Source organism: Gigantopelta aegis, chromosome 4, assembly GCF_016097555.1.
Source record: "Gigantopelta aegis isolate Gae_Host chromosome 4, Gae_host_genome, whole genome shotgun sequence".
Lineage (NCBI taxonomy): Eukaryota > Metazoa > Mollusca > Gastropoda > Neomphalida > Peltospiridae > Gigantopelta > Gigantopelta aegis.
Genome location: NC_054702.1, coordinates 27,851,510 through 27,995,688, shown reverse-complemented (window position 1 = coordinate 27,995,688; position 144,179 = coordinate 27,851,510). Strand labels below are relative to the sequence as shown.

Below are 144,179 nucleotides of genomic sequence, written 5' to 3'. Positions count from 1 at the left end.
GAAGCAAATTGCTAGTGCGTCACCATCAACACTCGAAGTGGTGACCAATCGCTATCCGTATATGCTAGTAAAGGTATAGTATATATATACAGGAGGGGGCACAAGCCATATTTTTACGTTCGAAATTTGATAACTGCAAATTAGATGTACATTAATGAGGTCAATTTTATTGACACGACATTGTAATCAGTGTACTAGTAAACAAATAGACACGGCTTCATTTTCTAGTAACACAGGACACTATGTTGTGTTGTAAGCAAAAATGATTGTGCCACAATGTTTTTTGTCTGTGCAGGAACATACCCATCTCCTTGTACAAGCAATTTTTTTTTTTGTGATCCATTTTTCGGGGAACGTGTCTCGACTCCTCACCATAAACGTCGCTCGCCTCCATGTAGACACCCTCTCCATACTGTGTACAGAGCTCCGTAAAAACCAAACAACAAACCAATTAAACAACAAAATAACACACACACACACACACACACACCCCTCATCCCCCAAAATAAAAATAAATAATAATCGCTTGCTCGATTTCCTGCTTAAGCTGTTTTCTGGGGGGGGTTTTTTCCCCAATAATTGTCTGGCAGAGCGTGTCACCCCCTATAAACGTTGCACACCTCAGTCTACACCCCCCCCCCCACCCCCCATGCTAAAATTCCTGCACACACGCCTGCAATGGTCCTGTGTACGATAGCTCCGTAAAAAAAAGAGAAAAAAAGACTATATAATAAAAAAAAAAAAAAAAAAAAAACCAAATAAATAAAACAAATAATAATAATAAACAGAAATCGTGAGTTTATGTTCCAACTATTATTTTATTTCAGCATATTCGCCGTTTGGGGGGGGGGGGGGTCAAGAAATAATATATTTTAAATTATTTTAAAGTCTCTAAGGTGGCCGTGCACTATATATAATTCAAAGGTACTTTACACGGCTGTTGTATATATAGCCTCATCAATACTCTGTTTTGTCGTACGTTTCAGACTCCTCATAAAAGAGTTCCAATTTTTAAAAATGAAGCTGCTCACTGGTTGTCATGGGATTCTCTCAATCATGGTTCAATTAAAATGTTTTGGGTGATAACAGTAGTGAGGTTTGGTATTCCAAATTAATGTAATTGTCATTTATAATCCATATTTAGAGAAATAAGTCCCACTAAGTTTTACTAAATAATAGTAATAATCAGATATGTCACCTAAACAGGGATAGAGCTTAAAAACACTAACATTGGGGGCTTAGTTGGCAGAATATTCATATTTACAAAATAGATTTAACTGCAACATTTTACCCAAAACATTTCACTAGCCATCGGGCATGGCAATAGTATCAATACTAGCCCAACATTAAATATCACTAGCCATGGGAGTGGGGCTACCATAATCTAGAAGATGTGTGTGCATGTTTTTATGTGTTACAGTTTTTCAGGTCATAAAATTAAAATTTGGAAATAAAATACAAAACATATTTATTGTTCAAATGTTCAAACTCTGTTCATATATATATAAAGAATGTCTTGTTATTGCAGGTCTTGAAGATAAACTAAGATGGCTGGTACTCTTAAAGGCAGTTTAGGTCTCAAAAGCAGTCGTAAGTTAAATGTTTTAAAGATTCGTTATGACCCTTTGTCAGAGGAGCTTTTCTGATGCTGATTTGTAATGTAGTCTATTTGTGTGCTCATCTCCAGGGATTTTTTTTAAGTGTCTGTATCCTAGAGCTTTAATTGGATAATTCTTAATCATTGCACAGAGATTTTCCGGAGTAGTCATTACAAAATTATTAAAGATAGAATTTTAAATTATTATTCAAATTAAAATTGATGGGTTACAGGTACTTTATTAACATATAGATATCCAAAAGTGGTTGAGGCATATATATCAACTTACATTGTAGAAAATGTTAAGTTAGTTCTGAAACCTGGTAGTGGAACTGTCCAGGCCGACATATGCCTTTTGTTCATTTACTTTACACTGTACTGTTTAACACCTCATTTTAATATAATTATGAAACATAAATGACATTTGTGTATTGAGAGTTTGAGCTGTTATTGGTCAAATAAAAGTTGGATTTGACAAATATATTTCATTATCAAATAAAAAAATCAGTACTTTACAGAGTGTTCCATTTGGAACTAGACGACAGATGTTTTGACCAAATTTGCTAAATTGTTAATATTTGTTTAAGTCTAGCTTAAACCCAGTGAAATAAATTTTGTTTGCATATTCTGTTTATTTGTAGCACTGGCACCAACATCTGCAAAGCTGACTTCTCAGTACCTTGTTCTGGATCACATGAACAATCACTACAACAAAATTGCAAAAGCCAGACGTAAGATGTTAACAATTATAAACTGTAGTTTACTACGCTATATATTATACCTGTTTGGTTTGATACAGCGCCAGTCTTCTGAAAACGTGTTTACTGTACATGTATACATGTGTAACCCAACTAAAGTCATAAAAATATACCCAACTTACTTTCTTTTTCTGGCACAACTTTCATTTTATGGTGTGTTTGGGTTTTTTCTTTTAAAAAACCCAACAAAAATAATATAAATAAAAGGTTCCTGAAAGCTGAAACATTTTGTTTTATTTTTCGGATCGTGTGGTATTTTTTTATAACACTAACACTGTTAACACTAAATTTGTATAACACTAACACTGTTAAGGAATTTTATGTTAAGTACTTATTAGTGGTAAGCTATTGTTTGAACAAATGGTATGATTCAGTGTGCGATTTTGAGGTAAGTCTAGGAGCCTGAGGCTTGCTTAAATCATATAGGACTCTCTAGCTTGGCTAGCATATGAGCCTGATTGGCTTGTAAAAAATTCTTTGTAAAAATTACATTCATTTTTAGAAATGACATAGTCAACATATATCAAAATCCTGGAAAACCACAGTCTTGAACAGCAATCTTTTTCATGGTTTCATGCAAAACATTTAGTGTGTCTACTGTTCTACTGGAGACAAGTGGTAGGGCTTGCTGGGTTGGTGGTGGTCTCAAGATTTGCAAACAGGGAGTCCTTATGACACTTAAATGTTTTAAACCAAAATCGCACACTGTGATTGTTACTTTAATTATAATCTTTTATTAAACAAGCTGTTTAAAAAACCAGTGTAATTAGAGTTACTCTTTTATAACAATTGGGGCTATTATAATATATTTTTATTGTCTTATTTGATTTACATTTACAGCTGCCATTGATAACCAGCCACCTAAGTCTATGCTATGCAGCCAGAAAGGTAAAATATTAATTACTCAATTGTATGTAGAAATATAGTGTCCATGTGTACAAATATCACTTTATAATCACCCAAAACGTGTTGGTTTCTGTTCATTTTAGTCTGAAATGATCACTGCATTAAGGTCTAATTTGCAATTAAGAACCTTTATGCTAACGTGATGTGTGAAATCACTTTCTGGGTCAGTAGGTCAAAGGACAATGTCTTTTCCATTAGAACTGCCACCGGGAAACTTATACATTGAGGAAATTTTATCAACAATAATAGTTCAACCTCAACCCTTGTTGAAATGTATTAATCAATAGATATGTGGGTGGGTGTTAATAAGCAGAGCTCGAGGTGAACATATTTGAAGGGAGTCATTCCCCTAACTTATATTATAGGGAGCTATTTAAGATATTACATTGATACCATTTAAATTCTGTTTCTGTTCGTGCATAAAATGTCTTTAATGCTACTACAAACACCAGGATAACCAGAAACATATTTGATTTGTCAAAATTAATAATTTATGAAAGAAACTTAAAGTAATTTGAAATGTAAGGGTGAAACAAATATAGGATCAACAGTTTGCATCAAAATATTGTATTATTAGATTGTGTTGATAATTACAGAAAGTTCCATGACAAGTTTTTATTTATTTTAAGGTCATGGTTGATAAAGTGGTATAACCTCTTTAATGTTGTGAATTTCTGTGCACTCGTATAATTGTAATCGTAAATCTTTCAGTTCGTGAACGGAAGCAAAGAGAACAAGTTATTAAGTATGGTCGACCATTGTCAAGTATGTCCATGCGTTCCCTCTCTACCCCTGCTAATGCTAATTACTATACAATGGAGGATGAAACGTGGGTAAGTTAATTGTCGGAGTGAGTAGAAAACCAAATTATCTATTAAACTTTAAAAATTGCAGAAACCCACAGTTAATTTCCAACAAAATATTGATCATTACATGAATTTATTTTGTCACATTAAAATAAAATTCACAGTTGTGGTAGAGCTAGTCCTGTGTATATGTCAGTTAGTAGTTATTTTAGATATAATATATCACTATTAAGGACCACTATTTCTATAATCACATGGATTAAATTGTTGATTCAAATCACTAAAAATAAAATGTGGCTAGGCTTTTTGAAACTATTTTTATATATATACTGTAAGTGTTGGTGTTTATATATATATATATATATACAGTAAGACCTCATTACAACGACCATGTTCGTCCCTAGGTCATTTTGTCGTTACATCGAAATTGCCGGTGTATCGAATTGTCATGAGTTATCTCCATTGCCAAACTAATGTAACAAAAAATACTAATTAATATTAACTGATGACTGAATAGCATTTAACAAATTAATGCATTGCAATTATTAGTAAAAACAACAAATACACGTACATATATTAAATATGTTTTTAAAAAAACATTAAATATATTAAACAAGGAGCATTCACTGTCAGTCTAATCATGACATCTATGATTGGTACCTGTTTCGTTTACAAAATATCATGAAAATAGAATCTTTTACTGTTCGAAGTTAATCCTTTAATTGGTTAACTAAAGGCTTATTTGCAAAATCAATACATGTCTAAAGATTTTGAAGACATTGGTAGCTCAGACAGCATGTAACACAGTCGGCTCACTATGAGGTCAAGGATTCTAAGTGGCTGTGTGTCTACTGCCAATGTGCTACAGTTTCTGTGATTATGTAATGTTATTGCAAAGAGGTGTTTTCAGACGTCTGATGCACGTTTCTTCCTAATTTGTTCTGTTGGTGTCGGAAGGTGTGAATTCCGGTGTAATGAACAGAATAACACTGATGTACGTTTGTTCCCGACAATTTGTGGTCGGATGGTGTAAATGTAGTATCGAGGTCTGACTATATATATATATATATGTATATATATATATATATATATATATATATATATATATATATATATATATATATATATACACACACATATACATATATATATATATACATATATATAGTCAGACCTCGATACTACTACATTATATATATAGTTAAGTTTATACATATATATAGTCAGACCTCGATACTACTACATTATATTATATAGTTAAGTTTATTTTAATAGCAATGTTTATTTTTCTGCATTCTGACCATATATTCTGTTGGTGTGATAGAACTACAATTAAAATTAGATGTTTATTTCAACAGCAGTGTCAATTTTTTATGTTGATATCTATTCAATTTTAGTTTTTTTACCCTCATCAGGGGGAACCAGAAGACGATGAAGACCGATTGGTGTACAACATAATGAAGAGGACCCTGCAGCAAGAGCCCGAGGAGAGTGCTCAGGCAACGTATGGGTCGGACTCACACGACCACGAACACAGAGCAATGGAGGAACACTTCGGCAAAACAGTCAGACACGGGCAGACATCGCTGCTTCGCGAGAACCTCAACAAACTTCAGCGGCCCTGTTCCGCGAGGTCGTCCCGAAGTGTCATGAGCAACGCCTCGAGGACAATCCTAAATCAGGCGAAGAAACCCGGGACGTACGACGGCGATTTGTTGGAGAAGAGAGCTCACGTTTTCACACAGTCAGGGAGGGCTTTCACGCCACGGACTTTGAAGTCCAACAGACAGTCGCGGTTAAAAGAATACAAGTATTACACTCCACCGCCGAAGAAAAACCATGATGGGGACATGGAGAAAGAAGGGATGGGTGATACAGGGGAATCGCCATCCATGCCTCGGCCAAAGCCGAGAAAACTAGGCGACACTCAGAAGGGCGAAATGATGGAGACCACTCTGATGTTTGAGAGTTTACAAAGCCGTGACTACAGCTACCTGAACAAGAAGCGACAGGAAGGCGTACCCACGTTGAATATATCAGTGGACAAAGATCACAAAGAATGGTTGAAAGAACAGGCTAACAAAGCTCATGTGCGGATGAAAAGCGATAAGATGTCCAGCTGTAGAGAAGCTGCTTCTGAGGGCGACACTAACGAGAATGGAAAGACATTTCTTGGCGATGAAAATGTTTTAACATTTGGAAAGTCCTCAAAGTAATTTTTGTTTCAAATGTTTATATAGCTTTTAAATTTTGTAAATTTTTATTACTTACTGTTGATTTTTTAAATTACCTTTGCACAAAAAGTAGTATTGGGAGAATTTGCCGTCATCATTTGAGTCTTGTATTATCTGTTTTATCAGCTACAAACATGTCTGATTGATTATCAGGGGACAATGGAGGAGGGAAAGGGATATTTTTTACTGCCAATTATTTTAGGCTAGGTACAGCCCTGGTTATGAAAATAGTGTTTTTTTTCACTTGTTCCCATACATGTACATTGATTATGATTGGATATTTTTAAATGTTTATTAATTCATCCATTTACATGTAATTTATCAACGAGCAAACAAGTGTGTCAGTCATACAATGTAGTTTCTAATACAAGTACCAATTGCTAAATTACTTTTATCAACTAATTATTATTATTTTGGAATTCAGATCTGCTTTGGATATTCAGATGTGCATATTTAATTATTAAATTTTGTTTTTATTATTATTCTATTTTTAAGATTTGGAAATTAAATGTAGTCTAAAAGTGAAAAAAAAGGAACCCATTAAGTACTCGGTTTTAAGTTTATAAAGATAGAGCCTTGGGTTTAAAAAAAAATGTAAATGGGCCTCTTTCTGGGGGTTTTAGTTTTAGTTTTCAATTCTTATATACATTTAACATCTTTGATGGACATGGTTTTACACAAATTAGTTTGGCTGTAAATATCTTAGTTATTTTAGCATGAATTTGCCATTCCTGTCAGAGCATGTTGTTATTTTTATTTTTATTTTGTTGTTGGTTAGTATTTAATATAATGTTTCAACTATGATCTCATTGTATATTTTGTTGATGAATTTAATTTCTTTATCACATGTTAATTATTTTACCATTGATATGTAAGCATATGAATGTGCACAGAAACACTAAGACATGTTTATATATATATATACAGTGTGTGATTTTGAGGAGGGTCCAGGAGCCTGAGGCTCGCAAAAATTATATAGGACTCTAGCTTTGCTAGCATACGAGCCAACATGGCTCTTAAAAAGTATCTGTAGAAATTACATTGATTCTTCGAAATGACAGTCAACATATATCTCAAAATCCTTGGAAAGCAGTCTTGAATAGCGATCTTTTCCATGGTTTCATGCAAAACATTTAGTGTATCTTCTGTTCTACTGTAGGCGTATGACAGGGCTCGCTGGATTGGTGGTGAGCTCTCAAGATTTGTAAACAAAGATACCTTATGACACTTAAATTGTTTAAACCAAAATCGCACACTGATATATATAAAATGTGAACATGTACTCTTTCAAAAATAACCGGGAATGTTTTGATCAGTATCACAGTGCAATTTGTTATGCAAGTTATAGAGAACACAATTGTAAAGTGTTAAATAGTAAATGCTAATCAATTGTCAGTTGATCAACAACTGTTGCTAAAAACAAAAATTGAAAAGTATTCCCTGCATAATATACAAATAACATAATAAGACTACAGATTCAATTTTGTTTTAAAGACATCTGATTAAATATATACATGGAACATTTTGGTTTCAAAATCTTGATTAGTGATATTTCTGGTGAATTGAACATTGATTAGCAACTACTCTTTTTAATGTTTTAAAATTGTGTAGCGATCTCTGAAACATGTAGCAAATTGTGACGTAATGCTGAACATGATATAGTACCATTTATACAAATTGGTGACCTTAAGCTAAAAACAAAAAAGTAGAATGCATTCACTTTTTTTGACAGATTATTTGACAAAAAGCCATGGAAAAGTCAAAGATTATCCGAGGTGTAAGTAATGCATTTTTTATTTTAAATTTTGACAGTAGGCTTACACTTTATACAAAAACTGCACGTCTTTTTCAACATCCTGCACTTTCTCCTCTTTTGGTTGGTTCATAGGTTCTTTGGAAATACTGTTACTGGACATGTATTTGAATTTGGAATTATTTATCAAGCGTAGATCTTTAATTTATAATATAAAATAAATTGTAATACTAACGTCGTTAGTGTCAGTTGTCTAATATATTGTTAATTATTAACTAATACATTGATGTTGGTAGCTTCAGCATAGTTTTCAAGGACTAGTACCGGTAGTGATTTCAATGTGTGCTTCTGATAATTCCAAATTCAAGTATGACTTGTCATAACTGCATTGCATGACTTTCTAATGTTGAAATTCAAGGTGCTTTTTGGTTTTCTGTTATAAAAGGTGCTTGAATGTATTACGTTTGTTTGAACATGTTTGGTTTCACAGTAATTAGATTTACAAATGTGTCTTTAATTTTCGAAATGGCATGGAATTAATTATAATTACTCATTTGTTTATTTCAGTTTATTAAATAATGATACAATGTACGGTATGTGCCTGTAAGTTCCTACAGGCACAAGACAACATGTGTTGTTATATTTACTTTCTGATTCTTCATAAAATGTTGTTCTTGGCAACTGCTTGTTCTGTATATGTGCTTGCTTCTGATTTTATTTGTTTCAAATGAAATATTGTCTTATAATGCAGTCATGTTTCAAGTCAACATTATTAAAAAAGGATGCTGAATTTCTTGCTGTATCCTAATATATAGAGTTGTCTCCCCTATTTGATTTTAAAAATATAATTGATTAGTACTTAATATATTTTGTTTATATAATTATTTTTGAATGTCCCAGTTAATCTATTACTTGTTTTAGAGGAAATATTTGATGGACATATTAAATTATAAATATATAACTATTTAAATATTAAACCATCTCAAAGAAAAGGTTTTTAAAATCCAGATTATTGATGTGGCTTTTATTTATTATCCAAATTACACTTTGATGTGTTTTATGATCTAATGCCAACATTTTTGTGACACATTGACAGTTGTTAAAGTTTACTTTAAGGATTATATCATTGTTGTAATTAAATTGTTTTATGCATCTTAGACTTCTGTAAATGTTAATAGAAAAAATGAAGTTATTATATGTATATATTTTGTGACTTTTATTTATTTTTATCGAAATTGAATTAAGATTACATATATATCTCTTTTTTGTTTTTGTGAATAAAAACTACTTGTAACAGAGTTTGGGTTGTTTTGCTGTAGAAAGTACAATGTATATATCGGTTTGTGACTAAGTGCATATTCAGCGAGAATTCAGGTAGGTTATAGTATTACTCAAAAATACTTGTAGTTGTACATCTAGTAGTCCTGTTTGGAACTGAAGATAACAGGCTCTTCATTGTCTTTGAAAGGAGACGGCTGTTTCAGAAAAATAGATACTGGTAGCTATATCAATTGAGCTCACTGTGGTGTGATCATCATTGTTTCGGCTTATACACTAGGCCTGTGATTTTGTATTGGCAATATATGGACGTTGTTTCCCAGGTGGTTGTTACTTTATATAGGGTGTTTCAAAATGTTGTTGCATAATTGACATGTGTATCCCAGATAGCATGCTGTTAGTGTTTTTATCATTGGCTATGACTTTAGATTGCACAAAGTCGAGGTGATAAATAATTATGCACAGTGCCTAAATTAAGAATGCTCAATTTAAATACAAAATTGTTTCACCGTGAAACATTTTACCTTGAAATCACTGATCAGAAATGTTAAGCTTTTATTAGATAAAATAACTTTAATTGTATTTCTGAATATATACAACTGAGCTATAAAAAGACCTCACTGTGTTTAGACAAAGCTTTCAACCTATGTCATAGAGGATGGTGTAATGCGCAATGTTCACTTCGATGTAGACAATGTATATTGACTTATTTCATTGATTAATGGAGAACATTATTGTCTCGTCAAATATTACTTTTTGGTGTGTTTTAAAATCATTTCCAAGGAATGCCCCAGTATTTGTAAACCCTTCGATCCAATGTTTTGACAAAGTTGTCATGGCACACTCACATGAAACTACTGAAAACAAATCTGTTTAAAAATATTGAGAAATTTCAGATCCGTGTTTTTATACACGCATAAATCTAAATACAATGTATACAGTGTTTTTGATGCACTTATCGGTATTATTTTGTTAAATAACCAAAAAATAAATATTCATCACAAATGTTAGGTGTAAACCTTTATTCCATATATTATACCAACCTCTGTTATGTAGGTTGAAGGGCTTGTTAGAAAAAAAAAAAAAATCTATTTTTCCCACATTAGTGAGATCTAAAGCACAATTGGCCTACTGTCGTTTTGGTCACATATTGGCTGTCAACAGCAGCAGTTAATTACTAGTTAACCAACATTGGGTGGTCTGTGAATTTCAGGTTGCATAGTACCAAAGAAGAGAGTACCGTGTCAAAGTTTGACATGCACCGTCAAATATTTACGGAGTAAAAGCAGCTGTGGGTGTGATTGGTAGTAATATGTGACATTGATTATTTGTGCAAATACTATTATCCATTGACAATAAATAAATACACTTTTATTTGTTATACAGTTGTTATGCAGTATATACCAGAGGTTGAAACTAATGTGGGGTACCTCCAAAAATGGAACTGCAATTTTCAGCAAAAATGACGGTTGCTATTAAAAACATAAATTAAATCTCTTAAATGATACGTGACCCCCCATTTTCTTGCAGCTAGATTAGATGTGAGGTGCCACACTTGCTATTGCTGTACTTCCTGGGTGTGTTGAAACGCTGCTTATATCAGTTTTATTAGTAAACGTTAACATTATCGGCAATAGGAATTAATTTGGTCTAATGGAACCTTCAGCTGACAGCAATTTAATACCATACTCTGGGCCCATATTTTCAGAGCTATCTTGGTGCCACAAAGTTGTAAAACAATGACGTCACTATGTCATGTGCCATATCATGTGCCATAGTCATGTCATAGCCTACAATGGTTTTATGATTTCGTAGCACTAAGATATCTTCGAAGATATGGGCTCTGGTAAATATTAAAACTGCTGTCTCAGATCAATTTTTCAGCTGTTTTTGGTTGGCTCTGTTGATTGCTGCTTTAACCCAATTAACAATGAGTCATTGTGTTGATGCCATCTGGGATGTAGACATCCAGTACTGATAACAGTTTGTTTTTGTTGAACCACTTGAGCACATTGAATAATTAATCGGCTATTGGATGTCAAATATTTCTAAGTTTTGACCTGAAATCTTAAGATAAAACCAGCTACATTTTCTTTTATATTCACTTTACTACTACTAAATACTACAGACAGGACAACACATACCACAGTATTCCATATACCAGTCGTGCGACTAGTTGGGACCGGGAAAAAACTCATTGGGTCCACTGAGGTGGTTTGATCCCATTACCTGAGCACCTAAGGCGAGCACTCTACCAACTGAATTAAATCCCATCCCATGGTACTGGTATCGTAGAAAGAATTGCTTTGTTTGTTTGTTTGTATAGTTATACACAATCTCTTGGCCTTTATTTCATGACTAAATGTTATTCTTTCTTTTTTTTAGTGAAGAAGAACAGCTGTATGTTAAATTTGCTCAGGATATTACAAAAGATGTCCTAAACAGTGGAATCTGCTCGGACAAGTGAGAAAATAATAAATAAATTAAACAAAAGTGTGTATAGTCAGCCCAACTAAAACATGTAAGAGACCAAAGCTTGAATTGAAATGTTAGCTTCCGGGTGTTGAACAGGTATTACAGTGTGTGTTGTTCCCACTTGAGTACCACTTTCATGATTTCTGCCAGAAATAAATTTTTGGCTATGGCGCTATGGAATTGAGTATTTACAGTGTTTGTGCTGAATGCAACCACAGTTGACAGGGAGTATGGGGAGCCTCCCCCAGAAAGAAAATGGGTTAGGTTTAGGGTTAAGAAATTCATATAGTAATGATAAGAGTCATTGATTTTGTCAAAAGGTTAACTTTTTAAAAATAATATCTACAAACATATTTGGGAATGGCGCCATACCTGTTTTACCCTCTGGCAGAAACCCTGACTTTGCAGATTATTTTTTTGTGTAGAGAAATGTTTTCTGTGAACACAAAGCCTTCAGAAGTCTGTAATTCAGTAACATGCATTGTCCTTTTCTTCAAATTTTTCATTGTCTACGAGAGAATAAAGGCATGATGTCACAGCTGGGTGTAATATCTGTTTAACAGATGATTGGGAATGTTTGTAGCCTTATTTAATTTAAATCATGTGAATAAGAATATAAGCATTACTCATTATTAATAAACATAATTACTCATTAACTTAATAACCTGTCATTTCAGCACTAAGAAAGGGGTTATCAAACGTGCAAAATGACATCCAGTTTGTGTTATTACAAGCACTTGGACAATGAGAAACATACTAAATATACAGACATTGATGTGTTCAAAATTTAAAAAATGTATTTCAAACACATGTACAGTGAAACTCGTCTAAACCGTACATGCTCGGGACCAAGTAAAATGTCCGATTTTAAGAGGTATCCGGCTAACATGTTACAAAGGCAGCAAACTCCGGACTATCCCTGTACTTGAATATAGGCATGTTAGCAGAGTATAGCAGTTCCAGTATATGCAATATATTTTGTCCGAATGTCATTGGAACATGAATTTCATTATTATTTTGTAGATATTGTTCTATTATTGGCTTCTTTCACTGAACGAAATCTACTATTAAAAACATTATTGTAAAATTGATGAAATGTTTTACCGTTTCTTTACAGGGTATTGCAACAGATGTTTGACAGACATCTACAAAAGAATCAGCATGTCCTGAAAATGGTAATATTATTTACAACATCCTCGTTTCACATTTTCAAACCATTGCCAAAATTCTTGTGCCCTAATATAGAACTTTGCATATGATCTCAAGTATCATCATTGTTTTAACAACTGTTTACTTATTTTTCTCCCCCTACAGCAATGTAACTTCATCAAGTAAAGTGAAAAATGTTTATTATGGCTGGAGGCTGCTGAATGAATCTCTAAATGATTTAGGAGTTAAGATGGCCTCCTATAATGAGTGATTACTTATTAATGGTGGGTGTTTGGGCATGTTTAACATTTCGTATTGATGTTATTAAGTAATTCATTTATATACATGACACCCACTAGCCCATGTATTTTCGTGCTACTGTGTTATTAAGCATCAATTCAATCATTCATTCATCCATTAAAACGTTATTGTTTTTTTTGTTTCTTGCAGACCAGGATGCGTACAATCCTGTCGAAGCTGAGGATAGACTTGGGCATCAGAAGAGACAGTGTTGGTGTTGGTAATGATCTGGGGAGCGAGATGACAACGGTGTCCTCACTGGAACATCACGACATGCTCCATGTTGACAGTGGAACGAATGCGATAAAGGGGAACGACCGTGAGCACAGCGAGACCTCATCTACATCGTACAAGTTTGACGAGACCACCGAGATCGTTAGCACAGTGAGGTCACAGAGAAACGATGACGAGCTGGACGGACTGAGCACAGGTCAGGCTCTGGAGCAGTATCAGATGGATATCACTAGAGCCGACAACGAGAGCAGAAGTGAGGCAGACATAGGTGAAAACGCTATGGGTGACAGAATGGTGAATGGCCATGTGGCAGATTTGAAATCTCGTGGAGACCTGCATCTGGCAGATTCTGATGAGGAGATCTTAACACCCACAAACTCGCAAAACGGAACACCATGGCACTCGGTGCATGTAACCCCCTCAACCTCCTCGCATTCGATGCACGGAACACCCATGCATTCGGTGTCGACAACACCCACTCGTGGACCGAGACCACGTCCTCGAGATAGAAGGCATGCTGCTAGAGGGAAGAAAGATGCTGCTGCTGATGACGAATGCTCCAGCGTGAAGGGTTCTGAAGCCTCGATCTGCACAAGTGATCAGAAGATCAATATAGAACCTCACACGAATGATACATTGGCCAAACTGGTGGATTCACCCAAACAGGTGGATTCGGCCACCAATGTGACAAGACCACGTGCTCGCGCCAGGAGGCATCACTCACGAGAAGACAGCCTTTCAGCTGCAGAGGAAGAACTGTCTCATCACGTCAGAGGTTCTGAACCACCAAACTCTAGAAATGTGAAGCTGAACGCAAAAAACAACGATGGACATGAGTTGATTCAACAAGAATATTCTTCACCGAAGCTTGCAGACAAACTACACACAAGTTTGTCCATTCATGACTCTCAGTCCAAGCAAAACCAGGACATTGTATGTAAGTCCATGAAACATGATGCAGAAGGGGATCACGAGTCGGTTACAACCAAGGAGGAGCATGAGCAAGATGATTACGATGATGATTACGAAGATGATTATGATGCTGATGAAGATGATGCACATGGTGACACAACTCACAGAACATCAGATGATGACTTTTAGAAATCAGTATTGGTTCCTGTCATGTGATATTTTTTGCCTGTTTGCATTTGTTTATATCAGGTGATATTTTTAGATGTCTGCATTTGTTAAAGGATCACACCCTAGTTTTAACCCGTAAAAAAAATGGACATAAAGTTTACTTAATTTACAAACCTGTAACTCATTTGGATAAAGTTACAATAGAGTGAAAGATGAGTCTGTGATGTTAAAACGGAAAATATCCTTAAAAATAGACCAGAACTCAAATCAATAAGCCGCTACTTCTCGGACGCACGTTTTAAAATATGAAAAATGCATTTTTGGGTATTAGAAACACCAGGATGACCAAAAACACTTCGGTTCCATGGAAATGGATAATCTAAAGAATAAAATATAAGTAATGTTTGATTTCAGTTATTATAAATGGCTCTAATAGTGACAAATATGCTACAGTGTTTAAAAACTAGGGTCTGTCCCTTTAATGTGATATGATACTTTTACAAGTCTGTGTTTGTTAGTGTCATATGATACTTTTACAAGTCTGTGTTTGTTAGTGTCATATGATACTTTTACATGTCTGTGTTTGTTAGTGTCATATGATACTTTTACATGTCTGTGTTTGTTAGTGTCATATGATACTTTTACAAGTCTGTGTTTGTTAGTGTCATATGATACTTTTACACGTCTGTGTTTGTTAGTGTCATATGATACTTTTACACGTCTGTGTTTGTTAGTGTCATATGATACTTTTACAAGTCTGTGTTTGTTAGTGTCATATGATACTTTTACATGTCTGTGTTTGTTAGTGTCATATGATACTTTTACAAGTCTGTATTTGTTAGTGTCATATGATACTTTTACAAGTCTGTGTTTGTTAGTGTCATATGATACTTTTATAGGCCCTAAATTAGACGGCAAAATGATGGGGATATTTTCACCAAAAGTCATCTCTGGTGACTAAATGACTAAATTATGAGATGTCTTTTTTAAAGTTGAAGTAATATTTTGGACCTAATCCAATTTCAAAAAAAAAATAACACAACGAATGTCAAGATACTGACTTGTTTGGTGTCTATTTACTTTGGCATGAGACTGTACATTGCAGTTGACTGGTTCTTGGCTATATTCATTTCAGTAATGCCAGAAAATACTAATTATTACTTTCATTTTAACATAATGACACATTAATTAATTATCAATTACTTAAAACTGTTGCATTTTGAATTAAAATATTCAACTGCTTTGCTTGACGAAACACCGATAAATGTTCACTTAGGCTATTTTTATCAAACATCTCCCATTTCTGCTGGTAAGACAAAAGTCACTTCTACTTTAACAGTTCTAGATTAGGGCCTGCTTTTAGCTGTTTGAATTTAATGTCATGTGATATTTTTGCTGTCTGTATTTGTTTATATTTATGTCATAAGATATATTTACCTGTCTGCATTTGTTAATGTTATGTGATATTTTTAGCTGTCTGGATTGTTAAATTAAATGTAATATTTTTAGCTGTCTGCATTTGTTAATGTCATGTTTTGATATTTTTATGCCTCAAACTGCTCATTTTAATCCGTCCATGCTGATCTCAACAAAATACTTTTAACTTTTTTTTAAGCATTCAAGGTTGATAACTGAAAATGTCATAAATGCTTTAAATATGTAGATTATTTTGATATCAAATATTTGTTAAAGTAAACTAACCTGTGGGTAGAATTTATTGATCTTATTGAAATATAGGATGAGTAATTGAGATCTGAATAGGTTGAAGAGGAATTAAAATTTGTATGAAGAATATTCAGTACAACTTTAAAACATATACATGTATATTTATCATCCATTAAAGGCTTTTGTAGGAGATATCGCGTGCACTATAATTTGCAATATTTTCACAGGAGATATCGCGTGCACTATAATTTGCAATATTTTCCTAGGAGATATCGCTTCTTATAAACTTGATTGGTCAAATTTTAATCACAAGACATTATTTTGTTACATCACTGTGTATGTTTCAGCGTTAACATATTATTAGTGACGTCACACCACTGTCGTTCTGTTAGTTAACAAATCTACCGCTGCCAAATATAGTGACATTCAACCCACATTACTGACATTGTTTACAATTGTTGCAATGAAAAGAATGATAATGGATGATAATAATATACATGTATGTATGTACATAGATATATATGAAAGGTCCAGAGGAATAACCTATGATGTCACACTTTTGGTATATTGAGATAATTTCATTTTAAAGTTTACAACTTTGTAGTAAAGCAATCATGAAATATTTATACATAAGCATGCATGTTTTACCAACAACCCTTAATGGCCTACCATAATTGTACATTTTTATTTTATTGTGTTACTGTGACCTTGACAAACATGACCTTGATAACATTGACTCTCTGTCTGAATATCACGTTATTCCATTGTATTATATATTTTTGATAATTATAAATATGACGTCTGATTCACAATGACTCCACATTTTTATGTTTGTTTAACTATTTACCATATGTAATAACTAACTCGACGAAAAATAAGGTGAATAACTATTACCTGTTAAAAGTATGCCTGTGTGACCTATTTTGACATAACTTAAGTGATTTCTTCATAGCTAGTATGGCTTTTCCTAAATGCATTTTAAATACACTTAAATACACTTATACCGTGTGAATTAGTATGTTATATTACTGCAGTAGTTTGCAGTTAAAAAGTTCATATTCTAAATATGGGTAAGAGCACATCATCGACAAATATGTCAAAAGTGGAAATTGTAGATTATTCCCTTGGACCATAATTATATAAGTGTGTCACTCAGTCTGGTCAGAAATAAATCTAACTTTTGAGTATTATTCTGTTGTGATAGAAAGTGCGTATTAATTATTCTGTCTCAGTGTGTGTGTTTTTACTTTCATAATTATTTTAATAAATGTAATGTAATAAATAAATGATTAAATAAACCATCTGGCAACTGAACATGTGTATAGATGCTCTTTGCGGGCCCGGATGCAGGATTTCTGAAGGGAGTGGGGGGTTCAAATGTTATGACTGATCTCTCCTTTTACACAGAACAGTTAATATAATCACGTTTCCCCTTAAAGGTTTCCCCATAAAGGTTATTGTCGGTTTTCAAATGGAGGGGGGGTGGGGGTATTTGTACATTCTTATTGATAGCAGTTCAATTCAGCCAGACCAAGCAGAAAAGCGTCCGGCAAACTGGTTTATGCAATTCATGTTATAATGAATGATTTGTTAAATCAAAATCTAGGTCATTAACCTCGATTGTGGGTGGGGCCCATGCTGACACTTGAATACCAGCTGCTATGAATGTTTACTTTTGTTTGATGAATTCTAAAAATGTTCATAAAAATGGTATTAAACTGAAAGTTGTGTAGTATTCTCTATATATAATATTAAGTCATCAGTATTACTACATTAAGTACCATTTCACCATTTCAATATAGATAAATTACACCAAATTTATGCATAAAACATTTGTTGTACATATTCTAGTTGTTAGAGAATACTTGTTAATTAGAGAAATCTTTCAGTACCAGTATATATTTTATTTATATGCAGAATGATAAAATGTGTACATTAATGGACTGTGATCAATATGTTTATAGTGTGTTATTCCTCTGTTCTGTCTATCAATATTTATTTTAAATATAAACTATTATTTTAATTCTGTTTTCAAGCAGATTGTGAAATTTCTGTCCTTGTTAAAACCATTAAATAACAATGTTACACCATTAAAATGTAGTGCCTTTTGTTATACTGACTTAAAACTTCTGTTACGACTGTGCCTTTTCAGTGATAGACATACTGCTTGTTTTTGTTATTTAACACACAATTTTTGCTGCAAACCACAACTGATAATTATTATACATACATTTGATGATTTAATGACTGCCAGATTTTTATGTTATATGTATATTGCTGTGATATTTTAAGATAAACCTTTTTTAACCATTGTAGCTGAAATAGTTACAAAATAAAACTAATACACAAAAAACCTCACATTTATGCATTGTGTGAATTTAACATGGGGAAGCAGATCCCTAACAGTTATGTTTATAGGCTGTTTAGCAAAAACTAGTTAGACCCATAAGCGTACGAGACAGAGGGGTGGGCAGGAAGGGCAATTGCCCCCTGGTGATAGAGCAAAACCTCAAATTCTGCAAAAATTATAGACATATTCAGCAAAAGTGTGTTACTCTGAGACCTTTTCACCATGTATTTCCATCATTGTACACTCAAAATTAGTTGTAATCCATGTAAAAAATGCGTAGTGATTCGTTTGCAACCCTATTTTGGCAGTAATGTTAATACGAAAAGCTGTTATCCAGATTCAGGCATTTTCTTTAAATTCGGGCAAAGGGCAGCCTGCCCTCCTACAAAAATGGGAGCCTATGGTTAGACCTACAAAGATAAAAATAATAATATGTGAATGGAAAAATATATATTCATTGTCTGGCATGATATCAAATTTCTATGCTCATAGGCCTACCGATTTCAACATGTTTCTCAAAGAACGCTTGATTTGTGGACTGCTATAAAAAGTAGCACATTAAAAACATTGAAACATTGAAAAATAAGAGAAAAGCCCAACATTTCCCATAAATTGTACATGATATGGTGCAACAGAAACATATATACTGCTGTTCTTAGCTTTACCTATTGACATGTTTGGAGCATTTCCTTTTAAATTAATTGTGAATGAATCTTCACTTAATAATCTGTGCAATGATTTTGATTCTGTTATACCTAGTTTGTACTACTGATCTTAATAAATTGTTTCCGTCCATTATTATTATTGTTGTTGTTGATTTGAGAGAGAGAGAGAGAGAGAGAGAGAGAGAGAGAGAGAGAGAGAGAGAGAGAGAGAGAGAGAGAGAAAGAGAGAGAGAGAGAGAGAGAGAGAGAGAGAGAGAGAGAGAGAGAGAGAGAGAGAGAGAGAGAGAGAGAGAGAGATTGACTGGGTGGGGGAATGAACCTCGTGCCCCTCCCCGCTACACCACTGTATTCCTCTACTAAACACTTGATTTTTCGGAGAATTTCGGAGTGAGATTGGTGCACCTCCAAACCCTATTGGATCCCCGCTGGCATTCCTTCGGGAGCACTAGTTCGTATGGTTAAATTCATGAAATAAAACTGAATTGACACAAATAATGGACTAAACTGAATTAACCTTGCATACATTTCTTGTAGTCATAGGAGTCATGTCCCCCCCCCCCCCCCCCCCCCCCCCAATCACGCCTCTTTTTGTCTCCCAATCACGCCCCCCCCCCCCCCCAACATATTTATGTGTGCCTGTCGCCCCATGACATGACCATGTGGGTGCCTCCTCCAATATATAACCCTGCCTACACACTTCACCTACTTCATCGGTCCTGATAAACAAACGACAGTGGCGAATCTAGGGGGTCCCCCGGTGACTGCTCCCCCCCCCCCCCCCTAAATTTTGCGATAATTATATTTTTATTTATGTACGTTAGAGAATCAGAAATCCTTTCTGAAACGTTTATGTCCTTCGGCCACGTCATTGTCCCTCTCATGCAAATAGTTTTCTGGAGCCGCCACTGAACGAACGAACAATCAAACACTCACCTCTATTGATATAGCAACTCGACATTTGAAGAAAACCATGCAACAACAGCACAGTAGTTAGCTGTAATCATATTAGGTATATTATTAGAGCCATGCACAAATATGTTACACATTAAATACAGATTAAAAATATATATGCTTATAAATGTCAAACAGCGATTCTGTTCGCACATTTCAGAAGTTAATTCAACTATATTCAGAGAAATGTACGCTAGCTGTATCGCTTTGACATCAACAAGGATATTAAAACGTCAAAGCATTGTTGACGTAACGACAAAGGATTTTTGACGTTTTCATGGAAATGTTCTCGGCAATTTTCGTAACTTAAGGAAAAATGTCGAAATACCATTGGAATGCGCACCTCCAGACCCTTACTTTGGATCCGCTCCTGACAGGGAATACAAGTAGCGCAGAACTATGAACAGTAATCATCCATTGTCCGTCACCTCCAGACCCTTACCTTGGATCCGCTCCTGACAGGGAATACAAGTAGCACTGAACTATGAACAGTAATCATCCATTGTCCGTCACTGGCAAGATTGATGATGTAAAAAAATACAAATGATGTTCGTGCACTAAAATATGAGCCAGTTCTTTGTCAAATTCAAAATGTAATGTCACGTCTTAACGTGTCGGTAATCCTTATTGGATGTTTTAATAAAATTAAATATAATTATTAGGATATATTTTTATTTTTGGGTGGGATAGGGATAGTATTTAAAGGGACATTCCTGAGTTTGTGGCATTGTAAGATGTTTCCGACTAATAAAATATTTCTACGATTAAACTTCCATATTAAATATATTTTCTTGTTTAGAATATCAGTGTCCGTATATTCAGTGTGTTTCTGGTCGTCTTAATATTTTAAGAAGCCCAAACTGGATTTTGTATTCAGATCATTTCGTACGTACGACAAAAACACTATTTTAGGAAATAAGATGAAATTTAACCTAGTACTAGCAACTCAACATTTGAAGAAAATTATGCAGAAAAATATATTTGATATGTAATTACAATCGTTAAAAAAATCTCTGTTAGTCGATAACATCTTAAAAAGTGCAGAAAACTCAGGAATGTTCCTTTAATTTAAGGTAAAATCATTACATTTAGAACAGAACAAACATTTCGTCTACATCGGCGAGAGACTATGATTTATTATGAAATATACAAGAAAAACCGAGAGTATAGATTTAGCATAATTTTAAGAAGATTTCTAATTCAGATGTTTGCTCAATTCGTTGAACTTTGAATAACGAACAGCATTTGTTTTAGTATATTATTGTTTTAATATAATATTATCTAGTTACTGCGTAACATGAATGAAATGTATATGTATGGGTGAATGCAGGCTTGTGACCCTTAATGAACTTTCTCCAAAGGACGGGTCTCAGAACCCATGTGACCCCACCCCACCCACTTGACACGCACCTGGAGCCCTTACCATGCCAAGTGTAAACATTCAGTTTTAATATTCTTGATTTAATTTATCTCAAATATGTTTAAAATATAAACATATTGTATAGCAAAATATTACTTTTACCTCTTAATAAGCAGTTAAATCACACAAAAAAACAGGACAATAGAATTAGCTAATAGCCAATGTTTGTAAACAAAAAATAAATAAATGCTCCATAATATTTATATCTGTTGTTTGAAATAAATCATGAACTAATTTATTAATACACACACACACACACACACACACACACACACACACACACACACACACACACACACATAAATGCTTTAATATTGTTATATTAAAAGTATAGATATTTTTAAGGTAGCATCGCCAGGTGTAATACGGGATTTATATTTCGCGCCAAATACGAGTATAGCTAAAGAATTATGGGTAATTTTGTATAGACTGATATTTTCACATAATACGCCACATATTATATAAAAATAAATATTGCCTCAGAACCGGTCGAACACACATGCTCTCTTTTCCGTTTTGGTCGCCATTATGGGTTTTCAGAATATTTGGCACTCTCATCCAAGACGATTTGGACCTGGTTCCCGTTATTGGTATGCACCCATTGATGGTCACAGTTGAGCCTAAGGAATCAATCTACATTATTATGAATAAAAGAATAACGTTCTAGCTATTATTCATTTATAATATTTAACAACACTTCGGTTGATCGTAAGATTTCATATAAAAAGAATTCGCAATATTGCTTTGCTAGAGCAATCATATTCATGGGTTATTGGTTTAATATTTTGCATAATTAGTTTTAGTCATTCATGTTTGAACATGATTGTGGCGAGAGATATATATCTTGCCTTCTAAAATTAGCCCAGGCAAGTCATTTGCGTTCCATACGAGCATAAAACAAATTTTAGTAAATTTCTTTGATCAATTCAAAAAAAAATAAAAAGGTTTAATCTTTAAAAAAAAAAAAAAAAATATATTATGTACTGACAACAAATGTAAGTGCCCCAAATATATTTTTAAACGATAAAAATAATGGGTACAAGTCTGACCATATGAATGAGATATAAAAATTTTCATGAGAAGGGGAGCAAGTCAAGTCGCCCCAAAACCAACTCGCCCTAGCAGTTGGTCAAGTTTGCCCCACACTGTTTAGTCAACTCTCCCTAAAAATGTTACCAACTTGCCCCAGTGATTGGCTTACTCATCCCAGTGGTTAGCCCGAGTACTCTGACTGTAAGAGAGCTAGACGGACATTTGGACATAAACACGCTCTCATTACAGTCAGAGACCAACCTATGTCTTTTTTTGGCAATTCCTGACTACCAAACGGTAGGCAACGAGTCCCGCTCTAATACCACAACAATCCTATGTTTGACGTCAAATACCTTTACATCAATCATTTTCGAGTTAAGTGATACAAAAAAAATCCACATATTAATCACTATACACATACTACAGAAAGAAACCCGACAGCACCCACATTCAGCTACGCTTCGTGACACTCCGTCGCAACAATTGCAAAGCTCGGCGATCTTTCGAGACGTAGACCACGTGATCGCGCACTGGGCGATTCCGCCTTGTGCAGCAGTTACAGGGGCCGTCTCATATCAAGCGAAGTTACAACATGGAAGAGTTGGCTAATGCCGTTTTGGATGAATTTGGATTTCATTACGTCATTAAACCAAACAATTACACATTATTGATTCCATTTTGAATTTGAAGGATACATTTGGGGTGTTATCGACAGGATACGGCAAAAGTATGTGCTATGTACTGCCTCCTCTTATGAGATGACCCCCTGTAACTGCTGCACAAGGCGGAATCGCCCAGTCTCGAAATAGATCGCCGAGCTTTGCAATTGTTGCGACGGAGTGTCACGAAGCGTAGCTGAATGTGGGTGCTGTCGGGTTTCTTTCTGTAGTATGTGTATTAGTGATTAATATGTGGATTTTTTTGTATCACTTAACTCGAAAATGATTGATGTAAAGGTATTTGACGTCAAACATAGGATTGTTGTGGTATTAGAGCGGGACTCGTTGCCTACCGTTTGGTAGTCAGGAATTGCCAAAAAAAGACATAGGTTGGTCTCTGACTGTAATGAGAGCGTGTTTATGTCCAAATGTCCGTCTAGCTCTCTTACAGTCAGAGAGCTCGGGCTACCCAGTGGTTTGTCAAAATTCAAATCGCCCAAATTACACTTTATTATGGCCAAAGTAAACCTAAATTAATGTAAAAAAGACTACTTGTACACAACTGTCAAACAGAAATCGAACATTCTTACTATGTTAGTGGCAATAAATATCCATGTTCCTCGGGTCAGTGTCGACTGTCGAGACTGCTTTCTGTCTATTGTGCACCTATTAAGTAAAAAAAATTGAGAATAATTATATTATACCATCAGACTACATTGCAGGGGTCAAATTTTACGCTATTCCGCAAATGGTAAATTTCGAAACGGAATAGTAAAACAATTCTTCCAATATTCCATCATGAAAGTGAAAATAAAGCACGGAATACCAAAAATCGCCTGCGACTATTCCACTTACGCTTTTTCTTTAGCTACATTTTCTGCAGAACAAATCCTCGTGCTACTAAGACCTTTCTCATGCACTTACCGGTACAAAATAAATGTCTTTTTGATCGAGACTAATGTTTGGAGTGAGTTCGTTTGTAATTCCAGCTAGTACGCAGTAATGCATAGACTGGTATATAAACAATTGTTCGTTGTGCATTGTTGTGCAGGGTGATGTAGCAGAGTCAGGAAAACTAGTGGTACATTAATAATTGAAGGGATAATACATTTTAGACGGAATAGTGTTTTTTGAAATTCACTATTCCTTTGGGATAGTGGTAAAAAATTTTTAATTCAACCCCTGCATTGTCATCATTAAATAATAGATTATTGTTTATCCAATGTTAGGACTTCCCCAATATAAGATCAGTTTTAACAAGAACACAAATGGTTGTAATACCTGAGTTTTACTGTAATATTAATAAATAAAATGAGAGACCAATGTTGTAGATGTTCTTTTTTTTTAATGATATCGTCAAAATTATATTTGTAAACAAAAGTTGAAATTGGGATGAGTTGACCAAACGCACTGTTGAGTTGGTCACTTTTTTTGGGAGTTAACTAAACCGTTTGGGCCAAGTTGACCAACTGGTTTTGGGGCGAGTTGACCAGCATTCTTGAAAAGCTCTCGTAATAAATTACTGGTTATCACAAAAATTTAACAAAATGTAGACCAAAGATCCTTGATTCAGATTTGGTTCATTCCATTAAAATGTTTTGTCATAATTAAATTCTTTCAGTCAAAATGCACAAAAGTCTATCCACAAAACTGCTGAACAACCGGTTAATTGTTTTAGTTTTGGTGTGCATGCCTAGATTGTTGGTTTGAATCTTAGTGTAAGAGAAAAAAAAACCTTTAACTTAGATGATTGTGCCAAAGGAAAGGCCTTGCGTAATTCCGTGAAAATTATGTAATACAGATATTTTGAGATTCCATCTAGTAATCTTGCACTGCCAAAACAAATTCTGAGATTTATGGAAACATGGTATCCTGCATTATGAATCCAGTCTTACAATAATGATTTCCAGTACTGTAAATCAGGAAATGTTGCCAAATACAAAATATTTCATCATGCTATATTTAATAATAAAGAGACTTAACAATATATTATTTTAAAAAAAATGTTTTGTTGGTAATTAACTGAACACAACAATGGTTACATACTGTTGATTAAAGCAAAAGGATGGCACAACATTAGTTACATGTGTAGCAGGCACAGTACTGCAATTGTGTACTAAACGTAAGTTGTCTAAGCTGCATAACATAGAATTATCAATTTAAATATCTTGGCTGATCCTACAACTGAGTTTATTATATATATTTTTTCCTTTTCTTTTTTATTGACTGACGTGACAACCTTGCTAAAGTTTTTATGGCACCAATTAATATATCACTTATTTTGATTTACCCAAATTTTAAGAACGCTAATTAATATTTTATTATTTACAGTAATTACATGTAGCTTTGGGATTTTTGGGCTAGACTACTAGTCAATCTTTAAATTCAAATTGTGTATTATACAAATTGATGACAAAAACGGACGGAACTATTTTTTAAACTGATACTTTAAATTTTTGTGAAAATTAACAATTTAATTATTTTATTTTTTTGCAGCCGTGTGTGTAACAATACTCATGGTTTGATAAGAAAATATGGACTGAACATTTGCAGACGATGCTTTAGACAATATGCAGATGATATTGGCTTTAAAAAGGTGAGTACTGTTGAATGAAATACAAACTTTAACATGATAGATTAAAACTAATACTTTTACTAATTTACTGTGATTTAATATTTCTAATTTTCTAGTAACATCGGTCATGGAATGTATAAAGTTGGTTCAAAAATGCTTGTTAAAACAAATTTATATTATAGCATGTTCACAATTTTTAAAATTTCTTTTCAACTTATTATTGTGCTTCTATCCAGTTAAGGTTCGAGCACGCCGTCCTGGGCACACCTCAGCTGTCTGTCCAGGACAGTGAGTGAGTGAGTGAGTGAGAGATAAGAGGGTGTAGTGGTCTTACACCTACCCAATGATTCATTAAAATTTGCTTTTGTGTGGGAGCCGATACCAGGCTGTGAACCCTGTACTTGCTTAACCACGACACCACCAAGGTTGATAATTAAAAACAAAACAAATTAATGGATTACATAATTTTTTTAATAAATCCTACTTGTGTTAGGTCCACATTCATATTATAAGATGTGAAATTATTCTTAAATTCATAGTGAACCTCTACAGACTTAAAATATGGAAAGTGTTAGCACTTTGATTAAACCAATCAATAATCAAATTTTTCCATTGCAATAAATCTGAAACTAAACCTATCCTCGCACCAATATGCAAGTTCATGACTTGTAATACAATCAAAAGATTGCTCCTTTATAAGTAAATATTTAACACTGAAATACCTGGAAATGGTCTTCACCAGGACATTGACAATTTGATCACCTTGCAATAAAATATTTTAATATATAATTATCTTTGAAACTTCATGAAATCGCCTAGCACCATTTCAGGATAGTGAAGATTGTGGATAGCAACCACTGCAATTAAGAAAATGTCCACGGCAAAAAACACATGCCATTGAAAATACCCCGAATACAGTTCAAGGCTAAAAAGTGCCACGGAGAATTAAAAACTCCACGGCATTGCTGATTGCTGTGGGCAAATTGTTAATGCCAAATTAGCCAGTTGCAAATTTTAAAAGCAGTTGGGGATTTATTTTAGTTTGGCGAAATAATCTCATGTAATAATTGACATTTTTTAGAAAATAACTAACAATTTCTGCAATTTTTGAAGTTTAATAGACACTTTAGCATGTTGTTTTGCTTGCCCTGAATGGAATAAAAGGTAGTTTTTCCTCGTACCTCTAACAACAGCCTTTTGCCTTGTCCTCTGAAATATGTTTACAGTTGAAAACAATTGCCATTCTCATTCCATATGTAGTTTTAATTGGAAACAAATCTCCATAAATAGGTACATGTACATAACAATTGCTTATTAGCCAGCATTAAACAATTTCAATTCTTAAATAATATAATTTGTTGACCATTTTTTTGCAAGTTTTAAAAGTGTTTAACATTTTTATTTTTAGCTGGATTAAAATCTGGACTGAATGGATGTGTTCGCATTGGAGCCTGTTGGAGCCAGAAGCATTGAGAAACCGTGACCAACTTGGGTAGACATGCAGTTGTTGTATCTGGACTCTCTTAGTGGATGTGAATTGTCCATACCATGTGAAGTAAAAATAAAACATCCATGATAATATTTCGACTCTGTTTGTGATGTGTGCAGTTTCTAATTTAAAGGAATGGTTGTTCAGCAGTTAATCTACTAAATGACCCAATAATATATGGCCCAAGAGATATAATTTTTTTCCGTGAAAGTAAATTGATCAACAAGCTAGTAGTTGAGAACGAGAAAGAGATTTACATGCACATTCAGAGCAAGCTGTTGTAGCACACGCCTATCCTGGTCACAGGGACCGGCCTTGTCCGTTTCCCTCTGTCCAGGACAGGAAAGAGTTGGGGGGAGGGTTAGAGATGGGACGCCTGCACCGACAAGTGCAAGGGAGCACCAGCAGTCCAGTGTTGGTGACAGGCGGGGGGGTATTTGGTGCTATGGAATTTTGAAAGTCCCATAGGATTATGTCAAAGAGGAAGAGGTGCACGTTTACATGAAGGAAATTTGGCGCAATTTTGATGGTCGTTCTAATTGAAATGGTGAGGAGAGCCAATAGGTTTTGCTTTTAGTATTCCGAAAGTGGCTAGTATTTGTATTCCAGTGGTTTTTATACACCTGTCTATGATGGGTGTTAACTTTTTTTTTTTGTCAGGACCATATCTTTCATTCGGTACCATCGAACCTCGCATGTGGGAACAACTTTGGATGACAAGTTTGTGGTGTACTATTACTAGGTCACTGTGACCAAACTTTTCATGATTTACTGCATTAGGGTAAATCCAGAGATGCATACAGGACCATCAATCCTCAAACAACTTTGGATGACAGTTTGTGGCCTATTATTATTAGGTCATTGTGACCTGCACATAACAGTAAATCTGTGGATCATATCTTGCATACAGGACCATCAAATCTCGCATGCAGGAATAACTTAGGATGGTGATGTGTTGCATACAGCTACTAAATCACTGATACAAATAAATAATTTCTGTATTCGCTTGATTAGAATCGAATAATACCTGTAACATATTAATATCGATGGTTTTCATCAAAACTGACTGGTGTATCATGTACGGTATCTCGCTGATACTCTGTTGTTACTGTTGTTGAAATACACGTATGTAAGCATAGCACATGGTAACCACAAGATATTATCTCCACACACACACACACCAGAACCAAGTTCAGCCAAATGTTTGCGAACTATTAGATTGGTTCCCAATGTGGCCATTTGATTTACAGTGAAAGACAAACCAGTCTAGCAGATGTTATTCTACTCGGACTGTCGAGATATTCATACTAGGGTTGTTGTGAAAATGTTCCAACAGTAAGTTTATAATTCCTGGGCCATTGTCATTACTATAAAATCTGGGATTGATCTATTGGGCTATTTTTCACTTAAGCCAGTGCACTGGTATATCAAATGCCATGATATGTGTTGTCCAGTCTGTGGGATGGAGCATATAAAAGTCCCTTGCTGCTAATCAAAGAGTAGCACATGAAGTGGCGACAGCAGGTTTCATCTCAATATCTGTAGTCTTTAACCATACAGCCGTGTCTGGTGTATCTGCGCACTTGGTATTATCAATGTTTAATCAAGTATCAACATATTTATTACGTTATAATTAAAAGTTTTTTAAGAATTATCAATAATTATATCATAATTTCAAAATAAATCATTCACCTGCTTTCGTGTATATAAACGCGAAGTGGGTCAGCCGAAATGTTAAAACCAGTCTAAAAACACCTTTTCTACATTTTTAAAATTATAGTAAACTCTATAATTATTTTTTTCGGTTATTTTTATTTAAACTGAAAAGGAAAACCGACAAATACAAACAAAAAAAGTTTTACCACTTAATTGGACAGTCGTTCAGATAGCTGTAATCTGGCACAGATCTAGTGGTTTATGAAAGGGGGCATGTCTGACATATGTATCCTGTCCTGTATGAACAGTTTATTTTTTATGGAGGTACATCAGAAATATGGCATGCACCCCGCAGTGCCTCTTCCTGGTAGTTACATGTGCAAGGGTGTCAAATATTCAAATCAATCTAATTAAAATTAGCTCCACTATTACATGTGGATCTAAAGACAGCCAGTTGGAGCTCATGTCCACCAATCAAAACCTTACTTGCAAAATCCTGCCATTGATTTAAAACTAACAACACTGCGTAATCCCCAATGTCCAGGTAACATTTTGTCTGTAAATAATAATTTAAATATTGACCAATCACACTTCGCCTTTTATAACGTTATTTGGGAGCATACAAATTCTAAAAATATCGGGCGAGTCTATTTTAGTGGCCGCAGTACAGCGAACCATACCAATACGTACGGGGTGGGTTATCAGTCTTCAATTTTACATTAAAAATTATTTACTTATTTATAAAATTTAAAAAAACTAAATCAGTCTTCAGTTTTACATTACAAATTATTTATTTTATAAAATAAAACATGTTTTAAGGCATTCATAATTCACACGAAACATGTATACCCTCAGGATAATTCAGAATGTTTTCAAATTATTTTTAAATCACTGGCAGGATTCTGCAAGTAAGGTTTTGATTGGTGGACATGAGCTCCAACTGGCTGTCTTTAGATCCACATGTAATAGTGGAGCTAATTTTAATTAGATTGATATTCAAATGAGAGTGGGATGCAGCTTGGTGAAAGAGTGATCACCCAGACCTTACCATTTACGAGGAGCAATAGCGCTTGCTCCCAGTCACTCCCATTTTTATCTCCCCTTAGCATGTGAATTTAGATGGTATCGGTAAGGATAATATAAGTGACTTCCCATAATTAAAGTTTGTGGCCCATTGGGCTATTTTTCATTTGAGCTAGTGCACCACAACTGGTCTGTGGGATGGTGCATATAAAAGCTCTCTTGCTGTTATAATTGAAAAAGTAAGCCATTGCATGGAAGGAAGGAAGGAAATGTTTTATTAAACGACGCACTCGACACATTTTATTTACTGTTATATGGCATCGTACATATGGTTAAGGACCACACAGATATTGAGAGAGGAAACCTGCTGTCGCCACTTCATGGGCTACTCTTTTTTTTTCGATCTTTTATATGTACCATCCAACACAGGATAGCACTTACCACAGCCTTTGATATACCAGTCGTGGTGCACTGGCTGGAATGAGAAATAGCCCAGACCAACCACACATGAAGCGAGCGCTATACCAGTGGGCCACGTCCTGCCCCCCCCCCCCCACTGCATGGAGGCAGCATGGTTTCTCCTCTGATTATCTCTCTGGGTATTACCCATATGTCGGACATTATATAACCTAATTAAAATATGTTGCGGGTGTTGTTAAATATTTCTTCCTTACTTCCAAGTTTGGGATGCAGTTAATCACTCCCTTCAATGTTTTTTGTTTTTTGTCAAAGTCTATCGCCAGAAGACTTATTGGAAAGGAAAGGAAACGTTTTATTCAACGACGCACTCAACACATTTAATTACGGTTATATGGCGTCAGACATATGGTTAAGAACCACAGATATTGAGAGAGGAAACCCGATGTCGCCACTTCATGGGCTACTCTTTTCGATTACCAGCAAGGGATCTTTTATATGCACCATTCCACAGACAAGATAATACATACCACGGATTTTGTTACACTAGTTGTGGAGCACTGGCTGGAACAAGAAATAGCCCAATGGGTCCACTGACGGGGATCAAGCAAATGCTTTACCACTGGGCTACGTCTCGTCCCAGAAGACTTATTGTGTCCCTGCCCCAGCTACTGCTATGACTAGTGTATTAAAAGTCATGATACAGATTGTTGTCCTGTCTTTAGGGAACTGCATATGAAATCCCTTGCTGCTTTATCAGTAGGAGCAGGCTATGTGGTGACAGCAGGTTTCTTTTTCCATCTACCATGTGTTGAAATAACCATGTTCGACACCTAATGGCCATTGTTTAAAATGTGCTCAAAGTGTTGAAATTAACTGCTTTTTTTTTCTGACAGGTTAAACCATGATAGACACCGAACAGCTATAGTTTAATATGTCTTCAGATGTGGTTAAGAAAAGCAATCCCTTTCATGCACAGAGATTAATTTTTTGATGGAATTCTGGATATTTTTATCTCTATTGACTACAGTATTTCCCGGTTTTCGGACATTCGTCCACATTCTCCATCCACAACGTACAATATGGTTTTGGCCAATACTTTGCATACATTTATTCTAAATGTGGGTTGACTAGTACAACTTTAACCTCAGTACCTGACCACTACTTAAAATTTCTGGATCGTTTTGGTAACTCACTTTATCTCTTCATGTATATGCTCAGCATATGCTTTTGAATCTTTATAACGCTAAACTCATTTCACTGTTGCAGTGTATTGAATATTGGATAAAACATTTCTCAGCTTTGTTCCAAAATTATTGTTTACCAGGAATAAAATTTCTTCAACACCCATTGGTGAGAACACCATGCATTATTTTTGATAACACATGGATTAACATACGTGCGTGTTGTGTGTTAACAATTTCAAGGCTGCTCCTAGGTGATGACCAGGTCACCCGTGCCATGAAGCCAATGAAAACCCCCACAGTGGAAATGGATTACACTGTGACATATAGTTAATCTGACAATCATGTGTCTGTGACGCATAAGTTCGCTACAAGTGCAACGGCTGTAAATAACTTTTAGTCGATAAAGATATTAAAATTTGCTTAAAACCTGGTTTTTGGGGATATGTAAGAAATAGAATCAATGAGACATGCAAAGATGCAATCAGAGCGAAACAGGACCCTCGAGAGGTTCAAACGCGAACCTACCGGGGATAACGTGAATAGTTATCGCATTGCTCGGGCAAAGGCTCGTAAAACTATCAGACAGAGTAAGAAATCATCTTGGAGAAATTATGTCTCCAAGTTGACTTCTCAAACATCTGTGAAATCTGTCTGGAATAGGATATGTAAAATCAAGGGAAAAGAATCCAATAATACAGTTCGCCATTTGTCTGTTAATGACACAGATGTTACGTCTCATCGTGATATTGCCAATGCATTGGCAGACAGTTTCTCCCATAACTCTTCTTCTTCTTTCAGTACAGATGCTTTTACGTCTGTCAGAAATAAAGCTGAAAAGCAACCTATTAACTTTTCATCTGAAAATGTTGAAGTATACAACAGGCACTTCTCTTTGGAGGAGTTGCAGGACGCTCTACGTAGAGCCCATGATACTTCGGTAGGAGCAGATGAAATACATTATCAACTCTTAAAACACTTGCCTGAATCATCCTTGATGGTTCTATTAAATATCTTTAACAAAATCTGGATTTCGGGTGACTTTCCTTCTGATTGGAGAAAAGCCATTGTCATTCCTATTCCTAAGCCTGGTAAGGATCCAACAAATCCTACCAGTTGTCGCCCTATTGCTTTGACAAGTTGCATTTGTAAAACCATGGAAAGAATGATCAACCGTAGACTTGTCAGGTATCTTGAGTCCCACAAATTGCTTACTAACGTGCAATGTGGGTTCAGGCCTAGACGTAGCACGGTCGATCATCTTGTTAGATTTGAAACGTTTTGTAGGGATGCTTTTATCCATAACCAGCATTTGGTATCGGTCTTTTTTGACCTCGAGAAAGCTTATGATACCACGTGGAAGTATGGGATTTTGAAAGACCTCCATGGCATGGGCCTAAGAGGCCGTATGCCTGGCTTTATCTCAAATTTCTTACAGAATAGGTCTTTCAAGGTACAAGTGGGATCTACGTTATCCGATTCTCACTCCCAAGAGATGGGTGTGCCTCAAGGTAGCATCCTGTCAGTAACTTTATTTTCCGTGAAAATTAACAGCATCACACAGTGTTTAAAACCTGGCGTTGATAGCTCGTTATATGTCGACGATTTTCAGATTTGCTACAGGTCGTCCAGTATGAGTATCACTGAACGTCAGTTGCAGCTTTGTTTTAATAAACTTCAACAATGGGCAACTGACAATGGATTTCGATTCTCAAAGTCAAAAACCGTCTGTATGCATATCTGACAGAAAAGAGGTCACCATTTAGATCCTCAGCTGTTTCTGGACAAAACTCTGGTTCCAGTTGTGGAGGAGACCAAATTTCTGGGGGTTATCTTTGACAGGAGGCTATCTTTTGCTCCTCATTTACAGTATGTGAAAAAGAAGGGCTTGAAGGCCCTCAATATCTTAAAGGTTATTGGCAAGACTGAATGGGGGGGCAGACCGAAAGGTTATGCTCCGACTTTACAGATCTTTAGTTCGGTCTAAACTTGATTATGGGTGCATTGTGTATGGGTCAGCACGTAAGTCTTACTTGCAAATGCTAGATCCTATACACAACCAGGGACTTAGGCTTTGTCTTGGTGCTTTCAAAACATCTCCTGTGGAGAGCTTGTACGTCGATGCACACGAACCTAGTTTGGGTGCTAGATGTGCAAAGCTTTCTCTGCAGTATGCTACACAGATTAAATCAATGCCAAAACATCCTGCACACAATGCGGTGTTTGATAATAAATATATGAAGTTATTTGATGCGAAACCGAATGCGATTCGAACATTTGGTCTTCGCATTAAGCAGTTTTTATCAGTTTCCAACATTGATTTAACAGACATTTTGGAAACGCCTTCATATTTTATTTGGCCACCTTGGTGTATCAAACCACCAAAAATTGTATTCGATCTTGTGCATCTAAAAATAGATCGCACAGATACAGTTATTTATAAACAACATTTCATGGAAATCCAAGAGCGGTACTGTGATTACATTCCTGTTTACACAGACGGATCACGGGATGGGAATTCTGTGGCTTGTGCTACAGTGTTTCCATCAGACACAATAATTTCCATGAGATTGCCCGATTCAGCATTAATCTTTACTGCTGAAATTTGGGCAATCATTAAAGCCCTGGAACAGATTAAGGATTCATATGCATCCAAATACATTATTTTTACAGACTCACTTTTGTGTCTTCAAGCTCTACAGTACATGAAATTGGAGCACCCCTTAGTTGGGATGGTGATACGAAAGTGTGTCTTTTTATCAATTGCCAATAAAGATGTTATACTGTGTTGGGTACCCAGCCATGTTGGCATTAGGAGTAACGAAAAGGCAGATGTTGCTGCCAAGTCTGCTCTGAACTTGCCCCGTGTCCATGTTGGTGTCCCCTACAGTGATTTTAAATTTCATATTAACCAATATATCTTTTCGACTTGGCAAGATGATTGGGACGGTGCGGTTGCGAATAAGCTTCATTCTGTCAAGGCAGTCCTGGGAGAGTCTCAGTCATCCTACAGGCGATGCAGGAAGGATGAAGTAGTCTTATGCCGTGTCCGCATCGGCCATACATATTTGACGCATTCATTTATTTTAAAGAAGGACCCTCCTCCTCAGTGTGAACACTGTCAGTGTACACTGACTGTGCGGCACATTTTGGTGGAGTGTGATCATCTCAAGCCGACAAGAAATGATATATTTGGCAACAGAAATGTTTTGGAATCGTTTAAATTCCATCCAATGTTAATTGTAAAGTTTTTAAAACACTTTGACTTCTATACAAAATTTTAAGATATACTTAACTTAATTTTAAATATTGTATTATACTTCCCCCCCCCCACAGCTCCTTACACTGTGGTTTTACATGAGTCTATATAAATATGTTCATATACTTACCATTTGTGACACCCAATAGCCGATATGTATTTTTGTGCTGGGGTGTCGTTAAACAAACATTCAATCAATCACATCCATGTCTATTAGATACCATTTCTCACAACTCATTGTTTAAAAACGTATCAAACTCTCTTTCGCTCGTTAAATACATTTTAAAACAACTCTTAAAATAAATGGTATCGAACAGCCACTCGTGTATTATTCTCTACATAATCAGTAGGATTTCTGTTAAGGACTGCAATGTATTTGTCGTATATTCTTCCTTTGTCCGCAGTAGCAAGGGAGCTTTTATATGCACCATCCCAGACAGGACAGCACATATCACGGCCTTTGATATACCAGCTGTGGTGCACGAAATGACAAGAAATAGTCATGAAAATAAAAAACGATCCACATTTTCTTCCATACTGACCATTAGTTGTTTCACCTACTAGGACTTACTGTTTGAGAGAAACTGATCTAAACACAAAACTTCAAGGCAAAAGTTCACATGCTGTAGCCACCGCCATTGAAAAGGTAATAACTACATCTCAACTTTTTACTGCATAAATGTGAGACATAAAACTGCTTTTGTGCAAACTATCAGTCTTCTGCTTTATCAACTTAAAAAGTGGGACGTTTTTTGTTCTTTTTAATCGCCCAATATATTGAAGCTAAAAAGAATAATTTTCTGATATTATTTTTAACATTTATTTAATTAAGATAATGACAATTAGTCATTAATTAAGATCACTGTGTTAGTTTCATTTTGTCAATCAACAGATGATAAAGTTTGGTTTCGTTTAACGTCCAGCTCATACCAGAAAAAAATTCATTATTTGGTATAACCATTTGCAGCTATCACAGTGCAAATTCTGTGCATTCAAATTATCAGAAATCCATTTTGAATCTAATCCATAACTTTTCTTACCAAATTGTCAATAATTTAAAAAACACCAATTTTTACCCTACCAATGGGAATTCATACTTTACTGAAATAGGTGGAGAAAGGCGATAGTTATTAACTTTTTCATACCTTCTTTTGCATTCCAACGTAAATCAATATAGCATTGTATGTATATAATAGGTGAAGGACCCAATAGAGAAATAGCAAAGACCAATAGCATCTGCTATGCAGAATCCTATCCATATACAAAAGATACTTGCTGGTATCAGAAAGAGAAACCAAGTGGAAAACACCAAAAAAGATTTTCTAAACGTTTCCATCATTCTAAGCATGTGAATACAAGGACTGAAATGTTCTCAATAATGAGCTAAATCAACTATTTCCTTGATTTAAAAATGGATGAATTATTCAACTAATTAGGCTAAATAATAGCCCTTTAAATTTTGTTACTTGATGGATGATTAATCATAAAGACAATATCTGCCAGTTTGTTAATAACAAACAACATATTCATTTAGTTAATATTAATGTATTTGTTTCCTAACAACACCCACAATATGAGCAGAATTTTATCATACCCTCTATTTCAGTAGTTTCGATCTTTGAATTGCAAAATTCTCATCAGTCACTTGCAAATTTGAACACACAACTGCTACTCTGGCACTTAAATAAATGTTTTAGGGTCTTAGACTCGAGACTCTTGAGACTCTAATAGAGTCTGAGACACTAATGTCATGACAACGCCATTCAAACTGTATGTGTATGACGTCATTAGAGATGGAGTCTGGACTCTAATAAAAGTTTTATAAGCACGGGCCCTGCTCTTATTAACTCCTGCCATTGGATGAACAATTCAGTGTGTGTATGGTTTGATTATGGTTGTTAGTAACTCCTGCCAAACAGAGTGAAGAACTTGGCGGTGTTCTTGCAGTCTGGGTGAATACACTTGGTGCCTGCTTTCAGCTCCTCCGGCTGCTGGAAGGGAATACATAGACCCTTGGCCCCCATCGCTGGAGCTCCCTCCTCCACCACCACATCCCTGAAAGAGGAACATTCATTTTATTATTAGCCATATGGTTAAAAATATTTTGGTACATATGAAAGTGATATGTCCCACTCAAATGCCAAATGGGACGTAACACTTTTGACGTCACATGATGACGTCATCAATTGGTGCACTACAACCTTACAGGAACGTCAACAGAATGAGATGAGTGATATAAATTAAGATTGATTAAATAGGATATTAAACTCGCTACCATTTTGTATCATGTTTATGTCCCTCATGAAATAATGTTCATTGTCACTCACTAAAGCTTGTCACAACTGAAAATTATTTCACTCAGGACATAAACATAATACGAAATGGAAGCTCGCTTAATATCCTATGATTATTACCCATATGGGCTAAAATATCTGGGGTAATATATTTTTGATAATTGCAGTTTGTAGACTGTTTAGAAATGTCAACCAATGACTGGTTGTTTCTACAGATGGAACTTTACGTTCATTAATAATATGTTCCCATTCTGAGTTATTAAACATACATTATTCGATCTAGAGTTTTACAGGGAAATTTGGACAGACTAGTTTCATAAATATGAAACAGAATATTTTTACAAGCAGTGTTTTGTTTTTCAACCATATAGAAAAATAATTACTCGAGCTTTCTGCCAGAAAATAATTTGTGGGTATGAAATAAAAACAAAAACCGATCATAAATGTCCCTACCAGGTAGATATGGATTTGAAATTTTCCAAAATTTTAAACAAGTTCTCTTACTTTAATCTTTTAAAAAATTATAAAAATGTATCCATTAATTTCCAAGATTTTAGGGTATGTAAATTTACTCTGGCAGAAACACTGTTACTTTTTAATGCAATTATTACAGTCATATTATTATTGTTGATTACCTTGCACTGTCTTTCTTGATGTTGTCCTCACAGGGAATCTCCCCACAGAATGGAGCCTGTATGAGTTTCTTCTGATCCAGCATGTTGCAGAACGTCGTCCAGTCATGGCACACTGTGAGGTGGGAATCCAGATCAGATTTTGCTCTGATAAATAAATAATCTTTTGTGAAACATTCACATACAACGGGGAGTCCAGATCAGACTTCGCTCTCATAAATAATTAATATTTTGTCAAACATTTACATACAAGGGGGAGTCCAGATCAAACTTTGCTCTCATAAATATATAACAGTTTGTCAAACATTTACATACAAGGGGGAGTCCAGATCAGACTTCGCTCTCGCTCTCATAAATAAATAATATTTTGTCATTTACATACAAGGGGGAGTCCAGATCAGACTTCGCTCTCATAAATAATTAATATTTTGTCATTTACATACAAAGGGGAGTCCAGATCAGACTTCGCTCTCATAAATAAATAATATTTTGTCATTTACATACAAAGGGGAGTCCAGATCAGACTTTGCTCTAAATAAATAATATTTTGTCAAACATTCACATACAAAGGGGAGTCTAGACAAGTCTTTGTTCTGATAAATAAAGAATATTTTGTTAATCATTTACATTTAAGAAACAGACAGGAATATTTGTCTAACAATTGCCTCGTATCAGTCATCACTCTGATAAATAAATAACAGGAACAGACAGGAATATTTGTCTGACAATTGCCTCATATCAGTCTTCACTCTGATGAATAAATAACAGGAACAGACAGGAATATTTGTCTAACAATTGCCTCGTATCAGTCATCACTGTGATAAATAAATAACAGGAACACAGGAACATTTGTTTAACAATTGCCTCGTATCAGTCTTCACTCTGATAAATAAATAACAGGAACACAGGAACATTTGTCTTACAATTGCCTCGTATCAGTCTTCACTCTGATAAATAAATAACAGAAACAGACAGGAATATTTGTCTTACAATTGCCTTGTATCAGTCTTCACTCTGATAAATAAATAACAGAAACAGACAGGAATATTTGTCTAACAATTGCCTTGTATCAGTCTTCACTCTGATAAATAAATAACAGAAACAGACAGGAATATTTGTCTAACAATTGCCTCGTATCAGTCTTCACTCTGATAAATAAATAACAGGAACACAGGAACATTTGTCTTACAATTGCCTCGTATCAGTCTTCACTCTGATAAATAAATAACAGAAACAGACAGGAATATTTGTCTAACAATTGCCTCGTATCAGTCATCACTCTGATAAATAAATAACAGGAACAGACAGGAATATTTGTCTGACAATTGCCTCATATCAGTCTTCACTCTGATGAATAAATAACAGGAACAGACAGGAATATTTGTCTAACAATTGCCTCGTATCAGTCATCACTGTGATAAATAAATAACAGGAACACAGGAACATTTGTTTAACAATTGCCTCGTATCAGTCTTCACTCTGATAAATAAATAACAGGAACACAGGAACATTTGTCTTACAATTGCCTCGTATCAGTCTTCACTCTGATAAATAAATAACAGAAACAGACAGGAATATTTGTCTTACAATTGCCTTGTATCAGTCTTCACTCTGATAAATAAATAACAGAAACAGACAGGAATATTTGTCTAACAATTGCCTTGTATCAGTCTTCACTCTGATAAATAAATAACAGAAACAGACAGGAATATTTGTCTAACAATTGCCTCGTATCAGTCTTCACTCTGATAAATAAATAACAGGAACACAGGAACATTTGTCTTACAATTGCCTCGTATCAGTCTTCACTCTGATAAATAAATAACAGAAACAGACAGGAATATTTGTCTTACAATTGCCTTGTATCAGTCTTCACTCTGATAAATAAATAACAGAAACAGACAGGAATATTTGTCTAACAATTGCCTTGTATCAGTCTTCACTCTGATAAATAAATAACAGAAACAGACAGGAATATTTGTCTAACAATTGCCTCGTATCAGTCTTCACTCTGATAAATAAATAACAGGAACACAGGAACATTTGTCTAACAATTGCCTCACACAAGAAAACTACAGTTATTTGGTGTCAAAAGGGTTAACCAAAATTAGCCTCAACATTTGTATAATTTTCGTTTCATTTACAGTTATTTTCATGCTTATATCCAACTAAGGACGCACACCTCAGCTATTTGACTGTCTGTCCAGGACACCGGGTTCGTATTTGGCTGTTAATGGTTAGAGAGAGATAGATAGAAGTTGGTGTTGTGGTCTTACACCTACACAATAAGTCATTAAACTCGCTCTGGGTGGGAGTTGTTACTGGAAGGTGAACCCAGTACCTCCCAGCCTTAAGTCTGATGGCTTAACCACTGTACCACAGAGGCCGGTCTGTTTGAACAAAGGATAGAACTACATACAGTGCATTCAACAAAGACCACTACACTGACTTCTCTCACTAACCACTAACCCAATATCCTGGACAGAGAGTCCAGATAGCTGATGTGTATGCCCAGGACATCGTGCTTGAAACTTAGTTGGCTATAAGCACGAAAATAACTATAAATAAAATTAATACATTCAACTGGTTGTAAGAATGATATTCTTCAATGACTTTGTATGTGGTATGTATGGTGTGTGTCTCTGTGTTCATAATGTGTGTGTGTGTGTGTCCATGTGTATATATGTGCATGTATTTGTATTAGGAATTGAGTTACTCGGGTACATCAACATCTTGTTTTTCTCAGGAGAAAGTCTGTCAACTCACTTGTTGAAGAGATCTGTTTGTATTTTCTCTAGCAGGTCGTTCAGCTGTTGTGCCACATTCTCGTTCTTCAGCGTCAGTTTCTCTCCCGTATCGCGTCTCACAGCAACCAGCTGGTTCTGTTTGATATCCCGCGGACCAAGTTCTACACGGATTGGAACTCCCTGCAAATGAATACTCTTAACATACTGACAAGTTTCTGTTTATTTTTCTTTTACAGGCATTCAGTATGGATAACAATATGATAAAAATTAAAATGTTACAAGCTTAAAAAGAACTAATAGCACATACCACAGCCTTTGGTATGCCAGTCTTGGATCACTAGTTAAGATGGAAAAAGAATGGGTGGATCCACTGAGGTGGTTCGATCCAATGACACAATCAATCACTTAAGGCGAGTGCTCTACCGACTGAGCTAGATCCCACTCGATTTCATCAGCAAAAATTAAATGAAAAATTACATTTTACGATTTTGGATATCCGCCTCCCCCTCCCAACTCTCAAATTGTTACTTTAGGTTGTCAGAGTAAACCAACTGATGTGCATCTCTTACACACTAACCTTGAGCTCCCAGTGGTTGAACTTCCAGCCTGGCGAGTAGTTGTCCCTCAGATCGGCCTTCGTCCTGATGTTGCCTGCTTTAAGTGAGGATGCCAGCTCTTCACATTTTGACATAAGATTATTTTCATCTGCCTTCGGTAAGTTTGCCGTGATGCCACATGGCACAATTACAATCTGAAATTATTATCCTACTGTAATATACTTGATAAAACTAATGTTTGGAATCACATTTTGCACCATCGATGATGATCGTTTAAAAATGAGTTAAATCTATAAATCTGTAATCATTTTTTTTTTTTTTAACATATATTAAAATTATTAATTAACAAGTAATATGGATATAACTGAAGAATAGACAAAATAATGAAAATGTGATGTATTTTTAACAGTGTTTCTTTGTGCCATGCAAATATTAATAAAAATAGCATTTGTCATCTGTGTATTGAATAATATTTCATGTCCAGCTGGTGAATCAAGAGTAAATGCAAACTATATACAACAGTAAATTTATCAATTCGGAAAGCAAAAGAATATCTGGCTAATTACACCTGAAAACATTTTTACCATGTTTACTGTTGTTTTAAAGTGACAGACCCTAATTTTTAAACACTACAACATATTTTTCACTATTAAAGCCACTTCTGTTAACTGAAATTAGACATCAGTTGTATTCTATTGTTTAAATTATCCAGTTCCATACATCCAAAGACTTTCTGGTTATACTAGTGTTTGTAAAAACAAAAAATAATTTTTTTATAATTCTAAAAACAAACCTCTTGGAAGTAATGGTTATGGACACAAACTTTGGTGTATTTTAGAGGATATTTCCCCCGTTTCAACATGACAGACTCTCGTTTCACTCTATTGTAATTTTATCCAGATGTGTTACAGGTTTGTAGATTAACCAAACTTGGTGTCCATTTTTACGGGTTAAAACTAGGTTCTGTGACTTTTAACACATGGTTATTTTGACACTAGGTCTAAAGTGAGAGAGGAAACCTGCTGCTGCAACATCTTTTATGTGTATTTTTATCATTGACAGGACAATACATACCACAACTTTTGATGTACTAGTTGTGAGACACTGGTTTTGGTGAGAAAACCCCAAATCCACCAATTCTACAACCCATCACAACCAGTCTTAAAATCTAACCTGTATGCAAAGAAGCAGGCTCATAAAACCTACCTGTATGCAATCACACAAGATTTACAAAACCCACCTGTATGTAAGCATCAAGACTTATAAAACCCACCAGTATGCCAGCACCCAGGTTTACAAAACCTACCTGTATGCATGCACCCAGGCTTACAAAACCCATCTGTATGTAAGCAACAAGGGTTATAAAACCCACTAGTATGCCAGCACCCAGGCTTACAAAACCCACCTGTATGTAAGCAACAAGGGTTATAAAACCCACTAGTATGCCAGCACCCAGGCTTACAAAACCCACCTGTATGTAAGCAACAAGGGTTATAAAACCCACTAGTATGCCAGCACCCAGGCTTACAAAACCCACCTGTATGTAAGCAACAAGGGTTATAAAACCCACTAGTATGCCAGCAACAAGGGTTATAAAACCCACTAGTATGCCAGCACCCAGGCTTACAAAACCCACCTGTATGTAAGCAAGGGTTATAAAACCCACTAGTATGCCAGCACCCAGGCTTACAAAACCCACCTGTATGTAAGCAACAAGGGTTATAAAACCCACTAGTATGCCAGCACCCAGGCTTAGAAAACCCACCTGTATGTAAGCAACAAGGGTTATAAAACCCACTAGTATGCCAGCACCCAGGCTTACAAAACCCACCTGTATGTAAGCAACAAGGGTTATAAAACCCACTAGTATGCCAGCACCCAGGCTTAGAAACCCCACCTGTATGTAAGCAACAAGGGTTATAAAACCCACTAGTATGCCAGCACCCAGGCTTAGAAACCCCACCTGTATGTAAGCAACAAGGGTTATAAAACCCACTAGTATGCCAGCACCCAGGCTTAGAAACCCCACCTGTATGTAAGCAACAAGGGTTATAAAACCCACTAGTATGCCAGCACCCAGGCTTACAAACCCCACCTGTATGTAAGCAACAAGAGTTATAAAACCCACTAGTATGCCAGCACCCAGGCTTACAAAACCCACCTGTATGTAAGCAACAAGGGTTATAAAACCCACTAGTATGCCAGCACCCAGGCTTAGAAACCCCACCTGTATGTAAGCAACAAGGGTTATAAAACCCACTAGTATGCCAGCACCCAGGCTTAGAAACCCCACCTGTATGTAAGCAACAAGGGTTATAAAACCCACTAGTATGCCAGCACCCAGGCTTAGAAACCCCACCTGTATGTAAGCAACAAGGGTTATAAAACCCACTAGTATGCCAGCACCCAGGCTTACAAACCCCACCTGTATGTAAGCAACAAGAGTTATAAAACCCACTAGTATGCCAGCACCCAGGCTTAGAAACCCCACCTGTATGTAAGCAACAAGGGTTATAAAACCCACTAGTATGCCAGCACCCAGGCTTAGAAACCCCACCTGTATGTAAGCAACAAGGGTTATTATAAAACCCACTAGTAACCCCCAGCACCCAGGCTTAGAAACCCCACCTGTATGTAAGCAACAAGGGTTATAAAACCCACTAGTATGCCAGCACCCAGGCTTAGAAACCCCACCTGTATGTAAGCAACAAGGGTTATAAAACCCACTAGTATGCCAGCACCCAGGCTTACAAAACCCACCTGTATGTAAGCAACAAGAGTTATAAAACCCACTAGTATGCCAGCACCCAGGCTTACAAAACCCACCTGTATGTAAGCAACAAGGGTTATAAAACCCACTAGTATGCCAGCACCCAGGCTTAGAAACCCCACCTGTATGTAAGCAACAAGGGTTATAAAACCCACTAGTATGCCAGCACCCAGGCTTACAAAACCCACCTGTATGTAAGCAACAAGAGTTATAAAACCCACTAGTATGCCAGCACCCAGGCTTAGAAACCCCACCTGTATGTAAGCAACAAGGGTTATAAAACCCACTAGTATGCCAGCACCCAGGCTTAGAAACCCCACCTGTATGTAAGCAACAAGGGTTATAAAACCCACTAGTATGCCAGCACCCAGGCTTAGAAACCCCACCTGTATGTAAGCAACAAGGGTTATAAAACCCACTAGTATGCCAGCACCCAGGCTTACAAAACCCACCTGTATGTAAGCAACAAGAGTTATAAAACCCACTAGTATGCCAGCACCCAGGCTTAGAAACCCCACCTGTATGTAAGCAACAAGGGTTATAAAACCCACTAGTATGCCAGCACCCAGGCTTACAAAACCCACCTGTATGTAAGCAACAAGGGTTATAAAACCCACTAGTATGCCAGCACCCAGGCTTAGAAATCCCACCTGTATGTAAGCAACAAGGGTTATAAAACCCACTAGTATGCCAGCACCCAGGCTTAGAAACCCCACCTGTATGTAAGCAACAAGGGTTATAAAACCCACTAGTATGCCAGCACCCAGGCTTACAAACCCCACCTGTATGTAAGCAACAAGAGTTATAAAACCCACTAGTATGCCAGCACCCAGGCTTAGAAACCCCACCTGTATGTAAGCAACAAGGGTTATAAAACCCACTAGTATGCCAGCACCCAGGCTTAGAAACCCCACCTGTATGTAAGCAACAAGGGTTATAAAACCCACTAGTATGCCAGCACCCAGGCTTACAAAACCCACCTGTATGTAAGCAACAAGGGTTATAAAACCCACTAGTATGCCAGCACCCAGGCTTACAAAACCCACCTGTATGTAAGCAACAAGGGTTATAAAACCCACTAGTATGGCAGCACCCAGGCTTACAAAACCCACCTGTATGTAAGCAACAAGGGTTATAAAACCCACTAGTATGCCAGCACCCAGGCTTAGAAACCCCACCTGTATGTAAGCAACAAGGGTTATAAAACCCACTAGTATGCCAGCACCCAGGCTTAGAAACCCCACCTGTATGTAAGCAACAAGAGTTATAAAACCCACTAGTATGCCAGCACCCAGGCTTACAAAACCCACCTGTATGTAAGCAACAAGGGTTATAAAACCCACTAGTATGCCAGCACCCAGGCTTATAAAACCCACCTGTATACAAACATCCACGCTTACAAAACCCATCTGTATGTAAGCACCAAGGGTTATAAAACAAACATGTATGCAAGCACCGAGGCTTACAAAACTCATCTGTATACAATACCCAGGCTTACACAACCCACCTGTATGCTATCACCGAGTCTTACAAACCCACCTGAATAGATGCGACTCGTGGTGGCAGCACCAGCCCGGTGTCGTCTCCGTGCACCATCGTCATTACTCCAATAGTCCGTGTGGTTATTCCCCACGAGTTCTGATAGACAAACTGCTTTTCACGTGTTTCAGGATCTTCGTACATAATGTCAAACATTTTCGAGAAGTTCTGGCCCAAGTGGTGAGACGTGGCTCCCTTCAAAGATAAAACGTATTGCTATTAAACACAGGACATTTTTATGGTTTTATCAATTAACAACAATAAACATGATAAATTATTTTGATATGAAATCATATTTTGTATTCCACACAACTTTTTTATTTGTGAGGTACATTAAATCAGAATAAAAGTCAACCCCCCACCCCACAAAAGCAACCCAGCAAATCCATAAATGATTAACAAAGCCATTTGTTTTTTGTTTGGTTTTTTTAAGACACCACTAAAGAACACTGACTTATTAATCATCGGCTATTGTATATCAAACATTTGGCAATTTTGACATAATTAGTCTTAGAGAGGAAAAACGTGACATTTTTTCATTAGTAGCAAGGGATCTTTTCTATGGACTATCCAACAGACAGGATAGCACATACCACAGCATTTGATATACCAGTCGTTGTGCACTGGCTAGAATGAAATAGAGCGATGACTACCTGAATAGCCCTGCCACTTGCTGAGATGTATGCCTCCACTGTCGTTGTAAAGTCGCCGCCAGCAAACTTTTCTTTTTCCGTTTTCCTACCTCGCACCACTGGGATAGCTAGCAGTTCTTCATAGACTCTTGCATAGAGAGTCAAAATGGAGTACACCTTCAAAAACAATCAACACTTTTGAGTAATTTTAAAAAATGTTTCAAAAAGAATGACTACTATATGCAGGGCTTCTAGATTATGGTAGCCCCACTCCTGTGGCTAGTGATATTCAACATTGGGCTAGTAAATAACTACTATTACCATGCCAGATGGCTAGTAAAAAAAAAGTTGTCAAATGCTGCATTTAAGTCTATTTTGTAAATATGAATATCCTGCCACACTCCTACCTCTCCCCAATCTTAGTGTTTTAAGCTCTATCTCCTTAGGTGCCATATCAGATTATTACTATTAGTAAAATTGTGGCTAGTAAAATACATTAACTACTGATCCCATGGCTAGTGGATTTTATAAACATTCTAGAAGACCTGACCATATGTATATATCTTGTTTGTTACGATGTACAGAAAGAAATCGATGTCAGACACAATTAAAGTTTTATGTCAAACCACTTTCTGGTGTGCGCCTTTCAACAAGAGTGAAATTATTTCTAAACATTAACCAAATATAGCCACACTTAAATCTAAATAAAACTGCAAATTATTCCCAAAATATAACCAAAATGAACCAGAATGATGACTAAAAATGGGGGAGGGTGGGGGGGGAGGAGAGAGAAACACTAAGCTGATATGTGATCATATATGAACTTTTAACGAAATGTAGATGGAAATAATAATTTTATTGTTTCGCATTATCCATCAAATGAAAGCCAAATAACAATTTTAATTTCTTTTGCATGTTTTGAGATGAGAATTCTCAGTAACAATTATGACCAGGTTTCATTAGTCTAGAACTTTTACTTTGTGAAATACAGCACTAAATACGAACATTTAATAAACAGCTATGGACATGGGCCCTGTTTTATGAAGTGATCTTTGCGCCAAAATCACCTTAATGGCCTAACTACCTTATGCACTTAGTGATTTTGCCATTTAAAAAAATTACAATAACCGTATGCACCTAAGGAATGAATGAATACCCATCAGCTATTGGGTATCATAAATGGTTACATGCACCTAAGGTTACCGTAAATTTTTTTAACAGGGCCCTGAAAAAACCCCTGTCAGATTTAAGGGGGTTCATCAAGGCGATACCTAAAAGAAAGAACTAATGACTCACCCGAATTACAGCAAAAATATATTTGTTTAACAATTGGTTTTACTGGTTATCTTCTGTTGTTAAATATTTTGTACCTCTTCTTTTGCCTCTTCTGGGTTGGAGAATGCGGTGTGCCCCTCTTGCCAGAGAAATTCTCGGGTTCGCAGAAATGGCTGTGGATGCTTGAACTCCCACCTCTGATAAAAAAAAAACATCAGCTGATTTTATTAAATATGTAACAATTAAAATTCAGGTATAGAGAGAAGAAAAGAATATTTGTTTACACCTGAGCACAATTTAAACTATTATCACTATTTTGTGTCTAACATATATCATTTCCAGTATTTCAACACTTTGTTGATAAAGAGAAAAACCTTTGATCAGCAGTAATGTACAAAAGGTAGGTCGCAATGACCTAATTATGGTACATGAAACACCAGCATCCCAAGTTGTATTTGCATGCAAGGTTTGATGATCCTATATGAATTGACAACGAAGATATGGCCCAGACAAGGATTTTCTTTAACCTTCTGACCTACTGTACACTGTATACAGTACATTCCCCAATTCATATTTCCCGTCGTTTTGCACACAACACTCACAGGAAACCATTTATTAACAGGAAATTGAAGACAACTCAGCTTCCTGTGTCTTTAGATTTTTAATTTTCTGTGGAAAATACATTGGAATTTTGAGTTGGAAAAAGTGGTTTTCGGCAAGTATTTCTGTTGACAACAATGGCGGCACGTCGCGGTCATTTTCAGGGATCGATAGCTGATTTTGACAGCTATTTTGATAATAAATTTGATTGTTTTACCAACAAAAAAAAATCACCAAATATTGGGTTATAAATCGTAGTTTGCTTTTTAAAAAATATTCTGGTCAGAAAGCACTGTTATTGGGAATAATGAACATAAATACTGGACAGCTGGTCATAAATACCCGCAAGTAAATGCGACTTTTTAGATTTTTTGACTTATTTATCAACATTAACTGATCTAAAATATCATAAAAATTAGAAAAATACACAAAAATAATACTTACCGATTCAAATATGAACTTTATTTTATGTATTTATAAAATATTCAATTGAATATATGTGAGTAAAAATTATAAACTTGTACCCACTCAATGTGTTTTTGTCCAAAATTAATCCAGTAGTCTAAAGGTTAATGCGCAGTAATGCATCAAAATTAGGTCGTAGTGTCCTAGTTATGGAATGTACTTGCATGCAATGTTTGATGATCCTATATGAATTGATAAGGAAGATATGGCCCGGACAACCTTTACAGAGCACAATATTTGATGCGAACCACCGTTCTGTTCGCGTGTCGGTTACGCAAAATTAAATTTACGCGAACTGCAAACTGGTTACGTCATGACCTGTAAATGTTCAGAAATTAAAACTTGCAAACTTCACGATTACAGGATGTTTATTCACGCAGACATACTACTAGTATTTCGACAAATGTTTTAGGCTGAATTTTAGATACTTGATGCGCAGCAAATCAGTAAACAACGTTATATTTCAAACAGTTGTAATTTACAACCAGTCTAAAGTAAATGTTCAGCATAGAGTCGAGCCAAAAGACTGCTGGGGACGGCTAAATTATCTGCTGCTATTTTATCTCTAAAGGAATATATGTAGACATAATATTGGATTGCCTATAATTTTATATATGTTAAAAACAGTTTTATCGTAGACGGGAATCCAAGTGTCACAAAAATTTTAAAATGCTAACATCGCATAATGAGCTTTAAAAACCAAACATTTGGAATGTCATTGTAGTATAGAAGTACCATCGAAAAGTAAAGAAACGAAAAAAGGAATCCCTTCAAATAATTATGTATCTATTTCAAAGGCGTAGCGCCCATTACGCATGTGCGTAATGCAAAAACATAATCCGGGAATAGGTCGAGGCTGTATGTAATTGTTCTATAAAATATCCTCTTAAAATTGACTTGAAAAAAGATAGAAAAAAAAAAAAAAAAAAGCCCCCAAAAAGGTTTAGAATGCATCTTCTGCGGTTCTGAGTTTCACAATTTTCACAGGGGGAGGCCTCCCGAATCCCCCGGCTAAACATTTTTTTCTGGTTACGCCCCTGTATTTTGTTTCAGTACCGGAGCTGATATTCAGTTCTTGTATAATATTGTTAACTTTAGCAAGCATTAAAGACATATTTTTTTGGGTAAAATGTTTTCTTTTGTATATAACTTTATGTTTGAGCTAAAAACTCAAAATATAATTTCAACGTAATTTTGAGGTAACCCACGGGTTACGCAAACATAATTCACATAACCAAACAATTGGTTACCTAGGTAAAAACCACGTGAACCGACTTCCGGTTACCTCAGATTTCGAAATATTGTCCCCTGCTTTAGACAAAATTAATTACTCTTATTATTACTGTATGATTTTCTTAACCCTAACCTTAAACTTAACCCATTTCCTTTCTAGGGGAGGCTCCCCATACCCACTGTTAACTGTGGTTGCATTCAATTCCAATAGCGCCATATGCCAAAACAATTTCTGACAGAAACACTAGAAAAATAGGTCACATTGAGTGATACTCCTCCCCCATCCCACATGGAACTTGCATGCAAGGTTTGATGATCCTATATGAATTGATAAGGAAGATATGCTCCAGAAACTCATTTTTTAAGGACATATGGAAAGTTACGAAGGAAATGTTTTATTTAACGATACACTCAACACATTTTAATAATAGTTATATGGTGTCAGACATATGGTTAAGGATCACACAAATATTGACAAAGGAAACCTGCTGTCGCCACTTCATGGGCTACTCTTTTCGATTAACAGCAAGGGATCTTTTATATGTACCATCCCACAGACAGGATAGCACATACCACAGCCTTTGATATACCAGTCGTGGTGCACTGGCTGGAAACTTACGAAGACAGGCATATAAAAACAAAATCCTTCAAAATCTGTTACATTATCAATTAATCACCCCAAAAATTAATTTTTTAAAATAAACCCTTAAAAACGTGTTTTTTTTTGTTTGTTTTTTTACATATCTCAAAAGATTTGTGCAACCAGCATCAAAGTTTCTGGGAATGCCAAATACTCACAACAATATTACACCACTGGTTAAGTTTTAGCGGCAGGTCTCGGTGAGATTTGATCCACTTTGCATATGATGGATACATTACAGTTTCACTTGTTGGACGAATAGCTATAGGCTCTGCCAAATCGGACTGTCCTGATCTCGTAACCCAGGCAACCTGTGTCAGAAAGATGAGAGTTTTTCAGTATTTTTTATTAGAAAAAAAAAAAAAATACAACATAAAATTAATTCTGTCAATCTTCTTAACACGAAGCCGTTCATACATTGTACCTACACGTGTGTAAAGAGGTTCGGTGGTTCATTCTTCCATCAATGTTAAATTTTTTATAATTCCAAGTTTATATTAACTATTTTATCAATATAAAATACTATGAAATAACAATCAAACTCTTTCTCAGGAAATTAATACCCAGAATATGGGGATAGCCCATTCTGTAGTTCGGCTTTTTCATCAGTAGCCAAATGAGGGTATTCTCACATTCTTTTATACATTAATACAAACAAGTTAAAAAATTTAATAACATTTACCAATTCAACATTAACAAGTAAATGGTTATTTTATTAATCTAAGTCAAGAATATGGATAAAATGATAAATTTTGTTTTCTAAGCATTGCCAAAAGTAATGCAAAATTGAGGTTTATGGAGTTATTAACATTGGGTTTTTTCAAGTCACATGATATCAATTTTGTTATTTTGTAACAATTTACTTCTAAATATATAATAAAAATATGAATTAACATACATGTATATCCAACAGTGTTATAATTATAAATAATATCTTCAAAATACAATTTTACAACAATATAAAATTAAGAAAAACAATATACATCACTCCCCTTAAATATCAATTAAAAATACATACCCGGTACAAATTTTTTTTCAATTAGAAATAATGTACTAACAAACAAAATGTTAAAATTAACAAGTTTTTTCCACCGACATTAAACACATTTATTTATTTTAAACCTTTAAAATAACGTTTCCATGACAACATACTTCTGGGGCAAAGTCAGCTATATGTGATTTTTCCTTCTCCAAAGCAGCTTGTGATACAAACATTGGGAAGTAACAATTTTCCACACCGAGTTTCTTGATCTCTGTATCGAAGAATCTCTGTATGACTTCCCAGATGGCGTAGGACCATGGCCGTAGGATGTAGCAGCCGCTAACATCATAGTACTCCACCAGCTCGGCCTTCGTGATCACCTGGGTGTACCAGTCAGAGAGTACCTCATCTTTCTTGGTCTCCAACCCAAGTCTGGAAAAATAAATTGTCAAGGATTGAAATTTAAAAAGTTTGCTTTGTTTAATGACACCACTTGAGCACATTGATTTATTAATCATCAGCTATTGGATGTCAAACATTTGGTAATTTTGACATATAGTCTTAGAGAGGAAACCCACTACATTTTTCCATTAGTAGCAAGGGATCTTTTATATGCTCCATCTCATAGACAGGATAGCATATACCAGTCGTGGTGCACTGGCTGGAAAGAGAAATAGCCCAATGAGCCCACCGACGAGGATCAATCCCAGACTGACCATGCATCAAGTGAGCGCTTTACCACTGGGTTACGTCCCATCTCATCATGGATTGAAGTACAATGATTTATTAGTCATCGGCCAATAGCCAAACATTATGTACAATTGTGACATATAGTCTTACTGGGAAGCTGCTACATTTTTCTGTACGTAGCATGGAATCTTTTAAAGGCTCTTTCTAACAAACACAACAGCATTATGTGTGAATAAAGGCTATTTCAATTTTATAAAATTACACAAAATCCTGTATTAAAATGGCTTTTGAGCTAAAAGGAAAAAGGACCAAGACTGCAAGAGTTAACTCACTTGATTAGTTATGTAGTTTGTATGATCTTTTAAATAGTGATGTAATTAGTATGATAGTGTACAGGGGTATGTACCGAAAATATTAAAATGACATCATATACATACTTGTTTTTAACTGAAGTTGAAATAATTTGTAATATGCTTTGCAGCACTCATGTTATTGGGAATATAAAGTATACAGTAAAATAGATTTAAACTGTACAGCTCAAAGTTCATAATTTTATTATAAAATTAACCTTTAACCCTTACATAGCGTGACGACATGCAACACGTCGTTAATTTAATTATGTTGGATGTAACACCACAGAAAAGCTCACTTCAGGACATAAACCAGCTCAGACACAAAAAGGTACACATTATTCGTTAAGTAATAGGGCATTTTAAGAAATAGATATATTAAAAAATGGAAATGGAAATGTTTTATTTAACAACACACTCAACACATTTTATGTACGGTTATATGGTGTCGGACATATGGTTAAGGACCACACAGATATTGAGGGAGGAATCTTTTCGATTAGCAGCAAGGGATTTTTAATATGCACCATCCCATAGACAGGATAGCACATACCACAGCCTTTGATGTGCACTGGCTGGAGCAAGAAATAGCCCAACGGGCCCATCGATCCCAAACCGACTGCGCATCAAGCGATCGCTTTACCACTGGGCTACGTCTCGCCCCAAACATATTAAAAAAGACAATAACATCTAAAATAATCAATACACGTTCCAAAAGTGTTTTCTTTAATGAAGCTAACCGAGTTATTTTCTTGGGTCCTGCTGCTCCATCTTGCGCTTCGGCCTTGTCCTGCTTCTTCTCCGTTTTATTACCTCCCTTATCGGCTTTATTACCTCCCTTATCGGCTTTCTTTTCTGCCTTCTTCTCTTTCTTGTCTTTTCTAGGAGCACCAGCCACGTCTTGTCCAGTGAGGTCCTTATATTTGGCTTTCAGGTCAAGAAGAACCTGAACCGCTTTGTCAACGTCAGCCTGAATAAAAACATACAGGTAATTTAACTGTTTACTGCAAGTTAGCAATCGGAATAAAAACATACAGGTAATTTAACTGTTTACTGCAAGTTAGCAATCGGAATAAAAACATACAGGTAATTTAACTGTTTACTGCAAGTTAGCAATCGGAATAAAAACATACAGGTAATTTAACTGTTTACTGCAAGTTAGCAATCGGAATAAAAACATACAGGTAATTTAACTGTTTACTACAAATTAGCAATCCGAATCGCTTATCTTAATGTACATGTATGGTAGCTTTTTGTTAAAGGGACATTCCTGAGTTTGCTGCAAGTTTTAAGATGTTATCGACTAACAGAGACTTTTTAACGATTGTAATTACATATCAAATATATTTTTCTATATAAAATATTAGTGGCTGTATATTAAACGTGTTTCTAATCGTTCTAATATTTGTACTAGGTTAAATTTCATTTTATTTCCAAAAATAACTTTTTTTCGTCCATACGAAATTATTTGAAGACAAAATCCAGTTTGGGCTTCTAACAAATATTAAGATGACCAGAGACACATTGAATATACAGACACTGATATTCTAAACAAGAAAATATATTTAATAGGTAAGTTGAATCGTAGAAATATTTTATCAGCCAGAAATATCTTACAATGCAGCAAACTCAGGAATGTCCCTTTAAGACCTACCCTCAAAGCAAACTTGGGCAAGTTTAAATACAATGCTACATAACGTTAGTTTGTTTTGTTAATGACACCACTAGAGCAAATTGATTTATTAATCATCGGCTATTGAATGTCAAACATTTGGTAATTTTGACATATTGTGTTAGTAGCAAGGGATCTTTTATATGCACTATCCCACAGACAGGATAGCAGATATCATGGCCTTTGATTTTCAGGTGTGCTGGCTGGAATGAGAAATAGCCCAGTGGGCCCACCAACGGGGACCAATCCCAAACCAACTGCACATCAAGTGAGCGATTTACCACTAGACTATGTCCCTCCCACACAATGCTACATAAATGAAATTGAAAACAATAGAATAGACCTGTCTAATATATATTGTTAAAAAATATTCAACAATTACTATAAAATGTATTTAAAAGCCTATTAAAGCCGCACACCCTAGTTCCATCCAGCGAAAATAAATTATAATTTGGTTAATCTACAAACCTGTAACACACTTAGATCACATTTTTATCAAATGGAGTGAAAAAGCAGGTTTTATATCGATAAATACCATGGGAATCCCCATGTCCCAATTGCTTGAAATAATTTTGAAAGTTTGTATTCTGATGTCACTGGTAGATGTCGCTCGAAGCACAATGCCTACGTCACGACAAATTTCACAGACTTGGGGTGCGTTCTTTTCACCTCTCCTGGACATGTTCCAACTGTTCTGTCCTGGTTGTATCCCCTGTCCAGATATCGTAGGATGTAGCAAAATTATTGGTTTTAAGGGTTTGTAACGTTTTGTATTGAGATACTTACTTGTCTGAACTTTATTGTTACTGAAAATGTTCACGAACTGTGAAGAAAAATCTCACAAATGAACAACAACAAATCAGATGTTGATTGCGCGACCCGTGCACGAGAAAACAAACCGAACCAAAATGATAACGGTCACGTGGTATACCAACGTCTGTGACATTGAAATGGAAATATCCCGTCTAAAAATAGATTAGACCTTGTCTGCTCAACGGTTTTTTCTCAAACGTGCGTCCGTTTTTCAGAAATACGAAAAATGCATTTTGTGGTATTACAAACACCTGGATTACCAGGATTACCAAAAAACACTTCAGGTGAATGGAAATGTATATTCTAAATAATAAACGGTAAGTAAAGTGCAATTTTATTTGTGAAAACATGGGTTTAATAGCGAAAAACAACGCCGTAATGGTTAACAACTAGCCGTAACTAGGGTGTTTCCCTTTAATTAGGAGCAAAAAAGACTGATCATAACAAAATAACCTTTTTTTCTTCTTCTTCTGGTATTTTCCCCCCAAGGTCATATGCAGAAAATTATGGAATTTTTGTTTTGTATACAACACAAACCTTTGCTGCACCGGAAGTCTTGAGATTTCGGACTTTGTCTCCCTGCTTATCGATTTGAATCTTGAGGCTTTTCGCCTCATCTGTGTCAGTGCTGCTGGTTGCTGTTGACATCTTGTCTGTCGACTTTGCTCCAGCCTCCGCTGGCTTAGCTGCAGTCTCTGATGAAGGTTTCCAGTCCTTGCCAGTCGCACTTTTGTACTGCGCTTTTAGTGATAGTAGGGTCTTCACTTCTGCATCAATTATATTCTGAGAATAGTAAAGACAAAACTAAAAAATAACAAATGTTATTATCATTAATGATCAGCATGCAGGCTAAAAAAAAAAGAGAGGAAAAAGTGAAAAATTGAATAAATGCAGAGAGTGAAAAATTGACAATATTTAGAAAGCAATAATCATCTTAAAAAATTAAAAACTCTAGTCTTCTTTACAAACCTATATAAATACTTATAATTTTCTATGCGTTTAAAATTATAACATTAAAAATCTTAAGAAAATTAGCTTTTACAATCTTAATATAATATTAAAAATAAACACACACCCCCCCACTAATAATGCCAACTTACTGTGTATAAAATAATCATGTAGATCCTTGAATACTGTCAGTATCGACTAATATAATTTAATTTCTAAGCTGAATTTATACTTTTGAGGGAAGAATTGCACAACATAATGATATTGTTACACTACAGTAAACACTACTGGTAACCAAAAGGGGTAACATTTAGAGGAAACACATCACAGTGTACAGGGCTATAGCTCTGGCACTAGCCAAATTCGCCAATTACGAATCTGAAACACATCTGGCAACTTTTATTTAAATTTGGTGAAAGAAGTTCATGTCATGATTGTTATTTTGTTGAAAATAATGGTGGGTTTCTGCAATTTTTGAAATTTAATAGATAATTTGGCTAAATGTTCTACACACCCAGAGCTTGCCATGGTGTACATGTATGAGCACATTCCCCCAAGACAGGACTTACTGTCAACAAAGAGATTACAAAAAAATTCCAAAATTAATTATATAATCTACACATGGTACATGTATGTACACAATAATATAACCAGGATGTAACAGAAACTTTATCTTGCTATTAATTTAAACCCTTCAGTGTTTTCCCATACACAAATTATTTGTATGTATCGTTTTCAGAAATACGAGATATAGCTTAAATTCATTCCATCAAACAATTCTTTATATATAAAAAAATATTTGAAAACCTGATTTAAAACACTTACATACCAAACTGTTTTTTGCTGCAAGTCGGCTAAGAAGGAAGGAAGGAAATGTTTTATTTAACAACACACTCAACACATTTTATTTACGGTTATATGGCGTTGGACATATGGTTAAGGCCCACACAGATATTGAGGGAGGAAACCCACTGTCGCCACTTCATGAGCTACTCTTTTCGATTAGCAGCAAGGGATCTTCTATATGCACCATCCCACAGACAGGATAACACATACCACAGCCTTTGATGTACCAGTTGTGGTGCACTGGCTGGAGCAAGAAATAGTCCAATGGGCCCACTGACAGGGATCGATCCCAAACCGACCGTGCATCAAGCGAACGCTTTACCACTGGACTACATCTGGCTCCTTGGCTCAAGTCAGAGAGTTACTAGCAGTAGTGAGAAGTCTAAATCACCATAATATTCTGGTTCTAAACCGATTTCAAAAATAAAACAACAACACAGATATCAAGAAATTGACTTGTGTAGTGTCACTACATATAACAACGTGTAAAATCAGAGTAAACATAGCTTGTCAGAACCAGACCTGTAAATATTCAAACTAAAATACATCTGTTCAAAGCAGCAATTACTACCAATTAATAAATGTATTTGTTAAGGCCTTACCTACATGTAACAATAATAGAAAAACCCCCCACCCAATATGTTTTACTGTTAGAATCTCACATCTTACATGTAATTCCACGTGTGCAGTTCCCAGTATTTACATTGTACACTGCACTGAGTCACTGACCTAATTTCAGTATCTTGGCATTCTTTAGAAACAGGCCAACCCATTGATTGATATTCATTTGTGTGTACTGTAGTTGTGAAGGAGCCGATCCGGTTGAACAGCTGTAAAGGCCATCTTTGGATAACTATATTCATGCATCACAGAACAGCTGCATTTATTTATTTATTACTTTGTTTATTTTCTGCAAAAATCACATGGTGTTAACTTATAGAGATGAGGAAAATAAAAACAATAAATTAAAAACGTATTTAACACAAAAATAATCGTACATAATTTGATTTAGAAATAATTATTTCTTATTAAACATAACTACTATGTCAGTCGGAGATGCATGTAATTTTATAGACTGTATGAAAACCAGGCTTTAAATAGAAAATCTCATCTGGAAAACTAAACTTTTTAGTGATCCTGTTTTATTTATGTTCAGAATGTTTTTCTTTTCTGTATGACCATAATCTGGACTGAGATTTGTTACATGGTGTTATCTTAAGCAATGTTTATCTTGTCTTGAGAAATGTTGACTTAATGCTGCATTTGTGTGTGTATATGTGTGTGTTTTTAATTATATATATAACTCAACAACGAAAGTTTAGCAAATATCTCTTATAACGTCTAAATTTGCCATGGTTGAATAAACTTAAAAGAAAACCAGGTCGTCCTGTTGTGTTAAGGCAAAGGTTGATGAGTTTATCACTTTATGTTGTTTGTAAATGGAAAACATTTCAGATGTGAATATTAATTAAATAAAAATAGGTTAATTTATAAATGTTATGCCATTTCTTTTAACATTAACCAAACTTTCATTGTTGAGTATACATACATATACCTGTATGTGTGTGTGTATATATATATATATATATATACTCTTAAAAAGACCCTCTAATAAGAATTTAAAATTGCCAAAATTATAAGGTATATTAGCTGTGGGGAATGGTTATATGATAATAGTGAATTAATTGGGTAAATATTACAACCGGTAGTTCAGTATTACATTAGGTTTTATGACCACCAAAGATCTTGAAGGATGATTGGGGTGAAATTTGAAAGTTGACGTTGTTTTAACTTTTATCAGTAAATTGCAAATTCAAACAATAAAAATGACTAAAAACAAAACAATAACAATGTATGATCAACAGAATGAAAAAGATTGACAGAAATAATGTTTCTCAGTGATTAACCAACCTTCCTGGAAATTGTCAAAATTGAGATGACAGCCCACGCACGTGTAAGGGGCAACTGCGTGATGCACGTGCAAACTATGGAATGTGTTTTGGTGTGTTGATAAACAGACCTGAACATTCATTACTAGGATGGCTGTGGTCAAAACATACGTTCGGTCTAATAGTTGATAGATTCCAATTCCTTGAATTACTCATGTATACATTTAAGAACAAACAACAAGAGTACCAGTGAGGTACATGTACATGATACGCCTGTCAGGAGTTTGATGGAAAACCATAGATATTTCTGAATATGTTACAGGTATGTTTCAATTCTAATTATGTGAAATGTTTGCAATGGGATAGATCAACAGTTCAAAGGCCAAACAAGATTTTCCTGTGATGGTCAGAATATAGACAAATTATTTGATTTTTTTTGTATCACAGTGACCTAGTAATAAATTGTATGTGACACAATGAATGAATGAATGAATATTTAATGACACGCCAGCACAAAAATGCACATCGGCTATTTTTTGTCACAAACGGCAAGTTTGCTGATGACAAGTTGTAGTGCTGCATCTTACCATAGAAGAAACTGTTTATTTAGTGCTGAGCTTGTACAACATACCCCAGTATAGATCCATTAAGAAATGTAAGGCATCTATAAAAACTTGAAATAGTTATCGTTCTAAATGTAAACCATATACTTTGTTGACTATTTAATTTGTAGGGTGGCTATAAAAATAATAATTTGATTATTAATTAAAAACATTTCAGTAGAACACTGAAACAGGGATTGAGAGCACTTTGTATGTTGTTAATTTTCAACAATGAAACATTCGTCATGTATCGTGCCTAAAAATAATTATTTTCCTAAATCTAACACCACAGGTCGAGAAAATTGCAAGAAGGTGTATACTACCAAATCAAATCCCATAGACGACAATAGTAACATATGTGGCTAAAACTCCTACATGCAGCGTATCAATCGACACAAATGCCACGGATATAAATACTACCACCTCTCACACTTAAAGTGAATCAGAAAGAATTGGGGGTCAAGCTGCTCGTTTCGTCTATGACTACCCTAGTTCCGCACAAAATTCGCGTACTTTTTTTTACAGGTACCCTATACATGTTTCAAGCACAAGGCTACTTGACACACTGGTACTAGATGAAATAGAACTGCATATTTTTTTAACCCAGATGAAACTATTATTTTTTACAACCAACACACTCACATTTACAACCAATCACAGAACTTGTGGTGTTCACTTCTCTATCAAACGTTCGATGCACCTCGAACTTTGACCCAGCCGGAAGTTATTTGGTTTAGTACTACCAAGAAACCTTTGTGAAATAAACACTGCTATGAAATAGCATAAAATATTCTGAAATATCTATAAATGTATTTATTGTTCATTATAGTGTATCTAATATATAAAAAGGTCTTGAAAATTATAAATGCTTTCAACCTTTTTTGTTTTGTTTAGGTGAGCAGAAAAGTTGGCCTACACCGACCATAAGTTCAGCCAGCAAACATTTTGCTAACGTTCGCGAACTATTTTATTGCAGGGCATAACACATGAATTTTTCAGACAACCAATATGTCATTCATGCAGTTTTAGTGTTTACACAACAATTTTCTTCAGTAGTTAGATACAAATGAAAAGGTTAATGGGCAACAATAATCAAATGAGAATCTAAGACGGTGGCACGAGATCTTGTACACGGCGGTGCATGTTAATAATACTACAGTAGGAGCACTTTATACCAACACTACTACATACTCCCCCCCTCAAGTGAAGCTACGTCCCGGAGCTGTGGGCCACGGGTAGTTGAACTGTTACGGGTCCTGACTTGGTTATAATTGTGTTCTTGTGTTAAGAACACGCCCAGTCCCTATGTCGGCTCCAAATGTAACAGATAAAAATCAACCTCCACTGAGGGGATTCGAACCACAGACTCTCAGTGTGAGAGTCCAGTGCTCTACCAACTGAGCTAATAGGGAAATTCCCACTAGCTACTGCCAGTAGGAGCACTTTATACCAACACTACTACACTTTCCTCAGTGTAATTAAATTGCATCGGTATATAATATAATATTCTATGAAACTACCCATAAAGGTTCTTTGACGTGCTTCAAACACCAAATATCTTGATGTCAAGATCGAGTATTAAAATTTCAACAAATGTCCGTAAATTGTAAATATGTTGGTGGCTTGCCAATGTAGGTAGCGTTTTATAACGAAAGTGACAGTGGTCATGAAGGAAATAGCTGGACATGTTCACAGGTATCCCCAAACAATAACGTTGGATATGTTATACTTATATTATATAATATATATGTAACTATAGTATATGTACTGGCAATTTCTGTTTGTGGGTACCTGTGGACACACTGAACGACGGAGGGAAAGCTGGTTAGAACATTACCATCAAGCACATATGACGTACATCTAGTTCAGGGATTTCCCACTGCACGCACTTTTCCAAAACATTGATATTAGCCAACACACATTTGTTTTAATTTTCTGACGACCGATTACAGCTTTTGCACGAATGATCCGTCGTTTATGTTGATATTGGTTTTGCATAACCGACAGACGAACGATATAATCCTTGATGCCAAATTTTCTGCTCTGTGATTGGTTCCCAACATGTACACTTGGTTTACATGAAGCGCATAAATCAGTCTGGCTGGCATTTTTCTGCTCAGTCTGGTTGAACTCAGCCCAGTAAAATTTCACCTAATCAGCAGCAACGTTTACTCTAAACATGTGCCAATTCAGACTGTCAAACATTTAACAGTGTCATCTTTTATTAATGTTCAGGGGCCTATTTCACAAAACATCGTAAGTTTACGTCTGTGACTAGCAGTTATACCGGGCATACATTTACAAGTGTTTGGCTTCTATTTCACGAATAAAATTACGGAAGGAGCACAAAAGAAAATGAAATACGTGAACTTCTAACTATATTTGTTGTACTATAACAGTAATAAGAACTGTGGTTTAGTTGTAGATTTACGTTTACGTGCAAAACTAGGCTTACGATGTTTTGTGAAATTGGGCCCTGGACACAACACTGAATACTTGTAATTTTTAGATATATATCAGAATTAAATTCATAACTTTCATTCCTCCACTAATGTGATAAACATTTTAAAAAAAAAGTTTTTATATTTATGGTTTGTGTTCATGATACAAAATGATACAAACCTCACAGTGACTATGATTTTTTGAAACACTATTTGGCAAATGTCACCTTTTAAATGTTTTTATAATTTTAATTTTTGTTCCTTTCTTTTTTTTAAACCCCACCCCCGGTAGTGATGGGAACGATTAACAATTTTATTTTCCCCCACCCCTGCCACAAACCTTTACTTCGATCCCTTTCGAGTTTACTCATAACATTAAAGTTACATGTTAGTGACTGGTACAAATGCTACAAGAACGAACCAGATGTCCCTATCCGAAACTGGCTCTGTGTTTCGGACAGTGGTATCAGGTTTCTTTGTGCAATATTTGTAGAGCTGGGCGATATGCTGTATATACCGTTTGGTATCGGTATCATGTCAATACCGATTTACCATACTGAGCAAATCTCAAAATAAAAAAAATTCGGTATTGAAAAATGTTTTACGCCATTTAGTATAGCAATAACAATATTTCTGTTAACACAAAATAGCTTTAAAAAAAAAAAAAAAGAGAGAGAGAATGTGTATGGAATTTAATTTTATTTAGATTAAATTAGTGGGTGAAACTTAACTGGGTGAAAGCAGAATACACCAAAAATACCACTCAATATCAGTATCGGCATGGGTACTGTATCAATACTGAATAACGTACTGATACCGAGGTAAATCAACCCAAAAATACTGATACCTAACCTGAAATTTCAATACTGCCTAGTTCTAAATATTTGTACAAAAACATATAAATATAAACATATATAAAACAAGAATTTTAAGAGTAATGCTCAAGCAGTATATGTCTCCTACAGGCCCCATATTTTTGTTTGTATCAGTTCAAGGGCCATAACTCTCTGAAAAATCAGTAAATCCCCTGGGAAGTCAAATTTATTTGGTAACAGTAAATGGTAAAGCTATTCAAAACATTTCAACTTAATATTTTGAGGTATTCCAGGAAAAAAAGATCATAAAACAAATTTTCAAATCTCCTAAGTTCAAGGGCCGTAACTGTCAAAAATGGGTAACAGTACAAGATAAAGCACACAATTTTAGCTCAAAATCTTGAGCCATTGTAAAAAAAAGTCTGAAAAACTATGTCTTACAGACAGATAGACAGACAGACAGAAGGATGGAGATGAAACCAGTAGTGACCTCCAGTTGGACCGCTAGGTGACTAATAATCAAACTATGTCTTACAGACAGATAGACAGACAGACAGAAGGATGGAGATGAAACCAGTAGTGACCTCCAGTTGGACCGCTAGGTGACTAATAATCAAACTATGTCTTACAGACAGATAGACAGACAGACAGAAGGATGAAGATGAAACCAGTAGTGACCTCCAGTTGGACCGCTAGGTGACTAATAATCAAACTATGTCTTACAGACAGATAGACAGACAGACAGAAGGATGGAGATGAAACCAGTAGTGACCTCCAGTTGGACCGCTAGGTGACTAATAATCAAACTATGTCTTACAGACAGATAGACAGACAGACAGAAGGATGGAGATGAAACCAGTAATGACCTCCAGTTGGACCGCTAGGTGATTAATAATCAAACTAAAGGTGTGAAATTTTGAAATCGACATTTTTAACAGTAATAACACACTCTGGTCCTATTCTCAAATATAAACAGAATAGGGCTAGAGGAAATTCATGCTGAAAAATAACTGGCATTTTTTTGGGTGGGATTCAAGGAATGACCATAAATAAAATTTATGGATTAAAAACATCACAGAAAAAATTGCATTATTATCGGAAACAATAAAAGACTAATAAAACATTGAAAACATCATTGAAAAACTTCTATGAGTCTGAAACAAACTGTCTAATTAAAAGTAACTGGACTGCGGTCGATTTGTGCTACAACAACTGATACATACTGTTTGTCAGTCCCTGTCTCTCGGTAGGTGTTAATATGTATTCAACGAACCCACCTACTGACAAGGCTTGAAACATTGTTTTTCAAGGCCTTTACAAAGCCTCCATAATGTTAAGACTTCAAATTCAAGGACTTTTCAAGACTATGTAGGGTTGGGATGTATCTAAGTAGGCAGTGCGCTCAGGTAACAGGATTGAACCATCTCCATGGACCCATTTCTTTTTTCATCGGAACCAGTGAACCACATCTTGTATATAAAAGGTTATGGTATGTGTTGTTCTGTCTGTGCATATAAAAGATCCTTTGTTACTAACGGGAAAATATAATGGATTTCCTCCGATAACTGCAAGTCATAATAATTAAATGTCTGAAATCCAACAGATGAAGATCAATTAATCAATGTGCTCTAGTGGTGACATTAAACAAAATTAACTGTACTTCATAAGGCTCCACTTCAAATTCAAGGCTGTGCGAACCCTGAGTGTGAAGGGGATTGGAATTATGTTTACAAGTGAAAGGGAAGGAAGGAAATGGTTTATTTAATGATGCACTCAACACATTTTATATACGGTTATATGGTGTCGAATATATGGTTACGGACCACACGGATATTGAGAGAGGAAACCCACTGTCACCACTTCATGAGCTGCTCTTTTTGATTAGCAGCAAGGGATCTTTTATATGCACCATCCCATAGACAGGACAGCACATACCACAGCCTATGATGTACCAGTCGTGGTGCACTGCCTGGAGCGAGAAATAGCCCAATGGGCCCACTGACGGGGACTGATCCCAAACCAACCACGCATCAGGTGAGCGCTTTACCACTGGGCTACGTCTCGCCCCTACAAGTGAAATGGGAAACACCAAACTGTGTTTTACCCCTTCAGGTGCTAAATACCCCATCACAATACCAAGGGCTATACCACTACCATGTAACCTACCTTCTCTGCTTTCTTTGACTTCAGGTCTCGAACTGTATTTCCCTGTGTGACAATTTTGTTGTTCAAGTCATTCACATTAACCTGCGATGGACTCGCTTCTTTTGAAGGCGTGCTTCCAGGCTTCCAGTCTTTGCCAGTGGCCGATTTGTAGTCAGCTTTCAGAGACAACAGTTCTTTAACAGCGGCATCAATGTCAGGCTGCAAGTTGATCAAATATATATATATATATATATATATATATATATATATATATATATATATATATATATATATATATAAAAAGATGTAAATCTGATCTAATATTGTTGAAGAAAGCACCAGTATTAACATGTGTTAATGTTTTTCACTTAGTATTGCTAATAACTGGTCTTGAACTAATTTTTTTTTAATTTACAAAACTATACACAATACAGCAAACATTTTGTTTAGTATCGTGTCTTGCTTTTCTAAACAATTTTCAGAAAATACTGAACAATTCTAAAACATTAAATAATAGTTCTTAATCAATATTTTTAAAACAAAATATTCCCCATGCATGTAAATCTTAATTATTTTATATACCAGCACAGATGTAAACATTTTTTTTATATCTACACACAAATTAGTTAAGACAAAAACTGTAATAATGAAAATTTCCAACTTCTTTTTCTCTCTCTCTAGGATTATTGACTATTTTAGTACATGTAATATTTTATACATTCCGATCATCATTTATAAGTGATTCACAATCCCAAACAATGGCTAATCCCTGAATTTGACAGTATTTTTAAATACCTTGGTTGCCTTGTTAGCCTTCAGATCACGGACTTTGTTTCCCTGCATGACAATCTTGTTGTTCAAGTCGTCCACATCAGTCTGTGGTTTGTTGTCTGTCTGTGGTTTGTTGTCTGTCTTCAGTGCGTCCGGCTTCCAGTCTTTCCCAGTGGCAGACTTAAACTCAGCTTTCAAAGACAGCAACATCTTGACAGCAGCATCAATATCACCCTGCAAATAAAAGGAAAAGGATGTATGTAAAGAAAAAAGAAGAGATGTTTTATTCAACACATTTGTAATTATGTAGTTATATTACAAAATAACAATGGACATATGGTTAAGGACCACACACATAATAACAATGGACATATGGTTAAGGACCACACACATAATAACAATGGACATATGGTTAAGGACCACACACATAATAACACAGGAAGGAAGGAAATGTTTTATTTAACGACGCACTCAACACATTTTATTTATGGTTATATGGCGTCAGACATATGGTTAAGGACCACACAGATATTGAGGGAGGAAATCCACTGTTGCCACTTCATGAGCTATTCTTTTTGATTAGCAGCAAGGGATCTATTATATGCATCATCCCACAGACAGGGTAGTACATATCATCACATTTGCTACACCAGTGGTCAAGCACTGGCTGGAATACGAATTAGCCCAATAATCCCACTGACGGATAGACCGCACATCAGGTAACTGTTTTACCACTGGGCTATGACCCCGCATCCTGGAATATATGTTTTGTAATACCTCAGCACATTGTTTAATTGGTGGTCATTTGTATGCAACACATGGCAATTGCCACATGTGCTTTAGACGAGAGAAGAAACGTTGCTACTTCTGATTAAATGTAAAGGATATTGCATGTACAAGATGAAGATTAAATAAGCAATATCACAAGATGCAGGGATAGCTCTAGGTCAGCAGAATTTTTTTGCCAAGTTCTCTATTAAATAAAAAAATTGCAGAAACCCACCATTATTTTCAATATCAATCATAACGTGAAATTATTTCACTAAACTGAAATTAAATTCACCAGCTGTGTTTAAAATTTGCAATTGGCAAATTTGGCGAGTGGCAGCCCTGGGATGAGAATGAAAAGGAAGAAAATGTTCTATTTAACTCAACACATTTTATTTATCGTTATATGGCGTCAAACACATGGTTACCGACCACACAGATATTGAGAGAGGAAACCCGCTGTCGCCACTTCATAGACTACTCTTTTCGATTAGCAGCAGGGATCTTTTATATGCACCATCCCACAGACAGGATAACACATACCACAACCTTTTACATACCAGTCGTGGTGCACTGGCTGGAGTGAGAAATAGTCCAATGGGAATGAGAAATGACATCTGCGAACATTTATTATTCTAACTAAACTCATGTACCTAATGCAAAACCAAACACACGTTATGAAACAAAGACTTACTTTAGAAGCTTTTTCTCCCTTCAGTTTTCTGACCGTGTCTCCCTGAACTCGGATTCTGTTGTCGATATCCGCCATGTTAGTTGACTCTTTCACAGCGGGAGGCTGTTCGTCTTGAGGAGACTTCTCAGCAGCTTTGCCTTTCTTACTCTGAGCTTTCTGTTTTCAGAAAAACAATACAGTACACGATCAGATCCAATGGTTACAAGATGCGCATTTGATTATTAAATCTCAGAAGATTCACCGCTCTTACTCTAAGCTTTCCTGTTTTTGGAACTGGATAGAAATACAGGTTTAATAACATTTCAGCATATTTTAAACTATGGCCATTAAGTGTCTAATATATAGTTATTTCGATAACTGGTTAATGAAGAGAGAAAAAACTGCTACCACTACATATACTATTCCTATACATTAAAAAATACCCCTAATAATTCCTGTGCGGTACTTGAGGAAGGAAATGTTTTATTTAATGATGCACTCAACACATTTTATTTATGGTTATATGGCACAGTTGTGGAGCACTGGCTGGAGTGAGGACTAGCCCAATGGGCCCATAAACATGGATCGATCCCAGATTGAACGCTCATCAAGCGAACGCTTTACCACTGGGCTACATCCCGTCCCCGGTACATGAGGAGTAAGAAGCATATGCCCCAGTAACAAAAAGTCTATGAACAGACAGACGCCATACCATAATACAACCCAGCAATTCTGTTTTCACAACACAAATGTTTAATTTTTGTTTCAAGTTTGGCCCAAGCTGAAAAACCTCGACAATCAATTTATTACCTCTTTGACACTGACATCTGGCTTGTGCTTGGAACCAGCTGTTGGCATCTCTTTCTGATGTCCATCTGGGATGTGGAACAAGATACATGGGCTGGCTTTTCCAGTATACCGGCTGAAATGTAAACACAAACCAGTATTGAGAAAAACTTTATAATGTAATAAGCTAAATATTTCATGCAGATCTAAAACTACTTGTTAATGACAGATATAGGCAGATGATTATAAACTATGAAGTTCAGTCTTTAGGTTTTAACAAAGTCTTTGCCATATAAATAGCATACAGTTATGTTAATGGATGTTTATTGAGAACACATTATGGGTGACAACAAAGTTAAAGTCTGTTTGTCAAGTCTTGAATCTGAACTTTTAAAAGTTTTTTAAGCATGGGCCTTGGTTCGTTTAAATTTTCTCTGCAAATAAATATCAACTGATATTTTTAAAAGGAAAATGTGATATCAGGAGGGAAAATGAGGTACACAGAATATGGTCGAAGATACATAGAATATGGTCGAAGGTACATAGATTATGGTCGAAGGTACACAGAACATGGTTGAAGACTTGGCTTTGTGCTTCTTTGCACTTTTTCTAACCACTATAATATATTCAGTTCGTAAAGCATGAAAAACAAGACCACTAATTTTTTAAATGCTGAATATAATAACTACTTATCATAGGTTTCAATGTGAAAACATGAAAGGTAATCTACCGTGTTAGGCTGACAACTTGTAACCAATTTCTCGAGTAACAAGCATACCTCCACAGCATAGGACTAGCTCTGGCACTCACCAAGTTTGCCAATGGTGAATTTTCAAAGCAATTGGCAAATTTTATTTTCATTTGGCGAATAAATTTTATGCAACAATTGTTATTGTATTAGAACTGGGGTTTTGTAATTACTGAAGATTAAATAGATGATTTGGCAAAATGTTCTGCTCACCCAGAGTTAGCAATGTTTATGTACTAAGTTGAATGAAACAGAAGACAAAGACAAACCTGACTGGCTCATATGGCTGGTCACAGATGTAGTAACCTCGTCGCTGAAGCTGGATTATCTCCCCTTTCTTCAGAGAAGACAGGCATGGATCTCCAAGCATAACATATTCTTTCTGTTAAAGAGCACAAAAATGTATTGACAATTATATTGGAATAAATAAATAAATAAATAAATAAATATAATGTACACATGGACTGAGAACTGCTTATGTCCATTCTTTTTAACATTGAAGTAGTCCACAATTTCATTTTTTCTTTCTTTTTCAGTAGATTGTCCTTTTAGTTTTATTTTGGGCTTTTTGTTGATTTTTGTTGATTTTGTTTTGGGGGATAGGGTATACATGTAAAATGATGATTTCAAAGTTATATAATATGAAAAAGTAAATAAAGCTGGTTCGTCTTCATATTTTCTAGAAGATTTTAAACACAATAAATTGTGGGGGGTTTTCTCTAATAAACCTATGACCCTGGACTTGGCTAGCTGCTCACCTTCGAGTCCATATTGACATACTGCTTGAAGTCTTCCTCCTTTCCCAGCACTGGCTTGGTGATGATGTGATCAAAATGAACACACACAGACGGTGTGAACTTCGCCTGGTCCGTCTCGGCCAGCCAGGTTATCTTCTGAGTTTTCTTGTAGTCCTGCAAGCAAAATATGAATAAAATAACAAAAATTAAAGTAAGATAAGTATTTTGTTCTAAATACATTTTTTTTTTTTATAACACCCCCCCCCCCCCCCCCCTAAAAAAACCCCAAACCCCATAAAAAACCCACAAAAAAACCAACAACCCCACAACAGTATTTTGACAACAGCAAATAATAATTTTGGAGAGCAACAGTTTAAAAATTTGTAGGAAAAGACAATCCAAAAGGAACAGAACTAAATGTTCATGATCTTATGGGTTTTTAATTGTTTTTTTTCTTTTAAATTATTTGTGTTAAATATATCATAGACACTTCATGACCGTAGAATTAATTAATATACAGTAGAATCTCGCTGGGTCAAACAGTGAAGGGTTGAATACACGGCAACGCTTGAACCAAAAATGAAGTCCAGGGGTGCACAAATGTGAAATTGTGATGGTTGGTTGCCCAACATCATCTCTTGGTTGCCCACATATTTCATAAAAGTTTTATGAATATAATTTTGAACTGTCATTAAAATGAAACTGAAATTTAAAATGTTTTTGTTATTATCATTACTTATCAGTTTAGTTTTATTCCTTTAATGTTGTTTTATTCCTTTTTTAACATTATTTATCTACAGCTCATCTTTGCTTTGGCTGTCAGTCACAATACTTTCATGAACTGGATGGTTATTGGTGTAGTTTGTGGCCCTTCACCCACCATTCAATAACACGAACAATTCCAATGACGCAAAACGCTGCAGAAATTGCTTAATTGTTGAACGGCTCCTTAGAGTGAGAAAGCACGGGAACACTCTGTAAAACAGTGTACACGTGACAATCACGAGTAGCAGGCCTGATCTGCATTTTCAGTGATGCCAAACATTTTGTCTCATGTCAAACTGACCCAACTTAGTACTATTAGTTTGTCCCTATCCGGATTATTTCGCCACAAATACATATTTTATATTGACTATATTACTAAACCATTTAACAAAAATACAATTTAATTCATAAAAATACAAAGAACTTAAAACATGAAAAACATGTTTTACAAAATGCAGAACTCGTTTTGAAGTAAAGTTAATAATGACAACATTTAAGAAATATTTTATTAGTAATTAGACTAAGCACAAGTCGTCAGTAGTGGGATGCGTCAACAAAGTTTTTAGGGTGAATAAGAAATATTTTATGGCGAGAATTGGTAGGAACCAGCTAGTTTGGGGACGAAATATCTGGCATATGGCTTTTCCAAATGCCTCCTGCCAAAATCATGCACGGTGGACGCCGAGTGGATGGCAGCGTTTGGGTGGATATTTATATCGCCTGTCAGTCAAGTTGTCAGTGCCAATACTTTTGAATTGCCTGTGACTGTTCGAGTGTCGTGAAGTTTTGTTTTTTATTTTGTGTTTTATGATTATCTTGGATGCCCGTCGGGCAACTGTTTGACAAAGAATGGTTGCCTGCAACATATTTTGGTTGTCCCGGGCACGTGGACAACCGATTTGTGCACCCCTGATGTTGACCGAATGGTTAGATCGAACTACGCGATGGGGTTCGAGTCAACGGAATTCAAATGTATATACATATTGCATTTGTTATTGATTGTTCTGATGTGGATACCAATTCAAAAGCTATTTCAGATCTAAGAAAAATTTATGATCATTTTAAGAGTTGTCTTTTACAATTTGTTCTTGAACCAACTAAAACCTTGTTCAGATCTAAAAGAAATGTGTGCCCATTTTACGAGATGGCTTTTGGAGAATTTAACAAACTTGTGTTACTAGGGCTAGACCATTGGGATGCCTTTAACCTTCTGACTACTGCAGGCGAGATATCTCGCCCGACGTCATGCCAGTTGACATATTGTACACTGTATACAGTGCATTCTCCAATTCATATTCCCGCCGTTTTGCATACGACACTCACTGGAAATACCGGATATACAAAACAGGAAAGAGTTACTGACAGGGCTAGCCCTGGGTTGCTATTTTTGTTCGCCAAAAAATTTGCCAATCTTCAATTTCTTTCGCCAATCTAAATATATATTCGCCAGTAACATATTGGCATTTCAGTCAAAAGATTTATTTTTTAAAATCTCGTTCTTTATTATAATATAGTATATGCTAAAATGTACTTATTATTCAGTTTACGTCTTGTAATCTAATAATGAAATGCTGCTGATGTCTATAGGGCTGGCTGTAGCCCAGTCGTAAAGCGCTCATATGATGTGCAGTCAGTCTAGGGTCAATCCCCGTCGATGAGCTCATTGACGTCAGTGCATCACGAGTTGTATATATCACAAAAGAGGCAACTTTACTTATTGTATGCATCAGATAATGAATTGTATGTTTGTCTGTAATTTAAAAGAAGCAAGTGAATTTTGATTTGATATATATGTTCCGTAAAAGATTCACCGGACTAAAATATACACTATACAAATATTTTTGCACCAAAAGTGTGAAATGTAAGGACGCAATGCCCTTTTGTTTTTATTACAATTTTTTTTAAATATGATGTGACATCAACATTTTTTAAAATGACAAAAGGAGTTTATAAATGTCCAATTATGGAGATGTTCAACAATTACATAATGTAAGATCAGACTCTTCATTTTTTGTAACCCTACCTCCATTATGTTTTGTAATGATGACAAGACTCACCCCTATATATTATTATTTATCAATTGTCTCCTAACCATGTCCTTCTTTTCCTGTCACTGGCATTAATTTTACCAACATTATAAATGTATAAACATTAGATTTTCTGTTCTTATTTTGGACATCATTATCTTTTGTGCTTTATATGTAAAAGATAAAAACTCTAGTCTCACCAGAGACCGTGCTACCCCTCCATGGATTGTTCCAATCCAATAAATAGATGTATTATTGTATATTTAATTGAAAAATCATATTTTTAAGAAACAAAATGTCCAGACTGTCTATTTTATTTTATGAAGAATTTTTTTTTTTTTTTTTTAAACATTTGTTTAAGTGTGTAACTCTTGATCATACCCTACCCCAAGACCTCGTTTTGTAACTACCCTCCTAACTTACCTGTAATAATACACGAGTGTAGGAAGGTGCATAAAAGTTGGGGGCGGAGGGGAGGCACACTTTTACACTATTACAAAGCAAATATAAAGCAAAATATCTGAAAAGTGCCCCTCGTTTCCTACGCCAGTACATATGATTTATAAGTGAATACTGTTCATAATTATTATGGTGTCCAACTCAAGATTATAACCAGTCACCCAAAATAAAGACAAAGGAAACGTCTATGTTATTGCTATCAAAACACTGGCGGGCGACAGTCTTTCACAAGTGGGAAAAAAAGCTCTTTAATTTTCACCCCGGTTTCGAGTTTTTTTAATTTCTGTGCATGGGGCGGAGGGATGTATCAAGTCGGCGCTATTATTATATCAGTAGATGTAGCACAAATTAATTATAATTTCGCCATTTAATATGTTTGAAATATAATCTGTAAACGTAGAAACTTTTAACTAATAATGATTGTATATAACTGAGAAACAATATGTATTCCTCATTAAAGCATCCACTTCGTGGAAATGAACTCAACCACATGACCCAGATTTACAATATTAACCGTTATGACAAAACATGACTAATAAAAAGTAAAACTTGTTGTCGCCAGTAATCAAACATTTAATATAAAAAAATGCAACATGTCTTAAACAGTATTTCATTTTATTTAATCGCGTTTTCTCGCTTTATGACAAGCAGCTGGCAGTACTCTACTGAATAGTAGACTGGCCACGTGGACATGCAAATGGCGCTAGCTGATTGTAACAGCTAATTTGATAATAAATTTGATAATTTTACCAACAACGAAAATCACCAAATATTGGGATATGAATCGCAGTTCGTTTTTTTTTTTTAAAGTCTGGTCAGAAAACCACTGTTATCAGGAATAATGGACATAAATACTGGACAGCTGGCCACAAATGCCCAGAAGTAAATGCCACTTTCTCGATTTTTTGCCTAATTTTAATCAACATTAACTGATCTAAAATACCATAAAAATAAGAAAACTCACAAAAATAATCCTTACCAATTTAAATATGAACTTTATTTTATGTATTTATAAAACATTCAAATCAATCTATGTGAGTAAAAATTATAAATGTGTACCCACTTAACATGCTTTTTGTCAAAAATTTATCCAGCAGTCTAAAGGTTAAACTGTTTTGACTTTTAACAGAAATTTACTTGTATAACCTTGTATATAGCTGGTTAATTAAACACTTACTGTGTTGTCAAGATTCAATTCAGCATCAATTGATTCCACTTGTCCACTGGCATTCCTGTACACAAAATATAATAATGAATGAATATTCAACAACTCCCCAGCCTGAAAAACTAATGGGTATCAAACTAAGGTAACTGAGTGCTTGAGATCAGTATATAAATTCTACATCATTCTATACTCTTCAAAAAAGAATGGGGAACCTGAAATATTAATGTTAATATCAACTAGTAGACCGAACATACGTTTTGACCACAGACATCCTAGTAAAGAACATTCAGGTCTGTTTATCGACACACTGAAACACATTCCATAGTATCCACGTGCATCACGCAGTTGCCCCATACACATGGGTGTCTTTCTCAATTTTGACAATTTCCAGGAATGTCGATTAATCACTGTGGAACATTATTTCTGTCAATCTTTTTCATTCTGTTGATCATACAATTGTTATTGTTTTGTTTTTAGTCATTTTTATTGTTTGAATTTGTGATTTACTGATAAAAAAACATCAACTTTCAAATTTCACTTTTGACCCCAATCGTCCTTCAAGATCTTTGGTGGTCATAAAACCTACTGTAATACTGAACTACCGGTTGTAATGTTTGCCCAGTTAATTCACTATTATCATATAACCATTCCCCACAGCTAACATACCTTACAGTTTTGGCAATTGTAAATTCTTATTAGAGTTCACCTACTTTTTTTAAAGAGTATATAATAAAACACAGGTCCATAGCATCACTATGTAATCAGGACTATTAAGTGTTCAACATGTTAAATGCAACCACTGTGTCAGACTGTGTAATCGAACAACCATATGGTACGAGGAACATAAAAAGAAACTGTTCATCCAAAATAGATGAATAATATACATCCGATTTCAGAATTCAAGCTAAACTCTATTAATGGCAACCTTTTTATGAAAATATCTATCTAAAATTGAATCTGATTTAGCAAATAACCAAAGATTTATTATTAAACTGAACTTCAGTATCATGTTTGTCAATTTCACTCTCTAAAACCTGGAGAGTTGAATATTGATTCTTCATCATTCAGAAGTACTAAATATCCATGGATCCATTTATTTATATATAAAAAAACAACCAATAACTAACTTACAACTGAATCAATGAATTCAATAAAGGCACAAACTCCATATTTTCATTTTTAAACCTTTGCATGCATTAAAAGCATTTGTAAACTTTCTGACTGTGCCTAACTCCATTTTACACAGGTGGTTAACATATACAAATTATGGTTACACTTAGAGAAATTCAAGACATGTTTTTCTGTAAAACCAGGTAGTGTGGCATTGGGCTGTTATTTGAATTTTATCAATTCAAGTAACAGCTCAGAAGAAACACTTCCGTATAAATAATAATAAAATGCATCAGTTACTTTTTGATGGCCTTCATCTTGAGATTGCCCCAGTTGATGAACGTCACAATTTCTCCTTCATTGAGAACTGCAGCATCAGCACCCTCTATGTAAACCTTATCACTGTACCAGATTGTTTTGTTTCCAGTGTCAGAATTCTAGTAACAAAAGATATAGAACTAGTCAGTTCATTAGCAGGTATTAGTCACAAAACCTATGTACTGCTCCAAAAGATCTTTCTTGGGTTGGGTCGGATGCGGAACCCGGGACAGACATGCTTGAAACCTTAGTGGTATATAAGCATGGGAAAAGTCACACACACACACACACACACACACACACACACACACACACACACTGCTCCAAATTCAACTGATATTTATTACATACCACAGCCGTTGTTACATTAGTTGTGGAGCACTGGCTGGAATGAGAAACAGCTCAATGGGCTCACCGACATGAATCGATACTAGATCGATCGTGCATCAGGCGAGCACTGTACCACTAAGCTATACCCTGCCCCACCTTTTGTGACAACACCGTCAACTTTTGCCTTTTTGTTCTGTTTAGCTCCATTTCTCACAAACTGTAAGTCATAGACCAATGAAACATTGTGTATGGTTGCACCTGTATAGATTCATCACAGAGCATGTTAAATCAAAATTTAATTTAAAATTTTTTAAGTTTTAATCAAATACTGTTTTGAAAAAATGGAAATACTTTTCTGTATTTAAAAAAAATAAAATTCATTTGTACAAACAATTCTCATGTAATAAAGCACAAAATAATTCATTATCATTAAAGGCAAAAAACATATTACATCTTTTTACATCTTTTTAATATTAACTGAACATAGGCAGGTTCCACTTTAAATAATGTACTAGTTTCCAACCTTGGGGTGTTTTGGCACTTCTTTGCTTTCGACCTTGGCTCCAAGAACATGTATTGGTACGAGATCGTCTTTTGCAAGAGCAGTGTACCGTGGTACAACTGGGTCTATAACCTACAAGAAGAATACAGTAAATGAAAAAGAAAATGAAAAAGAAAAAGCTATATTTTATTTAATAACACATTTTTATCTGCAGTTATATGGTGTGAAGAGTAACATTCATGATAGAAGATACACACCAAAATGAAATATTATGGACTGACACCAAACAAACAAAACAAAGCCACTAATTAATTTAAATTATTAGTTTACCTTTTTGTTATATGCCCATATTTTATCCCATTCCATCATATTTACTGATCGAGATGATCCCTGCAAAATAAAATAATGATGGTTTAACATTTTTAATAACTACACATTGAATTTGATACGTTCTATCCGATTTGGGAGAGTAAACACAAGTGACTCTTCATGCCACCTGTCCCTCCAGCTCATCCATGATACAAGTGACACTAGAGGAAAGGAATATTTAATGACATCTCAATACAACTTTAACTAAGGTTATTTTGACATTTAGTCAAATAAGAAAACCTGTTACCACCACAGTGATATATCAAAGGATGTGGTATGTGTTGTGCTGTGTGTGGCAAAGTGCATATAAAAGATTCTTTGCTGCTAATGGGAAAATGTAGCAGGTTTCTTCTTAAGTCTGCGTGTCAGAATTACCAAATGGTTGACATCCAACAGCCAATAATTAATCAATGTGCTCCAGTGGTGTCATTACACAAATCAAACATTAATTTCATGTGCTAGTTTTGTCCTATGACCCATCACACCTAAAGCGAGCAGTCTAACAACCAGGAGAGGGTACAGAACTGAACTTCCTTGCCACACCCACCAGACCTTTGATCCAAGCCCAAGAAAGGAAGAAAACAAGAAAAATGTTTTATTTAACTATATATATGCAGGGTTTGACAAATCCACTAGACCTCGGTCCTGGCTAGTGAATTTTTGGTCCGAGCTAGTGGGAATTATCAACTGTGTTACTGTAATACATAGGGCACAAGTCAAATCATCTGTGAGGGCTAGTGACTTTCTCAAACACTGATATATTGCATCAGACATGCGGTTAATGACTATAGGAATAATCAGAGAAGAAACATGCTGTTACCATGCCATGGGCTACTCTTTTTGATTAGCAACAAGGGATCTTTTATACACACCATCCCAAAGACAATATAGTACATACCCTGGTCTTTGTTACATCAACTGTGAAGGACTGGCCAGACCAAGAAATTTTGCAATGTACTCACTGACGGGGATCAATCCTAGACTGACCACACATCAGGCAAATGCTTTACCACTGGGCTACATCCCGCCACTCCAAATGAGAGATACACAAGTGTCATGCAGAGTAAAAAGTTTGTTTTGTGTAACGACACCACTAGAGCACATTGATTTATTAATCAACGGCTATCAAACATTTGGTAATTTTTACATATAGTCCTAGAGAGGAAACCTGCTACATTTTGTCATTAGTATCAAGGTATTTTTTATATGCACCATCCCAGACAAGATAGCACATACCACGGCCTTTGATATACCAGTCGTGGTGCACTATTTTGAATGAGAAATAGCCCAGTGGGCCCTCCAACGGGAATCGATCCCAAACCGACTGCGCATCAAGTGAGTGCTTTACCACTGGGCTATGTCTAGCCACTGTAGAGAAAAAAGACTAAGTAAAAGAGTATACCTGTGTTATGATGAACTGCTTCAGACCCTCAACAGTCATACCTCTTCGTAGTACACCTCTCACGGTTGGTAATCGGGGATCATTCCTGCAATAAAAACAGAAAATGATTAAGCTCTCTACTACCTCCACACCAAATTTCAATGCCTTTGTGAAGTGTATTTAAAAAAAAGAAAAAAGAAAAAGAGTTTTACAGGTTATTCAGGTTATTAAGGCAATAACAGTGTTGTATATTATACAGCAAAAAAAAAAAAAAAAAAAAAAAAAGAGTTTGTTTAATGACATCCAGATACATTGTTACAGTGTATTCAAGAGAATACAGGGAACATTTTGTTTTTAACATTTTTATTAGCTACATTTTTAAGCAATTGTAACTTGTAACTTGCATAGTAAATCGCAATGAGATACTGAACAAAATGTTCCCTGGAATAAGAAAAGAAACCCAGCAACATCACATAACTATTGTCATAATCTATAAAGAGCATGTGGTTCTTCACATGTACTTCCCCCAGAAGATCTCAATGCATATCAGGGACCGTGCTCAATCTCTAACGACGTCACACGCATACAATTTGTATGGCATTGCCTTAACGTTCACGTCTCACATTCTATTAGAGCCTCGAGTCTGCACTCGAAAGGTTTTATAAGCACAAGGCCTGGAAAGCACTCAATCATTGAACAAGATACAATTTCTTTTTGTTTCTTTTTTCTTCTTTTTCTGGGGTTGGGTGTGAATTTACAAAAGCTTCATATTCAGATATATTTATTTTGCAATATAAAATAAAACACCTCTACCCTAATTTTTTCAAATTAGGAACCATCACAATACTAAATAATAAAGTTAAAGTTTGTTTTAACGACACCACTAGAGTACACCGATTTATTAATCATCCGCTATTGGATGTCAAACATTTGGTATTTGTTTACAGATATACAGAGGAAACCCACTACATTTTTCCATTAGTAACTAAATAATAAAACTACAGCACAAGCTTACCATCCATCTACAAGTCCCTCATTGACAAACCACGTCAGTTTTCGTTTGGACATGACAGTGTTTTGTAGATTCAGTCGACTATACTCATAAAGGTATGGCTTTGGTAGTCCTGTGAAAAAGAAACAAAAACATAATAAAATAATTAATTTAAAGGCATTTCTGTTATAAGACAACAATTATTGTAACTGTACATTACCATGTATTAGCTGAGTTTTGAAGACGTGCTAATAGTTCACACAAAAGGGCATTCAGCTTATACACAGAGTCAACAGGTAGGTACATAAAATCTTGATCGAAAACACATGGTAGTATTACCCAATATCACTAAGTATGGAAATCAGACCTCACCACGAGGGCAGTGATTAATTGCTCACCTAACTTATATCATGGGAAGCCAATTTAAGATATTACCATATTGATACCATATAAAATCACATGCTAAGGGGAGTTAAAAATTAATGTACTTGAACTAATCTCAGGGGAGTGATGGGGAGCGATAGCTACCATTAAATGGCACAGTCTGGAAAACAGAACTTACCCAATGCTTCAAGAATCCAATAATACTGATCATCTCTGTCATGATACTCGGTTGTTCTCAGGGCATGGGTCACCTTCTCAACACTGTCTACAATTGGACAGGCAAAGTCATATGTGGGGTAAACCCTGGGTGGAAAAAAAATACAATGTTCATCAAATATCGAGGCTAAAATATTAGTATTTTGTTAAAACAAATTATATAATTATGTAAAAAATTAGGTATCATTTAGTTGCAATTCTTTTTTAACAATTCTTTACCAGATTCTGTAACAACATTCATATATCAAGAAGGAATGAATGAATGATAGTTTAATGACACCCCAGCATGAAAATACATCGGCTATTGGGTATCAAACTATGTTAAGTCAAAACATATATCAAGAAGGATGAAATTGCAATTTATAATTTTCATTACAATTGCAACTTAAATGGACAATGGGCAGTGATAAAAATAAAATATGAATATACAAAAAATAGTTTTTTTAATCTGTAAAATTAATTCTACTAAAATGTTTTCATAATATGACACCCCCCCCCCCCCAATTAAAAAAACCCCTTAGTATCAGTTATATCTAAAATGTGTACCAATAGTGTAACTCTTAGATAGTAGTAAAGTTGTTCTATAAATTTCCAGTGCATCAAAATTGCTACTGCCTCAAAACTGTGACAACCACACCACCATCCTTATTTTGACGAAGAGTTTGAACTGATAAAACTTTATATACCTGTATTTGGTGCCAGTCTTGAGGTGTAGTTTGGTTTTACATCTGTACAATCTGGGGAATTAGTGGTAAAGCTTTTCTATACATTTTCAGTGCTTCAGAATTGCCAGTCTCAAAATTGTGACAACTCCACCTCAAGCCCTATGTTGACAAAAAGACTGAATTGCTAAATCATAGATCTACATACCTGTATTTGGTCCCGTTCCTGAGGTGTGGTTCGGTTTTACACCTGTACAGCGTGGGGGAATTAATGGTAAACCTATTCTGTACATTTTCAGTGCTTCAAAATTGCCAGTATCAAAATTGTGACAACCCCACCCACAACCCCTATGTTGACAAAAAGACTGAATTGCTAAATCATAGATCTACATACCTGTATTTGGTTCCAGTCCTGAGGTGGGGTTCGGTTTTACACCTGTACAGTGTGGGGTCACGGAGACAGCCGTTGTCCGACTTCATGTCCATCTTTGCACGCACACAGCATTTCTGACCAAATTCTGTACCCTCTTTCATCGCCTTCCACATCTTCAGATTCTTGTCAAGACCTTCATGAAAGAGAAGGAACGGAATATTTGTTTAATGACTCTTCAGCACATTTTAAGCCAACTGCTAGTTGGCATATAACATATTATTATATCAACACTTAAGGTGACATTAATTCAAAATCATAGGTAACCGGAAGTCCATTCACAGAATTTGTAACGTAGGTAACTAATTGTTTGGTTATGTGACCTTTAACTCTGTAACTGATGAGTCACCTAATCCTAACACATTTCACCAATGTCCTATACAACATTGATATTCTAAATGTGTTGCTATAAGGCCACTTTATGGGTGTGTCTCCTGAGTGTATGACCCAAATGGGGGATGATTACCCGGCATGCACTGCAGGTTCCATGTACCCCAGGCTTGGGTGATACTGAGATAGCTCAACTGACAGCAATGTGGAGCATGGTCCTGTCAAGTAGTCCCATACCGAAATGGAAATACTGTGGCTTCACCATTCATTTCATCATCATCCATATTTGTAATATCCAAAAAATAAAAAAATGTCTTTGTCTCTGTGTTAAATGTTTGTGGTATTCAAATAATGCCGGTGAGGTATATGATACGCCCGTTATCTGTATCACAGTGACCTAGTAACTGTATGTGACACACAACCATCCCAAGTTGTTCCTACATGTGAGGTTTGATGGTCCTGTATGCATCCGTATGTAAGATATGATCCTGACAAGAATTTAGTGATATGTGCAGTAGACCGTGAAAAGTAGGTCACAGTGACCTAGTAATAGTACATAACACACTGCCATTCCAAGTTATTTCTACATGTGAGGTTTAATGGTCCTGTATGCATCTGTATGCAAGATATGGTCCGGCAAGAAAAAGTTAACAGACAGATGCATATACATACATCACTATACCACAATACGACCCATCATAGATGGGCGTATAAAAATGTGTTGCTGCCAGTGTTGAAAAGGCAAGACAAAAACGATACTCTTTCCACTCACCGTTGTTCCTATTTTTCGATTCTTTCCTTTCCTCTCTCTCCTTTTTCATGACTTCCGCTTCCGTGTCGTCAGCATAGGCCTTGCCATCTCGGATCAGTTTCTCGCAGTACTGCATCAGTGTGTCGAAGTGGTCGGAGGTGTGCGAGAAGATATCGTACTTGATTCCCAGCATCGCTATATCTTCCAGGATGACCTGCTCAAATTCAGCGTTTTCCTTAGCAGGGTTCGTGTCATCGAACCTCATGATGAGCGTCCCGTTGAAACATTGCTGGTAGTACTGGTTCAGTAGTGCTGCTTTCGCGTGTCCCACGTGCAGGTAGCTGGAGAACGTAATCGTAATTATAAATATCAACATTTTAAAATACATTTAATAAAGAGATACAATGTATCACAACTATCTAAATTCGAAAATGTCTGAATAACTGATCCAGTAAGTGGACTAAATTAAATGTCCAGTAGCCAATGCTGGATAGTTTTTAACATTACATCTTTTTTCACTCCGGCCTCTGCCTAATATTTTCATGGGTTTGTTTTATCTTTACATTTCCTCCAGACAGATTAGACCTCAAAGTTCATGATTCCAAAGATTTAGAACATGAGCAGACTTTGAAATTTCCTATGACAACCACTGTGCCTGTTTTATGCATTACATGAAAATCAACCATTGCCACCTATTGTGATATTTTTGTTACGTATTTAAGTCAAAGATAGCAAAACCAAAATGAGTTTTACCAACATCAAATTTCAATTATAGGATTTTGGTATTTTGACTAAATGATAATAATAATAATAAAAATAATACTGTTGAGGTACATGATACGCCCATCAGGAGTTTGATGGAAAAACATATCTATATTAATGAATATGTTATGGGTATGATTCAATTCTAATTATGTGAAATGTTTCCAATGGGATGGATGAACAGTTTGTTTTGGACCAACCACCATCCCAAGTTGTTCCTACATGTGAGGTTTGATGGTCCTGTATGCAAGATATGGTCCAGACAAGGATTTCCTGTTATGTGCAGTAGACTGTTAAAAGTAGGTCACAGTGACCTAGTAATAGTATGCAACACCCCACCATCTCAAGTCGTTCCTACATGTGAGGTTTGATGGTCCTGTATACATCTGTATGCAAGATATGGTCCAGACAAGAAAAAGTTAACAGACGGACGGACAACGTCATACCATAATATGACCCATAGATGGGCGTATAAAAATCTGACTTGTCCCAGGGAAGAATTACCTACAATTTATTGCTCAAATGATTTTAAAACATTTTAAATAGAGGAATGAAACCTTGTTTATATTATATTGCAATTTGTTTTTCATACATATATGGATGGATGAACGGAATGAATGAATGAATGAATGAATGACAATGTTTTACACCTATGGTTCACCTATCAGTAATCCCAAAATCAGTATTAGAAACACAAGATTCGGGGGCAGAATAGAAAATTCCTGTGAATATAATGTATATTACCCGCTTGCTTCTGGTGGGAATCTAACCACAACTTTCCCCATTTCAGCACCTGGCAGCTCCACAAACTTCCCTTCATCTTTTTTAATCTAAAAGCAAAGAAAAGCAAACATCTCTATAATTCTATTAATTTTTAACTCTCACAAGTAACTAGGTCAATAACAATTAGTTCAATGGCAGGGCCACTGGTACTAGAATGTACATTTACTCTGGGAAACTAAAAAGTGGATTTTAAATGCACACAAGTGCATCTACAATTCAATGGGGAAAAGCTCCATCCCCATTATTCAAGGAATACTTTGTTTTCAAAATCTTGATTAGCAACATTTCTTGTCAAGTGAAAATTGATTAGCAACTAATGTTTAATGTTTTAAAATTGTGCAGCAATCTCTGAAACTTGCGTAGAGAATTGTGAAGTGATACTGAAAAAAATGTTCCCTGCATATATGTAGGGTGTATACTACCAAATCAAATCCCATAGACGACAATAGTAACATATGTAGCTAAAACTCCTACCTGCAACGTATCAACCAACATAAACGCCACGGATATAAATACTACCACCTCTCACACTTAAAGTGAATCCGAAAAAATTGGGGGTCAAGCTGCTCGTTTCTGAGATAACTGGTAGCGTCTATGACTACCCAAGTTCCGCACAAAATTCGAGTACATTTTTTTACAGGTACCCCATACATGTTTCAAGCACAAGGCTACTTAACACATTGGTACTAGATGAAATAAAATTGCATTTTTTTTTTACCCAGATGAAACTATTATTTTTTACAACCAACACACTCACATTTATAACCAATCACAGGACTTGTGGTGTTCACTTCTCTATCAAAAGTTGGGTGCACCTTGAACTTTGACCCAGCCGGAAGTTATTTGGTTTAGTACTACCTGGAGATTGTGCCTTTTATTATTGATCTTAATATTTGTCTTTAATGTATCTCCAACCAGCTAGATCCCAAATGACCTGTATTATCTCACAATGAGAAGTTCTTGTGTATTGAAATTTTTTTTTTTGAAAGCCTTGCATAATAGCTTAACACTTCAAAACAAGCAACTATAAGAAGAAAAAAAAACTTTATTAAAAATGCATTCAAAGTTACTATTTAAGAGCTAACTGGAACAAATTTGTTTGAGCCAATTTTGAGATACGTAGATTATTTCCTTGAAAATTATTAAAAACTGATAATTTAAAGAAAAATACATTAGCCAGACTAAATTTTGTAGCTACTTTATATAAAAATTAGCAATTGGCAATGGACAGGGTGAACCCTGCTATTTTGTAACTATGTTTTTAAAAACAAAATAACCTCATATGAAGTTGAACTACTGTTACAGACTCATAAAAAACATACCTATCTATCAAAACAAGTAATTCATTTTTATATTACTGTTAAAAATGTAACACATGAAGTACAAACTGTTGAGTCAGGTTTCTTGTCCATCTTGGCAGAAACTGTCGGTATAACACCGGTGATATTTCGGAACACGTCTTGGGCAGAGAGGTGTTTGTAGTAGCGGAAAACATTCAGTGGGGCACTGTTTTGTGACATCATAACTTGCCATGTACTGTTCACTGAAACAGAAAGTTTACATTATTAGTCATTAAAAGGAATCATTATTTGGCAACATTGATTACTTACATGTAGCAACATGACAGCACCTAACCTTAAAAAAATGAAAGGTGCAACATACTACCACCAAAAATTATATGTTTTCAGATTAACAGCTAAAAACGTTTGTTTTGTTTAACGACACCACAAGAGCACATTGATTTATTAATCATCGGCTATTGGATGTCAAACATACTGGTCATTTTGACACAGTCATAGAGAGGAAACCCGCTACATTTTACCATTAGTAGAAAGTGAACTTTTATATGCACCATCCCACAGACAGGAGAGCACATACCACAGCCTTTGATATACCAGTTATGGTGCACTGGCTGGAATGAGAAATAGTCAAATGATCCCACTGACGAGGATCGATCCTAGACCGACCACGCATCAGGCGTGAGCTTTACCACTGGGCTATGTCCCGCCCCAATTAAATTAACAGATAAAGATCTCAGACTTAGTTTTGTTTTTTTTTTTATCAGTTCATTACAATGCAAATAGTACATCTTTTTACTTATTGGTGTAAAAGAAATAAACAAAATCTTATATTGGTTAAACTATATAAGCTTTTGAAACCTAGAATAGCTGACAATTTTCTATTATTATTTTTGTTGCTGCCATGGATTCTCAGAATTGTATTCAGACCGAAATCATTGTGTATTACACAGAAATTATATATAATTTTATATATTATATATTTTAAAATTATTTTTTAAATCAACCAGAAATGAATGCACAACAGATCTAATACCATGAAGTGCTTCCCACACAGCAAAGTCTGCCAGTGTCAGGCCATGTCCCACAAGGTAAGTGACTGGAGCCAGCACAGTGTCCAGATATTGCACAGCTTCTGTAAATTCAGATTTACAGGACAACTGACCACTGGCAAAACTAATCCAATGATCAACCTACAAAGAGAAAAAACAGAAGAAGCAGAATTAAGAACAGACGGCCAGTGACACAGTATCGATTACATATGACAAAATAAAAAAGTAAAAATTTGAAGCAGTTATTAATCATTGGCTATTGGTTGTCAAACATTTGATAATTGTAACATTTCGTCTTAAAGAGAGGAAACCCACTATATTGTTTTATTAGTAGCAAGGGATCTTTTATATCCGCTTTCTCACAGACAGGACAGCAGATACCACGGCCCATGATATACCAGTCTTGGGACACTGGATGGGATGGGGAAAAAGCCAATCAGAGAATGAGGCCACCAAAAGGGTTCAACCTTAAAATCAAAAGTACCTCAGTGGAGCACTCTATAGTGTCTCTGTGTAGAAATTACTTTGTTGTGTGAAATAACAATTGTTTTTATATCTAATCATGGGAAATTAGTTCCGGCTGCATTATCACTTATGTATTTCAATCCCCCCCCCCCCCCCCCCCCCCCAAAACCAAATTATGTACTTTTAAAATATTTTATGCATAAAGTACTCATTTAGACAATGAAATTATTAAACAAAACTGCATCAAAAAGGGTGGAAAATGGGGGGTGGGGTGGGGGTGGGGGGTTAGAATTATTATTATTATTATTATTATTTTCAAAATATTTTCTGGATATTGTAAATACTGATCACCGAAATCATTAATTAAAGGATAATTTAAAAAACGATTTGACCAATAAAGAAAAATGGAGGCAGGTCTTTATCATCGGGCGGAAGGGTATAAAAATCTACGATTTTGTAGGTTTTTTAATCAATTGAAGGACAGAACTATTTACCTCGGTTTTCTCAAGAATACTAGTGCCCTGCAATCCAACATCAGAATTGGCTCTGGATAAATATCGGCAGATTGAAGGTCCCAAGGTGAAAATGACATCTCTTGAAAAATAAACATCATTGGTAAGAAACTGTTACATGTATTTTTAAAATCTACATTTACATGTTTTTATATACATGTAAATATACTCACAGTAACATTACTGTCATATACAAATAATTGATACTGAATACTTTGTAACAAATTCACGAAAAAAGCTTTATTAAAAATTGTTACTTTTTGTATACATTTAAAAAAGGAGCATGGAATGAAACTTTGGATAGCCAGAACTCTAAAACGTTTAAGATATGAAGCTAAACCCAGATTCATTCTTTTCGCATGTAAAAGTTGTTTTTAGGTGGGGGTTTTTTAAATGTCAACCAACTTTGAAACATGTCATATGTGAGGGTGCATCAGTTAACATTGAATGGCTCATGGACATGTAGTAAAATAGGACTGAAGTTGTATTACTGTAATGTTTAAATAGAAGTTTCTTTTGTTTAATGACACCACTGGAGCACATTGATTAATTAATCATCGGCCATTGCATGTGAAACATTTGGTCATTCTGAAACCCGCTACATGTTTACTAATGCAGCAAGGAATCTTTTATGTGCACTTTCCCACAGACAGGAAAGCACATATCAAGGCCTTTGTGCAGTTGTGGTACACTGGTTGGAATGAGAAAAAAACCCAATCAGCTGAATGGATCCACCAAGGTGGTTCGATCTTGCGACGCAAGTACCTAAAGTGAGCACTCAACTGACAGAGCTAAATTCTGTCCTGTAATATTTAATAACTGAAAGTTACAAAACTGCATATAGCTTCTAGACAATTCTCTTATACTAATTTTACATTAATTTAACAGATTTCAAATTCAGCAGGATTCCGTGTTTCCTCTAATACTAGATTTTAGGTCAGAAATGAAACATTGAGACAGAATTTCAAAATATCTGTATCTTAAATCATGTTTAAGAGTGGCACTCCGATGGACCCCTCCTGGAAAAAGGAAACGAAGAAGACCGAAAGAAAGATGGAGGAGGACAGTAGAGAAGGAAATCCGAGAGGGCAGTCTGAGCTGGGGGCTGCTGGAGAAGCTTGCAAAAGACAGGCAACAGTGGCAATCTCTGGTTACAGCCTTGTGCTTCTTAACACGAAAGGGATTAAGTAAGTAAGTAAGTATTAAATCATGTTTATGATTCTTGTGGAATCCTGAAAAAAAAAAAAAATCCACAAATTCAATGCCTGATTAATACTACTACTATTTTAAAAGCATGAAAATGTTTGTCATTTAAAGTACATGCAGGGTTTTTTGCTAGAGGGTACGAAGGGTAAAATTACATCCCCTAAAAGCTTGGTAATTAATGGATATATATTTTTTTTTTTTAGAAAGTTTATAATAAGAGAAATACAGTTTAAATTGTGGCAAAGTACATGAAGGAAGGAAATGTTTTATTTAACGACGCACCCAACACATTTTATTTATGGTTATATGGCGTCAGACATATGGTTAAGGACCACACAGATATTAAGAGAGGAATCCCACTGTCGCCACTTTATGGGCTACTTTTTTCGATTAGCAGCAAGGGATCTTTTATATGCACCTCTCACAGACAAGATAGTACATACCACAGCCTTTGCTACACCAGTTATGGAGCACTGGTTGGAACGAGAAATAGCCCAACGTGTCCACTGATGGGGATCGATCCTAAGTCCCGCCCTCAAAGTACATGAAAGACAATTTTCAATTTCAAAAGAGTTCAAAATCACAACCACATAGAAGAGACAATCACGCTCTGTTTTGTTTTTATTACATAACCAACTTATTTTCTGGCAAAAAGCTTGACATGTAATACAAAATAAGAACTTACTGGCTAATAACAAGACTATTGCTTGCCCCAAAATGCCATGAAACATCTTTCTCCTTGGATTTGAGATATTCTGTTGTTAACAAGGCACCTATAAAAAGAAGAGTGAGGATTTAACATGATATATAAAAATAAGAGCGAGTCATAATTGTTGTTGGTCTATGGTTTGGGAGAGATTGGGGTCAGCCTGACACTCAAGAAAATTAGGTTATAAACCTTGGGTGTTAAAAGCTGCAATTCTGCCTTGAGCATTATATCATAAAATGATTTACCTGTACTACATGTAGTTTGTTGCATAAATTATCGCCAGTTTAACAATGTCACCCATTTCAGTGGGTAAAATGTTGGTGTTGCAGCTTACAGCCAGAACTTACCATAACCAAAAACTAAACTGTTTGAACAGCGTTTGATCAAAAGACGTGCATTTCTTAACAAAACATAAGCGTATCTAGTAATTTATAAAAAAATCTTTTAAATATTTCTAAAGCAAATTAAAAAAAAAATTCCTCAACAACCAATGTTAGCAGATCAACATTTTTTGAATATGAATAGAACAAATGTAATGTCTTTCAAGTGTCAAGATTACAAGTTGAGTAAACAAGTGGATATAAAGGTATAGGGTCGCTTTACCCTTGCTACCAGTTTACAAGACTTGTTTTGCCCCCGGGTTGCTTCGTCCTAAAAGTCAGGTCATTTTGACTTTGAAACAGGTCATATTTTAACATGAATAAACAAGCATTCTAAGAATGTACTGCTAAAGCAATACATGTTCCCTACTAGGCAGGACCAACAAATTTTTGCATCTCCTAAATTCAAGGGAAATAATTCTGTGAAAAATGGGTAACTCTCCATGAAAGTGAAACATGATAAAGCTATATACAAAATTTCATCTCAATATCTTCTTGCACTGAAAAAAAGTTTGGAAAACAAATTTTCATATATCCTAAGTTCAAGGGTTATGACTGTGAAAATTATTAAATTGCCATGGAAGTTAAACCTGATCTGTAACAGAACATGATAAAGTTACACACCAAATTTCAGCTCAATATTTTGAGGCATTGCAAAAATAAAAATTAAAAAAACAAATGTTTGTATACTAGTACTAGGGCTTACCAAAGCCCATGGAATGTCTGTCTGCTCAACAGGCAGTGTCATTTGAAACTGCGAACAATGTAACTGAGGAGGCAGTGAAGGTGAACCCCAGAAAATGTAAATGTGGCAAATACAGTCAACAGGGTTCGAACTTAAGAATTTATCAATCACAGTAATTAAAATAAAAGTAATAAAAAAAAAAAATTGCTGTCGGTGAAAGAGCCCACTGACAGCAACTTTGAGTATGCCTAGGGTAATTTTTTTTAAACTGGATTACTAACATAAGCTAACATTTAACGGAAGATGGTGTTTCTGACATGAAGTTGCGACCAATTATGACCAATTAAATCTGCAATTGAGGTTAAAATATCAGACACGAGTAAGTGAACACAAAAGACAGAATGACCGTTCTGATCACATGACAAATTTGGTGCCAAATAAGTTGGTTTTTTCAGTCGGAGATTGCCGAAATGATAAAAATTAAATGTTTTCATTGCTATAATATAATATAACGTAAACAGATATTGTGTGTATCAAACATACAAATAGATACTGGTATGGGACATAACATAGCCTGTTAAAAAACAATGCTAACTTCCGGAACCTACTGAAGTTTTTCGTCAATTGAGCTTTCGTACACAACGGCGCTTGTTTCCTTTCATGTCCAGCGTGCATACTCATCGATGTTTTTCAGTGTGAAAAAAAGGGTGCATGTTGATATAGCAGAGCTGGGTGCTGTAAATTATAACAGGATGCCGAAAAATAAAGAGGGGCACAGAAAAATAAATGGGGCTGCCAAACGTGAAAAGGGGGCAGCATAACACGAAAGCGAGGAGGCAAAATGCAGTGAGAACGTATATTATACAACAACACAGGGTACGTGCATGACTAAATATAGTTCCATCACGTGGTACTAACAAAACGCCCGTGTTAAATACTTGCAGATAATGTTCATACACGTTTAGACATTTTGCCGTTGGTGAGCTTTATCGACGGCAGTAATTTTTCTCCGGCAGCACAAAAATGTGATCGGTGACGCTCACAACAGGAATTGCCGGCGTTAAGTTCGAGCCCTAGTCAGCATGATGAAAAAACTCGGGCCAAGATTGCCCGTTATGCAGTTGAAAATGGTGCAACAAAAGCAGCCCATAAATTTACGACTTAACTTGTGGAAAACTCTCAGTGAAAGCACTGTAAGAAGTTTAAAGGCGTCATACTTAAAAGTGATTAAATCACCAGAGATAGCAGTCCATTAAAAACTTTACCCAAATTGTGAAAAACTGGGTGAGAAATGTGCAACGTCATGGAGGAGTTATAAACACAGCTACTGTGACCGCTGCAACTGGCATTGTGAAAAAAAATGAACAATCCAAGTTGAGCGAGTTTGGTGGATCAATCGAGATTACAACCTGGTCAAAATCATTTTTGTTAAGGATGGGTTACGTCAAAAGAAAAGGCACGAAGGAAGTGAAAATGGTACCCGGTGATTTTAAAACTTTAAAATCTGAATTCAATGAGCGTGTTCACAAGGCAAAGCGTGAAAATAACATTCCTGATGAATTGATCATCAACTGGAATCAAACAGGAGTGAATCTTGTGCCTGGGGGAGATTGGATGTTTGAAGAGAAAGGTGCTAAACAGGTGACAATTAGTGGAAAGGATGACAAGCGCCAGATTACAGCACTTTTGGCAGTTTTGATGGCTGGAGATCTGCTCCCACCGCAAGTGATCTACGGTGGTAAGACCAACAAATGCCATCCACATGTCAATTTTCCAAAAAATTGGAACATTACACATGCCAAGTCCCACTGGAGCAATCCAGATTCCATACTTGAATTCTGCGATGAAATCATCATATCGTACATGCAAAAAATGAGAGCAGACCTCAACTTGACAGAAGATCAACGATGTGTTGCCATTTTCGACGTTTATAAAGCACATCAGTGTAAAACTATGCTTGAAAAACTAACTTAAGAAAATCACATTCAAGTGGTTTTCATTCCCGCTGCTTGTACTGACCAACTATAGCCACTGGACTTAACATTTAACAAAAATTATAAGTTGGAACTGAAAAAGTGTTTCCAAGACTGTTTGCCAGTGAAATCATGACCCAGATGGAACAACAGGAAGATCACGGATCAGAAGCATGTGTTGATAAAGTGCAAGTTGATTTACGTTTAAATACAATCAAATCTCTTCACGCACAGTGGCTCATTCGAGCACATGATATAATGAGAGATAAAAGACAGTTAATTTGTACGGGATTTAAACTTGCTTGCCTTTGTGACTGAACGAAAATAAACTGAACTGTATTATTAAAAACATTAACAATCCCTGGCCCGCATAGTTTAAATCCACAATTTGAATATGCCAATGAAGAATATGTATTTAGTCGTTGTATGTGTTTACCTCCATCGGATCTTTACAGTATGTGGGAGATAATACATATAAAAATCAATTTGATTTGTTTGTTTATTTTATTGATTAATGTTATTCGGTCGGGAGGGGGGTGTCACTCTAATTTTTGTATTGAATTAATTTTCACGAATTTAATTAAAATGCAAAAATTGCGAAAATAAATGCCACGCGAAAATAAAGTCATTTACAGTACTAAGTTCAAAGGACATAACTTTGTAAAAACAAATTGGTAAATCACCATGAAAGTAAATACTGATCTGTAACAAAACATGATAAAGCTATACACAAAATTTCAGCTCAATATCTCACAGCATTATGAATAAAACATCCAGAAAACTATATGTGGGACGGACGGACAGAGGTGAAGCCTATAGTTATAATAGTCCCCTCCGGTTGGATCTATATGTGGGACGGACGGACAGAGGTGAAGCCTATAGTTATAATAGTCCCCTCCGGTTGGATCTATATGTGGGACGGACGGACAGAGGTGAAGCCTATAGTTATAATAGTCCCCTCCGGTTGGATCTATATGTGGGACGGACGGACAGAGGTGAAGCCTATAGTTATAATAGTCCCCTCCGGTTGGATCTATATGTGGGACGGACGGACAGAGGTGAAGCCTATAGTTATAATAGTCCCCTCCGGTTGGATCTATATGTGGGACGGACGGACAGAGGTGAAGCCTATAGTTATAATAGTCCCCTCCGGTTGGATCTATATGTGGGACGGACGGACAGAGGTGAAGCCTATAGTTATAATAGTCCCCTCCGGTTGGATCTATATGTGGGACGGACGGACAGAGGTGAAGCCTATAGTTATAATAGTCCCCTCCGGTTGGATCTGTAGAGGACTATATGTGGGACGGACGGACAGAGGTGAAGCCTATAGTTATAATAGTCCCCTCCGGTTGGATCTATATGTGGGACGGACGGACAGAGGTGAAGCCTATAGTTATAATAGTCCCCTCCGGTTGGATCTATATGTGGGACGGACGGACAGAGGTGAAGCCTATAGTTATAATAGTCCCCTCCGGTTGGATCTATATGTGGGACGGACGGACAGAGGTGAAACCTATAGTTATAATAGTCCCCTCCGGTTGGATCTATATGTGGGACGGACGGACAGAGGTGAAGCCTATAGTTATAATAGTCCCCTCCGGTTGGATCTATATGTGGGACGGACGGACAGAGGTGAAGCCTATAGTTATAATAGTCCCCTCCGGTTGGATCTGTAGAGAACTAATAAAGGAAATGTAAATAAATGCATACTTATTCTAACTGGGTTTTTTTTCTTTTTCAGTTAACTTTATATTTATATCCAATCAGGTTAACTTCTTAATAGGTGTTTGCTGGAAAAAGATGGCATGATGACTTGTTACACGGTTGTACTCCTGGTGCAGATGGCACTTTATCTGAAAACGGATGGAGTAACACAGAGATCTTTCGCCGTTACAGAAAAGAAAAACATCGGGTACAGATGAAGTCAGTTTGAAATCCAAAAAAACAAATTAGCAAAGACACACTCATCATCCTCCCAACCTGGACTGTCAACTGTCAACAGTAGTCTTAATCGTACAGGCAGCAACAGTGACAGTGATTATGAATTACAGGACGAAGAAGGAAGGAAGGAAATGTTTTATTTAACGACGCACTCAACACATTTTATTTATGGTTATATGGTGTCAGACATATGGTTAAGGACCACACAGATATTGAGAGAGGAAACCAGCTGTCGCCACTTCATGGACTACTCTTTTCAATTAGCAGCAAGGGATCTTTTATATGCACCATCCCACAGACAGGTAATATGTCAGTCGTGGTGCACCAGCTGGAACGAGAAATAGCCCAATAGGCCCACCAATGGGGATCGATCCCAGACTGACCGCATATCAAGCGGGCGCTTTACCATTGGGCTACATCTTGCCCCGAATTACGGGACAAAGAAACGTGTTGTGTTTGCAATAAACTTACACCTGATGCTGTAAGAAACTGTGTCTCTTCAATCTTTACGAAGTGGGCCCAGTGTGATAAGTTGTCTCCACTGGGTGTGCTTGACATACTGCACCCAGGTACGAGTCATTAGAAGGGAAGAAGCTCTTCTGTGCCCTCACTGCACTGAAGAGTAGACACGTGGCAACCAATGTTACAGACTGTACATGTTACTGTTAAATTTAGACTTTGAAGTTGGAGTTCTACTTATTTTTAAACTTTATATGTGCATACTGACTAATATAGACTACATGGACTAACTTCTGTGGTTAAGTACTAATTGTTTGTTTGTTTTTTTGTTTTGTTTTTTAAACTGTACATATTTCAGAAACATATTTTTTTCATATAGTGGCCTTAAAGGTAGACTAAACTCCAACAAGAGCCTTATGTGTTGGAAATATGCATACCCGGACCACCAACACATACTTGACACTTTAACAAATGAAAAACGCATAACTTTAGAATTAATAAAAAAACATGATTATTCCTGCTAACTGGGGGCAGCCATTTTGTTTCATTTTTGTGACGTCCGGTGGTAAAGCTTGGGGCGAAGTGACGTCAGCTCAGGTCCAACTTCTCTATTATGCACAGTGTAAACAAATGCTCTAATTTACGACAAGGCGCTTCGCTTTCATCAACCTGAACTTAAAAACAACATAAATGACTTAATAGTGTGATAAACTATTTAATTAGTCCAACTTCTCTATTATGCACAGTGTAAACAAACGCTCTAATTTACGACAAGGCGCTTCGCTTTCATCAACCTGACTTTAAAAACAACATAAATGACTTAATAGTGTGATAAACTATTTAATTAAATATATTTCAGTTTGCATCAATATAACAAAATGGAGTTGTAGTATTTTTTCTTTTTAAAAATCCAAAGAAAAAATGCATATTATTAGGACTATTGGTAGGATACGTGCGAGCAAAAACGACCACTCACGATACCCAAGTGATAATTTTCTTTTCTTTGGGACTACGTAATTGGTCAGTTTTGTGATATTAGATGGGAAAGTCTACTTAATCAAGGATTTTACAGAATTACTTACAGTAATAAAGCAAAACGGCTGGTAAAGTCCATTACGATTTGAAGTTATCACACAATACCCTGTGATCTTAATAAAAGAGGCACGTCTTTTTAGTTTGTCTAGACACAGTGTCTGGGGACCGTCTAAATATACACCTGCCAATCAAGAACCACAGGTAAAGGCCACGGTAAAAAAAAAAGACCAATTAACCAAGAAAACACTCCGACTATTATTTCAGTACGTGGGTTAATTTATATACAAAATATAATACAGTTATTTCAAGACTTTGACAATGGTGGTTTATTTTGTATTGAAAAATAAACCACATATACACGTTGCTGTGTTACTGGGATTGATATTATTACAGAACATTGCGATGCATCCGCAAAAATCAGGTGCGTTTTGTTTCTTCAGTTCGAAGACTAATTCCTGACGTGACACGTTAGGTATTACGTAACCATCAGCTCGCCAGAGGGCGTATTCACTGAGATGGTACAAAATGGCTGCGCCCATTATATATAATAGCCGTCACATTTAACTGTTTCATTAATTAATCATATGATTATACTTGTTTATATTAAGCAATAATGTGCATTATGTATCGTTGAATATGCATACCCCTTGCTTTAGCATTCCTTTAAAACTGGAAAATGACGAACCGCACATGCGCAGTACTATAACTTTTGCAAATGCATGCGCCTCAACACAGTTGGAAACACTGCACTCGTTCCTGTTTACTGGAGGGTGTTTCATTTTTGTTTACTACAAATACAATGGATTTATGTAAACGCATGCGCCTGAACACAGTTAGAAACATCGCACTATTTCCTTTTATTTACCAGTGATACAAATAAGAAAAAAAAAATCACTTGTCCACCGGACAAGTATACCACAAAGTCTACTTGTCTACCAATATTTCCACTTGTCCATCTATGTAGGGCAGGAGGTGGATGCAGAAGGAAAAGTTAAAGCCCTGGGCTTTTCTTTTTAAACCAATTCGGTTGTTACTCCACTTCAGATTGCATGTAATTTCGTGACTCAGTTGACTGTAACAAATTGTAGAATGTTTTACAGTCGAGATAGTTTCAGCATGAAAAAAAAAAGTCAAATTTTTTTGTGTTTTTGTTTAGGATCAACGAAAAACAGTTATATTGTTTTTGAGCACATTCCCTTCAGAACACGTCACTGGTTTTTAACTTTCACTCTCAGCAAAAGGCCTAGAAATAATTGTTTGGTCATAAATGAAAATGTGCCTGTAACCAAATGTTAAAATAATGTTACTGCTATCCTTTATTAATAATGTACTGTTACATACTAGTACGTACAAGTTTATATGATGCAGTGAATCAACATTCCTGTTAAAGGATGTTAGTCATTGAGCCATTCGCAATGCACAGGGCTTCTTAGGGTCTATTAATAGACATGGGGAAACTCTTTTCCCGGGAAAACATGAAGGAGTTTTAGTAACAGTTCAAGTATAAGCATCTGCATGATATGGTAAAAAATACTTTAAATATGCATTTTAAAACGTACTGCATCAAACTGCTTCAGAAATACTTACTCTTAAATTTGTACCGAGCAATGTCCATGACTAACACTCATTTAGGCTCGTAGGAACGATATCTGGAGTGGAAGATGGACACAACCTCTATGGTGGGGAGACAAGCCATATTTTAAATTTTACTGATATGGAACGGGCCTTTTCAGTGTTCGAGATTAACATTTTTGGCCAGTATCCCAGTTGGATACTAACATTTCAAAATCTGGTATTCCACCAAAGAATTTAGTATTATATGTTATCCCGGTGGGATACTGGGTTCTTGAAGTCTGGTATCCAAAATTAAATTCTGGTATCCCCGGGATATCGGGATACCGTTAATCTTGAACACTGCCTTTTATTTCCAGACTTGTTCTAATAGAAAATCAAAATGAAACCTCGTGACTGGGATTATCCCGCCTTTTCATAGGTTTGTTGATCAATCATATTTTTGTTTTGTCATACAAAATTATTTTTAAGTGACATATTTCATAAAATTCACTGCAGAGATATATTTAAATATCAGTTACACATAAATAATAAAATAATAAAAGTTAATTAATACATTTTTATTCTTAGATTAACCCATCTGACAGGTTTTCATTTTATCACATTACCAATGATGTAATCAGTAATTCACAAAAATCAAATGAAAACAGACTTTCATATTTGTGGTAAACAGGCAACTACTTTGTTTTGAACTTGAACAACAAAACAATAAACTTTTTTCCCCTTTTTTAAATACGAATGGTATCGAATATAATGTGTCAATCAAATAAATTATTCCGAGTGAGGAAAAAAAAAGTAGTTTGTTTTATTTAATGACGCCTCTAGAGCACATTGATTTTTTTATCTTATCATCGGCTATTGGACGTCAAACATATGGTCATTCTGACACTGTTTTTAGAGGAAACCCGATGTCGCCACATAGGCTACTCTTACGACAGGCACCAAGGGATCTTTTATTTGCACTTCCCACAGGCAGGATAGCACAAACCATGGCCTTTGTTGAACCAGTTATGGATCACTGGTCAGTGCAAGTGGTTTACACCTACCCACTGAGCACTCACTCAGGGTTTGGAGTCGGTATCTGGATTAAAAATCCCATGCCTCGACTGGGATCCGAACCCAGTACCTACCAGCCTGTAGACCGATGGCCTAACCACGACGCCACCGAGGCCGGTCCTCCGAGTGAGGAATTCGGAACTTGATCGCAACTCCAAGGTATTCCGATTTATTCACGAGCTAAGACTATTATATTATCAAGACCATGTTTACATGTATTTAACTCATACCACAATATTCGTATGACATTTTGCGATGCGACACTGCTGATTTTGTGGGGGGTTGGGGGGTAAATACTAATAGTAATAGTTTGTAAAATATAATTTTTTTAATGAACTGATTCTTAATTAACAGAAATTTTACACTCAAAATTATTTACAATTGTTATGAATGGATTATGAATACTATTCACTACAGTAGAGGCACTAAAATGCAGCATACCTTTTACCGATTGAATATAATAATTGAAAACAATTCTAACATCAGGGGGCTTAAAAATCATACATTTGATTAAATGGCACATGTGGGTCATGTCACACACACCGAATGTTAAGTTATCTTCCTCCATTTTAAGTCAATTTCTACAAATCATGCTGACCTGATATCGGTAATTTTAAGGAATCAACAAAAACAACTTGTTGATGAAAATGTTCTAGAACTGTGAAGAAAAACCTCACAAATGAACGACAAGCAGACAACAACAAATCAGATATTAATTGTGCGAACAGTGCACGAGAAAACAAAGTGAACGGAGTTGGAAGCATAACGCAGTTTAGGACATAAACTATATTTAAAAACATACAATTGATGTTACAAAATTAAAATATCCCCTATATTTCCCCCCCACTATGCTTTCCCAAAGGCAGGACAGCACATACCACTGCCTTTGATACCAGCCGTGGTGCATTTGTTGAAGAATCGAAGAATGCATCCACTGAAGGGTAGTTCATCAAGATCAACGTTGACTGCAAGTCGAAGCACTTCGACTTGCAGTCAAGGTTGATCTTGATGAACTGAAGGGATTCGATCCCACAACCAAACTTCAAAAAATTTATTTTTTAAAAACCCAGATGTGCGCTCGATTGAGCCAGATCACGCCACCTCCCCGAGTTATTTCAGTGGCGTAGGAAGGTGCCAAGAAGTGTGTGTGTGTGTGTGTGTGGGGGGGGGGGGCACACTTTTATATTTACACACTTTTACACTGCTATAAAGCAAATATTAAGCAAAATATCTGAAAAGGGGGCACATGCCTCCTTGATCTACTTCCACCCCCCTCCCCGCTTCCTACACCAGGGTTACTGAGGGTATTTGATGATGCACCCCAACACATCACCGTCATCTTAGCCGTGTAAGCGACTCTTACCAACAGCTGGTTTTTCCTTGCTGATTTCAACTTTCAACGACATGATTCGTGATAAAATGACAGCACATTAGAAAGTAATGAAACCGGAAATAGGAAAGACAACGTGCGAGGAGATTCGTTATCGACAGTTACTATTCATACAGAACCGTACCAAAAAAAAAAGAAGAGGAAATATTCCATGTGCACGATTTTTGACGTGGCGCAGGTACCCCCCCCCCCCCCCCCCCACACACACACACACACAACTCTTTTAATTTATATCACATTGGGATATCCTTTTGACAAGTTGATCCATGTGCCTGTCCCAAGCCAAGTCACTGGCCATGCCAGATACTAGACTTGGGATAGTCCTAGCCCGAGTAGGCCTACTCTGACGGTAAGAGAGCTAGACGGACATTTGGACAGTTATGATCGCTCTCTGCCGTCATAAATAATTGTATAGCGAAAACACGGAATAGCCGCCTACCACCGGATAGGCAAATATTCCCGCTCTAATACAACAATAATCCTACGTTTGAAGTTAAATGCCATTACATTGATTGATAATTTTCGAGTTCGCCGATAACAGATATTACACATATTAATTAACCAATAGAGCTAATATTACACACGCCAGGCCTACAGGAAGAAACCCGACAGAACCCACTTTGAATAATGTTCCGGTTAAATACGTAGGTGCTGACGAGTTTCTTTTTGCAGTGTGTGTATCATTGGTCATTAATATGTTAAATATTTGTTTTCAGCGAACGTGAAAATGATCAGTGTAATGGTATTTAACGTCAAACATACGGTTATTGTTCTATAAATACAGCGGGACACTTAACCTTTCTGGCACCCAATTCAATAGCGGATTATCCGATGTGTATTTTTGAGCTGGGGTGTCGTTAAACATCCATCCATCCATCCATCCATTCATTCATTCAGAGTGGGGATCTTTGCCTACCCAGTGGAAGGGAAACATTCCGTGTTATCTTTGACGGCAGAGGGGATCTGTCACGGGGATCCTATAATACCCGTAACTGAATAAAACACGATTATCCAAATATCTCTCCTAACTGTATATCTATTAGATCTCTCTGTATCGGGCAGTCCAATACCCGAGTGGCTCGGCTCTAGGTATATCAGAGATAAGATCTTATATAAGTATATATAATATAGCACGTTAGTTCACTAGAAAACACAACAAAACACAATACAATTTGAAATCTGTATTAACCTTACGCTGACAAATATATTTGCCGCAGTTAATTACTTAGAACAACAATAATAATAACAACCCGGAACTAATCACTTAATTAGTTAATCACAAGGTGTCTAGTTTACACAATATTCTAATCACTTCACCGTGATACAACATACACACGTGTGATAATTGAGAAACGCTTCCAGGGGAACTTAATTAAAAAGGAATTACAACTCTATTCCTAACTGGTTAATTTTTAATTAACCCTTAACTACTCATTCAGTAACCTTGTAATACAGAATTAATACTGGTACCTATCACCATAAAGACAATAACCTACAGTTTACCTAGGTCCTCTAGGATGACTGGTTAATCTTTAATAATTTTAGAACAGTGAAGCCTACTATTTACTTCGTCAGATTACCGGAAACACTGTCTAAATAATATTAGTATAATACAGTATTAAAATATTTAAAGTCACATCAATCACATCAAGGTTATACAACAGAGCAGAAATATATATTTACCACGTCCGGACTGAACTTATATATTTCGTTCAGTGGACGACGTCCGTTCCCCCTGGATACTTCCAATGTTTCTCCTCGATATATCTAAAATCCTATCTATTTATTACAAAATCCGAATATCGCCTGGGGGCATGGGATATTTATCATGGGATATTTTCCACAGCGACCAAGACGACATTTTTCCTTAGATGGTCAGACTAGCTGTCGCCATTCCGCTAGGAATACAAGGTCGTAAAACAGAACTCGCGGAGGTATTACGTAACTACTGGCCACATGACCTCTACACCTGGTCTGGGTGTGTATTACGACGCAGCTCTACCACCGTCGCGCGGGGGTATTACGTAACCACGCCGCACACGGCCCTCTGAAACAATTAACATCGCCACAGGCGAAATAAAATAAGAGCATGTTCCGTCACAGGATCATAACCGTCTAAATATCCGCCTAGGTCTCGAATGACAGAGTACACGAGCTAGGCTTGGGATGTGGTTAACTTAGCCCGAGTACTCTGCCGTTCGAAAGATAGACATTTGGACGGTTATGGGAAAGCAATCACAATCTAATTAAAATCAGCTCCACTTGTTAATTACTATTACCTGTGGATTTAACAGCACCCTGTTGGAGCTCATGTCTAGTTGACCATTCCCAGTCTGGAGCTCCACGCGGTAAGACGTGTTTGTTTCGCTTGTGCACACTGCACGTGCTTTCGTGTGCTCGACTTGGGGGTCCTTCATTTCGTTGTTTTTTTCAGCGAAATGAAGTTTTCTACTGGGATGTATGCGGCCATTGCAACTGATTGAAAGCTAGAACGCTTCTCGTTTCGACAGCCTACACCCCGGGTTGGATTCTTTTTTAGCGAGATTCCTTGCCTCCGCGTCATTTCTCCGTCTGACTGTCGACTTGTTTTTTTCGTGACTCGTATGACGGCCATTCCGCAGAACGCCACGGTTGTTCGCGTTTAGTCTCTACATGTCCGAGCCTGTCCTAGCAGCACTGGAAGATTGACCGCCCCACTCTAAGAAGAAATAGGAAGCGGGGTCGGCCCCTACTACTATTTTTCTAGACTTTACCTTGCTTTATAGTGATACCATCTCGTATTCTCCGGAGTCGGGCCCGTCCGCACCACTATACCAACCCATGATGACTGGACTATACCCTAGTCTGATACTCCCTCTCGTTCAGACGGATCCGGCTTCTCAAGATCTGTATTTCAGCACAGCACTACACCTTCAACATCTATCGACTGTCAATCTAGGGGTTTTCTTGACGGGATGCAACCCATCTCGTCCCTTTAAGCTGTGCACCCAAACGGCCTTAACGAGGCCACTCGCGTGGACATATCGATCGGACTTTAAACTTTTAGATCTGCGTTCAAAATTTTATGTCGAAATTACTTTTTTTTTTAAATATTATTTCTCTTATTTAATTTTGGACTGTCCTTCTAAAATGCTCCAAATTATATAAATATTCGGCCGAGCAGTCAATTCTTTTTTATTTTTGGCTTGTAACCTTTTTATTTTTTTTATTTAATCTATTAACTTTTTTTTACTAATTGCTATTTTCAAAATTCTGCCCATTTTCAAACACCCCCCCCCCCCCCCCCCTCCATCCCGAGTCAGGCCACCGATCTTATCGGAGGTCGGACTCGGGATGGGCGTGTTCGAAACCCTAGTGGTATATGGGCACGTTAAACTAGTTATCATCATCATCTAGTTGACCTTTCATTCGACCAATCAAAACCTTACTTGCAAAATCATGCCAGTGATTTGAGTGCGAGTGCGAATAATTTTTACATGCTCATATATCACTAGAGTTTCGAGCATGTCCGTCCCGGGGCCTGTCTCTGGATAGCCAGGGGCTTGTCCCGGGACAGAAAAAAATTAAGCGGACAATTTTGAAATTTACATCCAAAAATTAAATAGTGGGCCTTTAAAATTTTGATGCGCATCTCTAATTAGTATAATTAATAAAGAAAATTCTACTCATTAAATTTGGTCGCTAGATTAGATCGGATGGTCAAAAAGAAATTAGATAAAATCGGTGGCCTGACTCGGGATGGAGTGTAGAGTTGAAAATGAGCAGAATTTTGAAAATAGCAATTAGTAAAAAAAAGTTCATAGAATTTAAAAGAAAAAAGAAAAAAAAAAGAATTGACTGCTCGGTCGAATATTTATATAATTTGGAGCATTTTAGAAGGACAGTCCAAACATAAATAAGAGAAAGAAGAGAGGATCGGACTATTTAATAATATTTAAAAAAAAAGAAAAAAAAAAAAAGTAATTTAGACATAAACTTTTGAACGAAGGTCTAAAAGTTTAAAGTCCGATCTATATGTCCACGTGAGTTGCCTCGTTAAGGCCGTTAGGGTGCACAGCTTGTAGGGACGAGATGGGTTGCATCCCGTCAAGAAAACCCCTAGATTGACAGTCAATAGACGTTGAAGGTGTAGTGCTGTGCTGAAGTACAGATCTTGAGAAGCCGGATCCGTCTGAACGAGAGAGAGAATCAGACTAGGGTATAGTTCAGTCGGCATGGGTTGGTATAGTGGTGCGGACGGGCTCGACTCCGGATGATACGAGATGGTATCATAATAAAACAAAGTAAAGTCTAGAAAAGAGTAGTAAGGGCCGACCCCGCTTCCTATTTCTTCTTAGAGTGGGGAGGTCAATCTTTCAGTGCTGAAAAGAATTTGAAAACATTCGGGATTATGCCGAGGTTATACATCTTATAGGAAATGACTCGGGTGAATTACGAAGTATGCCGGAAACGAATTTCAATATAAAATTCGTTTCAAGACGAAAACCCCCCACAAAAACGTGGTGGTATAGCCATAAAATATGTTAATACTAGTATACAATCCAGAGTTTATTACTGCACTTTCCCCCCTGTTTTTAATGTTGAAATAGACCAACAAGTTCGCCTATTGCATAAATAGTCTCGCCCGATATTTTTAGAATTTGAATGCTCCCGAATAACGCTATAAAAGGCGAAATGTAATTGGTCGATATTTAAATTGTTTTTTAACCGGCAGTATTTTTCAGCGATGAAGACTGACGTTTCAGCATGTTCTCTCGATCTCTCCCCCCCCCCCCCCCCCGGGGGCTTTGATCGCGTCTTATGAATATTTATTGGAGTACCACCAAACCTTAATTGGATATAAGCACGAAAATAAGTTGAAATGAAATGAAATAAATTTTTATTTATAGATGAAATGTCACCTGGACATGGGAGTCCACACAATGCTGTTATATCTACTGGTAGACCAGTAGAACTAATTTTAATTAGATTGAAGCAATCATAACCGTCCAAATGTCCGTTTAGCTCTCAAACCGCAGAGTATAGTAGGCCTACTCGGACTAGTGGATAGGCTAACAATGACAGGCCTGTGCAAACCTACCGAACCCCATGAGGACGAAAATGTAGGCCTACGTATTTTATTAGATTTTTAAAAAAATTAATAATTGGGTTTTATTTTTTTGTCCTACTCTATATAAATAAAGATAAAAACGTAGCTTGTGAACCCCCCCCCCCCCCCCCCCCCGCGCCTTCAGATATGATATAGTTCCTACGGGCCAGTATGAGCGGCACGATTTGCGGTGGCCCGCGCATCATCAAACATCGACCTATGTACGTGTCCTCTAGTGTTTGTTTGTTAATTTATGTTATTCTCACATAACAAACACTCGAGCTACGTGCAAAACCGCGCATATGGAAACGACGTAAGGGCCGTCTTAAAACCGATTAATTAATATCTTTCACTTGGGGGGTGAAAAGCTCCATCTTAATCATTATTTTATGCCTGGTGGTAGGCACGTGTGCAGACATTTTAGCAGCAGGGGTCTAGACTGTGTTGAGCGAATTTTATAGAGGGGTGGTGGTATCGTCATGCTCCATCGGAAAAAAAAAGTACTTAAAAAAACACATTTTTTGTCAAGATAGGGTTGGGGTTCCAACCCCAAAACCTTCTCCTGCAAACGTGCCTGGGTGTGTCTGCTGCAATGTGGTTCGCATCCCAACAGGTATTACCCATACGCGTACGAGACAGTGGTGGGGGTGGCCCCCCCCCCCCCCCAGTGCTCAAGCAAAACCTCAGAATCGAACAAATATCATAGAGATATTCCGGCAAAATGTGCAATTCTGAGACCTTTTTACCATGTATTTCCATCATTCTACCCTCACAATTAGTTGTAATCCATGTAAGAATGCGTATTGATTCGTTTACAACAGGTGCGGGACGTAGCCCAGTGGTAAAGCACTCGCTTGATGCGCGGTCGGTTTAGGATCGATCCCCGTCGGTGGCCCCATTGGGCTATTTCTCGTTCCAGCCAGTGCTCTGTGGGATGGTGCATATAAAAGATCCCTTGCTGCTAATCGAAAACAGTAGCCCATGAAGTCGCGACAGAGGGTTTCCTCTATATATCTGTGTGGTCCTTAACCATGTCTGACGCCATATAACCGTAAATAAAATGTGTTGAGTGCGTCGTTAAATAAAACATTTCTTTCTTTCGTTTGCAACCCTATACAGCTGTTTGGTAGTAATGGAAATATGAATAAATGTTGTTATCCAGATTCGGGTATTTTCATTTAATTCGAGCAAAAACCATCCTACCCCCCCCCCCCCTCCCCCCTTACAAAAATGGGAGCCCGTACGCCTATGGTATAACTGACTCTCAAACATGCAGTACAGCAATGAGCTTTATCTGCTTCATGGAGAATGTGCAAGTAAGCTAATCAAGAAAATAGAGTTTAAGATTTCTCTATGCGAAACGTCCGTGAAACGTGTGAGAGGCGCGTGTCTTGCGGGCATGTCTGCGTACACGTAGTTACAGTAACAACAACAAAAAAAAAAAGAAAACCTTTAAGATTTTCATTTTTCTCACGTTGACGTGTGGTATTACATATGCACACAAAAACATTTGTAAGTACTGTATTCTTAAATTATATATGTTCATTTATTTATATTGGACTATTTGATTCAAGGAAAATTATATATTTGTTGTATGAAACAGGTAGATTTAGGATTTTACAATTGTTTTAACATGCCTGTTTGAATTAATGATTTCATATTAATCTATGAAGAACGAAATTATATTTTGGTTTTATAATGTTCTTTAACACATTATCTTAGTGTATTGCTTCGCTTTTAATTATATGTACATTTACTACATGCACTTTTATGAGGGAACAAATGTATCGAGTTACGTGTGGGTCGTCTTCTACACTTAAAAACGCTAACCACACGCCCGTGCAAAGAGATTTCCCAGACCTAGATACACGTCACACGTATGAGGCGTATTACGCGGGAGCTTACGTAGAGAAATCTTAAACTATCTAATACAGGGGCGGATTATGGGGGGGGGGGTCCCAGGTTGCACGACCCCCCCCCCGGCTAAAAAACCCCCAACCCCAAATGTATGTCCAAGTAAAATTTATAATTTCAAATTATAAACATTTACATATTGTTTCGGACCTCCCACCCTTACCTAAAGCATAATCCGCCCCTGTAATAACAAATGTAAACAGTTTCTGAAATTTGTACTTGTGAGTGAAGTTGTATACGACTAGCTATTGTGGTCAATTTATTAATTAGTTAGCAAAAGCAGTTTAAATTATTGGTACCAGTTGTTTGTTTTGTATAACGACACCACTAGAGTATTAGTACCAGTATGCATGTATTTATGCATGCATACATGTATTAATTAATTAATGTATGTATTTATGTATGAATATCTCGATATTGTATGTATGTCGAGGTTGACTGTTACATACATAGATATTAACGCACTGGCACAGGGGATAATTAAATCCTTTCTGGCCTCACAAATTGTCCAATGCCGTTTGCTGGGACTCGAACCTATGGCACCGAATTGCCCGCAAATTCCAGACTAACCACGATGCGTTTTGAGCTATTGAGGCATCCATGTATGTATGTATGTATGTATGTGTGTGTGTGTGCGTGTCTCTCCCTCTGTGTGTGTGTGTGTGTGTGTGTGTGTTACATATACGGACGTATACGTGCGTGCACGTGCTTGTATGAAGCGTTTGTATACTATTGTGTTGTAACACCACAGTTCTAATTTCTAAATCTAAGTCCCAAATGCATGCATAAAATTTACTCGCATATGTATATTTTCTCATGAGAAAATTTACTCACAAGCAAAAGAGTAATTGTACTAATGGTTCACATGACGAATTTTCATAGCCTATGGAGCGAATTTGCATGAATAAATATACTTTTGCAAGACCTCAGGACTAGATACAAATTTACTCCTGAACAAATCCGTTCGAATATATATATATATATATATATATATATATATATAGGCCTACTTACATGAGTATATTTACTTATATGAGTAAATATACTTACATGAGTAAACTGATTCATGCGTTTGGGATATATATATGATCAGACATAACTGTATCATTATAGACATGTAATTGCGAACAAAATTTGCATTCTGGCCAAGCTGTGCGATGTGGTCGATTCAGTCCATTTAAAGGGACAGACCCTAGTTTTTAAACAATATAGCATATGTTTCACTATTAGAGCCGTTTATGATCACTGAAATCAAATATTACTTATATTTTATTGTTTAGATTATCCATTTCCGTTGAACCGAAGTGTTTCTGGTCATCATGTTGTTTCTAATATCACAAAACGCATTTTTCATATTTTTAAAAATGCACGTGCGTCTGAGAAGTAGCGTTTATTGATTCAAGTTCTAGTCTATTTTTTAAGGATATTTCCCGGTTTTAACGTCATAGACTCTTATTTCATTCTGATGTGACTTTATCAAAATGTGTTACAGGTTTGTAGATTAACTAAACTTAGTGTCCATTTTTACGAGTTAAAACTAGGGTCTGCGCCTTTAAAGCCGCACACCCTAGTTCCATCCAGCGAAAATAAATTATAATTTGGTTAATCTACAAACCTGTAACACACTTAGATCACGTTTTTATCAAATGGAGTGAAAATGCAGGTTTTATATCGATAAATACCATGGGAATCCCCATGTCCCAATTGCTTAAAACAATTTTGAAAGTGTGTATTCTGATGTCACCGGTAGATGTCGCTCGAAGCACAACAATGCCTACGTCACGACAAATTTCACAGACTTGGGGTGCGTTCTTTTCACCTCTCCTGGACATGTTCCAACTGTTCTGTCCTGGTTGTATCCCCTCTCCAAATATCGTAGGACTTAGCAAAATTATTGGTTTTAAGGGTTTGTAACGTTTTGTATTGAGATACTTACTTGTCTGAACTTTATTGTTACTGAAAATGTTCACGAACTGTGAAGAAAAATCTCACAAATTAACAACAACAAATCGGATGTTGATTGCGCGAACAGTGCACGAGAAAACAAACCGAACCAAAATGATAACGGTCACGTGGTATACCAACGTCTGTGACATTGAAATATCCCGTCTAAAAATAGATTAGACCTTGTCTGCTCAACGGTTTTTTCTCAAACGTGCGTCCGTTTTTCAGAAATACAAAAAATGCATTTTGTGGTATTACCAGGATTACCAAAAAACACTTCAGGTGAATGGAAATGTATATTCTAAATAATAAACGGTAAGTAAAGTGCAATTTTATTTGTGAAAAAATGGGTTTAATAGCGAAAAACAACGCCGTAATGGTTAACAACTAGCCGTAACTAGGGTGTGTCCCTTTAAAAGTTGATGATTTACGAGTCGACAAATAAGGAAGGAACGAATGTTTTATTTAACAACGTATGCACTCAACACATTTATTACAGATAATGAGAGGAAACTGCCACACAATTGGTTACTATTTGTTATATGAATCATCCCACAGACAGGATAGTACATACCACGGCCTTTGCTACAACAGTTGTGGAGCACTGGTTAGAACGAGAATTAGCGCAATGAGCCCACTTACGGGGATCGACCCTAGACCGACCGCGCACCAGGCGAGCACTTTACCACAGGGCTACGTTCCGCCCCAACATGGATCAGGTTACCGTACGTCTGGCGACCGGACGGTTTGCTTGAATGTGTATTCAGGCTTAACGTTACACGTGTTCGGCATTCGTTTCATCTGAACGCTCGATTCACCAGTTTAACCATGTGACGGTGCGCGTTGATGTGTGTAATCGCTGCAGAACACCAGTGTCAGTTATATCGAGTACTGCAGTGTGTACCGAAATACTCGGGTTGCCCAATATATACAAATGTATACGGAAATGACGCAGTCTGTCCTGGTTTCAAAGTCGCAGAGTTATCATGCATATTACGAAGCGCGATGAAACAAACGATGCAGTTACGTGTGGGTTTCTCGGAAACTATTCGTGTGCGGGATTTTTCGCAGATGATATTAATTTTATTCCCTGAAAATGTCGATTAGTGCGTAAATCAAGCTTCCAAGGTCGAAATCGTGTTTGTATACATGGATTTCAAAATAGAATGGCGGATGGGAAAGAAAACTGCCTACGTGACACAAGCAATGTATGCCATTTATGTGGAGCTTTTGATGGTTTGTCGTTGTGTGGCGGGTGCAGGAAGACGTGGTACTGCTGTAAACAACACCAGAAAGACGACTGGAAAGAACACAAAAAGCGGTGTTCGTTCAAGCGGAACAAGAAAGATAGCATGCCAAAGAGCGACGACAGCGGGCCGACCAAAACTTCGGACCGGGTTGGCGATGAAAGTCGTTCTACGGATTCCGACGAATGCGCGTGCAGTGAGAGTTCGCACGTAGACACCACCCACAATTCAGACGACAGGCCAAGGCTGTCGACTGAACGATTGAATAAAAAATCGTCAACGAGGAAGGACAGTCCCGAACTTGACGAACATTTAGCAGGATCGGCGGCCTCCGCCCTGAATTTGGACCAACCCTATTCAGAATTTTCAATGAGCCCGATGCCGGCGCAAGTGCTAACTTCAGACTCCTGGCAGTCTTCGAGTGCATACATTAAGATTTTGCAGTCAAGATTCAAGGAACTGTCCTTGTATGTTGTGAAATGCCTTACAAAATACGGAGTGTGTGTTATCGATAACTTTCTAGGTGAATCCAAAGGAATGGAGATTTTAAATGAAATTAAAACACTGCATTCATCTGGTCAGTTCCACAAGGGACAGGTGGCGGTAAATGCCGACAGGCCTGGTATTACGCATGTCCGAGGTGACCTCATCACATGGGTGGATGGGTCAGAGGACGGGTGTAGCAACATCCACTTCTTAATTTCGTGTATGGACGCTGTCATGACAAAGTGTCAAGACCAGCTGGAACATTTCAAAATTGAAGAAAGGACCAAGGAAAGTATTTAACAGTCGCTGCTTTCATAAATATTTTAAAATTGCAATTTATACACTTAAACCTGTGTTAAGCAGCCACCTGAAGTAGTATGGAGAAGGGAAAAAAAACCCCACCTGCCTTCTAAATGTAGATGGCTGCTTAATGCAGGTTTGTGGTTTGGGAGACTTTTTAAAGTGAGTTCTTAAGACAGGTGGCTGCTAAACAGAGATTGCTACTTTAAACAACAATCATTTATTGATCAATATGCATTGAGGTAGGGAGGGAGTTCAGGTGGTACTGCCCCTCCCCCAACTCTGATAATACATTGCACCCTGCTCCCCACCCACCACCATTTAGAAGATTAATAAATATATTACTAGCCCCGAAAATCACGTCTTTCAACACCTATGTATATGTATAGACATGTATGCAATAGGTTTTTAAGTTTATTACAGTAGTGGCAGAGATGCATATCAAATACATGATTTTTTTCTCCCACATTGTGGGCATACATATTTTACGCAGGAATCTTAGCCAGGGTTGGGGGTGGGGTGGAGGTCTAGACTGGTGAGCAAAACAAATTGAGGATTGAGAGTGCTCTATCAGAAAATTATTGTTTTCAAAGAAAATTTACTTCAGTAGGTGGTTACTACCAAGACCCACCCTCCCAATCCACACACACTGTCGGTGTTTCTGCTAGAAAGGAATTTCTGAGTATGGCACTATGGAATTGAATATTTACAATGTGTGTGCTTCATACACGTGCTATCCCCCAACAAAGAAAATGGGTTAGGTTTAGGGTTAGATAATCTGCAAAAAATTTGGGTATGGTGCCATACCCGTTTTACCCTCTGGCAGAAACCCTGTTTCCAGATCAGCTGATCAGTGGTGCCAAAGTATGTCTGCACGTAGTATCACATATAAAAAGTGTGCACATTGTTTTTCGATTCATACTTGCATACATAAATGTGTAAATCAAAATATACTTACTGTCTGTTCTTAGTGCAAATGTTGGGCGGGACGTAGCCCAGTGGTAAAACGTTCGTTCTATGCGTGGTCTGGGATCGATCCTCGTCGGTGGGTCCATTGGGCTATTTCTCGTTCCAGCCAGTGTACCATGACTGGCATACCAAAGGCCATGGTATGTACTACCCTGTCTGTGGGATGGTACATATAAAAGATCCCTTGCTGCTAATCGAAAAGAATAGTCCATGAAGTGGTGACAGCTGGTTTTCTCTCAATATCTGTGTGGTTCGTAACCATATGTCTGATGCCATGTAAGCATAAATAAAATGTGTTGAGTGCATTGTTAAATAAAAACACTTCCTAGTTCAAATGTTAGTCCCATAATTTAACAAAATACATATTTGCGTAGCTGGTTACAATACTTGTTTCTAAGCCTTAAATACGTTTATATTATTGTTTTTATTAAGAAATCATGTATGTATGTGGCATAGGAATGCAAAGTTTGATTGATAAAATGTTGAGCAATGTAATTTTTTTTTGTCATAGGTTTTTGCTAGAAAGATCATTCCAGGTGCAGATCCAGGATTTTTTAATAGAGGGGGCCCAGGTCCTTGACAGATGGTCGGGATAAGTTTGCATTTTTGGTGTATTCTGTAATATATATTGTTTGACCAAAAATAAGGGGTGGGTGGGCTGAGCCCCTTGGGTCTCCGCCTGAATCCGTGCTTGCATTCCCATGACTCATTTGCATGGAAACCGGCCTCAGTGGCATCGTGGTTAGGCCATGGGTCTACAGGCTGATACGTACTGGGTTCGGATCCCAGTCGAGGCATGGGATTTTTAATCTAGATACCGACTCCAAACCCAGAGTGAGTGCACCGCAAGGCTCAATGGGTAGGTGTAAACCACTTGTACTGACCAGTGATCCATAACTTGTTCAACAAAGGCCATGGTTTGTGCTATTCTGCCTGTGGGAAGCGCAAATAAAAGATCCCTTGCTGCTAATTGGAAAGAGTAGCCCATGTAGTGGCGACAGCGGGTTTCCTCTCAAAATCTGTGTGGTTCTTAACCATATGTCTGACGCCATATAACCGTAAATAAAATGTGTTGAGTGCGTCGTTAAATAAAACATTTCTTTCCATTTGCATGGGTTGAATGTAATTGCCTGATTTTTTTTCTTCATTAATGTACATTGCAATAAATAGCCAGGGTTTCTGCCAGAGGGCAAAACGGGTATGGCGCCATACCCAAATATTTTGGCAGATTTTATTATTTTAAGTTAACTTTTGACAAAATTAATTACTCTATCATTACCATAATATGCTTTTCTTAACCCTAACCCTAAAATTAACCCATTTCCTTTCTTAGGGAGGCCCCCCCATACCCACTGTTGACTGTGTTTGCATTAAATTCCACAGCTTCATACCCAAAAATCTATTTCTGGCAGAAACATTGATAGCATTCTACAGACTTTGTATACTCGTTCCCACATGAATCTGTTTAAATTACAAGTTGTGTGTTTTTGATCATACATCACTTGCTTTCACCCCAACACACAAAAAAACATTGTCATGCATGGCTTAAGACAATATAATATAAAGTTGGCTGAGGGGCAGAAAGGAAAAACAATCGGAGAACAGTAATACACATGTAGTCCTGGCCTGATGAGCACTTGTATTTAACATCTAGAATCTAGACACAATACTAATAACCTTTTGAGACTAACAGCGCAAATTTTAATTTTTGTTGCCTTCGTTTTAGCCTTTAGACTACTGGATTAATTTTTAACAAAAACCACATTGAGTGGGTACAAGTTTATAATTTTTACTCACATATATTCACTTAAATGTTTCATAAATACATGAAATAAAGTTCATATATGAATTGGTAAGTATTATTTTCGTGTCTTTTTTTGTAATTTTTATTATTTTAGATCGGCTAATGGTGATTAAAATTAGGCAAAAAATCGAAAAAGTTGCGTTTACTTACGGGCATTTGTGGCCAGCTGTCCAGTATTTATGTCCATTATTCCCGATAACATTGGTTTTCTGACCAGAATTTTTTTAAAAACCCGAACTACAATTCATATTGCAATATTTGGTAATTTTCGTTGTTGGTAAAACGATCAAATTTATGATCAAATTAGCTGTTACAATCAGCTATCGATCCCTGAAAATTACCGCGACGTGCCGCCATTGTTGTCAAGCAAAAATACTTGCCGAAAACCACTTTTTGAACTCAAAATTTCAAGGTATTTTCAATTGAAAAAATCAAAACAAAAACCACCATTTTGAAAAAAATTCTTTTTTCTTTAATTATATTTCCGTTTCCGGTGAGTGTCGTGTGCAAAACGGCGGGAATTGGGGAATGCACTGTATACAGTGTACAGTATATCGACCGACGTGACGTCGGGCGAGATATCTCACCTGCAGTAGTCAGAAGGTTAATAAATAGAGATTATTAAACGAGTTTATGTGTCATACTGATTTTACAAAACGAGTGTCAGGATTTTTGTATTGAGAAAGCGATGGTAATACATGAATCCTGACACGAGTTTCGTAAAATCGGTATGACTCACATGCGAGTGTAATAATTTCTTTATTATCCATATTATTATTGTTGTTTTCTTTATGAATAACAAGACCCAACTCAAAATGCTTCAGCCATAACTAGAATGCACACTCTGAGCTAGGACTGGAGAAGCAACGTCATGTTATGACGACGTCTTCCCAAATTAACTCAGTTATGTTGAACCATGTGAATAATAACAAATTACAGCACAAGGGCAAGTTGCAAGAGCACCAAGGCAAATGTGTTTTTTTCAACATGCTTTCTATCAAGTTTTCTTGGACAAAAATGATGCCTTGGGCGCTAGTCTGTGCAAATAGTTGGATACAGATCTATGCCTTTTATCACATCACCGCTTACTATACAGCACTCAATTTTTACAGTCGTCCGGTCGTCTGTGACGACCTAATATTCAGTCGGGCAACTTAATTCTATGATACTAGTTGCCCGGCGGACAATTAACTTTAAAAAAAAAAAAAAACGGTGAGTTGTGTCCCATAATAATGTGCAGTTTCCTTGTCCACAAACACTTTTAAACTGTCGTTATCTAAAGCATCAGTCAATCAGTCGAAATCATGTGGGTTTGTTTGCCACTCAGAAAACCTCGGCTGATTCTGTGAGACATCGGGAAAAATTGTAATCGGCTGAAGTATTCCAAATAGGAAACATTCCAGTGTGTTCGATTGGAATATAGAGTGCATTTGATTGCAAAATAGCTGATGTGTCACCAAATCACAAAAATCTTGAGCAATTAGGCCCTACATTTACATGTGTATTATAACCCATGAACACCCGTCAACTCAATCCGATGGGCGCGAAGTAATGCGCCCCTAAATTGAACAAATTACGCTTGTATTTTTTTTTTTAACTCTGCAATTTAATTGTTTATTGAATCCAGTTCAAAACACCACAAACCTTTCCATTTTGTTCACAATGAATTTCCTAAAATACTTTTTTTTTATATACATTGAAACACGATTGGTTGGTTATCTTTTCACTGAGCCAATCAGCTAGTTCACTTATTAAGATCTCGTTGGTTTGTTTTGCTTAATTTCGTACAATGCAGGTAATCGCGAAATTTATTTTACACTGTCGTTTTGATTATGTAAATTTTTTTAACAATAATAGGTGTGTTGTCCAATAATTCTATGATGTGTATAATGTTTATACATGTTGATATCACAGTAAACGCATACGCTAACAAAAAAAACTAATTTAGTAAAGCAGGTTTTGTTTTCGTTGATAGCATAGCGACGTACTCCAGACATTTCTACTTTCTTTTTCACGATACTGCCACGTGACTTAAAGCCAAGGACATTGACCTTGGTAGAGTCAGATTTCTAGTACATGTGATCAGTCGACTGGCACCGTAAACAAACATACACAGATGTAATTTCAACTCAGTAATTTGAATTTACCTAGTGTATAAAGCATGTAAATTTTAAAATTAAATTTATATTAGGTTATTTTTTTTGTGGTTGTTTTTTGAGGGGAGGGGGTTGATGGGTTGCTATGATTCGAGTTAGTAGTATAATAAATGACGTGTTAACTATAGTACACTGATAATGAAAGAATCCTGTTTGTAAAATATATATTTATAAAAATTGTAGTACGATATATTTGGGTAAAAAACAATAGATGTTGACATTTTTTCTGTTATGACATTACTATAAAAAAATTTAAATAGATAATTTGCAGGTACATAAATATATATTATCCTATAACTTACCCATGACATCCATGTGATAATTTACTTTATTAACCCGGTTAATAATGGTATGCAAATTTGCAAGGTCTCTAGGTTATGTGTTGCCGTAGATGCATGGGTCATTTGCTTATAAGCCAACAAGACCCGTGTACCTGAGCGTAACATTTTCAAAGATTTGTTTAAAATGCGTGACGTCAAACTAATCTGCGCTAATCGTGATGACGTCATATTACCGATGGCGGCGACTTTAGTACTGTGATTTACTAAAAAATTAATTAAAATGTTATTTTAGAAGTGTTATAGGATAAATAGAATTCGCTACTCGTGTTTTTTAATATGTAAAATATCAACCTCGTCTAGTTAATCGGTATTTGTCTCGGCAGAGCCTCGACAAATACCAGTTAACATAGACTCGGTTGATATTTTCCATATTAAAAAATACTTGTGACGAATCCTCTATTTATGATATCATGATAAATGTGGTAACCCTGTGCCATGTGATTGTTGCACTTTTAATTTCTTTTTAGTTTAAATTATTTGCAAATAGGCCTACTGACATTATTTTTGTGATAGTTTTATTAGACATTTTACAGTTAGAATTCTTAATACCATAGTTGTTACATACCATAGTTGTTACAATGTCAATTCACATTCAGTTCACAGGTTTGTGTCCATGGAGAAATCATATCATTCTGCGATGAAGACTAAAATTATTGTACTTGTTTTAAATAAAACGGAATAAGCACAAACAAATCAGTTTCAATTCTTTAGTCATAGGCTGCAATGGCTCATTCCTTCATCTTTGAAAACAACCATCATATTAGTTAAATTAGGATATTTTGAAAACACAAAAACATTAACTCTTAAGATATTTAATTTAGAAATCATTACTCCTCGAACTTAATCATGTTCATGGGTGCAATTCCTCTCGGTCTCTTGCCTCTAATTCTGATTATTTTGAGGGGTGTGATTTTTTCCTCCTCTGCATTTTGAGGAGTATGATTTCCACCCCCACCCCCCTCGTAAGCATTTTGAGGAGTGCAATTTTTTGCACTCCTGGGTTTTTCAAAAACGAAGGTCTGAACGTGGAATAAAACAAAACCGATAAAATATTAAAAAGTGATGTATTTTATTGTCAGACAGTACATATTACATTTTACAGTGACATGTTAATTCCAAACCTGTTGGTTGCTGTTTTATTGGAATATAAATATAACTCTATTTTCAAAACACGGATGAAATCAGGGCAACCAAATTTTTGGAGGGGCAACCACAATGTGAACCCATTCTTGCCCTCCGGGCAAGCAACCAAAATCCTTAAAATTGAGCACTGCTATAGATAACTATCGTGGAATGTATGGGAAGGGCATGCACAGTGTCGAACCAGGTAGGGCACCACTGCATTTTTTGGGCAAGGTATTTGACCTTTGGGGTCTATCATGTATCAAATATTTTTCAACCTTTTAGGCTGTCTGCAGGTGTACAGGCCTCCACAAACTGCAGAAACAATCGTTTCTTTCATGCATCAAATTATGCAAATTGTTTATTTGGCAGTCATTTACTGTAACTTAAAAAATAAATAAAAATGTCCTGAATGATCAATACAAGTAATGTGTCTTTTATGCAAACCAAAATAAGTTGCTTAAATTTGTTTGGCATTATATGACCCCTTAATAATGAGTATACATATTGCAGTTTCTACATTTGTGAAAGCCTGCTCTATGGGGCACTTCCACCAGTTTAAATATTTCTGACTGTATTGATAATATTTTATATTCAGGCATACAACACATGGGGGGGGGGGGGGGGCTCAGTCATAAAAATATTTTCAGAACATATGGAAATACCATACATGAAGTATCATACCGTACATGTATATATTTAAGGGGGGTGGGGGCAAAAAGGAAATTATTTTTTAGGGTTTTACCAGAAATGATTTTGCCAAATTAAAATAGAACTTGCTAATTGTTTTTAAAATGTGCATGAGGCGAATTTGTTTTATATATATATAAATATAAATATATATATATATGCACGCACACACACACACACACACACACACAACGTACATACATACATGTATTTACCTACAAACTAGACAGCACATACCAGAGCCTTCTAATATCTTCCATGATGTAACAATTGAAAACAAATTGTTTAATTTTACCTAAATTTATCTTTTACAGGCTATGGTCGCATGCTATCCAGGGAAAAAAACGGGTTATTTGCGTCACATTGATAATCCTAATGAAGATGGACGTTGTGTTACGTGTATATACTACCTCAACAAAGACTGGGACGTCAAGGTTAGTACCTGTACGCAGGGTAAACTGATCTGGAGTCGGACGCGATCGGGAGTTGGGCAACTTTGAAGAGCTCTGTATTTCTTGGGTTTTACACTAACGAGCATTAAGGAGTAAAAGAAATTTAAAAATTAACCATAGAACTTCTGCAATTTGGCATTCGTTCCAATGTTTCATGATTGCAGTGTTGTCACTTAACACTGGAAGAAAGCTGCCGCAGTGGGAGTTTTGACTGTGAGGTAAGATACATTTTAAAAGTTGGTCTGTCTGGGATCGATCCCCGTCAGTTGGCCCCTTGGGCTATTTCTTGTTCCAATCAGTGCACCATCTGTGGGATGGTGCATATAAAAGATCCCTTGCTGCTAATCGAAAAAGAGTAGCCCATGAAGTGGCGACAGTGGGTTTCCTCTCTCAATATCTGTGTGGTCCTTAACCATATGTTTGATGCCATATAACTAAATAAAATGTGTTGAGTGCGTCGTTAAATAAAACATTTCCTTCTTCTTCCCTTTCTCCAATGATAATCGGGGAAATTAATGTGGTGACAACAGAAAATCAAATTTCATCACCACCCTACCCCCCACCCCCCCATCCCTGTCACATTTTGAAAACAAATTAAATGAAATTCAAGCATTTATTTTCTTATTTATAACTCAAATCTGCAAGTACTCTTGTTACAAACACTTGGATTAAAATTAGTCCAAATGGTATCATGTGACTTACAAAACTGATAACATGAATTTCAATTTTGCACTACTTAGAAATTAAACAACATAGATCGTCTCAGTTGTTTACTTTATTTCAAATTAATAAAATAGCTGTTGACATTATTTTTAATGTTGAACCAGTATATGCAACCCCTGCAATTAAAAAGTCCACGGCATTGCCAATTGTCATGAGCAGTTGCAGGGGTTGATATGTTATTAATTTTTTTTTTTTTTTTTTTATATTAACGTATAATGTAACAATTCCCTTGTTCTGTTATTGATGGAAAAGCTAAACCACAGAATGGGGATACCAGGGTTGAAAATTAGCAGTCACCCGTCGCCAGTGGCGACCTTTATTGGCTAAGAGTGACTAAGAATTTTACAAAGGTAGTCCGTTGGTCGACCATCGATTTTAATGTCTGGCGAGTATGGTACTAGTTAAAAAAGAAACACTGATACTGAATCGAATGTGACAAAACACACCGCGTCTATGTTGGTGTGAACTACAGATCTGGCAGCAGAAGACATAGAACATGTTCTATTGACAGCACCAACATAATTAATAAAGATAAAATTCTAATAAAAACATATTAATTTATTAAATTTTAAACCCATACCGTCTCAAATAACATTTTATTGGGGGTAATAGTGCAGTGTAAATTAAAACAAAAATTCTTTACAAATTACCATCAAACTGCATAGGTTAACTCTTTTTTTTGTGATACAAGTTTTAAGGCAATTGATGGAATATCCATGGTAATCTGAATGACGTGACTGTAATACATGATCAGGGCTATATATCTCTGCACAAAGCAGTCGAATGGGCATTTGGCTAAACAGTGGGTGATTCCATGAATCTCTATCTAGAACAGCCATTCCCGAGGAAATCATTTGCTGGGAAGTTCACCCCTCTTGCATCACCACAAAGTTTATTCCATCTCTCTTGCATCGCCACAAAGAGGACTGCCACTCAGACTAGTTTACTAACGCACGCGCAGCTGTACATTTAGTCGGTTTCTACTGCATTAACTTTTACCCTCTATTGAAAATGAGATTTAATATGTTTCATTTAATGGTATTTTGTAAAGAAATATGTTTATTTATAATGGATTTTTTTTTCTTTTCTTTTTTTTGAGTTAGTATTGGTTTAAATCTTAATAACATGTTTTTATATGAATTTTTACTTTATTCATTATGTCCAACGCCATACAACTGTAAAATAAAATGTGTTTAGTGCGTCGTTAAATAAAACATTTCGTTCCTTATTCATTATGAAGTTAAACGTCAATTCATTGGTTTTCTTTAACGCAAACAGTTATTATTCAACAAGAAAACACTCTAGTTTTAATTTTATCTGTGCAGTTAAATTCCAGTGTGATAATTGGAGGGCTAGTTGAATTTTAGGAGGGCCAGTAAGATTTTTCTTCAACTGGCCCTACTGGCAACCTTGGTTTTCATGTTAATTTTCAACCCAGGGATACCCCTTATATTCTGTGTATTCATTTCTTGAAGAACAGTTTGTTATTTCATAATATTTTATATTGGTGAAATAGTTATACACTTTAATTTACAAAATTGTCACGTTCAGTTCTTAAATGGCTTTATTATTGTTGCCTGATTGATTGCCCAAGATGAATATTAGATTTTTCTCTCTCATCCCAACCATTGTCCTACAATTGGTGCATCAAATGTCATGTATTGTCATGAATGTAAAAACATCCTTTGTTGTTTTTCAGAAGTAGTCTGGCAGTACCAGTCCACCCCACTCCTCCCTTCCTCTCCCCCCCCCTCTCTCTCTCTCTCTCTCTCTCTCTCTCTCTCTCTCTCTCTCTCTCTCTCTCTCTCTCTCTCTCTCTCTCTCTCTCTCTCTCTCTCTCTCTCTTTCTCTCTGTCTCTGTCTGTCTGTGTCTCTACCTACCTCCCTCCACCCCAATCAGGGCTTCTGCCAGAGGGTAAAATGGGTATGGTGCCATATCCAAAAAGAATTTAAATTAAACTTATCATTATTCCATGATTTTCTTTCTGGGGGATTCCCCCCATACCCTCTGTTGACTGTGGTTGCATTCAGTTCCATAGCGCCATACCCAAAAAGAATTTCTGGCAGAAACACTGCACACACGTACATGTGTAGGCCTAATTATTATATTTGTTTACATAAGCATGTAATAAAATATATATTCAGATCAGTTTGTCATTTAGTTATAATGCTTTAACCCTTAAATCCAAAATCCTTTAAACTGTAGAATGATATCTAATAAAACTAAGTAATGGTGAAGTTTTTCTTTTTGTTCACAAAGCCATGTGATAATATTCTTTGACCTAAATTTTGTAAATACTAGGTGTTGACTTATCAGTTGTAATCTTACCAGGTCTTAACAGTGTTATGTGAAGGTCGTGTAATCTATATCTCTCTTAAGCAAATATAAGCTACATGTACTTGATCCTGAAAACATACACAACATTAAAAATGTATGTGCATTATTAAAATAAAAGTGCATTACAAGACTTGCAGGGTTTCTGCCAGAGGGTAAAATGGGTATGATGCCATATACCCAATTTGTTTTGCTAATTGAATTTTTTAAAGTGAACCTTTTGAAAAAATTATCGACTCATTATCACTACTGTATGATTTTCTTAACCCTAACCCTATAAACCTAACCCATTTTCTTTCTGGGAGACTGAGATTGCATTCAGCACACACATTGTAAATATTCAATTCCATAGCCAGTGTTTCTACCTGAAAGAAATTTTTGGGTATGGTGCTATGGAATTGAATGCAACCAAAGTCAAAATGGGGTATGGGGGCCTCCCCCAGAAAGAAAATGGGTCAGGTTTAGGGTTAGGGTTAAGAGTAATTAATTTTGTCAAAAGGTTGACTTAAAAAACAAAATCTGCAAAACAAAATTACTTTCTGGCTGAAACCCTGGCTCACACTGCAAAGAATTTTGTTTTAGCTAATTTGTTTTAATATGTAGCTAGTATTGTATTTAAAAGATAGCAGTTGACTAATTTGGCAATGGGCAGGGTGAATCCTGCATTAACATACAGTAAAGTACACTTACAACGAACATGCTTAGAACAAACTACTGCATAGAACGAACTGGCTGTAAAGTCCTGTTTGATCTACCTAGATAACATTACCGTATATCTTCGCCTGTAAGTCGATCTCGGCTATAAGTCGAGTCCCTAATTTCAAGCCCTGAAAACATATTTTTTTATTGACCCGTTTATAAGTCGACCCATGAAAAACAACTTGTAAATATTGAAGTATTTCTTATTTTCAGCACATGAGAACAATAATGTACAATATTTGAACAAAAGAAAATTATTTTACAAACTTCGATTTTCACGTTTTGTACATCGCAAACAAGTAACATAGCATCAAAACGAAATATTCCCTTAGTAGATAGTGAAAGCTGTTTGGCTGTTACCGTATGGCACTGTACAGCATCGTACAGCATCGTTTTGTGCACAGACAACAACTTTATTTATAAACACTGACAACATATCACTACAATAAAACTGAAAGTATCAGTTAATCACATGTTTTACCGCCATATTAATACATGTAAGGAGGATAACTCTGGAAAGTACACTGGTTTTTATGGGTTTCTAGACGTTTCGTACCCAAACCCGTTCGTACCATACCGTTTCGTAACCACTAGCATACCAGTTCGTAACCAATTAAATAATGTCATACATTACACCTAACATTAATATATTTTTTTAAATACACAATTATAATGTTATATTACAAACATATTGTAACATTTAGCAAAAAATGTGTTGTAATAATTACTCAGTATCTTTTATAAGCATTAAATGAGCAATTATGTGCTGTGCATCACTGAAGCATGCCGTTTCGTAACCAAAAAGCAAACCTTTTCGTAACTAAAAAGCATACCTTTTTGTAGCCAAAGAGCAATTCTTTTGTCATAAACCCATTTAATATTTGATTGTATTAACCCGTGTAATAACGGTATGCAAATTTCATGTCATATGCAAATTTAAAAGTTCATAATGATACTTTCACCTGTCAATAATTGAAGGACTCGGTGCTAAATAGGGAATAAGTCACATTTTGAAAGTTTTGAGAAATATACCAACATATAAGTTTTTATTAATTTCACATTTACCTTTACCATAAATACAATTGTATGAATGTACTGGGTTTCAATATCTCTATATATAATTGTATAATTATGTTAATATTACTATGTTTGTAAATATTATTATGTTTGTACATAAAATGTTGTTTTGTCATGTAAAAAGAAAAATGTTATGTGTTTGAAATATATCAAAAAATAAGCTGACTTCGCTTGACATGATTCTTCGTGACAATTTCCAATTGCTAATTATTAAAATGCAGTTGGCTTGGATTTTTGTTGTTTTGTTTTTCATTAAATAACATGTACAGATGTGGGTACGAACTGGTATGCCTTTGGGTACGAACTGGTATGCTTTTGGGTACGAACCGGTATGGTACAAAACGGTATGGTTACGAAACGACCTGATACCTTTTTATGTACTTCCCTATTGCTCTAGTGAACTGCAGATATCAGTCTAAGCTGATTTGAGGGAAAGCTCAGCAATATTCATGAAGTTAATCACCGACAAAACATTATTTGAACAATCATTAATGCCAGTGACCAGATTTCAAAATAAACTCAGGCAACAGGTAGTTAGTATTGTTTACATTTTTGCTATTAGTGATGACTGTTATTTTAACTAAGTGGACTGTTCTCTTGGCATGTGATAGTTCATCAAGATAAACGTCTCCGGCACGATATTTATTATTGTGATGTTTATTGCTGTGCCGTAACGTTTATCCATTGGATCGAATTTTCCATTTGCAATCATGATTTAATAAAATCAGGCATATGTGCTTTATTTAAGAGCCTCAACACGTACAACAACATATTTTAATAAATTTTAGACAAAAATATTAAGTACAATACCTTTGGTAACCTTTCCAGGCCTGGTGCTTATAAAGCATTTAGAGACCAGACTCGAGACTCTAATAGAGTCTGAGACAGTATCGTCATGACAACGCCATACAAATTGTGTGCGTGTGACGTCATTAGAGATTGAGTCTGGACTCTAAAAGTTTTATAAGCATGGGCCCAGGATTAGATGTTTGAAGATGACACATTTAAACATTTGAAAGCTATTTTTATCCTGGCACATCGAAAATGCGGAATGAAAATATTGCGGAACGAGAATTATTCGTATCAAGCATTTTACGTACACCTAATAAAAAGCAATATTGCGGAACTGAATGGAATTGATTATTTATTTATTTTTATTTCTATATATTTGATTTGTGTGGGTTGCATTATATGCATTATTAATAATATTATCACATTAAAGTTTTGGGGTGTATTATTATTTTTTATTATTAAAAAAATAATGATTGTCAGTACAGGTCATTACTTATTTTAAGGACTTCATGTATTTACTTTTTAAAAAATTATTTCCTTTAGTCTTTTTTTTTTTAAATATTATTATTACAGGCCATTGCTTACATGTGAATCAAAGGTTTTTATCCCTTTGTTTTCTTTAAAAAAAAAAAATCTTAGTTTAATTATTATTGCAGGTCATTAGTTATTTTAAGGGTTTTATTTATTTATTTATTATTCATTTTTACTCTTTTTATTTTTAATTTTTTTTGCTATAACTACTGGTTATTAGTTATTTTAGGGTTTTTATTCAATAATAATAAAATAAAAAAATATAAATTTCTTATAATTAACATGCACAGCCCCCAACCCCACAACCTAAAAAAATCATTGATTATAATAGTTTCATTAATCTTTCATAATATTTATATTAATCTTTTATAGCAAGTTCTGGGGAAAGGTGAATACACACAAAGAAATGGGGAAACAGACAATTTGAAAGTTAAACTGGCCGTTAAAAATATTTTATACATGTAAATCTAAAATGTTATAATGATTGTTAGCTCCATCTAATTTATTCCTTGAAGCATTCATTAAACTACTTTCAAAACTTGTACTATAAGTCATATGTAGTTACATAACAAATCTGCACAGCAATGTACTTAAATAAAGTACTGAAAAAGTATGTTCAACTACATAATTATCAAGCATTAATTCTCAAATGTTAACCATAACATTCAGAAATTAACATAAGTGTATGAACATGTTAACTGTAAACTTACCTAAATTAATCCTGGTACCAACAGAAAAACAGGAATGATACACATCCATCCCACTACTTGTATGTTATTATCAAGTCACAGTTATGCATTCATTACAAAACATGTTCATATGGTTGCGAGGCAATAATCAACAACACAGTTAATGTTCAAACGGTTAAGTAGGAATCGAAGTACACATCGGTTTAGCCAATGTGCAGACAGGTACAAGGCAGTTATCACAAGCAGCAATTGTCATCAAGTCACACTTATGCATTAATTACAAAACATTGTCATATGGTTGTGAGGTTATCCTCAACAACACAGTTGTATTGCACTGATGTGTTTCATTCATACTGTTGATGACAGCTGCTGTTAGTGATAATTTATTCCTACTTAACTAATTTAACATTAACAGTGTTGTTGAGGATTGCCTCACAACCAGATGAACATTTATTGCAATAATTAATGTATAACTGTGACTTTGTGACAACTGCTGCTTGTGATAACTGCCTTGTACCTGTCTGCACATTGGCTAAACCGATGTGTACTTTGATTCCTACATAACCATTTGAATATTAACTGTGCTGTTGAATGTAATTAATTCATAAGTGTGACTTGGTGACAACTGCTGCTTGAGACAACTGCCTTGTACCAATGTGTGTTAAACATGGGTAAGCACACTAAATTATGAATAATGCACATTAATTACGAATAATGCACATTAACAAGAAAACAACAAGAAACAAGCAAATGTGTGATCTCTTGCTACCCCGTTTCATCTCTCTATGTATGTCTCCCCAACCCCCCTCTGTCTTGTTTGTATATAAGTGTGTATGTGTGTGTGTGTATGTAATGGAAACATTTATAAATGAAGAAAAAAAACACGGTTTTTATTTAGTTACTAATTAAATTAATTAATTTATTATTATTAAATCAATAATTTATTTATTATGTTATTTATTTATTATAATTACTAACATTATTCAGTAATTTATTATTATATTATTTATTAAGTATTAATTATTTTTTTTAGTATATTATTTAGTTGTTATTAATTAATTTATTATTTATTAATTGATTTTTAAAAAATATTATTCATTAGTTTATTTATTTATTTATTTATTAAAATAATCCGATTCCGCCAACAGTTTTCAATCACATTTTAAATATGCTCATAATGGCCGGCGGGAATATTCGAGATTTTGTTCGTAACTGACAATTGGATTAATGCAGGATTACTGTTTGGACAGAATGTCTATTTATACGTAAAACGTAACTCGGGATGTTTTCTTTATACAGTAAGTGTTTATATTTATTGGTACATCTCATATTTCGCCACGAAATACTTAATTCCATGGTTGTATCGATTCCGCCTGAAATCTGGGCGGAAAACGCACGCTTGTTTTTGCTGTTAAAGTTGTAAACATCGGGTCCAATAAATGTCAAAATGTTAAAAAACGGACCGTAGATGTTTACCTTGGTGAACTAGGCATGTGAGTGAGACCTCACGCCTTTTTTCATAACAAAAACCATTCTAATGCCAAAAAAAAAAAAGGTTATAAAAAATAAATGTGTCAAATTAACATATTTGAGTATATATACAGGGCATACTTCAACAATAAAACTTGTAAAATAATCCCCAAAACGGTAATATTTTTGGGTGAATTTTTTTTACCCTCTTATAAGTCGACCCCCCAAGTTATAAAATAATTTTTGGGTGAAAATAATTCGACTTATAGGCGAAGATATACGGTAATAACCAACTTATGCAAATATGTGTTCAACAAACTACTGCTATCACAAACTATCATTGTCCCTTGAACCGTCAACTTTGCCTATTCCAATTGCTAAACCGGCCTCGGTGGCGTAGTGGTTAGGCCATCGGTCTACAGGCTGGTAGGTACTGGTTTCGGATCCCAGTCAAGGCATGGGCTTTTTAATCCAGATACCGACTCCAAACCCTGAGTGAGTGCTCCGCAAGGCTCAATGGGTAGGCATAAACCACTTGCACCGACCAGTGATCCATAACTGGTTCAACAAAGGCCATGGTTTGTGCTATACTGCCTGTGGGAAGCGCAAATAAAAGATCCTTTGCTGCTAATTGGAATGAGTAGCCCATGAAGTGGCGACAGCGGGTTTCCTCTCAAAATCTGTGTGGTCCTTAACCATATGTCTGATGCCATATAACCGTAAATAAAATGTGTTGAGTGCGTCGTTAAATAAAACATTTCTTTCTTTCTTTCTTGCCTTTGTTTGTTTGAGAATAACACCATTTTTTTTTTTTTTTTTTTTTTTTTAGAAACATGGTGGGCTGTTGAGGATTTTCCCAGAGGGTGAGGACATGGTAGCAAACGTAGAGCCAAAGTTTGACAGGTTGGTCTTTTTCTGGTCTGATCGGCGGAATCCACATGAAGTTATGCCAACTTTCAGAGAAAGGTAATTATACTCTAACCATCTTACTAAGTATTTTACATATTTGTTTTATTTGTTTTTAATTTTTTTTTTAATTTTTCATTTTGTGAAATTCAAATCACAGTATGAGTTACAAATTTTTAGAATTAATTGTTTTTGTGTAACAGCAAATGTCCTCTTGATCATAAATAAATGATTAAAGTTCACTGTTAATATTATTTGCTCTAAATATTTAAGGTGATTTGGGAATAATTAAAGTAGATTGATTTCTCTTATTTATCCAAAATGCCAAAATGACTTAAAATATTGGTAATATTTAAGGTGATATAAATGTATAAATAGTTTTCTATCTATTTGTTAAAGTTTAAAGTTAAAGTTTATTAAGACATGCTTTAATGGATACTGGGAATATTCCTTCCAAACTTTTATTAGGATGATCCTACTTTAAAAATTGTTGGAAATAATGAAGCTATTTAGCTACTTTAGGATATTACATTATTTTATTATTATTATTATTTTTTTTTTTTTATTTAATTAATTTTTAATTTTTTAATTTTTTTAATTTGATTTTAAACTACATGTACACAGCAATAAGATGTTGTGCCTGTATATATATATATATATATTCATCTGACATTCACCTCTGGCTTCCTCTTCATTCATTGTGACTTTATGTGAAAGACTATAGTATATATTTTAATAGTTTGTATATTTACATGTATACTCATAATTACTTGTATCTTCACAGCAGTTCTGAAGAATCTTTTTTATTGTTTTGCGTCATCACGATCAATAATAAAACATTTTTATCAAAGAAAAAGAAGATTAATAAATAAACACAAAAGTATATTTTTATTAAAATTAAATTTGATTTTGAAAAGTGATCTTTATAAAGATTCAACTGAAACAAGTCTTAATGGCTATGAAATGCAAGGCTGAAAAATAACATACATAAAATGGCTTTGAAGTAATTAATGATTTTATAAAACATCTTTGATGTTACCCAGATGAATTGTGGTTGTTCACTGGAATCCATTTGATTTCATTGAGTAACTTAATTCCTGTGATAAAAATGTGGAAATATAAATGTTTACATTGAAAATGCCTTTGTGTATGTAAGATTAATTTATTAAAGAAAGTCGTGCATCCATATTATATGAAGAGAATGAGTAAATATAATTCAAGCTATGCAGTATGCTTGTTTATTATCAGTTGTGCTTTGAGTTGCATAAAATGAAAATGACTGCAAAACTTCAGCTGGAAGTTAAGTGCAATATAATAAATATTCCACAGCTGTCATTCGCTAAATCACATTTCATGATTTGGCGAAAATATGTCCTTACCAGTTCACCAAAAAGCTCATTCGAAAACGGTTTTATTTGTAGACCTGTGTATATCTAGTTTTAAAATGTTACTTAAATTTGGTAGCTACATATTTTTGGATCAAATTAGCCAAATTGCTATTAATATTTGGTGTCCAGCTTACCCTAAACAACCCTAGTAATTTGTGTCAGAATTCAGCAGGGTGAATGTAAAAAGTAAATAAAATTAATTAATATCAAAATATTTTCCTCAATGCAACTAATGTGAAAGTCACAGTGGACCAGTTTTGACATGGTCAAATACCTATAAAAACATTCAGCCAATGCTTTTTGATTATAATGCTGCTTCTGATTTTGTTAGATATTCCCTCGTCCTTTTCATCAACATTGTGTTGAGAAAATATAATATGGGCGTTTAAAATACAGATGTCAAGGGCAAGGCTGACACTATGAGACGAAAATATTACAAAGTTGTACATTAAAAGGAATAACATACTTTGAATTCTTACCTTTATATTGATCAGTATACCTTCTGCTCCAGCATTGTGGAACATCTGAGATACTTTTGCCATATCCATTGTGTTCATTGCAAACATGTGTTATATGTGGTAAATAAATCAAGGCTATATACATGTATATATACACCATATAAATACACAACTGACGGTTACATTGCAAACTACATGTATTAGTATGTTACATGTTCTGAAACTGAGGATAAGTTCAGTATGCCAGTTTGAAGCAATTGGGTTGGTTACACTAACTAAGCAAAAATCACATGAAAGGACTTCCAATTACCTAAAATTTTGAAATTTACTGTCCCCTGTACTTCTGATGATAGTAATAGAATAATATGCTACCAATGTTACAGTGTTACATGTATATGTTGTTAGCTATATGCATTTGGTTTTTATCCACTGGGGATAGGATTATTATGTTGTCTAAAAATAACATTGAAGACTTAAAATATCCCTTTAGAACTATAGATATTAAGTTTTATTTTGCAAGATGAAGAGTTGAAGCTTAGGTGGATGCTGCATTTATGTGTTGGTAAATGTGTATTCCTTTTCGATATCCTTGGGAACTAAGGCTGTTTACACTTTTTATTTGCTGACAGTTGGTATTGTGCCAGCAGGAAGAAAGCCAACTTTGCTACACTCCGAATTAGCACCTACTTGGATAAACAAAGCAAAAATTTATCACAGACATTTTTGTTATTGACTTGAACTTCCCACAATTGTGTTGGATGATGAATAGTGAAATTCTGAAAGTGCAGTATTTTGATTTTGGTATCCATGGAAACTCTAGGAACTTGATGCAACACCATGATCCTCATCTGCTGTCCACTTCAGCTCAGGCTGTAGGGCGTGGGTAATTATTCACCATCTACGTATAATATATATAAGGACAATTGTTTTTTCACTTTACACTAATGTAAATATCTTTATCTCTAACGGTTCTGTTAAGTTTGCAGATCATGTGGGGAAAAATAAAATTATTTTGCCAATTGGTTCCATCCATGACATCACAGGTAACTGCCTGCGCTTAGAGAAGGAAATAAATAAAAATCCCCTTCCCAAACCACAAAATTAGTTTTAAAACCGTAATATTACACAAAATGGCTAAACATGTATATCATATATCTAGCAGCACATTAGGCTTGTGTACACGGACGTTTTAAACCTGGGCTACCTGGGTTATGTATCTACACATCAGGGTTGAGCTCTGCTTTTACCCAGAAGTTACAAGGCCAAAAATATATATATTACTGTTCTCTGGTCAGCATGCATGTTGATTTTTATCCTCATGCATCAAAATATTTTTTAATGTATCTATACCAGAAATAATCCCACTCCACCTCAAATGTTAATGTTAAAGAAAATCGGTAGCACAGCAAGTTTAGGGAAACCATGGCCAATGATGATGGACCCAGGCAGATGAGAAGGACATAAAAAAACAAAACGAAATGTAATACCCACCTTTTCTGTGCAATCCATGCTTTTAAAAAACCGCAAAGCATTGCTGCATTGATCCTGGAACTTTGGTCTGACCAGAGACCGACTATATATATGTTTTTGGCCTAACTTCCCTTTTACACACCACTGTGTAGAAGGATAACCTGCATTATATCATAGTGTCCTGACTGCAGTAAAGGATCCAGCAACTGTTAATTTTCTTCCAATTCTGTTCAATCCCTGCAATTACGTAAGAAAATGTCCATGGCAAAAAAACATGCCATTGAAAAAAACCCACCCTGAATATAGTTAAAAGGCAAAAATGTGCCGTGGAGAATTAAAAACTCCACGGCAATCTCCACAGCATTGCTGTTTGCCGTGGGCAATTGCAGGGGTTGCTGGTGCATGTTGAATATTTTTGAAAACTAAAAATCTAAATAAGGAACTAAAGAAACATTTCTGATGATAAAGGAAAAGGATGCAACATAGAGGTAATTGCTCTTTTAATATGTTTTTCTTCTGTACAGTATGTACAGTGCATCATTGAGAAAATTATTGAAAGTCATTGACATCAAAGTCATTGCAATATATACACGTATAACCTAGGTTATTTTAATCCAGGTTAAAACACTGCCTGCGTAGATGCGTTTTTGAACAAAAATGTTTAGAATAAGTTATATTGGATTCATACTGGTATGATCATGCTATTGATGTCATCAGTTTGAATTTTTAATAGTACCCCTGAGATATATGAGTACATGCATTTAATGTTACGTTTACCCTTTAAGTGTTTATACTGTTGTCAGAAATTCAGATGCATTGTTGAAAGATAAAGCTTTTTATCCCCAGCAGTATAACACTTAACAGGGTCAAAGTCGCCTGTGCTGCTTATCTAAAGACATGAAATAAAACCAATTATTTCATTTTTCAGGCCTTCCTGATTACGAATTGTGATGCAAGAGAATACATGTATATTTAATTGCAGTACACATGTATTTGAAAAACTGAGAGCCATGAAAAGTTAAATCTGCTCAAGTGGTCACCTTGCAGTCATTAAAATTGAGATGCACAATGCTAATTTCCTAAATGTAATTTAATACAACTTGACGTGTTGTAGAAGCCACAGTTTGCATCAGAAGGATAGAGCCCATGCAACCTCTGTGGGGATGCCTATTAATTCCGTAGCTAATTTGCATAAAGTACTTTTTTAAAATTCAATTGTTTTTGCCAGTATGACTAACTCTGGGTCACAATATGGCTCTGGACACTGCTGTTACAGATGGCTGCTTGACAAGTTTGAACTTGACGTGTACAGAACATGTTATGATTTTACCGATCTTCATTGTTTTATCTTTAATATTCTGAAGCTACATGTACTCCCAAACTGGTTTTGAGTTGAATGGATTTTTGGATAAGATTTTGTTTACATAGTACCGTACATGTGGGTTTTTTTGTTGTTGTGCATATGTGTGTGTAATAATCTATTTAGGGAATGTGGTCTAAAGTTTATTTTATTTAACAACGACTCTAGAGCACATTGGATTTTTATCTTATCATCGGCTATTGGACGTCAAACATATGGTCATTCTGACATATTTCTTTAGAGGAAACCCGCTGCTACCACATAGGCTACTCTTTCCAGTAAGCAGCAAGGGGTCTTTTATATGCACTTTCCCACAGACAGGACAGCACATACCACGGTCTTTGATGAACCAGTTGTGGACCACTTGGTTGGAATGCAAAATAGCCCAAATTGCAAATGGGTCTACTAAGAAGGATTGATCCGATGACCGACCGCTTCACAGGCGGACACACAACCGCTTGAGCTACATCCTGCTCCTGAAATGTGGTCTAAACCATAAACACATAAGAACATTTATTAATTAAATGTTTTTCCTGTAGACTAAGTAGATAGAGTGCAACTTAATAATTGAATTTCCCTTACATTCATTATAATATAATGTCATTCCATTGGTTCAGCCGTAGTGACAGGAGTTTGTTAAGTTTCGATGAATGTAAAAACATTATGTCGTCAGGGAATGTCATACCTGATGACGTCATTTAATATTGGTAATTTGTCTTATTGAGCATTATTATTTTAACCAAAAATATAATTCAAAATAAAATATGAACTTAATGTTATTATTAGTAAGTATGTTTCAAATTTAATTATAATTATTGTCCGTTATTTCTTTCATGTTCATCTGGGTATGAAAAAATAAAAATCACCTGCAAACTTAAATGAGAAGTGCTTCACCTACATGTATTCACACAGTTTGCGGATGATTTGTTTTTTGTTCATACCCCTATGAAAGTAAAAGAAATAACAGACAATCCTTAAATGAATCACTGATGACAATGTCCAGTTATTCCAGTGACACATGATGTATCAGTCGCAGGTAGACCACCGATTGGATTTTTGACTGAGTGAGACTGGAGAGATGGGACCATGGCACTGCATTCTTATTGTTTTTCACAACAGAATCAAAATATCTTAATTAAATATCAATCATATTTCCCCACCTCTGCACAAATGCAAAAAGAAATGTATTTAAAAAGTAATTAGCAAATGATGTAATGAGATCTAATCATTATAAATTCACAGATAAGTATTTATATACTTGTGTATACATTGTATATATATATTTTCAATATCTAATCATTTAACAACTTATTTCAGTACTCTGCAATCTGATTTTTGTTTTGTACATAAATGATGTTTTTATTTTCAGATATGCTGTTACCGTGTGGTATTATGACACAGATGAAAGAAACAGAGCGGTGAAGAGATTTAAAAGTAAATTTTCCCAATTTTTGTTTTTATTAAAACCTGCATGTGATTTATATAGTGATGGAAAGAAAAAGGGAACATATGGAATTTTAGACCAAATTTAATTTGCTACAAGTGTAATAATGTCTGTATTTCATTACTACTATTATTCTTTATTAATTTTGTTGTTTATTGTCAAAAATTCAAAACCAATGTTGTATATTGTAAAATATGTCTTTTTGACAAATATATTATTATTATTAATATCAGTAATGTCAAATTGACTACCATAACAATATGTCATATTCTGTCATTATGGATTGAGAGTTTTGTTTGCAATCATTGTTTGCTGTTAATAATTGTTTGAGCCCTTATTTCTTTCTGTCAGTATATTAAATGACATTGAGGGTCAGAACTGAGATAAGTCAGATATGAAGCTGGGTCATCTTGACCTAGACTAACACACACTGTCTAGTAAGGCTCAAGAGGCTGCTGCCGCTCAAAATACACAATAATATACTTTCTGATAATCGGTTTCATGCTTTCCATCTTAAAGATAAAGTGTTGTACAGCTTTAGAATTTATACCAGTACCAGTGTTCAAGAACTGATAATCAATTTCTAGCTGTGGGATTAAAAATATGAGCAGCAAATATTGCTTCCCACTCCACAAAGTGTGAGAAACAAATATTGCTTCCCACTCTGCAAAGTGTGAGAAACAAATATTGCTTCCCACTCTACAAAGTGAGAACAGCAAATATTGCTTCCCACTCCACAAAATGTGAGAAACAAATATTGCTTCCCACTCTACAAAGTGTGAGAAACAAATATTGCTTCCCACTCTACAAAGTGTGACAAACAAATATTGCTTCCCACTCTACAAAGTGTGAGAAACAAATATTGTGAGAAACAAATATTGCTTCCCACTCCACAAAGTGAGAACAGCAAATATTGCTTCCCACTCCACAAAGTGTGAGAAATAAATATTGCTTCCCACTCCACAAAGTGTGAGAAACAAATATTGCTTCCCACTCCACAAAGTGAGAACAGCAAATATTGCTTCCCACTCCACAAAGTGTGAGAAACAAATATTGCTTCCCACTCCACAAAGTGTGAGCAGCAAATATTGCTTCCCACTCCACAAAGTGTGAGCAGCAAATATTGCTTCCCACTCCACGAAATGTCAGCAGCAAATATTGCTTCCCACTCCATAAAATATGAATAGCAAATATTGCTTCCCACTCTACAAAGTGTGAGCAGCAAATATTGCTTCCCACTCCATGAAATGTCAACAGCAAATACTGCTTCCCACTCCATAAAATACTGAATAGCAAATATTGCTTCCCACTCCATAAAATATTGAATAGCAAATATTGCTTCCCACTCTACAAAGTGTGAGCAGCAAATATTGCTTCCTACTCCATAAAATGTGAGCAGCAAATATTGCTTCCCACTCCATAAAATGTGAACAGCAAATATTGGTTCCCACTCCACAAAGTGTGAGCAGCAAATATTGCTTCCCACTCCACAAAGTGTGAGCAGCAAATATTGCTTCCCACTCCACGAAATGTCGGCAGCAAATATTGCTTCCCACTCCATAAAATATGAATAGCAAATATTGCTTCCCACTCTACAAAGTGTGAGCAGCAAATATTGCTTCCCACTCCACGAAATGTCAGCAGCAAATATTGCTTCCCACTCCATAAAATATTGAATAGCAAATATTGCTTCCCACTCTACAAAGTGTGAGCAGCAAATATTGCTTCCCACTCCATAAAATGTGAGCAGCAAATATTGCTTCCCACTCCATAAAATGTGAACAGCAAATATTGCTTCCCACTCCACGAAATATCGGCAGCAAATATTGCTTTCCACTCCACAAAGTGAATTTTAAGACTTGTTTTTGGTTTGTGCTTTTTGCTCTGCTGATGCAGCGGTGTTGTTGGTTTTCAGACTTACGTTTGTTGGGTCCAGGGCCCGTGCTTATAAAACTTTTAAGAGTCGAGACTCAGTCATTAATAATGTCAATTTATATGGCGTTGTCATAACGTTAAAGTCTCAAGACTCTTTGAGTTTAGACTGAAAAGTTTTATGAGCACCAGGGCCCTGTTCCACGAAGTGATCTTAGTGCTAAAGTCACCTTAAATGCACATGGTAATTATGCACTTGTGGTGATCTTAGTTCTAAGATCGTTTCGTGGAATGGTGCCCAGGCCTGGTCCCACCTGTTGCAACACGGCTTGGTAGCAGATATATTGTTTATGTGGAAATGACAAGAGTTGTGCATAGAGCTTGATCAACTTCATTTAAAATTATGAAGGATATCGGCCCCAAGTTCAGCCAGCAAACATTTCACTAACGTTCACAAACTATTTGATTGCTTCCCATCGTGGCCATTTGGTTTACTGTGAAGTGCATAAACCAGTCTAGCGGACGTTTTTCCGCTCGGTTTGGCTGAACACAGCCCAGGACTCACCCTGTGCTTTGCCAAATTAGTGAATTGCTTCTCTTTTGTTTCCAAAATGGCTATAATGTTTAGTGCTCAGCTAATAAAATACTGTTTAAATTGGCTACTTGTTATTAATGTTCAAGAAAATATACTACATTATATCTGAAAATTGGATAAAATACTTGTTTTTGTAGTGTGAGCCCTGGAATATGTTTCAAAATGTACATGCATGGCCCTGACAGGGAGAATAATTCCATTGCATTTGTGGATTATGTCCCATACTGAATGAAACTACTGTGGTTTTACCACTCTTCTGCCCATTGGGCTATTTCTCGTTTCAGCCAGTTCACCACGACTGGTATATCAAAGGCTGTGGTATGTGCTATCCTGTCTGTGAGAATGTGCATATAACAGATCCCTTGCTACTAATGGAAAAATGTAGCAGGTTTCCTCTCTAAGGCTGTAAAATTACCAAATGTTTGACATTCAATAGCCGATGATTAATAAATCAATGTGCTCTAGTGGTGTCGTTAACCCCCCAATCCCCCCAAACTACTCTTCTAGTCATCTTCTGCAGGTTGTCTTATCATACAACAACATTCCTTCCAAAGTAGAAGATTATTTTCTAAACATTTCAGTGTTAATAGTTATTAACTTGCTGTAATTAAAACTTAACATTGCCCAGTTTATGCCATGCCATCCCTAGGGAGGGAAGGAAGGAAGGAAGGAAATTTTTATTTAACGACCCACTGAACAAATTTATTTACAGTTATATGGTGTCAGACATATGGTTAAGGACCACACAGATATTGAGAGAGAAAACCCGCTGTCGCCACTTCATGGGCTACTCTTTTTCGATTAGCAGCAAGGGATCTTTTATATGCACCATCCCACAGACAGGATAGTATATACTACAGCCTTTGTTACACCAGTTGTGGAGCACTGGCTGGAATGAGAAATAGCCCAATGGATCCACCGATGGGGATCGATCCTAGACCAACCACACATCAAGCAGACACTTTGCCACAGGGCTATGTCCTGCCCCCGTTATCCCTAGGGATGATGTATTACCTATAACTTCAAATCATAGTTGTACATGTATCTGTATGGTAGACAACAAAAAGATACAGTTCTTTTGTCCCTGCTAATGTGTTTCTGTGACTGGATGTATAGCCAATTATTAGGCCAAACAAAATAAATTACTGGTCTCTGGTCAACACGCATGTTGATCTTGACCCTAGCACATTTTAAAATATTTTTTTTAATTATTTCCCGCAGTAGGACGATTTTTGCGGATTTTCTTGCTATGATATGAAACCGCATTTGGAGCCAAAATGCTATCGCACATCAACTAGGATGTGCATTCTGATTTCAGTTTAACCTGCTCTGTGCAATCCATGCTTTAAAAAAAAAAAAATCAGTGTTCTCTAGTAGTGTTCTTAAACAAAACAACTTTTTGTTTTTCTGTTGTATATTGGGCAGGATATATATAGCCCAGTGGTAAAGTGCTAGTTTTTTTATGCGGTTTGTCTGAGATCGTGGGCCAATGGGCTATTTCTCAATCAAGCCAGTGCACTACAGCTGGTATATCAAAGGTTGTGGTATATGTTATCCTGTCTGTAGGATGGTGCATGTAAAAGATCCCTTGCTACTAATGCCAAAATATAGCAGATTTCCTCTCTAGGATCATGTCAAAATGACCAAATGTTTGACATCAAAATAACTGATGATTAATGAAACTTTAACTTTAACTTTCTGTTTTTTTGTTTTCAGGAAGCTTAGGAAACTTTGACAGGAAAGGTTCTGTGCCACAGGCTGTTCCTCTTATCAACAGCAAAGACTAGATATCTGTAGACCAGCATTCCCGAGGAACTTGTTCTTCAACATGTTACTGCTTGACTCCAACATATCTTCGATCATTGTGGAAAATCTTATTATTCAGACTTTGTGGCTTGAAATTCTTGTTATTATTTTGTCTCCATGTAAAATGACATGGATCATTTGCTGTCGGAAATAGTGTGAAAGTGAAGGAATTTTGTGCAAGCGGTTATTAGCAAAAGCAAATGCATAATCTGTTTTGATGTATTAGTGATGCCAAAAGGTAAGAGTACTTTATTATTTGTAAAAAAAAAGAAGAAAAAAAAAAGTTTTTAGTATTCTGCAATTCAGCCATTTCATTTTCAATTGAAAGTTGCTTAATTTGCTGTAATATTGTTAGCAAGTCTGCTGCCTAGTTTTGGGAGTTTTTAAACAAATCTTAATAAAAGCAATTTTAGACAACAGGGGTTGGGGGAATACACCGTCAGCTTTCATCAGTTTACCTACAAGTACTACATTTTAAAATGAAAAGGCTGTATTACTAAGTACCATAAAAAGATGAAACATTTATTGGTTTTCTAGAAAAATCTGCATTCGTTGTTTCATTGATCCAGATAGCGATATTTTTGTTGGTCTACAGCCATACATACATATCAGCTGCCATAAAATATCATCTCATATGTAATCACAACTTGTTGTGGAATTTGATTTCAGTCTGAATGTTACAAACACACAGACTGATTGCTATATTCTGTTGATTCTTGTAGCTTTCGGTTCACCTTGTTTTTTGCAAAATATGAGATGTATATATATATATACATGTATATATATATGAGCGAATGTGTCATTAAAATAGTGCTCATACATGTGTGGCCAGTGTAGTTGAAAACAAGTTGTATGCAGATTGTAACATGCACAGTGACAAATACACAAACAACCTTTCAGTTCATCCTGTTTTTTGAAAATATGATATGTTTATGGGTGAACATGTTATTCAAATCATTGGCAGATCCAGGGGGGTCACATATGTCCTCAGACCTCCACCCACCCATTTTAAAAAGAAGAAATTCATCATTCTCAATATACAACACTAAATTGCCCAGAAAACATGTTTTTAAGCATCTGTATTTGTAAATTTTCCAAGAAGCATGCCCCCAAAAACCTATTACAGATCTTTCTCCCTTTGGGAGCTCGGTTTGTTTTTCTGTGACAAACACAAATTGCCCTTTCAGAATTTTGTGAGCCTCCACTTTTACAAAGTACTGGATCGGCCCCTGAAAACAGTGCTCATATGGCCAGTGTAGATGAAAACACTGTTTGCAGACTATAACATGTACTGTTACATGTATACGCTTTAACATTCCACTAATAGCAAAATAGTACAAGAAAAGTAGGAAAGAAATAGATCAGTGTTCGAGATTAATGGTATCCCAATATCCTGGGGATACCAGAATTTAATTTTGGATACCAGATTTCAGTAACCCAGTATCCCAATGGGACACCATATAATGTTTTTTGGGTTTTTTTTTTAAATTTTAAAATCCTGCGTTTTTATTTTTCGCTGAAACAATGAAAGTCGTCATTTACTGATGAAGTTAAGTAACAGTTAAGGCCAAGTTTGTTACAGTGTTATTTATGAATTTCATTTAAATGGGATACTAAATTCTCAGGTGGGATACCAGATTTTGAAATGTTAGTAACCAACTGGGATAATACCCAAATGTTTTAATCTCGAACACTGTAGATGTGTTGTTTTGTTTTGTATTTCGAAGTAGGAGACTAATCAGTCTTTGCTGTGAGCAAAATCAAGGCCAGCTGAAGATCATGTTCTTGAAATGGTGCTAACCGAGCAGTCGGTCACGTTTCATGTCTAATGTATTTAAAAATGTATTTCAAGGTGATCAACTTGCCACTCTCTTAAAACTTTACTGACGAGTGTGCTGGGGAGCAGGAGTGATCACTTTGCTGTCCTGATGAAGATTGATATTGATTTTAAATATATTTATTACCAAATTGCAATGGTAAAGGATTGGTCAATAGGCAATGACTGTATTGAAACGTTTTTGGGAACCTCTAAAAACATGGTAGTTAATCTGTAATGAAATTGTCAACAATAACAGATAGAGATGTCATACTAGGGGATGAAATTAACTAGTTGCCAGCTGATTTTGACAAGCTGGGATGTCTGTCACAACAAACAGGTCAGTTTATTTAGTGTGTTCATAAATAATATGGTTCACATGCTTGGAAGGTTATGGTAGAATGTGTTATTGAAACTTGGTAAAGTACAATTAAGGGGCATCATTGAACATTCAATCATTCATTCCTTCAGGGTCGGTAAAGCCAATAAGAATACACAGAGCAATTGATAAAATTGACTCGTTTAATACAACTGCGTTTAATATTCTGTGATATAAATAATTCACTGCTGTTTTGTGTCATTATTGAGTCATTGTGACCTACTTTTCACACCAGTGAATCTATAAAAGGAATGCTCTGTGAATATCTCCCAAAACTTGGCCTGGCAGGCTGAATGTTTAGTGGATATAGGCATGCCAAAGAGTCCCCTGCCCCTGTCCTATTTCTCCCAAACTAGTAGAATGTCCTGGAAAGCTAATATGTCACATGCCATATTTAAGTCAAAGTGACCTATGTTTTATGCAACATTGAATATCAATTATTTTGTTGTTGTTGTGACAGATGTAAAGTACAATTACAATAAGATAGCTATTAATACTCCAGTGTTGACTTCAAAATAAACTTGATAATTTAATATTAGTGGTATGCATATGCAATAAGGAATGTATTACTCGTTGCACTTGGTGCAAAGATTAGACAATAGTCCATGTATTGTGTTTAGAGAAACAACCACTGTATTATGTCATCAGTGTTAGTGTTTATTTGGCCTTGCTGAAAACTGTAATAAAAGTTTATTTTTGTATACTGGTACCATACAACGATCCTGTTGCCAAAATAAGTATGACGGTAACAAAGTCTGTAACAGTTTTCTTTTTATATATAAACACTGTGTATTAATTATTGGTTCATAGATTTATATATCAATGTCTTGAAATTTTGACAGTGATGACATTTATTGAAGACAATAATAGAAGAAAAAAAGTATATATATATATATGTATGTAAATGTAACTGAATTTATTTTGTGGTAAACGTTTACTGTCTAAACATTTCTCATTTTCTTAGGTTTAAGGAAAACTGGTGGCCACGATACCTAGACTAGAAATGTTATATATGCAGTCATTGTTGGCTCATAGACAGTTGAATCTGTACATAATTATGTGCTTTTACTACAGAGTCAGAATGCTAGTCATAGAATATATGGTGCAAAAATGAAAAACCCAGACCACAAATTATGTTGTAAAACCTTTTCATGTGTTCTGGAATGATGCCGTGGACTGAGCCTTTTCGTTATGTCACGAACTAAAAGTGTTGGACAGCACATTGTCACATCCACAATATAATTAAATTGATAGCATGCTGTCATGCTACATTAGGGTTAATACAGTTCGAATAATAAAAATGTATTTATAGTCGTGTGACTCCATGTGCATTTGTATCCTTTTCACAGTTGAAGTAATAAATTCTTGTGCCTGGGATTAAGAATAATTCAATAATGTACACTAGCAATACTTTTGTGAGCCAATTGCAGGGTTTCTGCCAGAAAAAGTGTTTTGGGTATTGTGTTATGGAATTGAATAGTTACAATGTGTCTGTTTAATGCAACTGCAGTCCTCCAGAAAGAAAATGGGTTACGTTTAGGGTTAGAGTTAAGAAAATCATACAATAACGATAAGAGTCATTAATTTTGTTAAAAGGTTAACTTTAAAAAAATATAAAAAATTTGCAAAACAATTTGGGTATGGCGCCATACCCATTTTACCCTCTGGCAGAAACCCTGAATTGTACTTCTTGTTATTAGAGGAAATAATCTAATTAGATTAATTAGATTTTGATTTCAAGACAGGTAAAAATGCTCTAGTTTCAAATTATCATAATTATATTTATTTTTATTTTTATTTTTTTTAAACCTAGGAAAAACAACATACCTGGAATTCCTGTATTTAAGCCCCGGGCTTAAATATGGAAAATACCACCTTGCAGAAAATAAAGTTTTATCTGAAATTAGGCCCAAGGCTTAAATAAGTAAATACAAAACATGTTTAAAATTTGGGGGGGGGGCAGTTATTAATTCAACAATCCATACATGCATTCTAGCCACTTCACTTTCATAGTTACGGAAAGGGAAAAGCTATAGTGCTTCATAGTTCCGACATCAATAAATATAATTATTATTTTAATGGACACATGATCTTTATTTCATGTGCAATTTCTGCTTAAATTAACTAAGGATTCTTGTTGAAGTGAGGACATTACAGTTTTCATATTATCGAGTTATTTAATTATGTAAACATATTTGATATTGATTAATTGAAGGTGTTTTTATGATAATAATTTTATTTTTTCATCACAGTTAAATGTAAAGATATAAATATTTATTTCCACTATGCTAAAGCATCTTCAATTCTAATATATTTAAAATTTGTTGCTAAGTTCTTCTATTCTTAATAGTAAATATGATATTATTTTTTGTTTTGTTACATAGGTGGGATTCCTGTTGAAAAATATTATCTGAATTTAAGCCCATAGGTTTGAATATCGTAACATTTACCATTTTGTAAACCCATGGGCTTCATTTCGGGTGGCCTTAAGTATGGGAAATCTTGGTAACTGTTTCTTGACTTCAATATTTCTACAACTTATCTGTTGTAATGATCAGATATCATATAATTTCATTACATGTACATGTATAAGGGATAATATGCCATAAAGAAACGTTTACGCTCACTACTAGAAGTGTAGCAGTGATTACTGTTGTATTTTTCTTCTAATGCACTAGACTGAATGACTATTGACATAAATTGATAAAACCAAATTGTACTGGTCCATCTGCTTTACAGTTCTTCATATTCATTGAGGGGTGGCAGTCAGCAAAATGCTTGGTGTGTTTGAGGTTGTCATGGATTAGAATTCACCCCAGACTACAAAATTATCACTTTGTTTCTAATACCCACAATTTAATAAAACTCTCTTGTAATTTTTGATGTAATGAAATACATGAAAGATGGAAAGCAAAAGCTATTTGTGAAACTGATTGTGCATTGTGAGAAGTATTTGCTGCTTGCTCCAATTGGCCCAATGGACTATTTCTTGTTCCAGCCAGTGCACCACGACTGGTATAACAAAGGCCGTGGTATGTGCTATCCTGTCTGCGGGATGGTGCATATATAAGATCCCTTGTTACTTATGGACACATGTAGCAGGTTTTACCTCTTAAGACTATGTCAAAATTACCAAATGTTTGACATCCAATAGCCAATGATTAATAAATCAATGTGCTCTAGTGGTGTCGATAAACAAAATGAACTTGTAGTTTTTGCTGTAAAAATAAGATGGAAAGCAAAAGCTATTTGTGAAAATTATTATCAAAAACCTGTGCAATTTGAGCAGTATTTGCTGCCTGGTCCCTGTCAATTTCTAACCATGATTGTTACATATTAGTGGTGTGACATCATTGGTTAATAAGCTGATAATTCACTCTGCATTAAGCCAGTGAGATATGTTGTTGCTGACAAAGATTCTGAGGCCAATTTCACTAAACATCGTAAGTTTACGTCTGCGACTAGCAGTTATACCGGGCATACGTTTACACGTGTCTGGCATCTACACGTATTTTACGAAGAAAATCACACCATTACGGAAAATGGAGCATATTAAGGACAAATGAAATATGTGTACTTACAACTATATTTGTTGTACTATGATAATAAGAATTGTGTTTTAGTCGTAGATTTACGGTTATGTACAAAACAAGGCTTACGATTTTTGTGTGAAATTGGGCCCCGTTACATTGCAGATATTGAAATTTACCTATATTCGTTTTTTCATCATAAAATGTGACATTTTAAAAATTGTTATTTAAAGTATATGATTTATGATATTTGTATTATTTTAAATATGACATTCTAGAAAATGTGTCATTTTATTCTAGTAATTCCCAGTTAATAATTTGTTTTGAATATTTAGTCTGGATTATTCCATACCGATGTACTGAGTGATCACAGTTGATGAATACATCCAGAAAACGTTTTGCAGACTTTGCAGTACATTTTGAATGTATGTCATTTATTGTTGCATTTTCTTTTCAATGTTTCTTTGATGCCATTTTAATTCTATATTTTGTAGCAAATTATATTAAAACATTGCTGAAGTTATATTGAGGACACCACTTTTGTGCTGGGGTGTTGTTCAGCATTCATTCATTCATTCATTCATTCATTTATTCCAAGAACATTTTACGGCTCTGAAATTTGTGTAAATGATATTTGGACATTTGGTTTGATGCTAACGACCTCAATATGTTTTGGTTGGTGAAAAATTAAAAGCATAAAAAAAATCATTAAACACCAATGTTTAGAATGGCTGAGGACTTTAATTCACCGAAAAATTTGGACTACGATCTTTAATGCTAGGCTGAGGGGCAGTGATTGATTTGATTTGGTATAAAATGACATAAATAAGTAGAATTTCTGTTACTAGTCCATCAGACAAGTGCATCTTAAATTCTACATGTCTGCTAATATTTTCACATATTCAAATACGTAGTTTGTTATATTCAAGAGCAAAAATAATGCTTTTTGATTATGCTCGAAACCTTAGTAGTATATGAGCATGTTAAAATATATCCGCTTTTTGATTGGTCAAAAAGCAACTGAAAGTTTATTAATATTATTATTTTAAAAATAATGTTCATGTTCTAACATGCATTAGACGAACATCTAATATTGCAAGTGTCAGCGACATCAAATACGTATATTGTATGTGAGACATTTAATTCTGCGAAATTCTTTTTTATTATTATTATTATTATTACTATATATATTTTTTTTTTACCTTCTTTTATTCTCTTTATTTAAAAATTGTGAAGATATTCTGCTGGTTTCTTATATTTATATGTATACATGTCTATAGAAATAAATACGGGCCTTAACAGGTATCGTTTTTAGGAAATGAATGGATCTTGTAATTTATAGTGGGTGTTCAAATTATTTTTCATTCGTGATATCGATTGCCTGATGAATTATTGTTATCAAGTTGCTTCCATTTGCATTAATTATGATCGCTTGGTTGACCTTTTAAATTGGATGGTTATGTGAATATTTGTTTATGTATCAATATCATGAAACTGTGATCTTATGTGTAATTGAATAAATTTACCAATTGGTAACAGTGTTTTGGGTGTGTGTTTGCTACTGTATTGGTACATTATAGCTGCTATCTTGAATATGTGTCCTCGTATAGAATAGATCATTCACGCCCGGCCCAAACATAATTGATGGCACCGACGTTAAATAATGTTGGGTTTCACCAATGGCAATTTTCTTTTGACGCCCGATAATTGCTATTGCCGTCGGTTGAAAGTATAAACAACCGGTTACTGAATTATTATACGTTTGTTACAACCATCCATCTGTGTCCGTGTCAATCTGAATAAAATTAGCTCTACAGGTAATAGTAATTAACCAGTGGAGCTAATTTAATTAGATTGTGTCCGTGTCTCACTGGGGCAG

The 144,179-nt window shown here is 35.7% G+C and overlaps 3 protein-coding genes across 6 annotated transcripts in view; 2 read left to right on the top strand and 1 right to left on the bottom strand.

Moving 5' to 3' along the window:
* The window catches only part of LOC121370303, a 23,318-nt gene extending 3,935 nt beyond the window's left edge, over window positions 1-19,383 (top strand). The window contains exons 2-10 of one of the 2 annotated variants that reach the window (XM_041495443.1): window positions 1,529-1,590; window positions 2,239-2,328; window positions 3,196-3,243; window positions 3,973-4,094; window positions 5,483-6,279; window positions 8,034-8,078; window positions 11,718-11,795; window positions 12,925-12,982; window positions 13,407-19,383. In XM_041495443.1, coding sequence (XP_041351377.1) covers window positions 1,548-1,590; window positions 2,239-2,328; window positions 3,196-3,243; window positions 3,973-4,094; window positions 5,483-6,279; window positions 8,034-8,078; window positions 11,718-11,795; window positions 12,925-12,982; window positions 13,407-14,591 — 2,466 coding nt within the window. In that variant the 5' untranslated portion in view covers window positions 1,529-1,547 and the 3' untranslated portion in view covers window positions 14,592-19,383. Of the gene's footprint in view, window positions 1-1,528; window positions 1,591-2,238; window positions 2,329-3,195; window positions 3,244-3,972; window positions 4,095-5,464; window positions 6,280-8,033; window positions 8,079-11,717; window positions 11,796-12,924; window positions 12,983-13,406 lie in introns of both variants that reach the window. The other variant, XM_041495442.1, reaches the window with a different exon arrangement.
* A 17,061-nt stretch (window positions 19,384-36,444) lies between these two features.
* On the bottom strand, window positions 36,445-98,553 carry LOC121370301 (bifunctional glutamate/proline--tRNA ligase-like). Of its 2 annotated transcripts, XM_041495440.1 has the most exons (32): window positions 98,420-98,553; window positions 87,929-88,016; window positions 86,020-86,119; window positions 85,045-85,201; window positions 84,099-84,253; window positions 82,672-82,757; window positions 81,187-81,506; window positions 80,049-80,220; window positions 78,955-79,079; window positions 78,417-78,525; window positions 77,423-77,507; window positions 75,982-76,041; window positions 75,673-75,783; window positions 74,802-74,938; window positions 73,404-73,458; window positions 68,997-69,149; window positions 68,508-68,620; window positions 67,515-67,626; window positions 66,726-66,881; window positions 65,288-65,497; window positions 64,514-64,711; window positions 55,344-55,589; window positions 53,062-53,291; window positions 51,452-51,713; window positions 50,458-50,610; window positions 47,457-47,558; window positions 46,108-46,263; window positions 45,455-45,649; window positions 41,166-41,339; window positions 40,608-40,768; window positions 37,845-37,988; window positions 36,445-36,970 (listed from the first exon to the last, which is right to left on the bottom strand). In XM_041495440.1, exons 1-32 carry the CDS (start codon window positions 98,460-98,462, stop codon window positions 36,814-36,816), a joined length of 4,725 nt encoding a protein of 1,574 aa, XP_041351374.1. In that variant the 5' UTR covers window positions 98,463-98,553; the 3' UTR covers window positions 36,445-36,813. The 2 variants fall into 2 exon arrangements, with proteins under 2 accessions (XP_041351374.1, XP_041351375.1); XM_041495441.1 differs by lacking the exons at window positions 36,445-36,970; window positions 37,845-37,988 and adding an exon at window positions 38,026-38,311.
* A 9,449-nt stretch (window positions 98,554-108,002) lies between these two features.
* Window positions 108,003-143,836, top strand: LOC121370300 (egl nine homolog 1-like). 2 transcript variants are annotated; one of them, XR_005957667.1, is made up of 6 exons: window positions 108,003-109,414; window positions 116,823-116,942; window positions 126,106-126,242; window positions 128,658-128,911; window positions 132,228-132,292; window positions 136,486-136,556. XR_005957667.1 is itself a non-coding variant. In XM_041495439.1 (5 exons), the coding sequence occupies exons 1-5, from the start codon at window positions 108,560-108,562 to the stop codon at window positions 136,554-136,556; spliced, it is 1,248 nt and encodes a 415-aa protein (XP_041351373.1). In that variant the 5' UTR covers window positions 108,011-108,559; the 3' UTR covers window positions 136,557-143,836. The 2 variants fall into 2 exon arrangements, 1 of the variants encoding a protein (XP_041351373.1); XM_041495439.1 differs by lacking the exon at window positions 128,658-128,911 and having other exon boundaries at window positions 108,011-109,414; window positions 136,486-143,836.
* The last annotated feature ends 343 nt before the right edge of the window (window positions 143,837-144,179 follow it).

What these genes read in the sequence shown, in the direction of transcription:
- LOC121370300 (XM_041495439.1), top strand. Translation starts at nt 108,560, where the DNA reads ATGGCGGATGGGAAAGAAAACTGCCTACGTGACACAAGCAATGTATGC. An exon ending in AAATTGAAGAAAGGACCAAG is followed by an intron (nt 109,415 to 116,822) that starts GAAAGTATTTAA and finishes TATCTTTTACAG; the next exon opens with GCTATGGTCGCATGCTATCC. An exon ending in ACAAAGACTGGGACGTCAAG is followed by an intron (nt 116,943 to 126,105) that starts GTTAGTACCTGT and finishes TTTTTTTTTTAG; the next exon opens with AAACATGGTGGGCTGTTGAG.
- LOC121370301 (XM_041495440.1), bottom strand. Translation starts at nt 98,462, where the DNA reads ATGTCGTTGAAAGTTGAAATCAGCAAGGAAAAACCAGCTGTTG. An exon ending in TTCCCACCAGAAGCAAGCGG is followed by an intron (nt 81,507 to 82,671) that starts GTAATATACATT and finishes TACGTTCTCCAG; the next exon opens with CTACCTGCACGTGGGACACG. An exon ending in CAAGTGGCAGGGCTATTCAG is followed by an intron (nt 45,650 to 46,107) that starts GTAGTCATCGCT and finishes TTATCTTTGAAG; the next exon opens with GGAGCCACGTCTCACCACTT.